General features: G+C 36.1%; 3 protein-coding genes and 2 long non-coding RNA genes across 8 annotated transcripts in view; 1 reads left to right on the forward strand and 4 right to left on the reverse strand.

Annotated features, from left to right (window-relative positions):
• LOC127876729 (protein farnesyltransferase/geranylgeranyltransferase type-1 subunit alpha-like) overlaps positions 1 to 4,096 on the reverse strand; it is a 41,690-nt gene extending 37,594 nt beyond the window's left edge. Inside the window, exon 1 of one of the 2 annotated variants that reach the window (XM_052422160.1) lies at positions 3,883 to 4,096. In XM_052422160.1, coding sequence (XP_052278120.1) covers positions 3,883 to 4,018 — 136 coding nt within the window. In that variant the 5' untranslated portion in view covers positions 4,019 to 4,096. The remainder of the gene's footprint in view (positions 1 to 3,882) is intronic. The other variant, XM_052422159.1, reaches the window with a different exon arrangement.
• A 3,158-nt stretch (positions 4,097 to 7,254) lies between these two features.
• On the forward strand, positions 7,255 to 35,182 carry LOC127876730 (serine/threonine-protein phosphatase 6 regulatory ankyrin repeat subunit B-like). Of its 2 annotated transcripts, XR_008048047.1 has the most exons (7): positions 7,255 to 7,350; positions 12,480 to 12,609; positions 17,055 to 17,161; positions 20,524 to 20,638; positions 23,841 to 23,967; positions 26,191 to 30,632; positions 31,250 to 35,182. XR_008048047.1 is itself a non-coding variant. In XM_052422161.1 (6 exons), exons 2-6 carry the CDS (start codon positions 12,486 to 12,488, stop codon positions 26,693 to 26,695), a joined length of 978 nt encoding a protein of 325 aa, XP_052278121.1. In that variant the 5' UTR covers positions 7,255 to 7,350; positions 12,480 to 12,485; the 3' UTR covers positions 26,696 to 35,182. The 2 variants fall into 2 exon arrangements, 1 of the variants encoding a protein (XP_052278121.1); XM_052422161.1 differs by having other exon boundaries at positions 26,191 to 35,182.
• A 6,053-nt stretch (positions 35,183 to 41,235) lies between these two features.
• Positions 41,236 to 109,614, reverse strand: LOC127876724 (protein fem-1 homolog C-like). Its single transcript, XM_052422153.1, has 4 exons — positions 109,564 to 109,614; positions 74,388 to 74,465; positions 46,464 to 46,641; positions 41,236 to 44,330 (listed from the first exon to the last, which is right to left on the reverse strand). Exons 2-4 carry the CDS (start codon positions 74,463 to 74,465, stop codon positions 42,592 to 42,594), a joined length of 1,995 nt encoding a protein of 664 aa, XP_052278113.1. The 5' UTR covers positions 109,564 to 109,614; the 3' UTR covers positions 41,236 to 42,591.
• LOC127876741 (uncharacterized) lies at positions 49,169 to 51,613 on the reverse strand. 2 transcript variants are annotated; one of them, XR_008048054.1, is made up of 3 exons: positions 51,148 to 51,613; positions 50,480 to 50,590; positions 49,169 to 49,860 (listed from the first exon to the last, which is right to left on the reverse strand). It is a non-coding gene; the product is annotated as an uncharacterized LOC127876741 (long non-coding RNA). The 2 variants fall into 2 exon arrangements; XR_008048053.1 differs by lacking the exon at positions 51,148 to 51,613 and having other exon boundaries at positions 50,480 to 51,124.
• Positions 56,521 to 70,464, reverse strand: LOC127876739 (uncharacterized). Its single transcript, XR_008048051.1, has 4 exons — positions 70,201 to 70,464; positions 60,831 to 60,979; positions 60,120 to 60,243; positions 56,521 to 58,221 (listed from the first exon to the last, which is right to left on the reverse strand). It is a non-coding gene; the product is annotated as an uncharacterized LOC127876739 (long non-coding RNA).
• Positions 109,615 to 130,161: the final 20,547 nt, after the last annotated feature.

Below are 130,161 nucleotides of genomic sequence, written 5' to 3' on the forward strand. Positions count from 1 at the left end.
TGGATCAGTATAACTGATATACTATATACAGTCAAGTTACCATTACTGAATCAGTAGCGTAATGATATACTATATACAGTCAAGTTACCATTACTGAATCAGTAGCGTAATGATATACTATATACAGTCAAGTTACCATTACTGAATCAGTAGCGTAATAAAGTTGTTCCGGTGAAAAGCAATAAATGTATTGAGACTTCTTTTACACCAGTTTGATAAAATATTACCTTTGCTTACTTATTCAGCACAGAGTCTTATTTTTAAACGCAGCCAAATGTATTTGTGATACCTTGTTTATGCCACAGACTTCATGCATTAACGGATCAGTTGTAGCCATAACGGATCACGTGATTGAAACCACTCGGGGGCATCTAACTTGCAATTTGAACTGTCGAAACACGAACTGTGTTGTTTACAATGACCAATTAACATTTCCAGTTATAAATTATATTCATATTTTGTTATTGTTTTGTATATGGGATCTTGTATATGACGCATGGTGTTCTTGTGTGAATTATCTATTGAAAATCCTAAAAAGATCAAAAAGATATGGGCATCTTATAAACCATGTAAATTGTTTTAATCATATCTAATCATCGATAATTTATTGTTAGAATCAACAATATTTGCATATATTTTAATAATATATATTATCAATATGCATTTTATTATCACGCTTGATCCGGTATTGCCTTAATTCTTCACGTTATTTAAGGTGTTGCAAAATCTTAAACACGAATCAAAACTGACACAGAGCTCCAGATAAGGTTTTGTGAAATTCTTAAATTACTACCAGATTTTCAAAAATAATTCTTAACTCTGAAATTTTATTCTTAACGTTACTACTAAGTTTTGAAAAATAATTCTTATTTTTTCTAAATGATTTTAAAATAAATAATAATGGTTATTTTCATGCAAAAAAATCAAAATAAACATTCTAGCAACTTTATTTATACGAGTTCAACAGTGTCTTTTCAGTATTATACAATTTTATTTTTCAAATACCGTCATATACCCAAACTGTGTTTAGATTGCAGGTTTTTTTTTGGCCGGATTTTATAGCCGAAATTCGGCTATGTTCCCAATCCCAAAAAGGATACTTTATTCCCAAAATGTGGCAAAAAATTCCCAATTTCAAAAAAAAATAAAAAATTATATATATTTTTTTTATAGAAAGAAGTCTAATGCGTATTTCATCTCAATTTCAATTCAGTTACATCTAACAAAGTATAATATGATTTTGTTCTTTTAATTTGAATGATTATAAAGAGTTATATCAAATTTAGTATTTCCCTAATCAGTGGACTTTTCATGTGGAAAAAAAGGCTAATGAATTTTTCCCAATTTCATGAAAATGCCGATAAAATTCCCAATTCCAAAGCCATGGGCTATCTTCCCAAAAAGTGGAAAAAAAACCTGGATTGCATGTCTTAGATGAATTTTTAGATATTTCACAATTAAAATGGGTCTCCCCTTCAACAGGTTTTTTTTCCACTTTTTGGAAAGATAGCCCATGGCTTTGGAATTGGGAATTTTATCGGCATTTTCATGAAATTGGGAAAATAAATTCATTAGCCTTTTTTCCACAAAAAAAGTCCACAGATTAGGGAAATACTAAATTTGATTTAATATTTATAATCATTCAAATTAAAAGAAAAAAATCATATTATACATTGTTAGATGTAATTGAATTAAAATTGAGATAAAATACACATAAGACTTCTTTCTAAAAAAAAAAAAAAAAAATTTATTTTTTTTGGCAATTGGGAATTTTTTGCCACATTTTGGGGAAAAAGTATACTTTTTGGGATTGGGAACATAGCCGAATTTCGGCTATAAAATCGGGCCAAAAAAAACCCTGTTCAATCTTTTCAACGATTAGCCACGGGACTTGTCCCTACCACTCGTTGAATGTTTTTTTGTGTTTAAGTTTGGACCCGTCGTGTCGCGTTTTTGTTTAGCTTTTCCGACTGTGTCGGCAACTGAACATACAACATCGTTTAAGATCTTTTCTATAATGTCTTTCTAAACATTTAACTTCGGCTCACTTTGCGTACAATATGTTAAAAGCGTGTTTTTGGATGCTTTGCAGTTATTTAGGACGCTCTCTGGGCAGCGCCATTGTGTTTTGACAGATAGACTGTATATGCCGCTTTTATTGGAAAAAAATGCGCTTTGTTAAACAAACCCGATAACCACTCTATATAAGCACCGCAGAGATCTTTAATACGCGAAAAGAACTCAATAAAAATCGATACAAACCTATGTAAAAATAATATTCGTAACTTGATTTTGTAATTCTTAATGGTACGACAAGATTAAAAAAAAATACGTAACGGACTTGAAAATAATTCGTAATTACGAAAATACGACCCTTATCTGGAGCTCTGTGACATGGACTTTTTCAGGCAAAAAGACTACTAAATGGCCTTTAAATTAATGTGTAAAAACCTTTGTTTCCAACAGAGTTATAGCATGTGACCGCGAAAAATGTTCAACCTTTGGAAACAAGATGGAAGTAAACACAGTGTTATATACATGTCAGCAAAACATAACGAAATGTTTGACAAAGAGTAGCTCCGATTACAACTCAATCAATTCATTTTAAAGAACATGCAATGAAGATGCTGTGTGCAAAATATCATCTAAAAATGTCAACTTTTTATTGCAATACGCAGTCTTGAACATCAAAGTGATCCGCTATGGGTAATGATCCGGTAATGGTAACTTGACTGTATATAAATCTACACATATCTAAAATAATTATTGTGTTGCAACAAAACAAAAAAAATAATACGAAGGGATAAAATGCCAATGGCCATGGTAGACAGTGTAACCTAGCTATCACAACAACATTGATCAAAACACATGAATCAAATGTAAACACTTACACACAGGCAGCAGTATCATAACAAAAATAAAAAAATTGTCCCCCCCCCCGGACCATACCCCCCCCCCCCCCCCCCCCCCCCCCCGAGCTTACCCCAGGGGTTCCAGATTGTTAAATGTACACCTATTGTGTATGGTTTAACTTTCCAACAACGAATATTGACAAAAAATAACAGTTTAAAAAAAAACCTCTTATAGGTATTATATATACACAAGGTATGAAACGCACTATATGCCTATTGCTGAAAGATTGTGGAACACTGGACGTGACCTTTTTCATCGAAAACACACATGTTCCCATGCAGTTGCCGACAAAATCCAACTGGATTCGTTAAAAGACAGTAAATAAAACGAGATTACACTACTAACCGATCTCCTGCTCGGCTAATAACTTTAATATTCAATTAAATTTGACTTTCTCGCTATATGTCACTCGATGTTTCATCTACACATGTACACCATTTTAATTTTATAACACGTCATCTGGTTGGTTGTTCTCATTGTGTTGGCCAATGATATGGCATTTTAGAACCGAGTATTCGATCGACAAAATATGACAGCAAAACACAGACATGTAGCGAGAAAGTCGAATTTAATTGAATATTAAAGTTATAAGCCGAGCAGGAGATCGGTTAGTAGTGTAATCTCGTTTCTTTTACTGTCTTTTAACGTATCCACTTGGACTTTGTCGGCAACTGCATGGGAACATGTGTGTTTTCGATGAAAAAGGTCGCGTCCAGTGTTCCACAATCTTTCAGCAATAGGCATATAGTGCGTTTCATACCTTGTGTATATATAATACCTATAAGAGGGGTATTTTTTTTTAAACTGTTATTTTTTGTCAATATTCGTTGTTGGAAAGTTAAACCATACACAATAGGTGTACATTTAACAATCTGGAACCCCTGGGGTAAGCTCGGGGGTGGGGGGGGGGTATGGTCCGGGGGGGGGGGGAATTTTTTTTTTTTATGATACTGCTGCCTGTGCACTTACACTTATCAGAATATGCAATCTGGACGACAGGGTGTGGTCCGTCATCTTGTGGGACCGGCTCTACATCACTCCACTCACCCCGTTCACAATACGGGGTCCAACTCTCACTACTTTCATCGGAACTAGAATCCGACATTGTTGTTGACCAACAAAAATACCGCGAGAGAGCGTGCTGCCTAGCGGACAATCTCCACGCAGAGTTGTCGTTCCAAGCTCACCGTCTTGCAAAGCGGTAATGGGCGGTTGTCGGCGTTTTTATCACTATCGAGTTTGGCAAGCCAAAAAAGTGAAAACGAAAGATTGTTCTATTTTCTTTATATACAATAAAAACATGAAAATGAAATAAAATTTATGTTAGCGTTATTTAAGTGGTTTTGACTACCGTAATTACTTTAAGTTTTAGGTCACTATAAGTTTTATATTATACTACCGTAATTACTCAAGTTTTCGGTCACTCAAAGTGTTATATTAATACAAAGTTAATTTGAATGATTATGAAAATTAATTAAGTATATTCACAGAATATCTCTAAATTTCCCGACACTTTTAATATTTACATGTCGGCCAAGCAAAAATGTGTCCGAAAACTTGACTAATTATGGTACATGAATTTCGATAAGGTCACATTTTTTACACCCGTCCTTGCTCTGTTAACACTGTCTGGTCTCGTGTTATTTTAGAGTAAGAAAGCCTGAACAAATCTCCCCATCATTAAGGATTATTGATAAGTCTAATGTTTCTATGCATCTTTATTAACCTTTAATAAGGGAGATATCTGAAACATAGTTTTGCCAACTGTTAAACAGAATGAAATGATAAAGAGCAATACATTGACGAATAATCATATTTTTATATATTTTTTATTAATTGTGTGTACATGTAAGTGTGCTGTTGATTTTAAATTAATAAGCGAAATATTGTTATCAAGGGACATTCATGTATACGGTCAATTGAACTGAATAGAGCTATAAATTTATCATAAATAATTAACAGCGCTTTAAAAAATCATTAACAAACATACTCATATTTGAACTTAAATGTCTCAATAAGTAATAATCTGAAACTAACGATATATCGTTGCAAATCATATGACTGGTTGTGTACCGCTTTTTAAAAAACCGAAATATGATGTATGGTAAAGCATTAAGTAGGTAAGATTTAAAATCCATTGTCCAAGGTTTAAGATAAATGCTATTTACACTATAGTACTTGTCCTCATTAGAATCCAAAAATAAAATAAGATTTCACTTCCTGGGTAAATCCCCTTCCCCCATCTAATAATCCTAAATAATCCGACAAAACATTCATGCACACGTATATTATCTCTGTTGAAATGCTAAAAAGGTTTTCATCTTTTACATCTTATGGAAATCGTATGTTAAAGACACGAAATATAACAATTATTATAATACCATGAATGACTATAAAGTAACCACCCATTAAGCTAAACATTGAGCAGTCAAACTTAATAGATTAACGTTCTTCGTAGTTTCTGTGCTTTTTGGCACATTGACCATCGAATTCATATTCAGGCCTCTCTCCTTTCGTTTGTAAATCGACGCTTTGTTCTAAAGAGGAAATGGTGTCATCGTCAACCCTCACACATCGCTGAATCTATGGCATATCATGCATTTCTGAGCAGGCTTTTATGTAATGAAGTCATCTATACAAGCATTTTGTTTGCACACGTCACTGGGTAATGCAAGTTACGCATTTTGCCCATGGAAGACCGTTCGCGTAATTGAATTGGTATCGTTGTTTATAAATTGAGAGACGCTAATGTGTAGTCCAGAAAATTAGCGTACTCAGTCTGGTAATAATTGTTTACTAAATTAAGAATATTCTTATATTTTCGTGAAGCCATAACTTTTTGTCTTAAAAAAGGTGTTCATCAGATACCGGTAAGCGTTTAATATGTATTTGCCGAAATATTAAATTTATTCAAATTGTATTTATTGTGCTATTATTCTATTATTTATGTCTGTCTTGTACACGGAGCGTATATTGAGTCATCTAGAGTCCGTGGTTTTGTACGAACAAATGTGCACACTTCCGCAAGTCAAACTTTACTTCATTTACAATTAAATATAATTAAAATGTGCTATAAGTGAACTCATCATTAAGTGTAAGATGATGATTGGAAACGTTGACATTACACCGCTTTTGCAACTTTTCCAGGAACGGCACGTGGCGTCAACGTCATAATGTTTTTGTTTGCTGTTGTTAATGTTGATACCTGTGGTCAAATAGACTGGAACCATTACATAGCGCATTCGTTTCACTCCCAATAAAATAAGATGTAATTATATGGTAGACTTTCTGACTTTGCAATATTTATTGTCATAAGATTTAAGATTAATTGATCATGCAATTCACACAAAATTATATATTTATGTCACTAGAAAACCATTTCATGTTACTGCTGTAATAAACTGACATAGTACCGGTATTTGACATTGCAAAGTCGGTGACCCATTATTAATTAGAGTTTGTCTTTTTCATGTGTTTCTTTCCGTTGTCTAATTGTATCTGTATGGCTTGTAATTTGTTACCTTCAATGTATAAAGTGATTTAAGTGATTATCTTCTTCTTCTTCTTCTTCTTCTTCTTCTTCTTCTTCTTCTTCTTCTTCTTCTTCTTCTTCTTCTTCTTCTTCTTCTTCTTCTTCTTCTTCTTCTTCTTCTTCTTCTTCTTCTTCTTCTTCTTCTTCTTCTTCGTTTATTGTACTATATCCCTCTCTTGGGCATTGTAGTACAAGAAAATGGTTAAAAATCGCTGTGTGGCGCAGTTAGAATAAAATAAGTTTTTAAAACTATTTACAAATTGATTGTGGCCTATTTCGGTGCCATCCCTTCCTTGAACGCTTCAAGACTGGGAGCCGTCACAAGGTGGTTGGACAGTTGGTTCCACAGTCTTGTTGCTGACGGGAAGAAGGAGTGTCGGAGGTAGTCGGTTCTGCAGAATGGTACGATGTATCGAATACTGCTGCCTCTAGTGGATGACATAGCAGGGCGGAGGTAGGGGTCAGACGGAATATCAATAAGGTTATTAATTATCCGGTACATCATGGTAACCTTAGATGTTTGGCGTCTCGCTTGAAGGGGCTGCCATCCGATGTCTGCTATCATTTGTGAGCTGCTGCTTGTGGTTCGGTAATCGATCATAAAATACAATTTACTGATGCAACTTTCGCTTTGTTTATCATTGAAATATTAAGCACTATAGAAGTTCATTTACTTTCAAAAATCATTAACCAAATAGTAATTAGGTTATACAAATACAATTAGTAGGTTGAAACTACGAAATAAATGCTGTACCTTATGGGACGGACACAAGTTTTATGTAGTACGGGATTTAGTAATAAAATATAATATTTGGTGCTTCTTTGCTAACACCGTACAAATCAAAATGGAGGAAACATCTGTCAAATGTCAACTTATTTTGCAGAGGAAAAAGTGATTTTTAAAGGTTTGAAGTTAGAATAGAACTGTAAGAATAGAACAGCGCGAGCAAGTTATTTGCTATAGAACATTATTTTTATAAGACAAAATCATAACACGACCTTTAAAAGTGACAATGATGTTATTGTCTAATAATGCCTTATCCGTCTAAACTTTAGACTAAAGCAGTACTGCCAGTACTGAGTAGAAGCAATTTGTTCATGACAATGACAGTTTGCTTTGTTAAATGTGTTCCAAAATTAAAGGTGTACAAATGTAGAAGCACTCATGGTCATTATTGGCATGAAAAGGCACATCACTGAGTGCCTTTTTTAAAGCCAGCAAATCTTATATCAAGAAACCCCATTAGTTAGCATAATCAGCTTACAGTAGTTTACTTAATTTAGCAACAGACTTACAAGTTACAGTTGGTATGTGCATTATGGTGCAGAGACACAAATGTTTCCAAACTGCACTCGTCCTGCAGGATGAGTGCATTACAATTTGCACTCGTCCTGCAAACACATGCACTCTTCCTTCAAATATGTGTGAAATAAAGATTGCTAAGGGCTGATATAAATAATTTTCTAAAAATCCCCACTTACAGTCTGGCCTTTTTCTGCCTTTCTCTCGGGTCCGATTCCCAGACCCATTCCCAATGCCAAATATGCATTTGTTTTCCCAATAATCATAAAAAAATCCCAATTAAAAAAAAAAAAAGTTAATTTTTTTTTATGTCCCCCACTATAGTAGTGGGGGACATATTGTTTTTGCCCTGTCTGTTGGTCTGTTGGTTGGTCTGTTGGTTGGTTTGCGCCAACTTTAACATTTGCAATAACTTTTGCAATATTGAAGATAGCAACTTGATATTTGGCATTTTGAGTGATGAAAGGTCAAGGTCAAGGTCATCCTTCAAGGTCAGAGGTCAAATATATGTGGCCAAAATCGCTCATTTTATGAGTACTTATGCAATATTGAAGCTAGCAATTTTATATTTGAAATGCATGTGTATCTCATGGAGCTGCACATTTTGAGTGGTGAAAGTTCAAGGTCAAGGTCATCCTTCAAGGTCAAACGTCATATAGGGGGACATTGTGTTTCACAAACACATCTTGTTTTTGTTTTTTTTAGAAAGAAGTGTCTTATGACTTATGATTATTAGACTCTTTATCTAAATTTTATTTTTTAAACAACCTACAAAATATATAACCATAATTCATCATATGATTTTTATCCAAAATGACTGGAAAACCCCCTGCCTAAATAATGCTTTTGTCGATGAAAATTCTTCCCATTTGGAAGATTTCGCGACTCGAAAAATCCCAATTATGCTAGGTACTTTTTCCCAAAATAGACAGAAAAAGGCCTGACAGTAAATGCAGTCGGATGGTTCCCTGTCATCATGGACCTGGAAAGTTTACACCAACAGTGACTTTTTTACCTGCGAGTCCTGCGTCCTGTACTCACAAAAACCTCTGGCGATGCAAAGTTTCCAATTATGCGAGTCCCAAAAATGTATTGAAATTTCTCAAAAAATAATATCATTTAATATTTGGACTCATTCTTTCAACTCGGTGTACTCATAGATTTGCAAGTTACCGAGTCCCAGGACTCTGATGAGAAAATTTGTAATATATCACTGACCAAAAAGCCAATTTTTACTTGGGACACAGTCTCACATAACAACACACACCTGCTGTATGAAATTTACAATTAAAATTTCCGGTTCATTCTCGTTCTACTTTCGGAATAGATATGCTTTAAGAAAATGATTTTATTTAATGAAAAAGAGTCTTACTGGTCAGAAAATACAAATTTTAACATCAGTTTGTTTTCACTCGTCATTTAGGACGAGAGCTTTAGGGAAATTCACTCGTCCTTTCAAGATTTCACTCATCAATATGAGCGGACAAGAGGAAATTTGTCCTCTGGGGTGGTGTCTCTATTTCTGTAGTATTTAGTTTTGTTCCCTTGATTTTCAACATCAATTGAGGACAATTGTATGTTTTTGTTTTCTGTGAGAAATTAATGGGCAAGTATTACACATTATTTCATTTGACAATTTGCGTAGTGGGGTAGGGGTGGAAAATCATGTACTTCAGAATGTCTCTCTAGTTACTATATTTTTAGCGAGGCTGTTTTCGGAGAAAACCCGAGCTTTTGTCCAAGCCTGCTCGTCGTCCGCCGTTCGCTGTAGGCGTCGTGCTAAACCTTAACATTGGCTCTAAAATCAAAGTGCTTCCACCTACAATTTTGAAACTTCATATGTAGATGCACCTTCATGCCACACCCATTTTTGGGTCACTAGGTCGAAGGTCAAGGTCACTGTGACCTCTAATATCAAACTTTAACATAGGCTCTTCAATCAAAGTGCTTCCACCTACAACTTTGAAACTTCATATATAGATGCACTCTGATGAGTTCTACATGCCACACCCATTTTTGGGTCACTAGGTCAAAGGTCAAGGTCACTGTGACCTCTAATATAAAACTTAAACAAAAACCTTAACATTGCCTCTAAAATCAAAGTGCTTCCACCTACAACTTTGAAACTTCATATATAGATGCACTCTGATGAGTTCTACATGCCACACCCATTTTTGGGTCACTAGGTCAAAGGTCAAAGTCACTGTGACCTCTAATATAAAACTTAAACAAAAACCTTAACATTGCCTCTAAAATCAAAGTGCTTCCACCTACAAATTTGAAACTTCATATGTAGATGCACCTTGATGAGTTCTACACGCCACACCCATTTTGGGTCACTAAGTCAAAGGTCACGGTCACTGTGACCTCTAAAAAAAACAAACAAATTCTGACAAGCTTTCGCAGCCAAGCATGGCACCCGTTATGTGGTGCTCTTGTTATTTGTTAAGCCTGAAAGTGTATCCGGTATCTTATAAATGGGCTGTGCTCTGTGAAAATGGGGTTTAATACATGTGGGTAAACTTAAAGTGTCGTCCCAGATAAGTGTGTGCAGTCTGCACAGGCTAATCAGGGACAACACTTTTCGCCTAAACTAGATGTTTGCAAAGAAGAGATTTTCTTTACATGAACAAAATCATAAAAGTGGAAAGTGTTGTCCCTGATTTGTCGATGCTGACTGCACCGGCTAATCTGGGACAACACTACACACATGCATTAAACCCCTTTTTCACAGAGCACAGCTTTTCACAGAGCACAGCCCATATATATATATTGAATAAATATACATGTATAATACAATTTTAAAGCCCACAAACAATATGACAGAATACAACACGTCACAACCTTACAAACATAAATACAAAAAAAATCATGTCATTTTCAATGCAGAAAAATAAATAAATGCAAATACAAATAATTTAAAACGCACAAGGTTGGTAAAAGAAATATGCAATAGTCAAAATAGACTACAATAAATAAATGTTTGTCTTTTTACAGCCTAAATGCAAAGGAAAGCATGATCAGCAATTTGAAATGACTTTTTTGAGTTTTTAGACTTGACCATTTAAATCTTGTATATTGTGAAAGGATAATAATTCCCATACAGGTTATATATTTAATCAGAAGACTGATTTGCAAATTGAAGTTTGTTGCATAATATATCCAATTTAAACAAACAACTTTATTAGTGTGGGCATGAAAGACATTATAATATTCAGCGTAATCAATGCATACATCCTGCATTTTCGCAATCAAGAAAAATTTGGTAATTATACATAACAATGAGAAGTACTGTGTACTTAACTGGTACTTGACATTTTCTGTAAAACGCTAATATAGAAAAGCTGCTTTAATAGCATTGACTTCATCCAGAAAGAATACCATAAGGATCAGCACTAATCTTTCTAATCCAATCTAAAAATTAATTAATTTTTCTCAAAATTATAAAAAAAACATCTGACAAATTTCATACCATCGTGCAGCTGACAAATTTCATACAATCTTGCAGCCGACAAATTTCATACCAGCTTGCAGCCATTAATATCTACTTATACATAATACTGTGCATTTGTATACTCCCCCTCTCCCCTCAGACCAAATTTTCAAAGAAGAATAGCATGTTTCTTTTTGTAACATTTATATTATTTTTGTTCAATTTTTGAATTTTCTAAGCCTTGCTAAATAGACCTCCATGAATTCAACACATGCCAAGTAATCACTATGATAACCATTAAAGACATAAATTTAGTTGTTATCATTTAATATATGAAAACTAGGGATACCTATATTGGTATTCGAATATTCGCAAATCCATTCAATTGAATATTCGAATATTCGCATAAACGGCTGGATTGATTTAACTTCTATTACTCAGTTTCGTATCCACGAGGGATATTTAATATTAATTGACTCAGAAATACATTTAAATATACAATTTTTGTGTTGAGAAATAGAAAGAATTTGGAATTGTAAAAACAAACTTTGAAAAGCCTATTTTGGCGAAATATATCAGAAAAGAGTGAAACTTGTTCTGTGTTAACTTCCTTTGTTTTGTAAGTTATATCTGTTTGCTGAATACGAGGCTGTTTTTTAACGTTGCTATCGAATAATTGTATCGCAGTCGGCGAACATTATGACCGATACTGTAATCGAGCACAAATAAAAGGAAAAACATCATGCCATAGAATTCTATTTTTATTTGAAATTTGAAAGAAGACGGCGGGCTACTATGGCGATGCGTGGAAACTAAATAATTATTCGCCAGTCAATTGAAGCCCTTAATTGGCATCTAATTGACAAACAACTGTTCGGGCCCTTTCTTAGAGTGTGTATATTGCATTGCACAATTTGAGTAATTCACACATTTTAATGGCTGTACATACTGTGATCACAGAAACTAAATTATTATTCGCCAGTCAATTAAAGCCGTTAATTGGCACTCCATTGGCAAAAACAGTTTGGGGCCTTTCTTAGAGTGTGTATATTGCATTGCGCAATCAACGCTGATACGGGCCGCGTTATCAGTTTGACACGAAGAATGCCACATCAAACATGTTAATCCCAAATGATTTCGGGTGCCAATTAGTAAGCGGCTCGTAGTTCATGAAATATAAGGGCAGTTACGTTTGAAAAATATGCGAATATCAATTCTGTTATTCGAATACTGACCATTCAATTGAATATTCGAATAATTTTGCCATCCTAATGAAAACAGTTTTGTTGACATTTCAGATAGACATGGGAAACTCGAAATCCACCAAGGTGGAGCATGTCTCCCTTCACATGCCTCAAAAGGAAAGAGAGCTCCACCTGGCTGTAATGGCAAATGACCGTGAGGGAGTGAGAGCTCTCATAAGTGCAGGTTGGAAATAAGTGTGTTTCTAGCTCGGCTGTTTTCGGAGAAAACCCGAGGTATTGTCATAGCTTGCTCGTCGTCCACTGTCTGACGTCCTACGTCCGCCGTCAGCGTCATGCTTAAACCTTTACATTTTGTTAAGTTTTGAACATTGGCTCTTAAATCAAAGTGCTTCAACCTACAACTTTGAAACTTCACATGTAGCTGCACCTTGATGAGTTCTACATGCCACACCCATTTTTGGGTAACTAGGTCAAAGGTCAAGGTCACTGTGACCCCTTAAAAAAAACAACGTGGCACACGTTATGCGGTGCTCTTGTTTATAGCAAATTTTGGGCCAGAATTCCCATTCTCATAATATATATTTTTCTCAGATTCCTGCCTAAAATTTTCAAAAAGGATGTTTAAAAAAATATAATTTTGTAAATCAAAACATTCAGTTTTTCCCATCAAGCCCTATGAGTTGAGCTTTGACAAATAGAATGTTGAAAACACTTAAATTACTCTCAATTTTATGGTATTTGTACCCCCTCCCCCCAAAAAACAACAACAACCAAAAACTTAAGCAATTTCCTAATCTAAGTCTAATTGACATGATTTTTACTTATCAAAAGGGCCTGGCACCATTCACGTTATGTGGAAAAAGCATCGGCAAGTGTTCATGTTTTAATAATGTATCAATTGCTTGAGAGGTTGTAGCACTGTTGGCTGAAATAAATGCATGCCCTTAATCTCAATGTCAGCCTCCACACAAATCTGTCAGCTCTTGGTTAAAGCTTGTATAACTGGTTGGTTGAGGAAACAAATCACAAATACTGGACTTCATGGCTGGACAAAAATGACCGGTAGTTCAAGTTCTAATCGTCAGTTGACTGGCCAGTTAAATGGAATTTAGGCCAGTAATATCACAAGATCTTGTGGCCTATAATGATTGTGGGTCTTATACAGGGTTTTGATCTTGATCTTGAATATGATCTTGTTTGGTATTCCTTAACATCTTAAGTAAAAATGTGAGTGTTAAGATTTAATTAAAATTCCTCTTTGATTCCTTATATTATCAATTGTTTACGATCAACAGCCTTGTATCTTTGCCTTAAACGGTATGCTACAAAATGTTCAAGTTGCTTGGCCTATCATTTTAGCTCATCTATTTTTTGAAAAAAAAAAAGAGCTATTGTCATCACCTTGGCATCGGCGTCCGCGTTCGGTTAAGTTTTTTAAAGTAGCAAAGCTATTGCATTCAAACTTGGTACACTTACTTACTATCATGATGGGACTGGGCAGGCATTGTTAGATAACTCTGGTGTGCATTTTGACAGAATTATGTGCCCTTTTTATACTTAGAAAATTGAAAATTTGGTTAAGTTTTGTGTTTAAGTCCACTTTATTTCTAAAGTACATGTATCAAAGCTATTGCTTTCATACTTGCGACACTTACTAACTATCATAAGGGGACTTTGACGGAATTATGGCCTCTTTATACTTAGAAAATTGAAAATTTCGTTAAGTTTTGTGTTTTGGTCCACTTTACCCCTAAAGTATCATAGCTATTGCTTTCAGACTTGAAACACTTGCAAACTATCATAAGGGGACTGTACAGGACAAGTGGCATAACTCTGGTTGTCATATTGACGGAATTATGGCCCTTTTGTGACTTGGAAACTTTGAATATATGGTTAAATTTTGTGTTTACATCAACTTTATTTCTAAAGTATCAAGGCTATTGCTTTCAAACTTCAAATACTTTCATACTATCATGAGGGTACAGTACCTGGCAAGTTAAATTTTACGTTGACCTTTGAATGACCTTGATTCTCAAGGTCAAATAATTAAATGTTGCTAAAATTGCCATGACTTCGTTATTTATGATCAGATTTGATTGATACTTCGACAAAACAACTCCTACCTGACATACTACAATAGACTCCATCCAAACCATCCCCCATGCCCCATGCCCCCCTCTCTAGAATCCCCCCCCCCCCCAAAAAAGAATTTTTATTTTTCATTGGTGAGCTTTTGTGATCGCCTTTTGTCTGTCGTGCGTCGTGTGTTTTGTGTTGTGCGCCGTCAACATTTGCCTTGTGAACACTCCAGAGGCCACATTTATTGTCCGATCTTCATTAAATTTGGTCAGAACATTTGTCTCAATGATATCTTGGATGAGTTCGAAAATGGTTACGTTTACTTTAAAAACATGGCTGCCAAGGGGGGGCATTTTTCCTTATATGGCTATATGACTATAGTAAAATCTTGTTAACTCTAGAGGCCACATTAATTGTCTGATCTTCATGAAACTTGGTCAGAAGATTCATCCCAATAATATCTTGGACGAGTTCGATAATGATGCTGGTTGGTTGAAAAATATGGCCGCCAAGGGGCGGGGCATTTTTCCTTATAATGTATGGCTATAGTAAAACCTTGTTAACACTCTAGAGGCCACATTTATTTTCTGATCATCATGAAACTTGGTCAGGAGATGTGTTCAAATGATATCTTGGATGAGTTTGAAAATCGTAGCCTTTGCTTAAAAAACATCGCTGCCAAGGGGCGGGGCATTTTTCCTTACATGGCTATATATGACTATAGTAAAATCTTGTTAACACTCTAGAGGCCACATTTATTGTTGAATCTTCATGAACCGTGGTCAGAAGATTTGTTCCAATGATGTCTTGGATGAGTTTGAAAATCGTAAACTTTGCTTGAAAAACATGGCTGCCAAAGGGCGGGGCATTTTTCCTTACATGGCTATAGTAAAACCTTGTTAACACTCGAGAGGCCACATTTATTTTCCGATCTTCATGAAACTTGGTCAGAAGATTTGTCCCAATGATGTCTTGGATGAGTTTGAAAATCGTAAACTTTGCTTGAAAAACATGGCTGCCAAGGGGCGGGTCATTTTTCCTTATATGGCTATATTTGGCTATGGTAAAATCTTGTTAACACTCTAGAGGCCACATTTATTGTCCAATCTTTATGAAACTTGGTCAGAAAATTCACCCCGATAATATCTTGGACGAGTTCAAAAGATAATATCTTGGACGAGTTCAAAAATGATGCCAGTTGGTTAAAAAACATGGCTGCCAGGGGGCAGGGCATTTTTCCTAATTTGGCTGTAGTAAAACCTTGTTAACACTCTAGAGGCCACATTTATTTTTCGATCTTTATGAAATTTGGTCAGAAGATTTGTCCCAATATTTTCTTGTTATCTCAGGTGAGCGACTTTGGGCCTTTCAGGCCCTCTTGTTTTTGAAAGATCATCTTATAAATGACCACAACCTCACACTTACCCCCCCCCCCCCCCTCCCCCCCGCCCCTACCTCCCCCCCCATTTTTATGCCCTTCTTCCAAGAAGAGGGGGTATATTGCTTTGCTCATGTCGGTCAGTCTGTCGGTCTGTCGGTCAGTCCGTCCACCAGGTGGTTGTCAGACGATAACTCAAGAACGCTTGGGCCTAGGATCATGAAACTTCATAGGTACATTGATCATGACTCGCAGATGACCCCTATTGACTTTGAGGTCACTAGGTCAAAGGTCAAGGTCACAGTGACCCGAAATAGTAAAATGGTTTTTGAATGATCACTCAAGAACGCATACGCCTAGGATCATGAAACTTCATGGGTAGATTGATCATGACTCGCAGATGACCCCTATTGATTTTGAGGTCACTAGGTCAAAGGTCAAGGTCACAGTGACCCGAAATAGTAAAATGGTTTCCGGATGATAACTCAAGAATGCATACGCCTAGGATCATGAAACTTCATGGGTAGATTGATCATGATTCGCAGATGACCCCTACTGATTTTTAGGTCACTAGGTCAAAGGTCAAGGTCACGGTGACCCGAAATAGTAAAATGAATTATTTCTTAACTATTTGTTTTTGCTTTTGTCAGAAACAAACCTACGCGCAGACATTTGTTTGGTTCAATGCATGTTTGTAAGCTATTATCGAGTTGACAACGATTTAAAACATCAGTATAGATTTACACAGACTAATAATATTGACAAAGATGAAAAACAGTCAGATAAAACAGCACACGAAACAACCAATGTCAATAAAATAGCAAATGATAAAACAAAATGAGAAAACTCGTATGTTCCATTTAAAAATAATGCCCAAGGGAATTTAACTTGTACATTTATTATACCATCTTCATGAATAGCAAAATCAATGTTATATATTTTAACATAATTTGTCATGATTTCGGATATAAATTTTCGGACACTTTTTCCCCATTTAAATCCGCACCGATTGATGTTGCGGGAAAATATGATCCCTGAACGGGGGCATATGTCATCCTATGGAGACAGCCTTTGTTTTTAAATGACATTTAAATTTACTGCTACAGTTAAATTTTCCATGTGATTAACTCTCATTTCAAAGTAACCAGTCTGTTTGGTTTTATTGTTCACAAATTTAGTGACTTCTTTGTGTTTACCTATGTCTCTGAAAGGTGCCGATGTGAACTACCCCTGGAGTAACCCGGCTGTACCCAGTGTGAAGGACAGCACCACACCATTGCTGGCAGCTGTGTCATTGAATCATGTCGAGATTTCCATGGTTTGTTTTCCTTTTGTTTGTATGTGTTTTATGACTCGATGAAACATGGTCAGGGTGTTTATTTTGACAACATTAATGCCATGTTTGAATCTGCGGGGTCAAGAGGGGTCATCAGGTGAAGTATTCAAGAATGGTTTTAACTTAAAGTCAGATAAGTGTAATCTAAGCTAACAAGCTGGAGCTAAATAAAGAAAATATTTAAATCAATGACATTTTGTAAGTGCAATTATGAGACCATTCTCGAACTGCACTTTTTCTTAGTAGTAAAACAATAACAACTTAATGAATAAATATAAAAAGACTATGCCTGAATGTACAAATCTTAAAAAGTTGACAGTGTACCAAAAGCAAATGAAACCCTTTATTTTTCTTATTTCATTTTTATGCCCCCGAAGGGTGGCATATAGTTTTTTAGCTCATCTTTTTTTTGAAAAAAAATAATTAGCTATTGTCATCACCTTGGCGTCGGCGTTGGCTTTGGCGTCGGCGTCCAGTTAAGTTTTGCGTTTAGGTCCACTTTTCTCAGAAAGTATCAATGCTATTGCATTCAAACTTGGTACACTTACTTACTATCATGAGGGGACTGGGCAGGCAAAGTTAGATAACTCTGGCGTGCATTTTGACAGAATTATGTGCCCTTTTTATACTTAGAAAATTGAAAATTTTGGTTAATTTTTGCGTTTAGGTCCACTTTTCTCAGAAAGTATCAATGCTATTGCATTCAAACTTGGTACACTTACTAACTATCATGAGGGGACTGGGCAGGCAAAGTTAGATAACTCTGGCGTGCATTTTGACAGAATTATGTGCCCTTTTTATACTTAGAAAATTGAAAATTTTGGTTACGTTTTGTGTTTAGGTCCATTTTATTCCTTAAGTATCAAAGCTTTTGCTTTCATACTTGCAACACTTACTAACTATCATAAGGGGACTGTGCAGGCAAAGTAATGTAACTCTGACTGGCATTTTTGCAGAATTATGTGCCCTTTTTATACTTAGAAAATTGAAAATTTCGTTAACTTTTGTGTTTAGGTCCACTTTATTCCTACAGTATCAAAGCTATTGCTTTCATACTTGCAACACTTATTAACTATCATAAGGGGACCGTGCAGGCAAAGTTATGTTACTCTGACTGGCATTTGGACGGAATTATGGGCCCTTTATACTTAGAAAATTGAAAATTTGGTTAAGTTTTGTGTTTTGGTCCACTTTACCCCTAAAGTATCATAGATATTGCTTTCATACTTGGAACACTCGCAAACTATCATAAGGGTACAGTAAAAGGACAAGTTGCATAACTCTGGTTGTCATTTTTACAGAATTATGGCCCTTTTTGGACTTAGTAACTTTGAATATATGGTTAAATTTTGGGATTCGATCCACTTTACTTCTTAAGTATCAAGGCTATTGCTTTCAAACTTCAAATACTTTCATGCTATCATGAGGTTACTGTACCTGGCAAGTTGAATTTTACCTTGACCTTTGAATGACCTTGACTCTCAAGGTCAAATTATTAAATTTTGCTAAAATTGCCATAACTTCTTTATTTATGATTAGATTTGATTGATACTTTGACAAAACTACTCTTACCTGACATACCACAAGAGACTCCACCCAAACCATCCCCCGTGCCCTCCTCCCCCTCCCCCCCTATTTTTTTTTTTTTTTTTAAGATCATCTCACAAATAACCACCACAACCTCACACTATACTCCCCCCACCCCACCCCCCCCAAATTTTTTCTTTAAACGGTTAAAAAACACAAATATTTATTTTAATTATTTGATGTTTGAAATACCGTCCAACCATCGCACCCAAGAATCCCCCCCCCCCCCTCCCCCACCCGAATCCCCCCCCCCCTAATTTTTTTTTTTATATAATATTTTTAAGATCATCTCACGAATAACCACCACACCCTCACACTATACCCCCCCCCCCCCAAATTTTTTCATGTCCCCCACTATAGTAGTGGGGGACATATTGTTTTTGCCCTGTCTGTCTGTTGGTCTGTTGGTCTGTCTGTTGGTCTGTTTGCGCCAACTTTAACATTTTGCAATAACTTTTGCTATATTGAAGATAGCAACTTCATATTTGGCATGCATGTGTATCTCATGAAGCTGCACATTTTGAGTGGTGAAAGGTCAATTTCAAGGTCATCCTTCAAGGTCAGAGGTCAAATATATATGGCCAAAATCGCTCTTTTTATGAATACTTTTGCAATATTGAAGATGGCAACCTGATATTTGGCATGCATGTGTATCTCATGGAGCTGCAAATTTTGAGTGGTGAAAGGTCAAGGTCATCCTTCAAGGTCAGAGGTCAAATTTATGTGGCCCAAATCGCTTATTTTATAAATACTTTTGCAATATTGAAGATAACAACTTGATATTTGGCATGCATGTGCATCTCATGGAGCTGCACATTTTGAGTGGTGAAAGGTCAAGGTCAAGGTCATCCTTCAAGGTCAGAGGTCAAATATATGTGTCCTAAATCGCTTATTTTATGAATACTTTTGCAATATTGAATATAGCAACTTGATATTTGGCATGCATGTGTATCTCATGGAGCTGCACATTTTGAGTGGTGAAAGGTCAAGGTCAAGGTCATCCTTCACAAGGTCAAGGTCATCCTTCAAAGTCAAACGTCATATAGGGGGACATTGTGTTTCACAAACGCATCTTGTTTTTTTTTTGAAACGGTTAAAAAACACAAATATTTATTTTTATTATTTTATGTTTGAAATACCGTCCAACCATAGCACCCAAGAACCAAGAATCCCCCCCCATCCCCCCCCACTCCCCCCCTTTTTTTTTGCGTTTTTTTCCGCATTTTTGGAAGATAATGTAATAAATGTCCTCACCCCCACACTATACACCCCTCTTCACTCCACCCCTCCCTCCTTTGTGATTGAAAATGAGAGTCCCTTCACCTTTAAAAAGAAAATAGATGAGCGGTCTGCACCCGCAAGGTGGTGCTCTTGTTAACTGTCTGTCTGTCCGTCTGTCAGTCAGTCTGTCCATCTGTCTGAAAACTTAAACGATGGTCATAACTTTTGCAATATTGAAGGTAGCAACTTGATATTTGGCATGCATGTGTATCTCATGGAGCTGCACATTTTGAGTGGTGAAAGGTCAAGGTCATCCTTCAAGGTCAAAGGTCAAATATATGGCTTCAAAGCGGCGCAGAAGGGGGCATTGTGTTTCTGACAAAAACATCTCTTGTTTATTTTGTTTTAAATTCATCCTCATTCAAAGCCTCTGGTAGTGGTACAAAATGTTTGAACAAAACAGTGCATATTTGTTTGATTGCTGTAAGCAAAAGTGAATAACACCTGCACCTGGTCTCTTGTCAAACTGTTTGCAGATCCTGCTCAAGGCCGGAGCCGCCATAAACCTGGCGGACAGGAACGGTTGCACTCCACTCTACAAGGCTGCGTACCATGGGAGACCTGTACTGGTGGACATTCTTACACAGGCTGGTCTGTACTGCTGTTAACCCTTTAAAACAATATGATACACCTTTTGAGGCAATTGAAGTCCCTAAAAAAAATCAAATTGAATTTAAGACCTGTCGTACTATATGTAAGTTTTGAAGGCCTCATTTCCAACCCTAAGGTACTGATGAATAGCAAACAGTATAAAACCTGAGCTACTGGCAGGCTGTTCTGGTTAAATGCTGATTTCATAGAGCCTTTTTCACTTTGCTTCTGAGCTGGAAAGGGTTAGGGGAGAACTTCATGCAGGCTGTTCTGTACTGGGGTTTAGATTCATAACGCTGCTAAGGGAAGCGTAAAGGCATGTTTGAAATTTGTGAAATAACTTAAAACAGTTTGTTTTGCATTTTTGCTGTGAAATGTTTTATATAAATATTCATTCATCTTTACATCTGATGAATATGTAACAATGCACAAAAAAGCTAAAAATATTTTTTTTATGCCCCCGGATCGATAGATCGGGGGTATATTGTTTTTGGCCTGTCTTTCTGTCTGTCATTCTGTCCCAAAACTTTAACCTTACAGTAAAGTTTTGCAATAACTTTTGAAATATTGAACATAGCAACTTGATATTTTATGCCGCCTGATCGATAGATCGGGGGTATATTGTTTTTGGCCTGTCTTTCTGTCTGTCATTCTGTCCCAAAACTTTAACCTTACAGTAAAGTTTTGCAATAACTTTTGACATATTGAACATAGCAACTTGATATTTGGCATACATATGTATCTCATGGAGCTGCACATTTTTAGTGGTGAAAGGTCAAGGTCATCCTTCAAGGTCAAAGGTAAAAAAATTCTGTCCCAAAACTTTTAACCTTAACGTAAAGTTTTGCAATACCTTTTGAAATATTGAACATAGCAACTTGATATTTGGCATGCATGTGTATCTCATGGAGCTACACATTTTGAGTGGTGAAAGGTCAAGGTCAAGTTCATCCTTCAAGGTCAAAGGTAAAAAAAAAACACGGCGCATTAGGGGGCATTGCGTTTCAGACAAACACATCTCTTGTTTATACATAGCATTGGAAATCATGTTTAAAATGAGATTTTAAATTTTACGTATTGGTGGGTACACATCAAGGTAATATTTCTTAAAGGCAGTATCTGCAAATCCATTACCAGCTTAAAGGTCTGGATAAATCAATACTATTACTGGCATGCAATTTATTGACCCCCTACCAATTCACTGGGAGGTGACCCGCTCTATGAGGCTGTCTGTAACACTTTTCTGGATCCTGCGATAACTTTAAAAGTTTGTTATATTTTTTCATGACACTTGAAACATGGATAGATGGCAATATGGACATTATGCACTTCATTTCATTTTGTTCCTACGTCAAAAATTCTGGTTGCTATGGCAACAAATATATATATATTTTTTTAATTCTTACAATGGTGGAGACAGTAGGGGACATATATTGCTTGGCAATAGTCTTGTTTAACTGACCATTCAAATACAAATACAGGGTAAATCACTTTAATTAAATATAAAATGGCCATGAGGGACTTTTGCAGCCACTACACATGTTTGCCTAAGCAGTTTTGTGTGATTAACAGCCTTGGTTATACTTGTGAGACTTTGCTCACTTTTGCGTTGTTTACTGTAATAATTATATAAATATTGACTCATATTTCATGGCGATAAACATTGACAAAGAAATTTTCATAATTTGCGCACAGATTATATCTGATGCATTTTACATCTCCTAGGTTATAAGATCGTTGAATATTTTTTGGGATTTTGAAATGAGACACAACTCTCTGTGACAGACTAAAGATTTTGAATGAAAATCTGTTAGACATAATTTAGTCTGTATTCCTAAAGCAGTCTGGGGGCCTCTTCAACAGAATTTTTGACTTTTTTAACTGCTGATGCAGCTACACTGGAGTAGTTGCAGTTTTAAATCATATGATTGTAAATAAGACGTTGACATTCTAAGTTCCATTTTCTGGCTTTACCTACTATAGGCATCCTCTTCTGGTAAAACTCATAAGTATGCCAGCTTTCCTATTTAGTATGACCCATTTTGTATATACAGTACCAATTTTTGAAGTTCTTAGCTATGCCCCAAACCAGTCCAGCCACACAAAGCCCTTATAGCACATGTAATATTTTATCTTTGAAATGAAGAAAGGCTTTGCTAACCTTTATCTGTATATTTTCTTCTAGTCCAGTATAAACATTTGTTTCTAAAACTATAGTGGTGTATTTGTGTGAAAGATCAAAAGGTTCTTTTTGGATTAAGAATTATTGGTTTTGCTCTTCCTGTATATGTATATCAATGTATGATCCCTTCTCAAGTAGCAGTAGACGAATAATTTCATAAGAAAGTACTAGTTCATGCTAGAAAACCAACTAAAAAAACTAAAAGGATTACAGGATTAATTAACAGATTAGGATTACATGGGGCTAATTGATACACTTTTGAGAAGCAGATTGATCCTTTTTCACAATTAAATGGTGAATTTGTTGATATTTTAATGAAATGTTGAACAAATGAAAAATATAAATGGGCCGTGCTCAGTGAAAAGGGGTTCACTGCATGTGCGTAAAGTGTCGTCACAGATTAGCCTGTGCAGTCATTCCGCCCACACTGGATTTCTGCAAATAAGAGAACAGAAAAATGCCATAAGAGCGATTAAAAGTTTGCAGAGCCTAATCAGAGACAACCCCTTGCACCTAAACTGGATTTTTGCTAAGAAGTGACTTCCATTAACAAAAAATGCAATAAAAGTTGAGTGTCATCCCTTATAAGCCTGTGTGGACTGCACAGGCGAATCTGAGAAATACTTAATGCACATTTATTAAATTGTGTTTTTTTTTCTTTCAAGTGAGGCTCATATATACATATATATATACATATATATATACATATATATATATGAGCTGTGTTCTTTGAAAATGGTGTTCAATGCATGTGCGTTAAGTGTTGTCCCAGATTAGCCTGGTTCAGTTTGCACAGGCTAATCAGGGACGACACTTTTATGATATTTTTCTTTTACAGAAAGTCTATTTCAAATTTGAATCTTGAAAGATTTTTCTTAGCAAAAATCCAGATTGGGTCGAAAGTGTCATCCCGGATTAGCCTGTGCGGACATCTGGGAGAACACTTTACGCACATGCATTTAACTCCCTTTTCACAGATCATGGCCTAAATATAGTTTGTGTGTGATGTCCTGTCTTCAGGTGCAGATTTAAACAAAGCTGACAAGGACGGACAGACACCCCTGTATATCTGTGTGCAAAATGCAGTCATCCATTCCAGTTATGCCACAGTGGAGATGCTCCTAGCTTCCAATGCCAATGTTGACCAGTAAATTGAGCTTCTTGTAGATTAAAATAACAAAGAATAAAAAACAAAACAATTTTTATAAACATTAATGATTTTCTCTGATTTGTATTAAGCTCTTAAATTATCTAATTAGTTTATAACTATTGATTCATTTTTAGCGTGATTGCTTTGAAAGCCTAAGGGTTTTTTAAACATTCTCCAGTCAGTTTGCTGGGCTGAACCATGACTTGGTGTTTTTTGCGCAGAGATCTAAAGAACTCTTCAACTGTGGGGGTCAAACCTGTGACCTCCTGGTCGAAATAATATACTGTGAAACCATTATTAATCGTCAGGCATTAATTTTCATAAATTTCGTCAGTCGACCGATCGGCGAATTTAAGATCCTAACGAACAATCATGCTCTATGTTTGAACACAAACAACCACTAAGTTGAACAATATTTTAAAAGTTTACCGTAGACATGAGGCATTAAATTCCAAGATAATCCATGCACACATAAACTGCTGTTTCGCAATCAAGATTAATCCGGTTTTGACACAAAGGGAAGTTGATTACACAATGTACTTAACTGACACTTTACACTTCTTTAAAACGCGTGTGCAGTACAGCTGTATCGAATGCGTTAACTTCGTTTATGTAGAATGGTAATGAATTAGCGCTAATTGTTTATAACTTTATTACCCATTAGGTGCATTGTGTTATTCAGGGGTGTTGCATATTAGCCATCACGCAGCGAATGCTGATGAAAGACAATAAACCAAATGAAAAGATGACGATGTGTGATCAACATGCGTATTTATCACAAATAAATAAAGAATATTTTAATTGCTGTTTGTTGTTTGATTGTTTGCGTTTAACCACACTTATTACTATTTTATATGTATCAATTTATTTATTTTTAAATTATTGACATTATTGATTTATATACCGGTAGTTTACTTTTTAAGAACAAACACACACATAGAGTTTATAATTTTAATGTTTATATCAGAATAAAAAAGCATTTTATTTGAAAAAAAAAACACTTAACAATCTGGAACCTCTTTCGTATAACACAAACAGTTTTAAAACGGTATTGACAGCATTTTAATAAAATTGTTATCAGTATGGCAATTATAATAATAGAATAAGACTAATTGGCAATTGGCTTCGTTGTTACAAACACTCGTTAACGGTTATTCGATCCCACTTGTCCGCTAATCATAACAATGAACGTGTGAATGACATATATTATGAGGGTCCATTACTGTCCCTTGATAACAAAAGACTAGTTAATTGGCATGTGACAAACAGGCCCCACCTCCTGCAGTGATTCTCAAGTGTGTTCCCGCATTCGTACCACGATTTTTCGCAACTGCGATTGATCGCGAATATGTATTACACACAAATCGGATATTGGCTGACGCATTTTTTAAAATTCAAAATCAGAAATCGGCGAATTTAAGTGCTGACGAAATCGTCACTTTTATAAAAATGACGAAATTTTGTGCTGTCGAAAATAAATGGTTTCACAGTAATTAGTCAATTACTCTGAATGTGAGAGAACTCTCTGGTGGTTTGTTATAGTGATGGTCATCTTATTCCTTGGTTTATCAGTATCAAACAGTGACCAATAGTTAGTTTTGGAACTGTAAAATCATTATTATTAGTGGGACATTATTATTAGTGGGACATTAATATTCGTTGATTGTTTTGGTCGACTCATCCACAAATTTGACATAACAAACATGACTGACAAAAATTATATATTTTTTGTCCAAAATCAGAACTATATGGATATATGGATGTGTCCATGAAAAAGTCATTTTTAGCTCAGCGTTTTCGGAAAAAGCCCGAGGTATTGTCATAGCCAGCTTGTCGTCCGCCGTCTGCCGTCCGCGTCGTGCTAAAACCTTAACATTGGCTCTAAAATCAAAGTTCTTCCACCTACAATTTTGAAACTTAATAAGATGCACCTTGATGGGTTCTATATGCCACACCCATTTTGGGGTCACTAGGTAAAAGGTCAAGGTTACTGTGACCTCTAAAAAAAAATCTGACAAGCTTTCATTTTTTCAAAACTGCACCCGTAGCTAAGCGTGGCACCCGTTATGCTGTGCTCTTGTGTTAAACACAAAATTGTATACAGACAACCATAAATTATTTTACCTTCAAAATCTTAAATAGTTGCTTCTGTAATCCTCAGATTTGATAAAATATATGCTCAGTAGTTATGTTCTAAAACTGTGTGTCCCTATATTTCAGGAGTGACAGAAATGGCAAAGCTCCAATACACGTGGCAGCACACTGGAAAATTAAGGACATGATACGGATACTGGCCTCAAAAACGACCGTGAACAAAATAGACTACATGGGCCGTACACCACTATATGTGTGTGTGAGCTCGTTGAGTACGGGACTCTATAAGGAGGACCTGAAGTACCAAGTCCCCTGCATTAAACTATTGTTCCATGCTGAGTGCGATATGCTGAACCTTATTGATTGGCTGAAATGGAAGGGGCCAGGGATTCCCGCAGAATTACTGGCCAACGACGAAGAGTTCTTCCAGTGGTACACAAAAAGTTTCAATTCGCCGCACTCGCTGAAGAACTTGAGTCGTAAGGTGATCCAGCAGAGGTTGACTGACAACTGGAAGGACAGTTTCCTGAAGAAGATAACTTATCTGCCGCTTCCAGCAAAACTGCACGAGTTTGTGTCGCACAAGATGTTCCTTATACCCAGCCCCACTGTGTTGCATAATGAGATCTAGTGGCTGGGTGTCAGGTCATAGTGCACCTACCTTGAGGTGACATGGTGATTTTTATGCATACTATTGTACCTGTGCTTGGTTTTCTATTGCAAGCTTTGTGTTGGCATTATATTCAAGATGGTAGTAAAGGGTGAGAACAGAGTGTCTGATGAAAAATATTGTAATATTATCAAAGATAGCAGTTGTAAGCTTAATTATTAATATTTTTTGACAGTATACATAAAATTATTGGGTGATCATTAACAAGGCCTCACTTCTTTCACTGAAAATAAATGCTTCAAAATTTTGCTGTCCGGAAGATTTGAATAGCTTAGTGCTTAGCCTGATGAGTTTTATGTTTTAATTGAATCTGAATCAAGATTTGTGTTTTCTATTTCATTGATAGATTTAAGGATAAATAATTGATTTCCAATCACAAAATAATACAGTTATGCAGTCACAAACATGCTAGGAAAGTTAAATGTTATGTGAATTAGTCTGGGGCATGTGTTGATTTAAAAGGGTTTTAGCCCCCAGTGCTATGGCAAAGACCATTCCCAGACGGTGATCCCAATTTTTTCATGTTTGCGTGCTTGTTAAAACCCTTTTTTCTTACATTTGTTGGTTCTCACTGTTTGGTAACTTGCAATAAATAAAGGACCGCATGAAAGTTTCTCACTTGCTGTAGCAGAAGAAGTTTCACAACCAGCTTTGTTTCAAATAAACAACTTACACCCGTTTTAAGAATATTATTTTAAACGGTTTCCAAAATATAATTAATTGTTTTGTTTTTTTAATCTGAAATGGTATAGTCACTCTGTGCATTGGGTACTCTACAATGGTTTAGTTTAAACTTATTTATTTTAGCTCGATTGCATTGAAAGCCTAAGCCTTAAATAAACGCTCTCGAGTCCGATTCCTAGGCCTAGAACCAGTACTTTGGGTCTTTGGGAGAGATCTAAAGAACGGATCGAACCCATGACCTCCCGGTCGTTACAATGGTTAAAAATCTACTTGATCCTTCAGCCAATCAGGTTAAAGCTTTATCGAGCCTTACAGGGCTCATAATTGATATGTCGCCTGTTGAATGATGTCCGTTCATCACAAGTTTGTTTTATTTGATTTTTGATTTTATTTTGATATTGTTTGATAGTTTATAATGCTAGAACCTCAGCTTAGTGGATGTGCTTTGTTTGCTTCAACTGAAGAATATACATGTATAGGTATAATAACTATTAATCAGTTGATTAATGAGCTATTTCTCTTTCATCCCCAGACTGGTGTGAAAGGACTGGTAATTAAATATTCCCTTTTTAAAACTAGTATATTATACAGGTAGTCTATTATTTTAAAAGAAAGAAAATTCTTTTAAGTTAATTTCTTGTTTCCTCTAAAGATAGAACATATTTTATATTTTGTGAAATAAAGTCCCTAAATGTAAGACTAATGGATACATATTTGATTAATAAAACTGATATAAATAGCATTTGCATATGTGCTTAACATGCTTCAATAGTTAAAAAAAATTGGTTGATACAATTCTGTTTGTAATTGAGATGTAGTTTTTATGTTTTGCGGTCCTTTATTGAGTAAATCAATAAATGTATGCATACAGTTTTCATGGCATTGTTTACCATTTTTATTCTAATTAATTTTAGCAATTAGTTAAGGAGGTATTTGTGTGTTAAGTCTTAAGGTAATTTTAGGTTGAAAGTCACTCTGAAACTTTACAATTATAAAAGGGTTACCACGGATTTCAATAAACGCAGAATTGCAGATTCCTGCAATTTGAAACAAGCATATTCAAATTAATGTTATTTTGACTGTAGAACATTTTCTGCTTTGCATCATTTTGATGCAACATCAATCACACTCATTAATAGTGCCATTGTTATGACTCAATTATGCTGCTAAGTAGTATCAGCCCTGTGTATTTTAAAGGTTACATTATACTATATTTGTGTCAGACCATTTAAATTGAAACTCATTGAATGTTTTAATGTTAAAACATTCATGCAATAAAGCTTGGTTATTGAAATAGAATCAAATTTTAAATCAGGGATCTTTTGACTCCTGATTGTTTTTTATCTTCTGATATCCCTGGGTAACCAATAATTTGAAGGGACTTGTTCACAGTTTGGTTTAATGATGATTTTCAAAATTATTGTCATAGATTTAAAAAGAAAAATGTATGCATTATGTTTAAACAAGCGAAATAGCATTCCTGCCTAAGAAAAGTCCTTAAAATATTTGTTAATTGAAGGATAATTATCATTCAAAATTGGTAAAATAATAAAACATTTGTAACGCATAAAACGTTTGTAACGCTTTTTCTTGATAATTTCAAAATTACGCAAAGTTTTGATATAAAATGTAGTGGTTATCTTTCGCACTTAAAATAAAAAATCTGTGTGGCACAGTGGTAATGCATCACTTTTGCTTACAGAAGTCCCGGGTTCAATTGTCAGGAAAGGCAATATTTTTTTATTCAACTGTTTTTCATGGTATTATAATTGGTTAAAACAATTAAAAACATAATTGATTTGTGAGTATACTAATGTAATCACATTTTTCCAAAATACAAACATCTGTGAACAAGTCCTTGTAAGTTTTTTTTATCAGTAAGCTGTTGATGGTTATAATTATCCACTATTTTATTTAAGTTTTTCTTGAGATATGAACATGTTTGCTGTATATTTTGCTTTAAAAGGTTTGGAAAAGAACAAAATATTTACCAGTATAATAAATTTGTTTTATTCTTTAAGAAATGTATCTCTATCTTTTTCAATGCTGGCATTGAGGGGTACTTGCTGGTTACAAGTAACTGATTTTTTCCTATTGCTTGATTGTTCCTACTAAAATTGGTATTTTTTTTAATGATCCGTTTGTTTTGAAGTATATTTTGTGAATTATCAAAGTTATTACACTTTTTGATGCTGCAGGGTATTTGGATACTTCAAATCAGCTGTTATTTTTATTTACATTAACTATATTTTTAGGATTTAATGTGCATTACATTAAATTAATGTTTTTATGATACTTTATATTCAAACTTATATCCTTGCCTAGGTTTTAGGTTTTTCAATGTTCTGATGGCATGTTAGTTAATTTATTTTTTAGACGGGAAAGGCCATTCTTTCATATAAAGCATCTGGAATGGGCTATGGAACAAAAAACTGAACTGTTCATTTGGTTATAAATAATCGAATGAAGCTGGAGCAAAATGTTTCACCTGTATAACACTCGGATACTTTAATCCTTTCTCACTCAGAAGCAAAGTGAAAATGGCTATGTGCAAACAGCATAAAACCAGAACAGCCTGCGAGTAACTCAGGTCTGTTCAGGTTTAATGATGTTTGCTGCTCTTAACGGTTGAAAATGAAGCATTCACAACTTGAATCTAGTAAAAAAAGTCTTCATAATTCTATTGCTTGTACAACTTTTTATTCAGGAATGTGTGTACCAGTTTGAATAAGAAGTCAAGCATAATAATTGTCAGCATTATTATTATTTTTATTTTTATGGATTGAATATATAAAAAAAATACAAAAAAAATAAAATGGTATTATGCAATGTATACATCATTGTAACCTTTTATTTATAATTATTCAAATCAATACAAAGCTAACACCTTAGGCCAAGTTATTTTCAAAGTTCATTTGTCAATTTTTGTTGTTACACCAACATGAAAATATTGAGTGAATTGTTTTGTTTTTCTGGTTATTTTTAGCTCCCCTGTCACGAAGTGACATGGTGAGCTTATGTGACCGTGTGATGACCGGCGTCCATATGTGCGTGTGTGCGTGCGTGTGTGCGTCTGTCGACAATTTGTTTGTGTAGACAGTAGAGGTCACAGTTTTCATCCAATCTTTATGAAATTTTGTCAGAATGTTTATCTTGATGAAATCTGGGTTGGGATTGTATTTGGGTCATCTGGGGTCAAAAACTAGGTCACTAGGTCAAATAATTGAAAATAATTGTGTAGACTATAGAGGTCGCAGTTTTCATTCAATCTTTATTAAATTTGGTCAAAATGTTTATCTTGATTATATCTGGGTTGGGATTGTATTTGGGTCACCTGAGGTCAAAAACTAGGTCACTAGGTCAAAAACTAGATTGAATTATAGAAAAACCTTGTGTAGACAATAGAGGTCGCAGTTTTCATCCAATCTTTATGAAATTTATTCAGAATGTTTATCTTGATGGAATCTGGGTTGGGATTGTATTTGAGTCATCTGGGGTCAAAAACTAGGTCACTAGGTCAAATAATAGAAAAACCATTAACAATTTGTTTGTGTAGACAGTAGAGGTCACAGTTTTCATTCAATCTTTATGAAATTTGGTCAGAATGTTTATCTTGATAAAAACTGGGTTGGGATTGTATTTTGGTCATCTAGTGTCAAAAACTAGGTCACTAGGTCAAAAACTAGGTCACTAGGTCAAATAATAGAAAAACCTTGTATAGACAATAGAGGTCGCAGTTTTCATCCAATCTTTATGAAATTTGGTCAGAATGTTTATCTTGATGAAATCTGGTTTGGGATTGTATTTGGGTCATCTTGGGTCAAAAACTAGGTCAAATAATAGAAAAACCTTGTGTAGGCAATAGAGGTCACAGTTTTCATCCAATCTTTATAAAATTTGATCAGAATGTTTATCTTGATGAAATCTGGGTTGGGATTGTATTTGGGTTACCTGAGGTCAAAAACTAGGTCAATAGGTCAAATATTAGAAAAACCTTGTGTAGACAATAGAGGTCACAGTTTTCATCTAATCTTTATGAAATTTGATCAGAATGTTTATCTTGATGAAATCTGGGTTGGGATTGTAATTGGTTAGTCAGGTGAGCGATTCAGGGCCGTCATTGCCCACTTGTTTACAGTTTTCATGGCCTTTACTTATGATGAACAAGATTTATTTTGGAATAGGCAAAATAACCAACAATCACTTTAAGTTGATGTGCATAATAGTTTACTTTGGTTACTTTTAAAGATATGTATTTGAACCCCATTTTTGCTAGTGCATTTTTATGTCCGCCACCACTATAGTGGGGGACATATTCTTTTTGCCCTGTCTGTTGGTTGGTGTGTTTTTTTTGTTTTGTTTGCTCAAACTTTAACATTTACCATAACCTTGGCAATATGGAAGATAGCAACTTTATATTTGGCATGCATGTGTATCTCATGGAGCTGCTTATTTTGAGTGGTGAAAGGTCAATGTCATCCTTCAAGGTCAAAGGTCAAATATATATGTAGCTTCAAAGCAGCGCAAAAGGGGACATAATGTTTTTGACAAACACATATCTTGTTTTGATTTTGCAAATGAATATAAAAGTGTATGTTAAAGGTATATATTAACAATTGTCCTCTGCTCATAAAGAATCATATACAAATAATAAAAACACATTTTAAGTGATTCTTTTGAAGATTTTGATGACTTTAAACACTATTGTCAACAATCAGTCAAAAGTACATGTATATGTATGAGTCAATTATCTCTTTGATTCTCTCTTAGGAAAGGTTTTACTTATTAAGCTCCAACAAATATTTATGCATGAAGCCAAATTGGAGTTCAATAAAAAACTAAAATAAGTCCGATTGTTTATGCTCGTATTGGGTCAAAGTTTTAGGAAATTATTTCTATGTTGCTTTATGAGCAGCAGGCAATTGTTTTCATGTCTGATTATAGAAATGTGTGTAGTAAACACACTTGGGTTATTAAGCATAAATGGCAGAGTTTTGTCAGAAAAAAGTTTTTTTCTAACTTGTGTGTTGATTATAGAAAAGTACAGTATATGTATTTTCACATTGATTATGTATTTGTTAATATGTGCACTGTATGCTATTTGATATATCTTTGAATTTGTGAATTTTTTAAACATGTAAGTTTTTAAGTTTTGTTTTGCATTATATGGGTACAGTTTTACAATTTAAATTACTGGTAAAACATGTATTTACATTTCTTTGCTATTTTTATTCGAAAGTATTCTTATTGTTTTATTTAAAATTGTTTGAATTATTTTTTTTATTCACATTTAGTATCTGTCTCAACAAAAGGTCTGCAAAAGAGAGTAATTTCATAATGTTGTAATGTTTGTCGTAAACATGATTTATCACTCGAAATAAGGCACAGAGGCATTTATATACATAGTTTAAGTAAGTTTTAAACCTATGATTTTTTGTTTAAGAACAGTTCGGCAAAACTGCGATTGGTCAATGCTGAAATCTATGTGAATTAAAGATTTGTATGCATGTTACTTTTAGAGTATATGTTAGGTTAAATCAGACCCATCCCAAACAGATTATATTGGATAAACACTGATCCAATTTGTGGAAATATTTGGACAGTGAGGTGAAATGAATGAGGACAGCCGATTAAATGTGTCTTGTTCTAGGAAAACTGGGCTTAATGCATGTGGGTAAAGTGTCGTCCCAGATTAGCCTGTGCAGTCCGCACAGGCTGATCAGGGACTACACTTTCCGCCTAAACTTGATTTTCGGTAAGGAGGGACTTCCTTGAAACTAAAAATACCATTAAAGCGGAAAGTGTCGTCCCTGATTAGCCTGTGCGGACTGCACAGGCTTATCTGGGATGACACTTTACGCACATGAATTAAGCCCAGTTTTCTCAGAACAAGACATAAATTATAAGAGCCTTACTCTGTGAAAAGGGGGCTTAATGCATGTGCGTCAAGTGTCATTTCAGATTAGTCTCATCTTCAGATACCCACGACTAATTCATTCCATTAGTCTTCAACATTAGATAAATGGAGAGTAGCCGAATGGGTTAAACGTGGGTTTTCTGACGATGGATTAGTCTGTGCAGTCCGCTCAGGCTAATCGGGTACGACACTTTTCGCCTTAACTTGATTTGTGCTAAGATGAGACTTTCTGTAAACCGTAAACGAAAAATAATGTAACCAAAAAAACTGCACAGGCTTATCTGAGACAACACTTTATGCACATGCATTTAACCCCATTTTCACAGAGCACAGCCCATAGAAATAAGTATATTGTAATAAAACTGTATATTACATTGTGCACATGTCCATGCAAGCGAATGAGAAAGCTGGGTTATTTGAACTCTTGAATTCACCGCTTCAGTAAATGGAAGACAAGTTCACATTGCAAAAATGATGTTAAACACTTAAGTAAAAATGAACATGTGTACATGGCTGGTGACTACCAGTAAGTAATCATTTTGTGGTTATTTTATACTGGCACATTCACCATGTATTTTATACTGGCACATTCACCATCTACTAAACTGTGTAGAGCCTTAAGAAGGACTCCGTTTTTTCTAACATAAGCATAGTTATGGCACATTTTACACACACACACAAACGCATTTTGGAACTTGTGTCACACTGTTAACTACTGGTGTTATTAAACTTAATATTCCTAAAAGTAACCATGTGAACTTATGAATTGACCATTTGTAGGCAGTTATTTTAGACATGTTTGACAAAAGTGAAATGCTGTGGCATCTGTGTTATATATACCTCCATGGAGATTTGTTTTCATATTTTCTTCTTTAATTGCCTGTATTATTTTCTAGCATGAAAAGTAGAAAATGTATGTGCATTTATAAGCATGTATCAATATGCATCATGTTTTCTTTTAAATTTATTAGTGTGCATTATGATGTACCGTTACAGTAGACTTAAGTATTGGCTGTATAACTTTGCCATTGAATTGCTAGGAGTATGTTTTTGTTAGCTTAAATACATTATTACTCATATACATTTTAATTATTTAAGATTTTAACTTTTTGTTGTCTTATCAGTTAAATGAAAACTTTGGATAATACTTGTAAATAGTGTGAGTAGTCTATAAAGATCTGTAATGACAAAATAATGTTCATTACGTTTTTCTTCTTCTGTTAGTTTTAAAATATGCTATATTGGCCACAATGTTTAACAATTTTGATAAATTATCATTTTATTATGAATTTGTTTTACAGAAACTAAAATTTATAAATTAAAGATAATTTATTAATTTAGTGTGCATATTAATCTTTCATTAAATGTAATTGAACTATTAATAATTGTTTTAGTAATTGCGAATCATGTGGCACAATGCTATTTTATGTACATGTTAAAAAATTTAATTCTTTAAATATCTCTTCACAATAAAATCTCTTGCAGTTTAACCCTCTTCCACTCAGAAGCAAAACAAAAATGGCTGTTTGCATCCAGCATACAACCAGAACAGCTTTCAAGTAACTAGCTGTCTGCGCAGATGCTATGCTGTTTGCATCAGTATCTTTTATGCTTAAATAAATTATGTAGAAAAAATATTAAATTTAATTTAATTTTTGCAAGGGCTACAAATGCTTCAAAATGCATATCTGGGTGGTAAAAGAGTTAACTGGTTTGATTGTGCAATTTTCACCTATACCTTGTTATACTGAACATTGTCTCGGTATTTGTTAATGCAGGTCATTAACAACTCTTGCTTTGTTTCAACTATTTCAGTGTTTCAATAAATATTGGACCTTCTCAATTAATTGATGTTTGTCATTACTCTGTTGCATTTTTGCCTTGAAATTTGTTCCCTCTTCAAAATTGTATTTTAGTCATATGACAGTGTTCTATTACCAGTACAAAATATTGTTTTAAACATTTGTCCAATGGGGTGAATATAAAGGATTTGTCAGGGAGGTTTCAGCCATATTGCGATGTGTTTGTAGTCAAGGTACCATCATTGTTCTATTACTAGATTTGTTCTTTCACATGATGAAGGTAATTCAGAGAAAAACACACTAATAATAAGTTTTTGACGGGAAAGTTGGGCAGCATGTGTCCAAGTATAACTGGTAGAAAGCACGCAATGGCATACACAATATTGTGTCCTTGAAGCTGTTTTTGGTCCAAATGTGTGGGAAAAACTAGATCAAATATGCTTAAATTTTTAGCTCGGCTATTTTCGGAGCAAACCCGAGGTATTGATATAGCCAGCTCGTCGTCGGCCGTCATCGTGCTAAAACCTTAACATTGGCTCTAAAATCAAAGTGCTTTCACCTACAACTTTGAAACTTCATATGTACATGTAGCTGCATCTTGACGGGTTTTACATGCCACAACCATTTTTGGGTCGCTAGGTCAAAGGTCAAGGTCACTGTGACCTCTAAAAAACTAATAAAACTGCACCCACAGCTTGTTCACTTAACTGAGCACATCATTCTTATGGCGAGCTTTTATGATCACCTTGTGTCTTTAGTTGAAATTTACCTTGTGAAAACTATAGAGGTCACATTTATTGCCCAATATTCATGAGTTATTGAAACTTGGCCAGATTATTTTGCCAATGAAACCTGGGTCAAGGTCAAAACTGGGACACGTGTTTTAAAACCAGGTCGCTTTGTGTAATAAAAGAAAAAGCTAAAGAATGCACCTGAGGCTACTGTTATTGCGCCATCTTGTTGAAACTTGTTCAGGGCATTTGTCTCAATGAAATCTCTGCTGAGTTCAAAAAAAAAGAAAGGGTCATGTGCTGTTATTAAAGCCTCTATAACGCTCAAAATCAGCAAACATTTCGTAAAGTATTTCGTAAAATAAAGTTAAACGATTAAAAATCAGTGTTCCTTATGGCAAATGCCGAAATCTCAACGGATTTGCATCCCTGCGAAGGCTTCAAGAGGTCCCAGATCTGCATCCCTGTGAGGGCTTCAAGAGGTCTCAGATCTGCATCCCTTAGAGGGCTTCAAGAAGCCCCAGATCTGCATCCCTGTGAGGGCTTCAAGAGGTCTCAGATCTGCATCACTGTAAGGGCTTCAAGAGGTCCCAGATCTGCATCCCTGCGAGGGCTTAAAAAGGTCCCAGATCTGCATCCCTGAGAGGGCTTCAAGAGATCCGAGATCTACATCCCTTCGAGGGCTTCAAGAGGTCCCAGATCTACATCTCTGCGAGGGCTTCAAGAGGTCCCAGATCTGCATCCCTGCGAGGGCTTCAAGAGTTCCCAGATCTACGTCTCTGTTAGGGCTTCAAGAGGTCCAAGATCTACATCCCTGTAAGGGCTTCAAGAGGTCCCAGATCTACATCTCTGTGAGGGCTTCAAGAGGTGCCAGATCTACATCCCTGTGAGGGCTTCAAGAGTTCCCAGATCTACATCTCTATGAGGGCTTCAAGAGTTCCCAGATCTACATCCCTGCGAGGGCTTCAAGAGGTACCAGATCTACATCCCTGAGAGGGCTTCAAGAGGTCCCAGATCTGCATCCCTGTGAGGGCTTCAAGAGTTCCCAGATCTAAATCCCTGTGAGGGCTTCAAGAGGTCCCAAATCTGCATCCCTGTGAGGGCTTCAAGAGTTCCTAGATCTGCATCCCTTAGAGGGCTTCAAGAGGTCCCGGATCTGCATCCCTGTGAGGGCTTCAAGAGGTCCCAGATCTATATCCCTGTGAGGGCTTTAAGAGGTCCCAGATCTACATCTCTGTGAGGGCTTCAAGAGATCCCAGATCTGCATCCCTGTGAAGGCTTCAAGAGGTCTCAGATCTTCATCCCTGCGAGGGCTAAGAGAGGTCCCAGATCTTCATCCCTGCGAGGGCTTCAAGAGGTCCCAGATCTGCATCCCTGTGAAGGCTTCAAGAGGTCCCAAATCTGCATCCCTGTGAAGGCTTCAAGAGGTCCCAGATCTGCATCCTTCGAGGGCCACAAGAGGTCCCACATCTGCATCCTTGTGAGGGCTTCAAGAGGTCCCAGATCTGCATCCCTGCGAGGGCTTCAAGAGGTCCCAGATCTGCATCCCTTATAGGGCTTCAAGAGATCCCGAAATTCATCCCTGCGAGGGCTTCAAGAGGTCCCAAATCTGCATCCCTGCGAGGGCTTCAAGAGGTCCCAGATCTGAATCCCTGTGAGGGCTTCAAGAGGTCCCAGATCTACATCTCTGCTAGGGCTTCAAGAGGTCCCAGATCTACATCCCTGCGAGGGCTTCAAGAGGTCCCAGATCTGCATCCCTGTGAAGGCTTCAAGAGGTCCCAGATCTTCATCCCTGCGAGGGCTTCAAGAGGTCCCAGATCTGCATCCCTGCGAGGGCTTCAAGAGTTCCCAGATCTGCATCCCTGTGAGGGCTTCAAGAGGACCCAGATCTGCATCCCTGTTAAGGCTTCAAGAGGTCCCAGATCTGCATCCCTGTGAAGGCTTCAAGAGGTCCCAGATCTTCATCACTGCGAGGGCTTCAAGAGGTCCGAGATCTGCATCCCTGTGAGGGCTTCAAGAGGTCCCAGATCTGCATCCTTCAAGGGCTTCAAGAGGTCCCACATCTGCATCCTTGTGAGGGCTTCAAGAGGTCCCAGATCTGCATCCCTGCGAGGGCTTCAAGAGGTCCCAGATCTGCATCCCTGTGAGGGCTTCAAGAGGTCCCAGATCTTCATCCCTGCCAGGGCTTCAAGAGGTCCCAGATCTGCTTCCCTGCGAGGGCTTCAAGAGGTCCCGAATCTGCATCCGTGCGAGGGCTTCAAAAGGTCCCAAATCTGCATCCCTGCGAGGGCTTCAAGAGATCCAAGATCTGCATCCCTGTGAGGGCTTCAAGAGGTCCCAGATCTGCATCCCTCGAGGGCTTCAAGAGGTCCCAGATCTGCATCTCTCGAAGGCTTCAAGAGGTCCCAGATCTGAATCCCTGCGAGGGCTTCAAGAGGTCCGGGATCTGCATCCCTGCGAGGGCTTCAAGAGGTCCCAGATCTGCATCCATGAGAGGGCTTCAAGAAGTCCCAAATCTGCATCCCTGAGAGGGCATTTAGAGGTCCATTATCTGCATCCCTCAAGGGCTTCTGGAGGTTCCAAATCTGCATCCCTGTGAGGGCTTCAAGAGGTCCCAAATCTGCATCCCTGCAAGGGTTTCAAGAGGTCCAAAATTTACATCCCCCGAGGGCTTCAAGAGGTCCCGGATCTGCATCCCTGCAAGGGCTTCAAGAGGTCCCAGATCTGCATTCCTGCAAGGGCTTCAAGAGGTCCCAGATCTACATTCCTGCGAGGAGTTCAAGAGGTCTCAGATCTGCATCCCTCGAGAGCTTCAAGAGGTCCAAGGTCTACATCCCTGCGAGGAGTTCAAGAGGTCCCAGATCTACATCCCTGCGAGGAGTTCAAGAGGTCACAGATCTACATCCCTGCGAGGGCTTCAAGAGGTCCTTGATCTACATCCCTGCGAGGAGTTCAAGAGGTCCCAGATCTACATCCCTGCAAGGGCTTCAAGAGGTCCCGGATCTGCATCCCTACGAGGAGTTCAAGAGGTCCTGGATCTGCATCCCAGCGAGGGCTTTAAGAGGTCCCAGATCTGCATCCCTGGAGGGTTTCAAGAGGTCCCAGATCTATATCTCTGCGAGGGCTTCAAGAGGTTTCAGATCTGCATACCTGCGAAGGCTTCAAGAGGTCGCAGATCTACATCCCTGGAGGGCTTCAAGCGGTCCCGGATCTACATCTCTGCGAGGGCTTCAAGAGGTCTCAGAGCTGCATACCTGCGAGGAGTTCAAGAGGTATTAGATCTGCATCCCTTAGAGGGCTTCAAGAGGTCTCAGATCTGCATACCTGCAAGGGCTTAAAAAGGTCCCAGACCTACATCTCTGCTAGGGCTTCAAGAGGTCTCAGATCTACATCCCTGCAAGGCTTTAAGATATCCCGGATCTGCATCCCTGTGAGAGCTTCAAGAGGTCCCAGATCTACATCTCTGTGAGGGCTTCAAGAGGTCCCGGATCTGCATCCCTGCGAGGGCTTCAAGAGGTCCCAGATCTGCATCCCTGCGAGGGCTTCAAGAGGTCCCGGATCTGCATCCCTGCGAGGAGTTCAAGAGATCCCAGATCTACATCCCTGTGAGGAGTTCAAGAGTTCTCAGATCTACATCCCTGCTAGGGCTTCAAGAGGTCCCAGATCTGCATCCCTGCGAGGGCTTCAAGAGGTCCCGGATCTGCATCCCTGCGAGGGCTTCAAGAGGTCCCGGATCTGCATCCCTTAGAGGGCTTCAAGAGGTCCCAGATCTGCATCCCTTAGAGGGCTTCAAGAGGTTCCAGATCTGCATCCCTTAGAGGGCTTCAAGAGGTCCCAGATCTGCATCCCTGCGAGGAGTTTAAGAGGTCCCAGATCTGCATCCCTGCGAGGGCTTAAAGAGGTCCAAGATCTGCATCCTTTAGAGGGCTTCAAGTGGTCCCGGATCTGCATCCCTGCGAGGAGTGAAAGAGGTCCCAGATTTGCATCCCTTAGAGGGCTTCAAGAGGTCCCGGATCTGCATCCCTGCAAGGAGTTAAAGAGGTCTCAGATCTGCATCCCTTAGAGGGCTTCATGTGGTCCCGGATCTGCATCCCTGCAAGGAGTTAAAGAGGTCTCAGATCTGCATCCCTTAGAGGGCTTCAAGTGGTCCCAGATCTGCATCCCTGCAAGGAGTTAAAGAGGTCTCAGATCTGCATCCCTTAGAGGGCTTCAAGTAGTCCCGGATCTGCATCCCTGCGAGGAGTGAAAGAGGTCCGAAATCTGCATCCCTTAGAGGGCTTCAAGAGGTCCAGGATCTGCATCCCTGCGAAGGCTTCAAGAGGTCCCGGATCTGCATCCCTGCGAGGGCTGTAGGAGGTCCCAGATCTGCATCCCTGTGAGGGCTTCAAGAGGTCCAGGATCTGCATCCCTGTGAGGGCTGTAGGAGGTCCTAGATCTGCATCCCTGTGAGGGCTTCAAGAGGTCCCAGATCTGCATCCCTGCAAGGGCTTTAAGAGGTCCCAGATCTGCAACCCTGCGAGGGCTTTAAGAGGTCTCGGATCTGCAACCCTGCGAGGAAATATTTTGTATTCATTTTTTTTCATGATATGACAATTAATTAAGGCTATTCAAAACATAAGTAAACATATTTAATGACATGCAAATAAAAACACATGAAGATCTGAAAATTTTTCTTTAAATTTAACCATGCATAATTTTTACATTATATTTAAAATGCAGGGGGAAGTGGTTTGAGCTGTTATAAGTTGTGAAAACACAAATTAGAAACATCCTATTTGCCTTTACACAACAGGAACAAGTGGATCATGAGGGGTTTATAAAATTCAATTCTAAATATTTAAAAAAAATATATTTAAACAAAATTAAATTATAAAGAATAACGTGCTCTTTAACAAATCTGAACCTTTTTTGGCAAATATGTCTTTGCCCAAAGGCAAAATTTAATGAGGCATCTAAATGAACATTTAATTGAGCAGTCCAGTTACAAGTGTTAAATGTGAACAGCTTAGTAGTATTAACTACTAAAACATTGAAAAATGAAAGGACCTGAACATGGAGAGCAAACACTAAAGGAATTGTTTAAAATTTACTCTTGTTTTCAAAAACAATCTTTTAAATACAGGGTGTCCAGTTTTAATAGAATTTTATTACAATACTAACTGTTTGTTACACAACTTTTTGAATGTCATTCAATATAGACCAGATATATGTTATGAAGAGCAGCTGCTTCAGTAAATCATATACTAATTTAAATACTGGATTCTTAGTATAGTCTGTAAGTTAGAAGTAGACAATAATTTCTTTTAAATCTATTTGAACCGATTTATATTAATTACTAGGTTAATTACACACAACAAAACACACAAGTAGATATGATCAACATTTATTTCATTCAGTGTAAATAAATTTACAACCAAAACAAAATGCTTAAAAAACTTAATTATCATTAAAATAAATAAGAACCAGCATTCAAAGCACATATAAGTCCCCAGGAAAGTCATGTCCTTATTTATTCATAGGCTTATTTGAGTAAGTCCAAAAGGAGATCAATTTTAAGTTCAAAATGAGTGTTGAATTGAAAGTATCCAAAGACTTCTGTAGAACGTATTTATCTCGGATTTAAAGTGTCATTTTGGTTTAATCAAGAATGTGGACGCTCTGAATTAGTCTTAGTCCGAAGGTATCTCCATGGCAAAATGAGGTTAGGGAAAGTGGGAGTGGGGATGGTGTCTAAACACATCATTAATGCAGGAATAAAAACTGTTTAAGAAGACCAACTAATGTAAGATGAAACAATTCATGTTGGGTTAACCTCATACAGAGAGACAGACACTGACAGACAGGGTATGATATGATTTTCAGGATACTCCTGTTTTCATCAAAGAAATAAAATTAAATGATACATGTCTGGCCTGATATCTGTGGATGCTGACCTTAGTTCCCCATAGAAATATTGTTGGGGGAAAAAGTCTGCAATTACGATTTCTGAGTTAACCTTTTACCACTTAGATATGTATTTTCACGTATTTGTAGTCCCTTAGGAAGTTATAAAAATTTAAGACTAAATGTAGATTCAATTTTATAAACCTTAGATACGAACGAGCAGCAAACAGCATAAAACATGAACAGATTGCAAGTTACTAGCAAGCTGTTCTGGTCATATGCTGTTTCACTTTGCTTCTGAGTGGGAAAGGGTTAAGAAAAGTTTGTGGGGGAATGCTATGGATTACTAGTATATGAATGAATTATTCTGAGGGGATGATGCCTTACAAAGGCTTTATAAAGCTATGTATTGTAATATTACATATATAGCATAGGCAGTTGACGGGTATGGTTAAAATTGCACTCTACATGGAGTAAAATATGCCATATTATTTATTTTACTTTACCAAATAGATATACTGTAATTTTAACAAAATCCCAGTCGCATGTGTAGATATTATTGGAAAAAGAAAACAGGTCATATTCCAACTAGCTGGCTTTAAATATGACAAGTTCCCAGCCAATTTCACAATATATCACTGACAGTCATCTAGTAAGGGTGAACAACAGATTAACATGATACATTTATGACAAATGTCTTAAATAAATAAAAGAAACTTAGCACTTCACAAAATATTAAATAAGTTATCACCATAACAGAAAATCTTTTAAATAAAATCCTTTTCATTTAAATGTTTTGAAATCAGTTGTAATCTATGACAGAAAAAACGCAAACTAATATCAGTTACAATGCATTCCATGGCATTGAACAAAAGGAATCAAAGACACAGGAACTTCACTTTTGAATGGGATTTTTTCTTTCAATATCACACGAGCAGCCAAACATTTTAGCGACAAATACTGCAAAGGACTGTAACTGAAAAACACAGAATGTTTTAAAAACTTCTCTGCAGTGTCTCCCACATTATTCATTATGTCCACATGGGTCCCTATAGCAAGTAAATATTCAATGACTTTTTTCTCCTCCTCCTCAGGAGGCCCGCTGTGCATGTACATTGTGTGCGCTGCTTTCAGCAATGCCGTATTTCCACACTGACATTGAGCATTCACATTCGCCCCACACCGCACAAGAAGTTGAACGACCTCAAGGGAAGGAAACTGAGAGTAATATTCGTCAGCGGTCAATGATGTCTTGGAATCCACTGCCAGGTGGAGTAGTGAGAGCCCCTTGGTACACCTCAGATCCATGCTCACCAGCCTGTGAATGCAGGACATGTAGGCGTGCGTCTGGTCGCGCGAGCACTCCAGTTTAGTCAGCAGGTGAATAATGTGCAGGTACAGCTGCATGAGGAGATGAAACTCGGACAACGTCTGCGAAGCCTTGTCTTCTGCTTGGGTATTCAACTTGGAGGCCTGTTCATAGAGTAAACATTCCCCGTCATTGCTCAAACATTCTTTGGCTGATATGATCTGACCTGTAAGGATTTGTAGAACTTCGAGGGCATCATCAAAAAAGATTTTGGCCTCAATTTCACCATTGTTTTCATGTTCCATCTGAATCTCCCAGAAGAATTTCACTAGAGCCTGCACTGTGAACAGGCAGTCCAGATTGAGAGGCTCGTTCTGTTGATAACGAATAATGTAAGCATACTTCCAGAGGTCTACGCAACGCTGGAACTTGTTTGAGTCGGCATACACGGCCCCTCGGTACATGAGTCCAAATACTGAATCCTTATGGTGTTGCCCTAGTATTCTCTCTCGTATCAGAAGACTCTGCATGTATATCTCATCAGGGTCAGTCAGTTCCAAAAGCTCCTCCTCATTTTCAGGTTCTTTAGCATTCAAGTAGACTTTTTTAGTTTCTTTTGGTAAAACTTTCAAAATCGGTTGATTTTTATTCTTGTACCTCCATTTCATAGCTTGGCGCCACAGCTTCAAGCCAGACACAATGTCATTACGTTCATCTATATGACACGTACCAAGAAGCTCATAAGCCTGTATTTTAGCCTCCAGAGAAAGTCCAGCCATTTCAACAATGACATCTACGATCTCAACATTTCCTCGGGTTGCAGCGGTTTGCAGAGCATCATCATCAAAATCGTTCCTAATCATGTAATCAGCTTTATTGCTTAACAGAACTTTCACCGACTCCAGCATTCCTTCACGTATTGCATAGTGCAAGGCAGTGTTCTTAGAACTATCCACAGCGTTCACAGCGGCACCTTTGCTTATGAGGAACGTACACAGTTGTGCGCTTTGAACGGAGTTTATCAAACACGTTCCACCATTTTTGTTCGGCTTTAGTATATCAGCGCCATTTTCAACCAAGAACTTGATCACCTGAATGTTTGTCATGAAGCAGGCTGATCGTACCGGTGTGGAGTCCGTGTCAGAGGTCTCGTTGACGTTGGCACCGTGACGCACGAGCGTCTGAACGACGTCCAGTTTGTTGGCCACCGCTGCACACCAGAGCGGGGAGACAAGGTGGCGGGAATTGTCCTCATGAACTTCATACACACCTGAAAGCAAGCATGCAACTGATATTAACAACAGTAAAGTGTCAAGCAAAAACAAACGTTTTAAGGTCAATAATTGATTTATTGCATATTGTTTTAATTTTAGCAACAACTTTTAAAAATAAATATAAATCATTTATACATATAAATAAACACATGCCCTCTACTAGTAAATATTAAAGTCAGGGTTCGACATTAACTTTTTTTACAGCAAGACCATCGGACCATCTCCTCTTAAAATGTACTAGCCCGAATCTGATGTCTACTAGACTATAAATGACATAGCAAATAAACACAATTGGATCATATTACTGTTTAATCAGGATTTATCAGTAAATAATCAGTGAACATCAGACAGTTATTTTGATGCATAGAGTAAAACAATAAAATAAAACTATTTTTTTGCTATTCTTTGTCAAATTCAAGCCATGTGAACTGACTCAATTTTCCATAGGATAAATTTGACGTTTTCCTTTTTCTTCATATTTACGTTTCCAGTCAATTTTACCGTCAAAATCTTCTTTATTAACTGATTTGTCGGACGAAAATCCGAACTTGAACAAAGCCATTATTTAAATTACATTATCTTGTCTGCTACGCAAAAATGTTTATATTGACGATACAGATTTTTTTTATAGAAGTCGTATAAACATGCTGTAAAGTTTTAAGACACTGCAGAAAATCATTAATATTCATGACAACTTGATCAATGGAAACAAGCAATTCCTGCGGGAAGCTCTCCTTGGCGTCTAAAAATAGCGATGAATCATGTGAATGCTCTGCATTTATTTATATACGGTATTTTCGTTCTGATGTAAATAACGGATATGAGAGTAATTTTACACATGAAGGAAAGAATTTTCAGTTATTTACAGTTATATGAATCAGTATAGATTTTGTTTATGTATGACCAGTTGGACAAGCTAGCCCGCTGTTTTACCAGCCCGACCACCGATCTTACTAGACAATGTCTGTCAAACGTGCCTTAGTGTCGAACCCTGAAAGTTGGGCTTTATTCTTTTCATGTCAAAAAGTACATTTTTGAATGCAAAAGGCAAGAAGTTATCCCAATTTTTCAAGGACTTAAGGCTGCCCTAAGATTTGCTCTAAATATTTATGCAAAAACAAATGATTTAAATTAAGAATTTTTTGAAACAGTTATTAGACTACAGCTGTATTATGTAATTCATAATTGCGTTAATAAAAAATAACTGCTGTTTTTAACACATCAAGCCATTGAAACGGGAAACAAAATTAACCCTTTCAGTGCGGGAACCGAATTTTGAAGGCCTTTGCAAACAGTTTGGATCCAGATGAGACGCCACAGAACGTGGCGTCTCATCAGGATCCAAACTGTTTGCTATTCTGATAGTATTCTTTTTTAAAAATCGAAGAAAATGCTAATTTTAGAAATTCAGCAGACGACATTTTAGCAGAAGACAAATTACCCAGCATGCAAAGTGTTAAAGTTGGGCTTGCTCAGAATCCTGAATTCATGTGGCCTTCACAGTGGTAACTATTCTTTATATTATTTTTTGCTATCTGACCTGGAGATCTGGTGTGTTTTTATACAAGTGACCAAGATTCATATTCCATCTATATATTGCCAAAACAAACATTCTGACCCGAGTTAAAAATGAACTCTCAAGAGAGCTAAAAAGGTTTGTGTAAAATTTGACCTGATGTTCTTTACACTTAACCCGGCTAAGTCTGGAAAAGTAAAGATCAACATTATAACTTAGTTTCGTCAAGATCGAGTCTTTTTTTTAAATAGATTTGTTACAAGGTTTTTCTAAGATTTGACCTAGATTTTGTACACACTTGACCCAGATGCAAACTTGAACTTCATATTTCCATGATTAATATTCTAACCAAATTTCATCAAGATTGACCCAGAAATGTGTCCTCGAGAGTTGTTTTCAGGTTTTTCTCAATAAGACCTGGCAAACAATTTTTTGGACACATGTGACCCAGATTCACAGTCAACCTAAATATTGTAAAGATAAATATACCTATTGTATATATTAAAATGAGACAGGCAGGTATGTATGTATGTACAAAAGTAGCACACTCAATTAGACACAAATAGTGTCAATCTCTTTGACTCCAATCCACTTTAAATGAATGCCCATTCACCTTTAATTTCGATGTCTGCACCACACTCCTCGATGAGGTAGTTCACAAAGTGCACCTTGCCTTGCTGACATGCCATGAATAGTGGAGTGTTGCCATTGATCTTATGATTCACTATCTTTTGACGCTGCTCCCGTGTTCGTTTGGAAAGAGTAGCACGCAGCTTGCTCAGCTTTTCTTCCTGAAAAAGGATCATTAACCCTTTGCATGCTGGGAAATTTGTCGTCTGCTAAAATGTCGTCTGCTGAATTTCTAAAATTAGCATTTTCTTCGATTTTTTTTCAAAGAATACTATCCGAATAGCAAACAGTTTGGATCCTGATGAGACGCCACGTTCTGTGGCGTCTCATCTGGATCCAAACTGTTTGCAAAGGCCTTTTTAAATTTGGTTCCCGCACTGAAAGGGTTAATTTTGAATACGAGATCAATTGTGGCTTGTTCTGTGAAAATTGGGCAAAAGGCATGTGCGAAAAGCGTCGTCCCAGATTAGCCTGTGCAGTCCGCACAGGCTTATCAGGGACGACACTTTCCACTTAAACTAGATTGCGATAAAAAGGGACTTCCTTTAAACAAAATTACCGTTAAAGCGGAAAGTGTCGTCCCTGATTAGCCTGTGCGGACTGCACAGGCTAATCTGGGACAGATTTTACGCACATGCATTTTGCCTAGTTTTCTCAGAACAAGATCAATTGGATATATTTAAAACAAGGAATGTGTCAGAGATATCAAAATGCCCTGCTCTGTTGCATCCAATCATCAAACAATGTATATAACAAGGCATGACTTTCTGAAGGTTGTTTCAAATGAGTTAAATGGCTGTAGTGTGTATTTAAACAAGCTGTTTAGGTTTTGTAGTTAAAGGGGCCTTTTTCACAGATTTTGGCATGTTTTGAAGTTTGTCATTAAATGCTTTATATTGATAAATGTAAACATTGGATTTAAAAAGCTCTAGTAAAAAATCTAAAATAACATTTAAAAAAGGGAAAAAAAGTAGCCCGCAACAGGGCTTGAACCAATGACCCTCGGAGTCATGGAGTAAAAACCAATTAGACCACTTGGCCATCCTGCCAAATATATATGCAAGACGTTTTTATACTTTATATAAGCAATCTTCGTAGTTTCACAAAATTTAACAACAACAACAGAACTCTAAATTTGAAATTATTCAATAGCTTCGCGTTGCAACGCTTTAAATTTTTCAGGTTTTTAAATCGTCAAAAGATGCATATTATGGCTATATTAGACCATGGTAAATGTTCAGTATTACTGTTTCCTCACAAATATCATAAATAAAACGAAAATTTGCAAATCTGAAACAATTTTTTTCAATTTTGTCAATTTACCGAAACGTGAAAAGATTCCTTTAATAGATTACCCTGATTTTTACCCAGGGCACGACACTAACGGTGGTCTGTTGACCCAGGATCAGTAAAAAATAGGGAGGACCAGTGAAACTAGAAATTTGGTTGATCCATTGAACCCGTGAAAAATCCTGGCCAACTTATTGTGAAATACTGATGGAAAGCCGTTTCCATCAATAAAAACAACTTTATATGTTCATAATAAACCGATAATTTCATCATTATGTTATGGGCAGACTCGTGACTGGGATAAAAATAGCAAAAGACTCGAGACCAGGATAAATATAGCAACATAATGAAAAACTAAATTTTTCTAGACGCCCGGATGACAAAATCCTGTTGTCGGATCAAAAAATCAATTTGCAATCAGCAAATGTCATCCGTAAATGTCTCCGTACTTCGCTGTGATCGATACACAAATTAACATAAAATTCGAAGCGTTTCGGATTGATACTTTGTTTACCGTGCGAATTTACACTGGATGGCGCCAAATAATGTTTAGATATTCCTGGAGAGTAAACATGCGTATCTTCAAGATAACAAGTTATCGCGATGTGTAATTTCAATCAAAGGGTGGTTGAACCTCTGCCTTAAAAACCTAAAACTAATGAAGAGAAGCTTGAAGTACAGCAGGAATATGAAAAGGATAAGAGATAGTTTAGTAGATAGCAGTTTTCTTTTTATAAATGCACAGCACATTGTGGATAGTCCGGAAAGTTAAGTTGAAATTTAGGTCAAATAGCATAGAAATCGTAGGACCACTTGAAATCATGGAGGACCAGTACCCGGGTGTGCTTTGTCCAGGGTTTTCCATGGAAATCCATGGAAAATATGAGGCTGGAGTATTCGGACTAAGTTTCCAGCCTTTTCCAGCGTCAATATTTAAAAAAAAAGGGTGGAAAATTGTCCATGGTATGTGGAAATAGCCTGGAATAGTTTCCATGGTTTTCCAGGCTCCCTGGAATAATTACCATGGAACAATTTCCAGGGTTTTCCAGCCAGCATGGAATAAATACCGTCCGAATACTCCATGTAATCTGGAAAACCATGGAAAACCATGGATTTTTTTCCAGGGTTTTCCAGATTACATGGAGTATTCGGACGGTATTTTTTCCATGCTGGCTGGAAAACCCTGGAAAATGTTCCAGGTTTTTTCTTTGTTCAATATTCCATGGATGCCTGGTATAACATGGAAAATTGTCCAGCGTTTACCATGGTCACTGAATAGAAAAAGAAATTTCTGGTCTAAAAACAATATTCATGTATTAAATGAATACAATACTCACAGCTTAAATAAATCATAATTTAAGGTTAGATTAAAACAAAACAAAAAATCAACATAATGCCTTAGTTTCTTCGATGTATTATTTTGTTCACAATTCATCAAAATATAACATCAGATTACAAATTGTGTTACATTTATTTAACAAATTATTCAGATCAAACAAGTGTTGTTTAATACATGCTTACAAAGCCTCTAGGTCCATTATCATAAATCAGGCCCTTACATAACAGAACAGGCGCTACTTTAAAAGTTAAAAAGTATAATGCAACCTTAACAACATGTATTCAAAGTAACAAAATACAAGCAAGTCAAGTAATATACAGTAACAATTCATGAACCCTGTACAAACGATATACAAGAAACAAAATGAAAAATTTAAGTTATTTTAGCTACTTCATGTTTGTCACAATATATGTAGCTGCCCATGAGAACAATTAAGGATACTATTTTTCTCAGCTACTTTCACTTTAATGCAATTTAGGTGCTCAATTTCATTAAAATACTTTTATATAATTTTATTGTTCAAAGAAATTCAGAACATGAATGCATGTACATGTATTACTTTCCAAGTGACAGTTTAAAATATAATTGCAAGTCTAAAACTTGTGAAGGCAGCTTAGTAAATTATAAGTACCCAGGTGGGATAAAATTACAGTTTTTAAAAACTTTTTTGTTAATTAGCTGGGCTTCAGTAGGTCGTGGATCTTTTATAGAACTTGTACTGCTGTTATACTGTACGGCTCCTGCATGATCTCTGAAAGAAAAACAAAGCAAACAATATTACAAGAAAGTCATAAGTTTTTTACATTCATCTGTAAAAGTAAATGTGCAGCAATCATATGATTGAATATCTATACTTCAATGCTCATTCATATTTTAATCTATTTTAAATATTTCATATCACTGCTCAATTCGGTACATCTGGCTTTTTTGTATTTGAGCGAACATTTACGATCCTAAGTAGTTAGCAATTATTTCTTTTCCATTTACTGAAATTTATTCTCTTAAAGTTTGCAAGCGGGCTTTAATCTACTTGCAAACAGGCAACCACACAGGAAAACTGAGACTTTCAAGTGAATAAATTGTTGATTTAACTTATATTTTTATATGACTCTCTTTTATTTTGAAATTTATATTGTTGTTTTCTTAAATGCCCCAAAACGGGGTACACTAGCATGTATCTGGAAACTCAAACATATATAGGAATTTTATATTCAGATATTGCTATATGAAAGATATGCTAATTTGCTAATTCATATAAAAATAACCTGTAATTGAAACTAGACCAAAATATTGGATACCAAAAAGACAAAATACTTTCAGGTGGTTAACACTAAATTACTTATATGAGCCCGGGGCATAACAATATTTACCATGAATTTGTGGCCATGTTAGTCCTCTTGGTAAATGCGCCAAAAGAGCCGCTTTGCTGTCTTGGGTTATTTCCCTGCCAAACTCTGCAGTATCTTCCATCAACTGGTCAGCTACAGTTAAAGCACATAATGAAAATGTATATAGAAAATAATTCAAGTATTGTTTTAAATATTTAGTAAAATTGTCTTTAAATAATAACTTACAATGAAGTTAATACATCACAAAGCATAGCATAACAAAATTTGTAGGTATGATTAGTACAAATTTATTATTGCTATAATTAGAATGATGTGTAATTCTATTGGTATGAAAATGTACAGTGAAACCTAAAAAACAATGCTATTGGTTTAATTAATTTATTTATAAACATTAACAGCATTAATGAGCATTGAGTTCTCATCATGCACAGCACATAACTCCCTTAGCCTCAGTTCCCTAGCCATGCATTATAAACTTCCGATACTACATTCAAGCTTATTAATATCTCCACATAGGACTTCCTTTATCAAGCTGCAAACTGCACTTAGTGAAAATGTGTGTGACAGCTGCTTTTAAACTTCTATATTTGCCATACTTTTACCTAAAATGTCACATAAAAAAGTTCTACAATGATGACATAAGAAGAATAAATTTAAAGGAATATTTAGAAATAATGAAAAGCACAAACCTTCAGTTGTTGTTCTATTCCTAGACAGACTGCTCAAACACTTGTATGCATCACTTTTTAACAACATTTCATGTCACTTTCCAAATGATATCCATACATTATTATTTTAAGAAATTCTTGTTAAGTTAAACTCTACTGTTTGTGAAATTACATTAACTTCATTTTAACAACAAGTTTAACCTGCATTTTTTCTTCAATACGCCTTCTCCAAAATTTCAATCTAACAGGTAAACTTTCTGTATTTGAACTCAGCCAATCAGAAAAGGCTGTGATATTTTATAACCAATAGATTAGCCGCAGACACATCTGACTCACACACAGGCTTTTCAGATAGTTTGTTAATTGCAAACCTGGACTGTAGTTAAATATTGAGTGTGTATACACCTTGAACAGGGTTAAGGAATTTAAACTTGTAGACATTGCTTTGAAAGTTACTACTATTACTTCTACTACTAGTACTACTACTACTACTACTACTTCTGCAAAACTACTAATACTATTACAACAGCCACAACAACAACAACAACTACCTACTACTACTACTACTACTACTACTACTGCTACTACTACTACTACTACTACTTCTACTTCTACTACTACTACTACTACTACATCTACTACTACTACTACTACTTCTACTACTACTACTACTACTACTACTACTACTACTACTACTACTACTGCTGCTACTACTGCTACTACTACTACTACTACTACTACTTCAACTACTACTACTGCTTCAACTACTACTGCTACTGCTGCTGCTACTGCTGCTGCTGCTACTACTCCTGTTGCTGCTGCTACTACTACTACTGCTACTGCTGCTGCTGCTACTATTACAACTCCTGCTGCAGCAACTACTACTACTACTGCTGCTGCTGCTGTTACTACTACTACTACTTCTACCACTACTACTGCTGCTACTTCTACTTCTACTACTACTACTACTACTACTACTACTACTACTACTACTACTACTACTACTACTACTACTAGTACTTCAACTACTACTGCTACTACTACTGCTACTACTACTGATGCTGCTGATGCTGCTACTGCTACTACTGCTGCTGCTGCTACTTCTACTACTACTACTGCTGCTGCTGCTAATGCTACTTCCTTAACTACTACTACTACTGCTGCTACTAGTATTGTTATTATTATTTATACTACTATTGCTACCATTACTGCTACTATTCCTGTAAATGCTAAAACAACAACACAATAGTAACTGCTACTGTCACTTAAATTTGCACCAATAGTATAATTATCAGTAGTTTAACTGCTTGCACAACTTATACAACAACCACTTTTACTTCTACTCCTACAACATATTCTACTGCCAGCACCAGCATTACTACTTCTACTACTACTACTACTACTACTACTACTATAACTACTACTATTTCTGCCCAAACTATGCACATTGTTTTATGTTTTATTCATATGTTGTGTAAATTGTTGAACTCTGCTTTACTTTGAATAAAATGTGTTGCATTTTTATAAGTTATTTTCTCCTCTTATAAAGTCTAAGTTTTTTCCAGGGTTAGCTGAAAATGTTAGAGTCTTTTCCATGCTTAAAAAATTCTATGTTCCACTTTCCATGCTATCTGGAAATATTTTCCAGGGTTATCCAGCCTAAATCCAGCGTTTTCCATTCCTTTTCCATGCTTTTCCATCCAAGGCTGGAAAATGCTTGGAAAAAAAGTCCACGTTTCATGGACATTTCTAGAACAAAACCCTGGAAAACCCTGGAAACTGTTTCAAATTCCAGGGATTACCATGGAATTCCATGTTATACCATGGATTTCCAGCCTAAGTTCCATGATTACCCTGGACAATGTACACCCGGGTAATTTCTGAAAGCTGGTGGTCCTTTAGGTCAGTAGTTAAAAAAAGTTAGTGTCAAGCCCTGTTACCAGAGTGATATTTTTAACAATATTGGAATAAACCTTGCCCCAAGACTGGTTGAGCCCTTGTCCAGAAAGTTTTGCGCTGATCCAGTGAAAACTGGTTATGAAAGAGGGGAAATCATTGTGAAGCCCTTTTGTGAATTATATAAAGGGAAAAATTATGGGGCCCAACTCTAAAGATTGGTAGCGTATGTTAAACTTTAACAATAACGTCAACCTACTGTGAGTACATATCAAACACAATGAATGCAGGGTACTTACTATATTGTATTCAACTTCAGTAAAATGCAGTTCATGTTGAAGTAAGTAAACTAACGTTCAGCATTTTATTCATTTTATGTTTATACAGCATTCTAGATAAGCTGCGTATCAACGTAATATATGCATTAGAAATATCAAGATATGCTCATTTTATAATTTCAGTGTGTACATTTAAGCAAGCAAATCTGGACTTACGCAAATGCTGTAAATTCTCTGCGTATATCTTTAACAAAAAATATAAACGGCTGATTGTCTTTCGCCAAAGATATGAGACTGGTTATCGTAAAAATTAGAGCTAATTTGTGCGCTGGATTGTATAAATGGGTGTCAGACAATAATCACCCCCAAGACAATTCACCCCCTGGACAATTCACCCCCAGAATTTGATTTCCTTGGAAAATTCACCCACAAAGACAATTCACCACCAAGACTATTCACCCCCATATTTTTATATGAGATTTTATTGTCTTTTGCTTTTGTCATAACGACATATTCGAAAATAAGTTGTGAGCAGATGTGTTGGGGTTATAATTTTGACTTTGCAGCACAATTTTGACGTAAAAATAATAACAGTAGTATGTAAAAGAAAGATGACATTGTGATTTTTGTCAAATGCAATTCAACCAATGTATTTTTCTATAAACTGTGTTACAACATATAAAAATTGAAATAATTAAGTATTTTGTATAATATTTTTGCATTTGTTTTTAATAATATTATTAGGTCTGTCTAGCGATCGGGAGTTCGTGGGTTAGCTCTCTACTCGGGGAGCGTTCTCATAATCTCCTCCATAGACACCAAGTACTGGTTTATCCCAAGAAACAGACTCGATAATATCCATCTGCATATAATGCTCGAAGGTTGCTTGGCAGTATACATAGATAGGTTATTATTTAATTATTTAATTTAGTACTTGTCAAATATTGAAGTAGATTAATTAGTTTCATTGAATTCTTAGAATTTTACATTATCACAATTACTTATTTATTCATGTTAGATAGGATAATTAATGTAATAAAAAATAATGGTTTAATTGATAAGACAAGGGACAAAATTGTCACAAAACCAGGTTTTCATTGTGAAAAAAAAATCTGATAAAGGGAGAAAACTCAAACTGAACTTTTGAAATGACCAAAAAAAATTAACCCCCTTTGTAAGTTTTTTTTTTTTTTTTTAAATCTATTTTTAGTCGTGGCGACCTTGACATTGGAGATATTGACGTGATTCTTTCATGCCACACACCGTCCCATGATGGTGAACAAATGTGCCAAATGATTTTAAAATCTCACAATGAATGACATAGTTATGGCCAGGACAAGCTCATTTATGGCCATTTTTGACCTTTGAACTCAAAGTGTGACCTTGACCTTGGAGATATCGACGTAATTATTTCGCGCGACACACCGTCCAATGATGGTGAACAAATGTGCCAAATGATTTTAAAATCTGACGATGAACGACATAGTTATGGCTCGGACAAGCTCATTTATGGCCATTTTTGACCTTTGAACTCAAAGTGTGACCTTGACCTTGGAGATATCGACGTAATTATTTCGCACGACACACCGTCCAATGATGGTGAACAAATGTGCCAAATGATTTTAAAATCTGACAATGAACGACATAGTTATGGCCCGGACAAGCTTATTCCGCCAGCCCGCCAGCCAGCCAGCCCGCCAGCCAGCCAGCCCGCCCGCATTCGCCAATCTAATAACCAGTTTTTTCCTTCGTAAAACCTGGTTAAAAACCTTAATTGAAGAAAGGAAATTTAATCTGGTTGGGAGCCTGCCATTAATGGATATAATATAGCTACAATTACAAGCATTCACACCCCTGATGAGGCTTTATCAAAGTGTCAAAACAGATAAACAAAGACTTCCGTTACACACATTGACAAATAATTATGTTAAACTGGGCAATTCTAATACCTGGTTATACCTGTATAAAAAATTCCTTTTTTTTTTCAACTGACATTTTGATTAGTATTTTTTATTAACTGCCTGTAAAAATTAGTGTTTCATTAAAAAATATTATTTTAATTCTTATTATCCATTAAGTTGTTGGATTTTCTCTCATTGAAGGATAAGTGATAGAAGTTGTGTTTTGCAATTTTGTGTATTGAAACATATTTAAGTCTGAAAATATCAGTATTCATTTCAAATCCAGTATTTCACACCATTTTCTGTAATATTTTTTAAAATGCTTCTTATACACGAGTACTTCATGATTTATTAAATCCACTATAATACCGCTAGTATGGTCCTACTAAAAATGTTTTGAAATGTAATGTATTTTTTACAAAAATTGTACTCAATTCAAGCCCACTTCAATCATACAGTATGTTAACTCATTCCGTACTACAGCCTTATCTATGGCGCACCAAAGGGGTCGAAACTTTAACTTCTGCTCGAGCAGAAAAAAATGCTGCTCGAGCAGCATTTAAATGCTGCTCGAGCAGCATATTACTGCTCGAGCAGCAATTTACTGGTCGAGCAGCATTTAAATGCTGCTCGAGCAGCAAAATTCCTGCTCGAGCAGCAATATGCTGCTCGAGCAGCATTTATTTTTAGAATAAACCATTGAACCCGTCGGCCAATCAAATTTGAGCTTACAAACGGACGAGATTAGCTATCTCTACGGAAACGAAATAGACCGGTGTAGCGTCAATATTGTCAGATCGTGAGATCTGACGATTTCACAGTACCTCCGTGATATTGCTCCGATCAGTCGCCGTGAAAAATGTCAGATTGATGAAAAATAATATTTAACGCATTGTTGTTTCAATTCAACTTAATTTCGCGTTTTTACAGCTTGCAGTTATTTTCGGACATCTTTTTTTCGGACGTTGAACCTTAACACATTATTCACAACAAAGATATCGAAACAGTAGTTCTAACACAATGCAAACATTTGAATTTTAAAACGATTTTCGTTTTAAATGTTATATATATCGATGATGTACATGCATTACGTTGTAAAGAAATATGGTAATGCCTAATTTACAGTCATGAGTGTTGCACTTTTTTAATACAAAGATATAACATTGATTGAAGAAAATATTTTCAGATTATATAATATATATATATTATTTTAGCTTAAAAAAGTTAACAACTTATTATGAACCAAATTCAGTTCCAGAAATATATAATCCCAATCGGTGTTTTTATCATTATTGTAGCTAATTCACATGTACACTCAATTCAGGAAAACTATTTTATTATATTTCATACAATCATAGTTACCACTATCATCATTTATTTAATATGTCAATAAGCTTGATTGGCAATTGTCGCTTCAGCTCGGGTAATGCTTTAAAGTACCCCGTGTACTCTTAAGTATACTTTAATGTACCCCGGGTACGCTAAATATACTTAAACGTACCGTTGGTCTGTCTGTCAGTGCAGTCACTCACAAACTTGTCAGTGCTCTATCTCAGAAACTCAATATAAGTATTCAACATGAAACTTTATGGGTGTATAAATATAGCTGAGGAGAGGTGCCATGTACAAGAACCATAACCCGTCGCTTTCTGAAATAAGAGTTATTGCGCTTTGTTGTTTTTCTATGATGTAACTAGGGCTATATCTCAGATACTATACAAGATTTTAACATGAAACTTCATGGGTGTATAATTATCAATGCACGAGAACCATAACCGTATACTTTCTTACATAACGGTTATTGCCCTTTCTTGTTATTGTTATTTTATGATGTAACTTTTCAGGGCTATATCTCATTTATAGAACCATGCATAAGAACCACAACCCTTCACTTTCTTAAATAAGAGTTATTGCCCTTTGTTGTTTTTGTATGATGTAACTTTTCAGGGCTTTATCTCAGAAACTATAAATACAAGATTTCAACATGAAATTTCATGGGTGTATAATTGTCAATGAGAATAAGTGCCATGCACAAGAAACATAACCCTAGTACATATGTACATGTCTGATGTTACTTTACAGGACTATATCACAGATACTATACACGATTTAAAGATGAAATTTAATGGACGTTAAGATATAAATGAGGAGAGGTGTCATGCACAAAATCTATAACCCTACACTTTCTTAAATAAGAGTTATTGCCAATTGTTTTTTTATGTTGTTACTATAAAATAAGTGAGATAAGGGTACAACCCTTCAAATAAACTTTTCTGTTAGTTCTGCACCCATCAATAATCAAAATTTATTTGGCGGGGATATCAATTTAACGAATTTGCTTATTATTAGTCTAAACGTTGAAATAGACTTAATATTTTAAGTAGCAATGAGAATATAAGACACAACAGACTCATCAGTCATCAGTATAATGTTAGCATATGTTTAGTCGGTTACTGAACTAGGGCAAATAAAGTTGAAGTTTATCAGGTGGTCTAAAAGTCCTCACCGCCTAGCAGATAAGTCTACAAAGTATTTTAAAGCCGGTTCATGAACATGAAATGATAAGTCATTTACGCCATCGGGATTATTTATTTTAAGTCAATATGTTTTTGGAATCATAAGGCACTCATTGAAAAATACACCACTACATAAATAAATATCTAGGTTTATAAGTTTTATCGTGCTGTACTTGTTTAGGAGATGTGTAATACCAACTGGCTACTTCTGTTTTCAGAACTAAAAGGCACAGAAGGATTTTATTAATATTTTGTTGAGTTCTCAGATTAATCGAGCCCAAAGCATTTCCTGCTACACAAACATATTTTCGAGCAACAACACATATTGATAATATCCATTTAAATGCCGTGCGGGTCTTTACAGTGGAGTGATCGAGTCGCACAGATATGTTTGCCGCACTCCAGGAATCAGAAGTCTGCTTCTCACGACTAGTCTCGATAAACTGAATCATGGGCATGTCGCAACATTGTGGGATGCTTTTTAATGACCAAACATTTGGCAGTCTGGAAATAAAGTAAAAGTCATTCATACTTGTGTTAAAATAGTGACCTGAAAATCAATAGGGGTCATCTGCGAGTCATGATCAATCTACCCATGAAGTTTCATGATCCTAGGCGTATGCGTTCTTGAGTTATCATCCGGAAACCATTTTACTATTTCGGGTCACCGTGACCTGGACCTTTGACCTAGTGACCTCAAAATCAATTAGGGTCATCTGCAAGTCATGATCAATCTACCCATGAAGTTTCATGATCCTAGGCGTATGCGTTCTTGAGTTATCATTCAAAAACCATTTTACTATTTCTGGTCGCTGTGACCTTCACCTTTGACATAGTGAACTCAAAATCAATAAGGGTCATCTGCGAGTCATGATCAATCTACCTATGAAGTTTCATGATCCTAGGCCCAAGCGTTCTTGAGTTATCGTCTGACAACCACCTGGTGGACGGACCGACAGACCGACCGACATGAGCAAAGCAATATACCCCCTCTTCTTCGAAGGGGGGCATAAAAACAACAACAGTTGTTTGCAATAAGAAAAGCATATATATTCACTAGATTAAGTGTTCACAAAAAATACTATTTCTGAAAATAAAATTGCAAGAACGATAGTTTGACAGTGAAAAGTATTCATGTTTTATGCATCATAAATATACAATCACATTAAGACACTGAAAAACAACTTTTCATACAAAACAATATATTGGAGCAAAGAGAATGCTTTTTTTCATTATATGACACATTAATAAATTAAAATATGAGTAATCTTCTTGTTTAACCTTTTTTCAGGGTTATTTGACAAAAGACTCTATAACACAGTTTGATCCTCAGGTTATGATATTACATATGAAATATCATGTCCTTTATAAATTAAAAGAAAATGCAAGGCTCTAAAAACCAATGCACCAACAGAAAGGTACGATGATTATATTCTACATTCTCCCATTATTTTGTTGAATAAAAGTTAATGCAGATCTTTACTAAGCAAACTAGAGCTTTGTCACAGACATGACAAATACCCCCATGGCCGAATTGACACAGACTATTTTGCATGCTGTCTTCACAAAACAAGAGAATCAAATTTATGGCTATTTTTAAGAATGATAATGCCATTATCATTTATGGCCATTTTGACCTTTGAACTCTTGAATTCTTTAGCATGACATGCAGTCCAAATGTATGGCCATTTTTTTTTACATTTGAACTCCAAGTGTGACCAAGACCTTGGAGTTATCAACATGGCCTTTTTTTACCTCTGAACTCAAAGTGTGACCTTGAACTTGGTGTTATCGACGTAATTCTTTCGCGCGACACACCGTCCAATGATGGTGAACAAATGTGCCAAATGATTTTAAAATCTCACTATGAATGACATAGTTATTGCCCAGACAAGCTCATTTATGGCCATTTTTAATCTTTGAACTCAAAGTGTGACCTTGACCTTCGAGATATTGAAGTAATTCTTTCGCGCGACACACCGCCCCATGATGGTGAACAAATTTGCTAAATGATTTTAAAATCTCACAATAAATGATAAAGTTATGGCCCGGACAAGCATTTGACCCTTGAACTCCAAGTGTGACCTTGATCTTGGGGATATCGACGTACTTTTTTCACGCAACACACCGTTCCATGATGGTGAACAAATGTACCAAGTAATTTTAAAATCTAACGATAAATGACATAGTTATGGTCCGGACAAACTTTCGGTTTAAAACACACTAAGTGACCCCGTGACCTAGTTTTTGACCCAGCATGACCCATATTCAAACTTGGCCTAAACATCATCAAGATACAACTTGTGACCAAGTTTGGTGAAGATCGGATGAAATTTCGAGACAGACCGACCGACAGTACGACAAAGTGACACCTATATAGAAATATAAAGCTTATTTATTACCATCAATGCAAACACTCCACAGCTGTTTCCGTGGCGCTGTTTGTTGCAAGGTGGCGCTTTTAACTCTGAACTGATTTTTTCCAAGCCATCTTTCACAATTTGCCCTCGTTGACACATGAACTGGCTGCAACAAATATTTTGTTGGTAAAAATCAACAAAAATCATGTGCCTATATACTTAAGCGGTACTTTATCTATACCAAATTGTTTTGGTAATCAGTTTTCAAACATATATATATATGTGAATCTATTAACACATTATTTGAAACACATAAGTGTGAGAGATAGGACACAATAATAAATAAGAATGAACTAAGAAAGCAAGCTTAAATTTATATATATTTATATCATTTTTAAGTGTTGGTGCTCATTACAAGTTAATATTTAAGATAAAAATCCAAATATAGAAAACAAATAAGATTTACAAAGTTTTTTGAATATCTTGTTTGCTATATTGCCTGATGAATGATAACTGGAACTGGCCAAAAAAGCTCCCTAAATGTGACCTTTGATCTCTTGTTAACGCATGCTCTGCAGCTTCTCTACATGGAGAACATATGTGGTAAGCTATATTAAAAATTGCATATTTAATTATCGAATCACAGTTTGGATAAGCTCAGAGACACACATAAAATGCACATACACCAACTGCTACTGTGACTGCTATATCAAGCAGGTAAGACAAAAAATGAATTTCAGCTTTGAACCTTACCAGAACAAATCGAACAAGGCCTTGTTGTTACCACCCAATGAGTCGTAAATGGTTACAGTCCTGGACATAACACTTGCAACCAGCAAAACCCAGTGATTGTTGCCTTTACATTGTGGCAGCATAAGTAGATCATTCATATTGAAGTCCACCTACAAAATGTGAAATTAAAATGTACCTTAAACAATGTATACATTACTAAACAGTGGGAACTTTGCTCATATTACTTCAAAGAAGTATAGTGGCATGCTAGAATCAAGTACAGTTTAAGTTAACAATAAAACAAAAGATTGTCAGGCAATATGGTACTCCTGGAACAACTTTGTAGAGGTCATCATTTACAAAGAACATGTAGAATTTATGAAGAACCACCACTTTTACATAAAAATTCATGTCATGTAAATCGAAGACTTTGGCATTCATATCTCACAGACATATCAAGTCATTACCACTGCCACCTTCATCAACATAATTATTGGACACATAGAGAACTACTATATCTCACTACATACAAAATGTGGTAGCCCTAGATCCGAGAGTTAAGGACAAGAATATTTTAAAAGTTTTCACAAAATAAGCAAGAAAGAAGTGTATATAATGTTCAATTTTGTGACCCGCGGGTCAGGGTCAAATTTGACCCAAAGGGCATAATTTGAACAAACTTGGTAGAGGACAATAAGATGTTACTGCAAACCAAATTTGGTAGCCATAGTCTGAATGGTTTTCAACTAGAAGATTTTTAAAATTTTCACAAAATAGGCGCTTTATAAGCGTTTATTCAATTTTGTGACCCCCCTCCCCCCGGGGCAGGGTCAAAGTTGACCCCAGAGGCATAATTTGAACAAACTTGGTAGAGGACTATAAGATGTCACTTCATACCAAATTTGGTAGCCCTAGGCCCAATGGTTATGGACAAGAATGATTTTTAAAGTTTACCCTAAATTAGCCATTTATAAGCATATGTTCAATTTTGTGACCCCCGGGGCAGTTTCAAATTTGACCCCAGGGGCATAGTTTGAACAAACTAAGAAGAGAATTAATACATGTCAATACATACCAAATTTGGTAGCACTATGCCATACAGCTATGGACAAGTAGATTTTTTAAGTTTTCACAAAATAGGCCTCATACAAGCATATGTTCAATTTTGTGACCCTCGGGGCAGGGTCAAACTTGACCCCAGGGACATTATTTGAGCAAACTTGGTAGAGGACTATAAGATGTCACTATCTTCCAAATTTGGTAGCCCTAGGCCCAATGGTTATGGACAAAAAGAGTTGTAAAGTTTTCACAAAATAGACCCTATATTAGCATAATGTTAAATATTGTGACCCCCGGGGCAGTTTCAAATTTGAACCCAGGGGCATAATTTAAACAAATTTGGTAGAGGACTATTAGATGTCTCTACATACCAAATTTGATAGCCCTATGCCAAATGGTTATGGATGCGAAGATTTTGAAAGATTTCACAAAATAGGCCTTATATAAGCATATGTTCAATTTTGTAACCCCAGAGCAGGGTCAAATTTGACCCCAGGCGCATAATTAGAACAAATTTAAAAGAGGTTCACCCAAGGAACATTACTGAGAAATTTCATCAGAATTGGACCAGTAGTTTAGGAGAAGAAGATGTTTAAAGGAAAAGTTAATAAACTGACGGACGCACGCAGGCACGGACGGACGCACGCATGACGGACACAGGACCATGACATAAACTCCACTGGCCTTTGGCCAGTGGAGCTAAAAATCAATTCAGGAAGGGAGGGAGCACCCCTCCCTAACCCAACCATAAAGGCCCCTGGGCATCTGAAATATGATCACAAGCACTAATAATCATATAATAATGATAAAACCCGGTCACCACTGTCGATAAATTGGAAATTGTTATGATTGTGAGATATAATGTAAACATTTGCATACAGATCAATCTTTTTTCTTCAAGCCCAACACAAAATAACAATGCAAAATTAAAGTTTTAAAGGTTTTCAATGGGTACAAATAGGGTATTTATCTGAACATTGGAAACGTCGAAATACATGAAAATATCATCATACAACTTAAATGTATTTCATTGTTAAAATATGTTTTTCTTGATTTTTCTCCAAACTTTACACAAAAATGGGTGATTTCAAAAATATTAAACTAGAAATGGCGCGTCAGACGCCGACGTGTATCCCCACGCCGCATGTTTGACCCAGGGGTGCCCCAGGGTTGGTAATGGGGCTATGCATAGTTGAAATTGAACGCATTGAAGAGAAGTTCGGTATCAATTAGATGTGAATCGTTGTAGAAATGAAGAAATTATAGTAAAAGGCAATTTTGGGTGGGCGTGGCCTATGTGGGCGGGGCGCCCCAGGGTTGGTAATGGGGCCATGCATAGTTGAGATTAACCATAATGTCATAAGAGATGTTCAGTATCAATTTGAAGTGAATCGGTGTAGAAATGAAGAAATTATAGTAAAAGGCAATTTTGGGTGGGTGTGGTCTATGTGGGCGTGGCCAATGTGGGCGGGGCACCCCAGGGTTGGTAATGGGGCCATGCATAGTTGAGATTATCCGTATTGCCATAAGAGAGGTTCAGTATCAATTTGAAGACATTCAGTGTAGTATGGTGCACTCAAAATGTGCAGCTCCATGAGATACACATGCATGCCAAATATCAAGTTGCTATCTTGAATATTGCAAAAGTTATGACCAAGGTTAAAGTTTTGGGACACACACACACACACACACACACACACACACACACACACACACACACACACACACACACACACACACACACACACACACACACACACACACACACACAATGACAGACAGGCCAAAAACAATATACCCCCTTTCTTTCGATCCGGGGGCATAAAAATGAGTAAAAATCTCTGACCCGGCCCCACCTCAACCCACATAACTTTTGACCTTGGGGTCAGATCAAAATTCCAAATAGTGCAGGGTCGCACAGATGCTCATAGCTACCATGTGTGTAAGTTTCAAGGTTCTAGTGCTTTAAGTGTAGGAGGAGAAAGTGGCCAGGACGGACGGACAACGGAGATAACCACAATATCCCCACTTTTTCTCCGAAAAGCGTGGGGATGATGAAGCCTAAATGAAAACTTTTCTCAAATTTTAGATGTTAAGTTATGGCAACAGTTTTGTTTGTATTGCATAGGGAAAGGGTTCAAGTTTTATAAATGAGTAGGGCCGCTCTGTCAGATGTGATCACTTTTTCACAAATAAAGATGTTAACCAAATGTTTTGATTTTTTTTTTATTAATGTACATGTCTTTTGCACTTAATAAAAACCCATTAAAACATGTTATCAATATTTTGTGTGTTTTGTCAACATGCAGTATGTTCTTAAGAAAAATTTAAATACAAAATCAGAAGTGTTTAAAAAAAAAATATGGAAAAAATTGAAATTTTCATGTTTTTTAACACATATTTTTCAAAACTATACTCTTAAAAGTTTTTTTCCTGGCCTCAAAGCAGTGTATCTTAAAGTAAAAACTCAGATTTATCAAAATATAGGATGGCCTTCAAATATATGTGAAGTTTCTTTTTTATGATACATGTTTATATTTTTTTATAATATTTGACCTCGTTTTCTATAATATGTGTCTTGTTCTGATAAAACTGGGCTAAATTCATGTGCGTAAAGTGTCGTCCCAGATTAGCCTGTGCAGTCCGCACCGGCTTATCAGGGACGACACTTTCCGCTTAAACTTGATTTTCGGTAAGAAGGGACTTCCTTCAAACTAAAAATACTGTAAACGCGGAAAGTCTCGTCCCTGATTAGCCTGTGCAATCTGCACAGGCTAATCAGGGACTAGACTTTCCGCACATGAATTAAGCCCAGTTTTCTCATAACAACACACATATAATTCACTGTTCTATATTTAGACCTTGCTCTCTATATATTAAACATTATATTCTCTATATATTGGACCTTGTTCTTTATAAATTAGACCTTGTTCTTTTTAAACTTTATACATTAAACACGATGTCCTCTTACTTGACCTTCCTCTGTAATACAATATATCCTCTATATATTTAGGTAATGTGTCATTAAAAATGAATGAAATAATAATAAGTGCTGTACCTTTGTTTATCGAAGGTTTTAACATGGTTTTTAGTTTAGATGTGTAGGAATTGTACCACGAGGGTGACAGTCTGCGTGGTTTAATTATAAGTGTCTGAAAGACTTTGTCATCAATCATATTTGACATTTGACCATGTTCAACTTTTATTTTGGCTTTTTTTTCAGTTGCTTTTGAATGCTTTATTAAATCGAAATTTAATCATTAATTCTGCTATAATGTAAGTTTGTTTTCACTTTCTGGAGGTTTATAAGAAAAACATTTATTTTGTGTCCCAAGTGTACATTTACAACATTTGTTAACCAACTTCAGGCTAACATTGAAGATTATTGGAGAAACATTTTGATTAAAATTGACATTAATTTGAGAAGAGGAAATGCATTTTTGTAATAATGTTATGGTAAAGTCAAATATACTTCCCAAGTTCCCACACATTATCATTTATATGCTTATATTTTTCTTCTGAAGACAAAATATGGAGACATACCCATATAATAAGAGTAGTTCACCCCCAGAGTGAAGAAACCACCTTTTTCTGTTGGAGATTACACCCTTCTGTGTACTTCTTTCCAGAAAATTGGTGCCTTTGTTTATTTTTTAAAAGCTATCACCTGTTTATCAAACGTGATAAAAATTTCGTACACTTGGGACAATGCGATATTTGTCTTGCAAAAAAAGTTCACAAGGTTTTGGCATCAAATTTTCAGTACATCTAGTGATAAACATTAATGGTTTGAAGAAAATGATGTAAAACATTGAAAATTCTATCTTATGAAAAATTTAAAATAACTTTCTTGCAAAATGTACACTTGGGACACTTTTTGCCTATAAATATTGAAGCACTTTATGATGCCACCTCTTAATATACGTGAAGAGAGTTGAAAATTGTGGCACAAAATTGACAAAAACATCATTGCTTTGAACACTTGCTACAAGAGATATCAACCTAAGTTAGAAGCATTGTTTTATTTTTCTTAAAGCATAAGCATTTTTATATTCATTTAATGATGGCAATACCTAATATTTCTGAAAGTTTTATTGAAGTATAGAATTGAAAATTGCCTTTTACATAAAATGTCACGCAAAACCAGTACACTTGGGGCAATTTTAAGGATATTTTTCAATATATTTTGTAAATGAAGCAAGTTATTGAGAAGAATTTTCACATTTAAGTTAATCACATGGAAACACTTCTGTAAGATAGAAAAAGAACTCAAACATGCTTAATGCAGGTTTTTTTCCCCTTCTTTGTGACCCGCCGATCATCGGCCCTTTCCCCTCCGATTTTTTGTTCCCCTCAGCTGGTAAATTTTCCCCTAGATTTCATTTTCCCCTCCAAAAAAAAATTTTTTTTTTTTTTAACCTTTCAATATATAAGTTAATCTGATCCAGTGTAGAAAAAAGAAAAATATTGCATAATTAAATTTTCTGTTTCCTTGAATTTGTTTTAAAAACAGTAAAATATGCTTAATTGATTATTTAAGACTTTCCTTATTTTGCCCAAAATCCGGCGTTTTGTGTGATTTTTCCCCAAAAAATCTGGTGTTTCGCGCGATTTTTTTCCCCTAAAAAAAAAGACCAGGCCCTTTCCCCAAAATCAGATAAAAACCCCTGTAATGGTAAGAAAATAAATGCATGTTTTATTTAGGCTTCATTATTTTTTAAATCACCCATAGGATATGATGCGGCACTTGTCTTTAAGGAATATAAAAAAAATCAATCATTTTTACCCGGAAGTTGGCGCTGTAATAAATTTGCTATTCTGTGTGTTCTTTTACCAAGCTTGATTAGGAATTTTTGAAAACGCGCCATGGAGATTTTCTTTCACCATAAAAAATAATAGTTCACGGATTCAAACCATAATTCTTGATTAATATGTTGCTACAGTGGATTCCTGTTCTTAGCATACCATGTCAGCAAAAATTATGCTAATAACAGGAATATGCTATTAACAGGAACACACATTTTAGCATAAATATAGCAACTGGGGGCATACAATAAGTCAAATATGTTAATAATTGATCGTCAAAGTGAAATTTAAATTCAACATTGTATATGATTGATGTTTAAGATAACTATTTATCAAATGGAATTGTATTCTAAGGTATTTGCATTTGCATTTGAGCATATTTTTGCAGATTTAAAGCATATTTTCTTGGCATTCTGAGAATGTTTTATGCTATAAAGACTTTAAGTGAATTCTGAATATTGGGGTTTAAAATTATGCTATTAATAGAAGAAAAATACATTAAAATTTAAGAATTAATCTGTGCTTTGACATTCTATATCAGAGCTCCAGATAAAAATTTTGTCAAATTCTTATTTACTCCCTATTTCAAAAATTAATTCTTATTTTACCCCCTATTTATAAAATTAATTCTTAACACTATATTACCAAATAATTTTTATGCATTGTTTTTGACACATCAACAATCCAACATTTTGGTTTATAGTCTTGGAAAAGCCTGGCTTTCTTTTCTGTTTCTTGCTTTCCCATAATCGGACAGCTTTTTCTGGCTCAAAAGACCCCACATCTATCTTGCTCATCTTGCTTTTTTTGCCTTCCACGCTTCGATACACCGCTTCGGTTGGCCATTTTGATTTTTTATTTAAAACAGTTACTGTCAATTCGGCTTAGGTCATAATGGCATTTTGGGCGCCGTTAAAGTCATATCAAAAATATATATTTAACATTTAATTTTAATGACATTTTGAATAGGTATATTGTTTATTACTTGTGAATAAAAATTACGATAAGTGTAATTAAAAAGGTACAATAAACAGTAATGACTCGCCTGTAATACCAGGAGAACAGAATCGAGACTGTTTGGCCTTTCGACCGTTCTTAAGTGTGGCCCTTCCTAACAGCAAAGAGACGTTGACTTAAAGCTGTAGTTTTAATTGAGCGCCTCGACGTGTCAGAACCGGGATGAAATTTTGCTACTGGAAGTTTTACGCACGTTCGAAAATGTCGAATTCGTGTTTTATTTTTTCAATGCGTAACTTTATGCAAAGATTTTAAATCTAAATCGTTATTTAAGAAATTTTATTCGTTTTTACGCCTTTACACATGTTATCTGGAGCACTGCTATATGCTAATTACAGAAATATGCTATTATCAGGTATGCTAATAAGTGGAATCCAGAAATTATCCTTCAGTCTGACAGAATTTCGTAGCCTGTCAGACCAAACATCTGACAGATTATTTTACATTTTGCGGTGTCTGACTTGGCTTCTCACTTTTGAGTCCATGATGCTAAATGTTTTAGATTCAACACTAGTTTCCTCAACCTCACGACACCAGAGCTCCTGTGATGCAAATATACTTAAGTGGTATAAAGAGATATTTTTTTCCCTGCAAATTGCGTTTAGTTCCTCACTTCTGGTTAAAAACAAACCTGTTACCCTCCGATTGACTGTAAATTTAAACAGCAAACTCCAATACATATTCCTGTTTGTATTCTTGTATGAAAATGTCCACAACATATGGGCGTAGTTACATGGGGACTGAATATTCAAATACATGTAGGTTAAGAAGTACAGTAAATGACATGACAAAATGCTGTTAGGACATATCATCATCCTTAATTCTAAACCAGCTATACATGACATTATTCTTAAGAGGGGCATTTCAGAATAAAGATAAAAAGATACAAACAATTCGCCATGGAAAAATTATTTCCTGCAAATATTTTTTAGCGAAATTATTTCCGTCAAGACATGTTGTACAATAGCATGCCATGGTTAAAATGAGTGTGTAATACAATGCCTAATCTCTTTCTGCAAAGTTTGGGAAGTCTGCTTTAGGGACATTATAATGGAAGGACAGATGAAAGGTAACTCATTACAGTATAGTGCCACCAATGTAATTATTATGCATTTTTTTCGCAGTTCAGAGCTGAAAATAACATCCCAGAACTTAATTATGCACTGCCAAGTTATTCAATAAATAGTAAATTGTAAACATTTCAATATGAAAAATTAAACAACTTGTAATTCAGACACAACTCACATTTTACCTGTTGTTAGCTTTGAACAAGCTAATAGGCCTCGGTGAAAAATAATTTACATTGAAATTGAGAAAAGTCCTCGAGAACTCAGTGCCCCAGATAATTATTTGGGAAAATTGGGTTTTCAACCATTGATTTTAAAAAATAGGGTGATTCCATTCTTCATATAGAGTGAAATGAGTAATAAAAATGCATACCTTTAAATAATTGCTGATTTACTTCCGTTGACGCTGCACACTTGTATTGATTCAATAGAACTGTAAACTATCATCATACATTTTAATAAACTGATGTTTCGTAACATCTTTTATCCTTGAAACTGTCCATGATATAAACTTTTAAAAATGTCGAGAATTTCTAACCAATGACATGCCTTTTTATACTTTTGACAGATTTGTTAAGTCACAGACTTTCCATCATGTTTTTTGGATGTCAACTCAAATGCTGTATGCACAGTTTCTAACAAAATCGATAACACGAATGATTCGGCACTTATTGGCTCTTGCTTTCTTGATTCGAAAAAGTTTGCGATCGGCTGATATTTTGGCGCAACAATCTCGGACGTCTTTCGACCTCTCTTAGCTATTTTTATTTCGCATCGTAATAGAAAATGAAACTACAGACGCTTTACAAATACATGCACAATGAGCGACGAATTAGGTCAGATTGAAAACGCATAGCGTTTGAATAACTATGACCGTTTGCTAAGCTTGCTGAGTGCAAGCTTCACCGCGTTATGATAATAATTCCAAAGAGAAAATACCTAAAATGAGCATAGCATTTTTAATCGAAGTTTTGTATCGTTAATTTGACGAATTTGCGTAAAAGTCAAATTGGTTGCATTTTCAATACTCATGATATTGTATTTCTTTGCATTTTTAAATATTTTAATAGGGTGAAAGACGCAGATACGCAGCTTATCTGGGGCACTGAGAACTGGTTAACAGACATGATATTTTGGATAATTGTAAAAGTTAGGACAGCAGATATACATATATGGGGAGAACGAGAAACGTAAACAATGTTAACCAGAAAGGCACAATCACAGGCAATCGGCACCTGTGTCGGAAGCAATAATTAAACATCATTAAGAAAGTAAATCGATAGAAACAGAGAACCCACCCATTGACCAATTCTTATCAGTCATCGTCATGATTTTCGCAAAAGTTTTAACAGCCGTTAGACATTTATGATCGATTTTCTCATTAAGCGAATGGCAACAATTTTTTGATCGACTAGTTTGCAGCCAAAATATAAAGCACTTACCGCGTGTCAATGTTAAACTTTAAACAGATCGTCACATAAACTTGCAGAAGATGTGAAAAAGGCACCATCACGGCGGCAGCCATTTTTTCCAAACAAACCAGTTTTGCACCAAATGGCAAATATAACAAGAGTTCTGATTGGCTAATGCCATAATCTAAAAATAAATGCTGGTCGAGCAGGATTTTTCTGCTCGAGCAGAAAAAATGCTGGTCGAGCAGTAAATTTGCTGGTCGAGCAGTATTTTGCTGGTCGAGCAGCATTTAAATGCTGCTCGAGCAGCATTTTTTTCTGCTCGAGCAGAAGTTAAAGTTTCGACCCCTTTGGTATCCCATACTTATCTACGTCTCTGCACTAAGCAACCCCTATCAGTAACAGCCTTATCTCTACCACTAGATAATCAGTACCCTCATCAGCTCTGAATGCCTGACAGATTATCTGTTTATTGTTACCTTTGGTGGTGTGAAAAAGGTTGTTTTTAGGTGTTGTTACTTTGTTGACTGATTATGTAACACATATTTTATGATTATATTTCCCATTTAAAAATAAAATTATAGTAATATTATGAAAATTTCGAAATCTTGCATAACTTATCAAATAAAAAACATTGGATTATTTCCAAATAATGTATCCAATACCATTATTATTTATTTATACAGTACACTTTTAACAAATATGAACTGTTTTAATGAATAAAAACAATCTTAATAAAACAGAAAAACATAATTAATTATTTAATGACAAAAAAACAATAATAAGATATTGTTAATAATATTAACAAACATCAATAGATAAAAAGTTATGTTTCAATTGCAAGTAATTTTATGAAAAAAAAAGAAGAAAGAAATTCTGATAACATTTTAATATGCTTTTATTAGAACTTTATACAAATTTAATAGAATACGAATAACTATCGGAACCTTAGAAAACAGATATTTGTAATAACTAAATCCTAAAGAAACAGCAAAAGAAAACAAAAAATATCTGGGGGTGAATTGTCCAGGGAGCAGGGCTGAATTGTCTAGGGGGAATTGTTTCCTGAGGGTGAATTGTCTTGGGGGTGAATGGTCTCGCTTCCGTATAAATTTATAGTTAGCCAGTCCGTATGTATACTCTGTATCATCTAGACGCATGGTAAATTTAGTTTGATTTTTGTAACAGACAGTCAAGCGCCTATGTGTTAATTAAATTACACGAAGAGGTCAGAATGGCTTCTTCGAAGCCAAAACAAATTACTTATCAAAGTAAAATTGATTTTTTTTTATAGGCAAAAGTTGTATCGAGTAATGACATTGTACTGCCAATACTGAATAATTTAATTTCCTCTGTTTTCAAATAAAAAAGGACACACTAAAGCACTTAAAAACAACGGTTGAAAGTTGGAAAAAAAGTTTTCCTTGGCTCACGGTGGTGGATGATAAGGACAAAGTTCGTCTTAAATGTAAAATCTACCAACATAACAAGTTAAAAAAAAAAAAAACACACACCTTAAGAAACCTACTACTATGAAGGAATACACAGAATTAATGGTTTATTGCGTTTATCATGATTAAAGTAACGTGTCTGTACCCCGGCTATATTCTTGTTTTACTTTTAGCAAATTACCCTTCAAGCAAAGCAAAATTTGACCATTTAACCCCATGCTGTGAAAAGTGGGGGTATTTACCCGGTGTGCGGTAAAAATGCCAGAGGTAAAAATGCCATAGGTAAAAATACCAGAGGTAAAAATGCCAGATGTTAAGTGGTAAAAATGCCATAGGTAAAAATGCCAGATGTTAAAAAAGTAAAATAGAGTTTTGAGCAATATTTTTTAAGGATATTGAGTATTGTACAGAAACATTTCTTATTGAACATGTTAGTTTTATTCTACTTGTCTCACTAATAAATTTAGACTATAATTTTGTTATTGTGCTTTATTCGTTCTGTTTATTGGTTGGGATTTTTTGTTTCTTTGATGAATCGGTCATTAAATAACACTTGTTAAATTCCTTTTAAAAGCTATTTTTATTGATGTAATGGAATCTTTTGATTTTTGAGGACAATAAATTATTAAAACAATGTGACAAACAAGCAGGGTTTTGATGGTGATTATGTTTACATTAATTATTAAATGAGGCATGTATTGATACGTATAGCTAATTAAAGCATTTTAACTTAGAGCCGATAATATATAGATTTATTACAGAGTAAATCCCCCCCCCTCCCCCCACAACTGAAATTTTGTACATATTTATCTGCACTTTTTTTCTTAATTGCGGATTTTAAACATTCACTCAACCCCTACAATACTCAATATCCTTAAGAATATTGCTCAAAACTCTATTTTACTATACAACATCTGGCATTTTTACCTATGGCATTTTTACCTATGGCATTTTTACCACTTTACATCTGGCATTTTTACCTCTGGCATTTTTACCTCTGGCATTTTTACCTACATTTGTATTTACCCACATGGGTCAAACATAATCTATAAAGCTGTTTACAGTCAGACACATAGTTAAACAGATGCTTCTAAAAATTCAGTGAGGAGTGAAAATAGAGCCCTTCAGTTTTCCAAGCATATCATAGTATCAAATTTCTTTAGTAAAATGCTTCACAATAAAAATTTTCACAGAGTTAACACAGTCACATGATAAAAGGTTCATGCTCTTCAAATACTTCCAGATGGTTTAATACTCTTAGTTCTGTTATAAGTTAACACATTTCAAGTAAAAGTGGGAATGAAAGACTTATGTTTGTGTTTGTGTGATTTCATAACTTATAGTTCAGATTTATTCACAACATGAATCAATTATTTACATTTTTTCTGACTAGCAAAGAACAGCCCCACACTACCACAGAAGTAGAATACTTCATAAATTCTTCACGTGACTAGTGGGATTCAGCTGGCAATAAATCGGCCTCGATTGTGTGCTTATTAACATTTCAAGACTGTTCGGTGACAATAAGATGAACACTGGTTTAGTAATTGTAAGAGAGCAGATATCATCAAGCCACATTTTTATAAAATTGAAGGACTATTTCTCCAAAGTTCCTGGAGGTCCTTCCATGAGGTAAGCTACATTTCTGGGGAAAACTGCATGAATTACAAGCAATTTTTGAGAAAATGTAGCCTATTTTTGATAAGAGCGATATAAAATAAAGTGATGTTAACTCATAGGGCATGGAACCCCAAACACTCAGTGTGACCTTGACCTTTGAGGCAGGGAGATGGTGATACACGCCCACAAGCCATCTGCTGTTAGTGGTCATTTGTGATCAGTTAATTAACAATTGAATGATAAATTACCATGTAACAGTCCAGACAAGCTGTCGTCTGACCTTTGACCTCATATTTAGTGACCTTGACCTTTGAGGTAGAGAGATAAGTGCCAGGGCATTTTAAAGGGACTGTCAACCACGAATTACGTAAAAATAAAAGTTCTGAAATACCATATTTTTTACAATCATTAGTTAATATTGATTAAATATCACGAATGGTATATTACATTACTTGAAAAAAGTTCATGTTTTTAGTATATTTGGTAATACAATTTCGCGATGTGAAATCGAAAGTACATCGCTAAAATAGGTGACATAACGATATACACACTATAAATAACACAAGTAGAATTATCATTTTATATATAAAATATATACAATTCACTACGCATGCACGATTTGCATTCCTGGGTTAACCACGTGACGACGATGATCAATCTACTGGCGTTATTTATAGTTAACTGGTAGTTACCTGGTAGACATACCCAGTAAAATTCATTACCGAATATACTGAAAATATGAAAACACAACAACTTTGTTCAAGTAATGTTATATACCAATCGTGATATTTTAATCAATATTAACTAATAATTGTAAAAAATATGTTATTTTACAACTTTTCTTTTCTTTGTCGTCGTGGTTGACAGTCCCTTTAAAATCAATAAATATATTGCGAAATTATTGGTGAGACTGCAATTTTCGGATGGACATCTGTTAAGGTGTACAGCTTTTACATGCTGCCTTTTCTGTAAGGGGACAAAAAACAAACACTAAACAAATACTGAAATAGGAGAGTTAACATAATTATGTGTTTTATTTGCATTACTACAGGATATTTTAGCATCAGTTGGCAACGTTTGGTATTCTGTTTAACTTTCAATATGATCGCAATGAACTAGTAGACGTTGCTATGTATATTCAATTACCTGCACACAGTTGTACACAATCGATGACAGCAGCCCATAGTCTATACCAGCAGTGTCCGTTATCCTGAATCCTGCCATCTGAAATGAGACAAGGGGATTTACCATATTGTAAAAACAAATTAATTTCATACTGGACATTAAATTAGTTATATTTATCCCCACGCTTTTTGAAAAGCGTGGGGATATTGTGGTTATCTCTGCTGTCTGTCCGGTTGTCCGTCTGTCTGTCTGTCCGTCCGTCCTGGCCACTATCTCCTACTACACTATAAGCACTAGAACCTTGAAACTTACACACATGGTAGCTTTGACCATATGTGCAACCCTGCACTATTTGGAATTTTGATCTGACCCCTGGGTCAAAAGTTATGGGGGTTGGGTGGGGCCGGGTCAAACATTTTCACTCATTTTTTTATGTTATTTTACATTAACTTCTTCATTTCTACCACCCATTTACTTCAAATTGATACTGAACATCTCTTATGACAATACGGTCAATCTCAACTATGCATGGCCCCATTACCAACCCTGGGGCGACCCCACCCACATAGACCACGCCACCCCAAAATTGCCTTTTGCTTTAACTTCATTTCTACACAGATTTTCTTCAAATTGATACTGAACAACTCTTATGACAATACGGTCAATCTCAACTATGCATGGCCCAATTACAAACCCCGGGGCATCCCCCCCACATAGGCCACGCCCACCCAAAATTGCCTTTTACTAAAACTTCTCCGTTTCTACACCGATTTACTTCAAATTGATACTGAACATCTCTTATGACAATACGGTCAATCTCAACTATGCATGGCCCCATTACCAACCCTGGGGCATGCCCGCCCACATAGGCCACGCCCACCAAAAATTGCCTTTTACCATAACTTCATTTCTACACTGATTTACTTCCAATTGATAATGAACATCTCTTATGACAATACGGTCAATCTCAACTATGCAGGGCCCAATTACCAACCCTGCGGTGCCCCCTGGGTCAACCATGTGGCGTGGTGATACGTGTCGGCCTCTGCCGCGCCATTTCTAGTTTCTTAATATTATTTGTTCAGTGTGAAAATTGACTTTAGGTCAATAATAAATTGTCATGACATATTTCTTACTATATGAGATTATTTTCTCATAATAATACATAATAAAGTCTAAGTTTTCGGACACTGAAAAATAATTATTTTTTTTGTGTCAGAAAATTTAGATAAGAAAAATATTCAAAAATTACAAGTGTCCCAAAATTAAGAGACAGAAATTAATGTGTCGGAAAATTATAATTATATTGAAATAAATGCAATTATCAATGTACAATAATAATCTTGTGATTAACACTTGTGATCCAGTCAATTGCCATTGAAAAGAGGAGCGGCGAGAGGATACATCCTTGCTTCACTCCAGTTTCCACCTTGAATGGTTCAGTGAGCTGGTTGTTGTGGATGACTCTGCACTCAAAGTTTTCGTACAGGGACCTGATGACGTTGACAAGTTTCTGAGGGATGCCATAATGTCGCAGAATCTTCCAGAGGGAGTCTCTGTGTAGGCTGTCGAAGGCCTTCTCAAAGTCCACAAAAACCACATAGAGGGATCCATTCCATTCATGGGACTGCTCAAGGATCTGCCTAAGGACGTAGATGTGGTCGATGCAGGACTTGCCTTTCCTGAAGCCAGCCTGTTCCTGGCGAAGGATACCGTGCACTGCTGTTGTGATGCTTTGGAGGATGATGCGGCTGAAGATCTTACTGGTGAGAGATAGTAAAGTGATGCCTCGCCAGTTGTTACAGTTTCCCAGGTCTCCTTTCTTGGGCAGTTTGACGATGGTGCCGGTCTTCCATTTGCTTGGCACTTCTTCCCTGTCCCAAATCTTTTGAAGAATCTGGCAAAGAAGCTGCGGCGTCACTGTGTCTTCTGCTTTCAGCATCTCAGGGCACACTCCATTGTCGCCAGGCGCCTTCCCATTCTTCAGCTTATGGATGGCTTCATTGACTTCCGTTACAGTGATGTTGCTGAGGTTGATGTCAAGGTCCTCTTCAGCTTCAGGAATGTCGGCTAGGGTTGGTGGGTCTGGGCGGTTTAGGATGGACTCAAAGTGTTGCTTCCATCTCTTCAGCTTCTCCTCTTCCACAGTGACATGAGTTCCGTCTTCAGCTCTCACAGGAAGGTCATGGTGCTGGCCGTAGTCAGCTTCCTGGTGTTCTGGTACACTGTCTTCATGTCATTGTGCTCGGCTGCTGTCTCCGCCTCCTTTGCCAGCCTCTCTATGTACCTCTTCTTGTCTCTTCTGGCTGATGTCTTCACCACCTTGTCTTTCTCGCTATATTCCTTTGAAATTCTTTGCTTAAGTCTTAGGGATTTGTTGTCTTACAGTTTTTTTTTATCTGTCTTCTTTCTTCTATACGAGACCACGTTTCTTCGGAGATCCATTCTGTCTTCTTGCTATTTCTGAAGCCCAGAACTTCCTCTCCTGTCTCTTTCATTACTCTGTTGAAGCCTTCAATGGTCAGTGCTGCCTCATCTTCCAAAATACTTAATCTATTCCTGAGGGTTAACCTAAACTCTTCTTTCACTTTTGGGTCTTTCAACTTGACGACATCATAGCGTTGGTTCTTGATGTCTCCCATCTTGGCTTTCCTGAGCTTCAAAGTCACCTTGGCCACCAGAAGACTATGGTTGCTGCTGATGTCCGCATTTCACATCACACACACGTCCTGCAGAGAGTGCCTCAACCGACCATTGATGATGATGTGGTCGATCTGGTTCTGGGTCCTGCTGTCTGGTGATGTGCATGTTAGTTTGTGGATCTCCTTGTGCACAAAAAGGGTGCCTCCTATGACCAAGTCGTTCTGTTGACAAAAGATGATTAGTCTCTCCCTGTTGTCGGTGATCACACCCATTCCATGTCGTCCCATGGACCTCTCTCTGTCTTTTTTGTTGAAGCCAACCTTAGCATTGAAGTCGCCAAGCAACATCAGCACGTCGTGTTGGGGAATGTCCTCTAAAAGTAAAACACTTTGAAGGGCGTCGTGAATGCATCCTTGTCCTCTTCTTCCGCATTGTCTATTGGTGCGTAGCCCACAACAACAGACAGCTTGCCGTACTTGGAGTTCATCCTGACGTACAGCAGGCACTGGTTCACAGGTTTCCACTGTAGCACGGTGTTGGCCTTGCTCTTGCTGATGATAAAGGCAACTCCTTCCCAGTGGTCGTTGTCAGTTCTTCCTGACCAGATGATGACTTCTCCGGAACTCACCTTCTGCTTGCCAGAGCCAGTCCATCTTGCTTCTGTTACTTCCATAAGGGTCAGGTTGTATCGGTTCAGCTCACTCACCACTTGCGCTAGCTTTCCAGTCTGGTAGAGTGTTCGCACGTTCCAACATCCAACTCTGATCCATCGCTTTAGCATCATGAGTTCCGCTATCGGGGAAGGGACGTCCTTGTGGCTTTGATCCCCATCCTTCATAAGTCCAGTTGCCTGGTCTGCTTCACTCCCGGTGCCGCGTGTCGCTTGTTCCCTTGTTGTCGTTGCTAGCCCCACGCCCAACCCTCCTCCTTTATCAACGTGGGATTGGGACCGTCCTTGGCGGAGTTACGGTTTGATTGGGAAAAATCGCTTTCTTTTGAGATAACTTGGGTAAGAAATTTCTTGTTTTTTTGGCAAACAAATGCTTTAAATTGAGAATTTAAAGTGATTTTAATATTACATTTACAAAACAGTTATTAAACCGAAAGCCTTAGTTTGGAATTGATGATTCAATCTATCTTTTGGAAGATCTGTAGAAAGTCAGTGTATTATGATTGGTTGACGAGACACGAGATCTATCACGCGAAGGATTCCGGTAGTGTACTTTCAAATTTGGAATACTTGTTTTTTTCAATTGCAAAAACTTAAGCATTTTCATTGACCGTTGACATGTTTGAAACTTTGGATTAATATCATTATTAAGGGAGCACACCACATCACGTAAGTGGTTTTAATTTGCGCATAAGTGATATATATATGTAGTGTTTTATCCAGGCTGTTTTAGCGTGGCGCGGCGCCATGCCATGCCCTTTTTTGTAACGCCACTCTGCCCCTTTTCAAAGCCATTTAGCGCCACGCTGCCCTTTCCAAAGGCCACCGGCCTGCCCGTTCATGAGCACCCACTGTTTCCCGCCGTGCACCCTTATTTATAACACCTTAATTGCCTTTTAACCAAACTTCTGAGCCGACTATTACCCGATTATGGCCCTTAGGCAGCGAAGATTCGCGCGGTTGTGAATTAGTCGTGCGTGAATAACTCCGTGTCAATATCAATCAATAATTTCATTGGCTTTGTTATGCCAAGCACACTAATCCATCTGTAATGTGTATTTCCTCCACGATAAAATCTTGGACAGTTACTTCGGAGACTTATGATGAAAACCTCGATGTTATCCTGGTGGAAATTGAGCATTTCATGCACAATTCAGTTATATCAAAACTTATATTTTACGCGTAATTAAATAAAAAAAGTTATATCTTTATCGTTTTTTAATGTCGTCTTTAAGATAATTAATTATTAAAACAATTACTGTAACATGAACTTATATATATATATAATTAAACAAAATGCAAATCTTGTATAAGGCGGACATTTAATACGATTTCACGTTGCTATGCGCACCTGTTGCTTACATCATTTTAACAAGATGGCGGACTATAAAGAATTAAATTGTGACTCTCTGCAAAAATGGCAAATTACTATCAAATTAACGTTGGAGATCATACACTTCCAAGGGATTCATGAAATGCCTGTAATAATCAACGATGCATAAAAACGTTTTAGATATTAACAACATAGTTATAGTAATCTACTCAGTGGATGTACCGGTATTTCAAATTTTCACGGAAACGAGTGTTTGCAAATTGTTAGAGTTCAGTTTACTTGCAAAGTTAAAACATCTGACAAGATTATCGTAAGAAAATTGGATAAGACAAACATGTTTTCATTTATATTTATAATATGCTAGCGGATCTGTATCGAATCAAATGCATATGCATATATTGCTTTATTATGTTTGTCGTGCTATACAGTTTACTGAAACAGCATGGAACTTAAATGGACATTGCAAGGTGAATATATTAATATAAATCTAGGTTGGCGCTAATGAAAAAAAATTAGTAGCCAAATTTCAGCACTACGATGACGACCCACATTATAACCTTATTTGCTCAATGAACGACATAATCATTATCATGAATCTATAGGTATCAACAATGACTGTATTAAATTATCAATGAAGTCACATTTAAATAAATTATTTGTTACCTGAAATCAAATACTGTAATTTCATGTTTTTTTTATTTTTCATTTATATTTATTTTCATGCACTGGCATAAACGGTATACAATGTTAGAACTTTCAGATATGCCCCGGTCTTTGATTGGGTGGGTCTTGCGTAACTCCTATTGGCCACCCCACCCTTCTCCCAATAATTTTTGCCGTAGTCTGGTGCTTCTTGATTCTTGAAAAATACATTTACTGCAATGTATTCTTGAATTGACATATTTTTCCATAGTTGCAATATATAATTCATTCAAACGTACCGGTAAATTTGTAAGTCTTAAATACTGCATGTAGTGAACGGCTAGGCTATATTTAGTTACACATCGTCTGTTTTTAAAAAGCATGCTTTGCATGCGTAGAACTTGGCATTGCAGACGACAGCAATAATTTCGCGCTCTTTCTTATAACACGGGTTTTACATGGCATACCGATATTAATGCATAGTGAATAGTTATTATCAAGTGGCTGTAGAAAAACGGTGTAAATCAGTTCTACAAATAGACATGATAAAATATACATGCACTGGATTCAATTTGTTACCGCATCAAATTATTAACGGGTTTTGTTTTTCACAACTTACTCGCCGTAAGTAATTTTACACTGCTCACCAATTGCAATTAACTTCTCATAATTATTGATTGTTTACAGTACTGTAAATAGGTGTGATGATGATGCCCGAAACCGCCTTTAATGTACTGCTTTATTTACAGGTTTTCTATCAGGTATTAATGCTACAACTGTGATTCATTGTTAATAAACCTGCGAAAAACGCTTACTCTGTGACCGACGTCAATCAAAAATAATAATCGCTATATAACTCCGCCTCCATAAACATTCTCGTAACCGATTGGACGTTAAATATCACAGTTTGGCGACTGGAAATTTACCCGAAAATTTCCAATGATGCATCTGTTAGCATACATGACTGTGTTATGTGGCTTGAATATATGATACGGGCATCCGGTTATCTCTTATCAGTGGACTATCTATTACCACCTGGAGCTTTTATGGCGATTACATGTGGAAATCAGTACCGAATTCTCTTTAAAAGTAGGGAATATTATATACTTATAGAGAAATATCAGGGTTTTTTGCAATCGCCATTTTCATTCACATTTTAAACTTTAATCACCAGCTGAAAGATTCAACCCCTTTGGCGATTTTGGTGATCAGAAACGCTAACATAGATATACATGTAAATCAAAGTAAGTTAAATACATCTATTACCATTAAATGTGCTTGTATATAGTTTTATGTTTTTTCCACAACGGCCTCTGATGTGATTACATGTTTCTCCCAAAACCAATTTTTGACAGAACGTTTTTGCCCTTTTTTGCCTAAACTACACATTAAAATGCCGTTTTTGAAAGTAATGCGCCATGCCCCTCTGCCCTCCTGGGAAAAACACTATGATCTGTTTTTGTTTATTTATGCCAAAAATAGTTTATGTTGCTAATATTACTGATTAAAGTACCGCCCAGATTTCGGGCGGGAGACTTAATGTGAATTATGCCGCAAACAGTTGCAACTTCGGAGGGTCAATAGCGGGGAGTTGGATTATTGCAACTAAGTAAAACCCTTGCATTGAATGATTTTACAATCAGGACAGGAGTTCCAGATCACTAATTAAACAAACGCCGTTTACGAATCCTAATTTACACCAATTTGCTAATGGTATACCTCTTTGGAAGCGGATTTATGTCCGCTATCCTACACAAGTTTCAAAAGTTGGAATAATTCTATTCATCAATATGTAAACATTGAATTTTCTAGTCCACTCAGAACACTAGTTTCGAATCAAGGACAGGTATTCCAGATCACATGACGTAAACTATTACCAATGATGGGGACCGATTCAAAATTATGTTTAACTTTCAAATAGCTTGCATATCAGCTAGTTAAGCAATTTTAAGAAGTAAAGGAAAAGAAAAATGTATTTATTATTGTTTTGTGATTGAATAAACTGGTTATACAGGTTTTGAAGGTGTTGCATGTTCAGTGATGTTGAAATGAAGATTGCCAGATTTGTAGGTTTGGTCATTCGACAGGCTAGTCAGGAACTAAAATATCATTATAACAAAACATTTCTCATAGATTTGATACATTCAATTTGTTTGTGATGTTCCCAGTGTTTTTTTGCTTCTATGATTCGGATAACCTGCCTTTATATATAAGAATAACAAGAGGGCCATGATGGCCCTGAATCGTTCACCTGACTCATTAAGATCAGATGAAAACTATGACCTCTATTGTCTACACAATGTTTTTCTATGATTTGACCTAGTGACCTAGTTCCTGACTCTAGATGACCCAAATACAATCCCAATCCAGATTTCATCAAGATAATCATTCTGACCACAGTTCATAAATATTGGATGAAAACTGTGACCTCTATTGTCAACACAAGGTTTTTCTATTTATTTGCCCTAGATTTTTACCCCAGATGACCCAAATACAATCCCACCCAGATTTCATCAAGAATTCTGACCAAATTTCATAAAGGTTGGATGAAAACTGTGATCTCTAATGTCTACACAAGGTTTTTCTATTATTTGACCTAGTGACCTAGTTTTTGACCCCAGATGACCCAAATAAAATCCCAACCCAGATTTCATCAAGATAAACATTCTGACCAAATTTCATAAAGATTGGATGAAAACTGTGACCTCTATTGTCTACAGAAGGTTGTTCTATTATTTGACCTAGTGACCTTGTTTTTGACCCCAGATGACCCAAATACAATCCCAAACCGGATTTCATCAAGATAAACATTTTGACCAAATTTCATCAAGATTGGATGCAAACTGTGACCTCTACTGTCTACACAAACAAATTGTTGACGGACGGACGCACGGACACACGCAGGCACGCACAACGGACGCCGGACATCACACGATCACATAAGCTCACTGTGTCACTTCATGACAGGTGACCTAAAAATATGTGTCGGAGATAAACATGAACAGTTGTGGTTAAAATCCCATAGAAACAAGGGCTGTTTGTAAAACATGCATGCCCCCCTATATGGGCTATAAGTTGTAGTAGCAGCCATTGTGTGAATACGTTTTTTGTCACTGTGAATGGTGGTGGTGGTGGTGGTGTAGTAGTATTAGTAGTAGTAGTAGTAGTAGTAGTAGTAGTAGTAGTAGTAGTAGTAGTAATAGTAGTTGTAGTAGTAGTAGTAGTAGTAATAGTAGTAGTAGAAGTAGTAGTAGTAGTAGTAGTAGAAGTAGTAGTAGAAGTAGTAGTAGTAGTAGAAGTAGTAGTAGTAGTAGTAGTAGTAGTGGTAGTAGTAGTAGTAGTAGTAGTAGTAGTAGTGGTAAAAGTAGTAGTAGTAGTGGCAGTAATAGTAGAAGTAGTAATAGTAGACGTGGTGGTGGTGGTGGTGGTGGTGGTAGTAGTAGTACTAGTAGTAGTAGTACTAGTAGTAGTAGTAGTAGTAGTAGTAGTAGTAGTAGTAGTAGTAGTGGTAGTAGTAGTAAAAGTAGTAGTAGTAGTAGTAGTAGTAGAAGTAGTAGTAGTAGTAGTAGTAGTAGTAGTAGTAGTAGTAGCAGTAGCAGTAGCAGCATTACAAGACCAATACTTAAGAATGATCAAATGGGAAAAGGTAACATAGCACCAGCAGTAAATATGGGGCTCATTTACAGGTCAGATTTGGAATCTCTGCTCTAAAATGAGATTTTGAATGAATTAAAGGGAGGAAAATCTGTAATAAAAAGAACATGCATAAACTGTTGTTGTTTCCCTTGTTTGAACCATGCTAAATCCTTACAAGTTTGAAAAGAATTGGATGAAAAATTTGGACTTTATTGCATAAACACCATTTTCTCAATTCAAGGGGAGGTAATTCTGTACTTCATGGACCAATAATGCTCATTTTTTGTAGGGTTTGTGTCCTCATTGATATAAAGACACTGTGCAAATTTGGAAAGGATCGGACAAAAAATGTGGAAGATTTTTGAAAGTTTTCACAAAATAGGCAAAAACGAATAAACATGCAAAGTTCAACGAGCTCCTGCGGCCATGTTTTTTGACGAATCAAATTTCTTTGAACAACTTTTTCAGGGGAGCCCTCAAAGGTCATCCCTGTGAAATTTTTTGAAAATCTGATGAGCGGATTCTGACAAGAAGATTTTTTAAGGTTTTTACCATATATGGTCATGGCGGCCATCTTGGTTATGTGATCAAATTTTTTTTAACAATTCTTTTGTCCCATGACCTAGGGATGCTCCACATGAAATTAAGTTGAAATTGGCTCAATGGTTTAGTAGAAGAAGATGTTTACAAATTTGTATACGGACGGACGGATGCCGGACGCTGAGTGATCACAATAGCTCACCTCGAGCTATCGCTCAGGTGAGCTAAAAAGGCAATCTGATCTTTTTCTTATAACTTCTAACAGTATTTAACATTATGATCATCTTAAGTAATATAGCGTATGAATTCTAATTTAAAGCAAAATATGTGATACCCAACGTACATTTAAGTTTTGGTGGTCCTCAAAAGTGTCTGGCCTCGATTTGGCGTAAGCGGTGCATAGGTAAATTAATTCACCCTGTTACAAAATTAATGGGTCGCAGAACATCAATTTGTGCTCGAAGACCGTGTTAAATGGCTCGATGTTACCGAGAATGGATGGACTTTATGATTATATATGCTTCACTTCAAAATTGAATGTATTTTTTCGTAAAGACAAGTAAATAACGCTACTGATTCGGAACTCCTGTTGATCTGAAACGGTTTATGGACGTTTCGTGCCAATACCATTTCGTGCCACTGATATTTGTGTTGAAAAGAGGAAGATGTTTCGTCCCACTGATAATATATAGGCTGATAGGTGTGAATAATGCCGTATAGGTGTGAATGATATTGGTATTAATGTAGAAAATTACAACAATGTTGACAATTATAATTATAGATAACAAAAAATAAAATGATTTATTGTTAGTATACAAATATTTGTAAATAGTTCATTATGTTTAATACATACAAAACAAAACATAAAGTGTTGTTATTTTTTAAGCATCATGTGTGTTTGTAAAAAATAAAATAAAATGATTTAATGTTAGTATAATAACATTTGTGCATAGTTCATTATGTTTAATAAATATAAAACATGAAGAGCTGTTACCATTTATGCTTCATTTGTATGAACTTTTTACATAAATAATTTTTTTTTTATTATTCAATATCATACATACAATGTAAACATGTATATGATCATACAACATAGTGATTGTACAAAGCAATAAAGTTCAGACATGTTATACAAGATATGCTAATATATATATTTTTTTAGAGAGAAAAGAAAAGAACAACAGAGGAATAGTTATGAAAAATGATGAGTTGTATAAAGTCGGAAGAAAGCATACTGGACGTGTGTGTTTTGTTGTATATTCACAATGATCTTGTCAGATTGAAAAAAAAATTAATAAAAAAATAAACAAAACTATTTTAGAAAGATAAACTAACATTAGAGTGAAATGTATAAAAGTGGACAAAACATTATGAGAATTTAATCCGATTCCATTTTTGTTCAAGATATGTAATGTGTCATTACTGAGGGCTATTTCTTTCTCAATCTGGATTTTTAGTTTAAGACTATGGACAAAACAATTAAAATTTGGTACTTGTTTTTTGTACTTCATGTTTAAAAAACAAAAACAAAACTATTTTAGAAAGATAAACTAACATTAGAGTGAAATGTATAAAAGTGGACAAAACATTATGAGAATTTAATCCGATTCCATTTTTGTTCAAAGATTTGTAATGTGTCATTACAGAGGGCTATTTCTTTCTCAGTCATTACAGAGGGCTATTTCTTTCTCAATCTGGATTTTTAGTTTAAGACTATGGACAAAACAATTAAAATTTGGTACTTGTTTTTTGTACTTCATGTTTAAGATAAAATATTTCATCAATATAACCATAAAATTCACAATATTATTACGGTCTATTGATTTCAATGAGTTAATTCCGAAACTTACATTTAAGAAAGATAGTTTAACGTTTAGTTGCTGTTTTTCAAGAAAAGATATTAATTGATTCAAAATAGGCTGGATGTGTTTGCACTCCCAAAAAAGATGTTCTATAGTTTCAATGTTTTCACTGCAGAAGTCGCACAGATTTGAGTTAGATAATTTGCATTTAAAGAGATATTTATTTGTAGCTATGTATAATTCTATGAGTGTATTTATATTGAAAATTTCTCAGTGTGCTTTCAATGGTTGCTTTATATGGCATGGTAAATATGTGCTTCCAATTAAGTTCATTTTCTCCAAAAAGGACTTGCCATTTATTTTGGATTTTGGAGTTTACTGTAGGGTTTTTAATTTGTAGTGTGTAAAATATTTTATTTGTTTTGTTTTTTCTTCCAAGTATGTTTTCTACAAATGTTGTTTGAGTACATGGTGTATTATTTGTATAGATTTAATATGTATGGGTATGCTTTTGATTAGTGTGTAGTACTTCAGAAAATTATTTGAAGGTATTCCGTATATGTAGCATATATTATCAAAAGAGTAGAAATCCTTAATTCTGTAGTCATATAATTGGTCGACATATTTAATGCTTCGTTCAAACCAATCTTTATAGAAAACCATCTTATTGTTTGAAGTTATGTCTTTATTGTTCCATAAAATTGTTTTACTGCTGGTTTGGGTTTCTAAGTTATGAGTGACATCACTCCACGCTGATAGAACATCAGACAGAAATATGTTTTCGTTTGCAATTTTATGTAAGATAGTATTGCTGATGTTACATTCAAAGAGTAAGGAGTCACCATATTTTTTAAGGATTTTCTGGTAGAATAATTTCCATTTACTCGTATTGGTATTATCTAGGTATCTTTTAACCCAGCTGCATTTGATTGCATTCAAGAATGAGTCAATGTTTGTTAATTGGATACCTCCATTTTCTACAGATTGAATTAACTGAGTTCTTTTTATTTTATCAGGCTTACCGTCCCATATGAAATTAAATACTCGTATTGCTGATTTTATATCGTTAATAACATCGTTTGGTGGATTTGGGAGAACTGTTAATACATATATTAATTTAGGAAGTGCAAACATTTTCAATACTGTGTTTTTTCCGATAAGTGTAAGTTTACGATGATGCCATGGTTTTAAGCAGTTTTTAAAATTCTGTAATTTAGGTAGTATGTTTTTAAGAACTGTATCCTTTTCATTATTTTTGAAAGTAATGCCTAACGTTGTGGCTTCATCGGATGTCCAATTAAATTTCATTTCTTTTTTATATTGAACATTACTTTGTTTTAATTTACCTACTCGTAGCACAGTACATTTACATTTGTTTAGTTTAAGACCCGATGTCATTCCGTAAAGGGTTAGCGACTCTATTAGGTTATGGAAAGAATCGTAATTGTCGTTTAAAAAATAAGTTGCATCGTCAGCAAATAGGGATTGTTTGATTTCTTCGTCAGGTTCTAGTGATATGCCTTTTATGTGTTTATTTGATTGGATTTGATGTGATAGATACTCGATGCAAATAATAAATTATTACAGCGATGATGAGAGTGGACATCCTTGTCGAACCCCTCGTTTGATGTTAAAACTGTTTGTAAAGAAGCCATTGTTAATGATTATACTGTTAATATCGGTATAAAATAGTTTGACCCATTGAATGAGACTTTCACCAAAGTTCATATTTTCTAAGCAAGAGAACATAAATGAATGATCAAGCGAATCGTATGCCTTTCCAAAGTCTGCAAAGAATATTAGACCAGGATTATTTGAATTGTTGACATAGTTTATGCATTCTTGGATAAGACGAACGTTTTCACCAATGTAACGTCCTTTTATGATTTAAACCAGATAGAGATTTTGAAATGATTGATGGTAATATTTTTTTTATTCTGTTTGCTATACTTTTAGTTGCAATTTTATAATCATTGTTTAGTAAACTTATCGGGCGCCAGTTTGATAAGGATTCTAAGTTTTTTCCAGGTTTTGGAATAAGTGATATAATACCTTGTTTTTGTAGCGTAGTTAAGTTTTCGTTGTTAAATGAATAGTAAAGTGAATTAATTAGATGTGTTTTTATCTCATTCCAGAATATTTTATAAAACTCGATTGATACATAAATAATAATATAACATGAATGAACAATAATACAATTTAAAATTAAGTTGGTATTTTACCTTTAGGAAAAGCTTATGCTTTACTATCGACTCACAAACTATCAATTAGCAGTATGTGCCTTTAAGTAATAAGCAAACAATTAATTACTGACTCCCTCCTACATCGCCAAGGTATGTAAAAATAAGCAACTGTAATTTTTTGTTAATAATTAATTATTAATTGAGAACAACAATATAACTCGTTTTACTATTGTAATTGAGAATAATAATAGCAATATCAAAATCAATTTTTCATATTAATAATCATTAATAATTTGTTTGTTTGTTTGTAGCGTAGTGATGGCGGGCGCACATACTGGACATGCAGTGTCTGAAACAAAACGACAAAGTGCTATGCCAACGTCAGACAGTTCGATGACTACTTTATGGCGTCGTTGGGTGGACCTAGGGTTTTACATGCTCGTCCCCCTGTTGCGCCGTGAGGCAGAAACAGTGGATTTAACAATCCGCCTAGTGTCGGAACACGCCCTGACTCGGGCACACCAGAAAATATTCAAAGAAGTGCACGTGCGACTCTTCGAGATCTGGGAGAAGTACGAAGACGATGACATGACAACTACTCAACCGCTGAGAGCGTGCAGCCATATCATTAGAGCTGCAACGATTCACCAACAGCTCGATTCGAATCGATTTCGATGTAAGACACTCCGATACCTATTTTTTCGAGTCGATTCATCTTCAAACCTAGTTTTATCATATATTCACTCTTATGCCTCAAAATTAACTGTTCAAATGTGATTTCAATAAAACACATAAAAAAGAATAGCAAATTAGGACTCAATTTTAATATAAAAACTTCTGACTAGAAGATTGTGTTGATTACACAGTAATATAAAAAATAAATAAATAATCATAAGAACGTATCTGGAATCAGTTGAATATTAGTACTATCACTATTATACATTTACCCAAAACCGCTATAAGCATGTCTACCATTGTGCCATGACAGCATCACCTGTTACCTGTAGGACAAATCACATTCTCTAATAAACTTAACAAAACTCCAACAGAAATAGAACTACTTTTCTGACTGGCGACTTGAGTAGTTGCACTTGTGCGACCTCTTAGTCTTGCTAAATCAACGTTATGTTTGCGTTTGACATATTGCATTAGATTAGTGGTTGGGCCGGACTTAGCGTACGCCACATCCGTGAAGCACAGTTTACACTTTGCTTTATTGGTAGGGCTACCATCCCGAAACCCAAAATACTGCCACACTTTTGATTTAAGCTTCTTAGGAGCATCTGATAATTTTAATTTGTCGGCAACAACTTGTTCAGCCATTTTGACGCTTTTTCCGAAAGTAGACCGTAATGGGCTTATTGATTGGATGACTAAAGTAATAAGCAACCATTGCTTATTATAATAGCGCGCGTCGTAATTACAGGTAAAGATAAAACCTACACCTTCCTGTATCAAAAGTCAGAATACAGCGCGCTTAACGTATCTTTGTATATGTATGTATATATGTTGAAGAATCGAATCGAATTTGGTAGGTTTGGTATTGTAATCGAATCGAAGCATTTCTATTCGATTTTAGATGAATAAGATCGAATCGTTGCAGCTCAACATATTATCAGGCTGGGACCGAGCACAACCACGGACAAAATACACGATGATGACTTCTGAAATGCAATACATTGTATATTGATTTGTGTATGTATATGATAGGATAGTATGCTGTTGTATTTTTGTTTATATTTTTGTGTACTTTTGTATATGTGTAATAAAACATTTAAAAATGTATGTATGCATTCACTTCTGATATTGTTAATGTCAATTTATTGCAAATGCTTCAATATATTTATGTAATCAATCTACATGTAGATATTGTTTAAATGTATGTATGCATTCACTTTTGATACGGTAATGTCAATGTATTGAAAATGTTTTATGTAATTTTTTGTTAATGTTTTATGTTAAGCATGTAAATTGACGTTTAAACAGCTATGAAATAAAACAATTTTGTTTTAACATTGAACTGATGTTACAATCAAAGGTGCGAAAGTTTCCTGTTAAGATTCACACCTTATATACGATATTATTCACACCTATCCGCCTATATATTATCAGTGGGACGATACGTCTAATGCCCTCCTACACAAATATCAGTGGCACGAAACGTCAAGCACCCTCTGAAACTAGTCCATATAAACGGACTCCCAGAACCTTTGATAATTTTTTGCTATGGCAGCTCTGGGAGTCCATATTCACTCCTTCATACACATGGGTGCAGTTCAGCGCACGGAATCCGTGCGCTTCACTAAACAGAGTTACAGACGGCGTTCGAGACAAATTGAGGAAAATAATGATTAAACTTCATAACCATGTTAAATAAACCTGAATGGAAACCTACGGATGTTATCCTTTGCATGCATCCCATAAAAACACGACGATGTTTCAACACACTTTTCTCGCTGACGTTGTTATGTTTAAATTTGAAACAGTGTATTCTGTATCGAATACCACCTCGTTATCGACTATTTGGCTCCAACACATAACAAGTCGTACAAAATATTGGTGTAATGTGACCTGACCTATATTGGGTCAATTTTCCAATATGGCGGATACAGCTACAAAACAAAACCTTAGTCAATACAAATCAATTATTTCTTGCTTTAAGGGTACCATATGGATGAGTTTGTGGTTTAGACAGGGTTCATACAGATTTTCTTGAATGAAATTCAAGCACTTTTTAAGCACTTTTCAAGGGAAAAAAATCCAAATTCAAGCACTTTTTTCGTCCGACATACTGAAACATGTGTATGGCAAGCGAAATGCACATTAATTCCTTAAACCACGGTTTAACAGTTAACTGTATAGTTAAGAGACTTTGAACCCGGGTTCAAAGTGCCGTTTGCACATTAAATCCTTAAACCCGAGTTCAAGAGTTTGAACCGCAGTTCAAAGTGTGTCTAAAAATAGATACAAATCGGTTATCTGCGACGACCAATTAGCGAAGCTTAAACCACAATTAGCTATATATAGAAGGTAAATGCCGCGATTTCATTGGCCCTCTCTTAACTATAGGGTTAAGAGACTTTAAACTGCGGTTCAAAGTCTTAAACTACGGTTAAGAGGTGCGGAATGCACAATACTATTTAACAGTTAATTATATAGTTAAGAAATTTTGAACCCGAGTTCAAAGTGCCGTTTGCACATTAATTCCTTAAACCCGAGTTCAAGAGTGTAAACTGCGGTTCAAAGTCTTAAACTGGGGTTAACAAGCGCGGAATGTACATTTATTATCTAACTGTTGAATATATACAGTAAAAATACTAAAATGACAGTTTTGACACACCATGCGAATGTCCTATCAAGTAAAGGTGACGATTAACCCAAATGAAGTGTAATATAACTTATTTCAATGGGTTTTATGCGGAGCGAGTGTTCACAAAACACCGGTTGACCTTGAAAATGACATGGGACGATGATTGGTAAAAAACAATCTCGTCGAATAACATTTCTCAATTATCAACGAGTTAAAACACCGGAGAAGCAGTATAAAAGGTCCCCAAACTCACAAAATGTCTACTATTCAGCTGTACACTGGTGTGTTAACAGCAGAAAACAAAAATGATTTCTTCATAATATTGCAGTTTTTATTTAATATTTTCCAATGAAATTTGGCATACATATACTTTGGTATACAAAAAATATGTATGTGTAATTTGGTGATTGTAAGTTATATAGTTATTGACTTTAATATAGAAAAAAGTTTTTGTTGTCTGCTTGAAATTCAAATTTCCCTGTAAATGCTAAGCACCGCCCACTTGAAAGGTTATGAACTTCTCTCAGCCAATAGCTAGCGAATGACTCAAATCAAGTTTACATGTAAATACAGATTCTATACTATACCAAGTATGCTGTCTGCTCAAACACGTGTTTCTATTTATAAACACTCTAAATGTTAGCAGCAAATCACTGGTAGATAAACCCAGCCCACTAGTTAATGCAGGTTAACATTTTACCACCGCAAATTCAAGCAGTTGAGATCCTGCTTTTAAGCCGTTGACACTGCATTGCATGGGAAGAAAAGGTGATATTAGGTATGTTGTTAATTCATGTTGTCGTTTTATTACCAAATTTATGGATGTAATCGCTAAAGTATCTCAATTTCTTAACCCGGAAGTGGATAGTTCCGATTTATTTACGGAACCACATACATTGATAAATATGCACTGTAGCAAATCTTCATATAATCAATCTTTGTACAGAGAATAAGAAAAAAACACTAGTTTAATAATATAAATCCTTTATTAATCAAAATCATATGTTCAACCTCTCCTATACCACTATACCATTGTAACGATTTGAAAACAGACCGGACTAAAACATCCGTATTACAGTACACTCCGCGCGTTTTCCCCAAAAAACGCGCTCCCTCCGCGGGGTTTTTTCTGCTAGCGAGTGTTCACGCGGCGTTGGAAGAGCGAGGTGAACTCGATAAAACGCTCGGCGTTACGCCGCGTTCACTAATTCCCGCGGCGTGTATACTTTAGGCTAGTCGGTAAATGCAGATACCTTCCGTTCTTATCAGTGATCGCCGCGCAACGCCGCGTTAGCAGTGTGCTACTGGGCATGCCAAAAAATAAAAACATTGTTATAATAAATTGTTTAAATACTGTAGTACATGTATAAAAAAGATAATTGTATAGAAAATTATTACGTACAAAAATTATGTTTTTTAATTCACAGGTACGTCAACAATATGAATTAGTCTAATATAATACATTTGACAAATTAATATTTAAATCATAACACATATGACACAAGAATAAATGTTCCATAAAATTTCCAAATGAGAATAATAATTCGTAATCCGAAACACACTACGATTTTTAATTGTTAACACGACGTTTACAAATGCCTCCAATATACAGTCATGTATATTTCCCGACAAAAGCGCGCGAAAGTTATGCTGCAATGTACAAGGTCAAGGTACAATGTATACTCCTGCAAAGCGTGCGTGTATTGATTTTTTTTATACAAACTTTGTAGTGCAGAGAACATTGAATTTTGTTGATTTCGGTTAAAAGTTTCTTTGGTATTTATTAACGAAATTATATCGCGAATAAGTTGATATTTCCTCTAAAATAATTTCAAATCGAACACGCCGAATCTTTATCGTTACGGTATTTTAGTAGAGTAATTATTTAAACACTGATTGTATAGTAAACTGATTAAAGAAGACATCTGGGCGTTACTGGATTTTAAGTGTTTGACGTTATGAAAACACGCAAAGCTTGTCTACTGACCTATTGTGTAGACTGCTGTCTGCGGTGTTTTGACAAAAGGGATTAACATGTGTGAATGTCACTCTGCCGATTTGGTCCATAATTACTGGTAAACATTGTTTAGAATGTCGACGCAACAAGAATACAACTATGAATATTAAATGCAATTATCAACTCAATAGTTACCACCTTTTAGCAATCAATGGAATAACCTACAAACAAAGAGAAAATCAATCTATTAGCGAGCAGAGAATTGACTTTGTTCCGACAATTAAAACCATTCCTTATGCATTCGTTGAACGGAATATCCCAAAAGATTTCTAGTCTATCGCCTTAACCACTAGGCTACGGCACCTAATAGTAGGCTCTTCAACCTTCGAAGAAATCGCGGGAAATCATTAGAGGTGCGCTACCTTAAATTGATCGTTATCTCGTAAAACGCGGAGTTTCCCCCGCGTTGCCAACGCCGAGGGCCGCCGCGTCGGCTTATCAGTTTTGCCGATCGTTAACCGCCGCGTCCAAAATCATGCAAACGCCGCGTATAGCGGGATTTTCTTAATCTCCCTCCAGGTCGAAACCCGCGGAGTATGGAGGGAAATTGGGGAAAACGCGTGGAGTGTACTGAAATAATAATAATAATAACAACAAATAAAAGCTTGATTTACAAAACGTTACACAAAAAAGAAAAATGGAAAAATGACATGACAACATTTTATTATGACAATTTAACTTAACTAATACAAGAATAATGGTTATGCATTAATTATAAATAATTTAACAAAGCGGGATGCCAAGAGTTCTTTATCGACGCACTCCCACTCAATGAGGTCTATTAATGTATAAAGTTTCAAACTAATGCTATTAATACATTTTAACGAGACAGACGACGGACAAGTGATCCCTATAAGAAAACATTTGGTAGAAAACAATATTAATGCACAGTATTCGATACAAAAGTATTTGTTCGTTAACAGAAAATACTATATTTGTAACATAATTATACTATGTACAACAACCTCAAGGTAGACATAATGTAATACAAATTTGTAGTTAATTAAATAAACAAACTATAAAATGAATCATAAACATTATTGTCTCGCGTTCTGAGAAAACTGGACATAATGCTGGTGCGTAAATTGTCATCCCAGATTAGCCTGTTCAGTCCGCACAGGCTGATCAGGGACGACAACTTCCGCTTTTATGGAATGTTTCGTTTAAATGATGGCTCTTCTTAGCGAAAATCCAGATAAGGTGGAAAGTGTTACTTTACGCATAAGCATTATGCCCAGTTTTCTCAGAACACGACACAATTATGCATGTTCAAAACCATTTCTAGCTACATTTTCCCACATTCTCTTTCACTATTGCTTTAATTTATATTTTTATGGACCGTTTCATCAAAGATCGTACGACAATCTTAATTTATAACTTAAATTTAAAAACAAAAAAATATACAAGCTGTTGATAAATAGCTCCGCAAGATATAAGCCATCGGTAAGAAAATGATGAAATAATGATTTTACTAGAAATAAGCAAAAATATGCTTCGGTCTGTTAAAATAATGTTTCTTTGAAATTTGTATCGTATTCTAAATTTGTCGTACGATGTTTGATGAAACGGGCCTATAAGAATATAAGTTAAAGCAAGAATTTGACAGTATTTGAGTGATCTCAGCTATATAATACTCTTGGACACACTCAAATACTGTTTACAGAAAATACTATATTTGTAACATAATTATACTATGTACAACAACCTCAAGGTAGACCTAAGTGTAATACAAAGTTGTAGTCAATGAAATTAACAAACTATAAAATGAATCATTACATAAATACCTAGATAAGGAGCGATTGTTTAATAGTAGGTAAACCACATTTGTAAACTAGGAATAAATCGGCCTTTTTTGTGGAGATAAATAACGAAATACACTTTTGTACAAAGTCTACATCTTAACGTGTCTTTTTCGATCGTAATCACCTACCATTTATTGACCTTTTTGCCATTCAATAAAGCATACACTTAAATAAAGAGTACGCTTTATGGAATGGCAAAAAGGTCAATAAATAATAATGCCGGTTTCACGGTCCTGAACAAGGGGTTTCCGCGCGTATATATGAAAAAACCCTGCATATTTTACAAATTGAACTGTCTTTGGATGTACTTGTATATTGAAATCTGTTTACAAGTGATAATTAGTGACAACAATCTAGCATTTAATGATACCATAAATCTATACTTTTTATTTATTTTACGCAAGTATTTTATATCCCAATTGTGATCAAACGTGATTGCTTGTTTTCATGATATTTCGAACACTGCAGTAACGTACGATCTTTAAACGTAATAGCAGAGGTTACATTTGCCGGTACCCGTTAAATACCTTATTATTATGTTAAAACTGGCTAGTATATATACTATAATACTATGTAGTTCATGTTCATCCATTTCGGACAAATGTCTTTTTGTATGCCCCCGAAAGTGGGCATTTAGTGATTGCACTGCCCGTCTGTCTTTCCGTTACACTTTGCGTTTAGGTCTTATTAAACGCAGAAATAAGCGATCCTGTAATGGCTGAATCAGTGTACCATGACATTCGCGCTGTAAACAAATAATATTTGTTAGAAATGTAAAACCGCTGGCATGTTTCAATAAGAAAGACATTTGTCTTTCGAGGTTTAATGATTTAATTACTGAATGCATTATGCATACGTTGCAATGAGACTCGAAGCAATTAGGCTTAGCTATCCGTTATACAGTCAAGTTACCATTACCGCATCAGTAGCGTAATAAAGTTGTTCTGATGAAAAGCAATAAATGTTTTGAGACTTCTTTTTCACCAGTTTGATTAAATATTACTTTCCTTACTGATTCAGCACATAGTTTTATTTTTAATCACAGGCAAAATGTATTTGTGATACCCTTTTTTGCCGCATAATTCATACATTAACGGATCAGTTGTAGCCATAACGGATCACGTGATCGAAACCACTCCGGGGGCATCTAACATGCTATTTTAATTGTCGAAACATGAACTGTGTTGTTTACAATGACCAAGTTACATTGCCAGTTATAAATAATATTCATTATTTTTTGTATTGTTTTCTATACGTGATCTTGTATATACATGTTTCGCATGGTGTTTTTGTGTGAATTATCTGTTGAAAAACCTAAATAGATCGAAAAGATGGGCATCTTATAAACCATGTTAATTGTTTTAATCATATCTAATCATTGGTATTGAACATGGAACATAAATAAAACATTACGAGTGAGATCATTTATTTAAAGAATCAACAAGATGTGCATATATTTTAATATGTTATATTATCAATACGCATATTATCACGCTTGATCCGTTATTGCCCTAATTCTTCCTTTCATTTAAGGTGTTGCAAAATCTTAAACACAAATCAAAACTGGAACGGACTTTTGCAGGGAGAAAGACTACTAAATGGCCTTTAAATTAATGCGTAAACTCTTTACTTTCCAACAGAGTTTTAGAATGTGGCCGTGAATAATGTTAAACCTCTATTTGGAAACGAGACGGAAGTCAACAATGTCGTATATACATGTCGCCAAAACATACCAAAATGTTTGACAATGAATAGGTCCGATTACGACTCAATCAATGTGTTTACAAAACGGGTTTGAAGATGCTGTGTGCAAAATATCATCTAACAAGGGACAAAATTGTCACAAAACCAGGTTTTCATTGTGAAAAAAAATCTGATAAAGGGAGACAACTCAAACTGAACTTTTTAAATGAACAAACAAAATTAACACCCTTTGTAAGTTTGTTTTAAAATAAATCTATTTTTAGTCGTGGCGACCTTGACATTGGAGATATTGACGTGATTCTTTTGTGCAACACACCGTCCCATGATGGTGAACAAATGTGCCAAATGATTTTAAAATATCATAATGAATGACATAGTTATAGCCCAGACAAGCTCATTTATGGCTATTTTTTACCTTTGAACTCAAAGTGTGACCTTGACCTTGGAGATATCGACGTAATTATTTCGCGCGACACACCGTCCAATGATGGTGAACAAATGTGCCAAATGATTTTAAAATCTGACAATGAACGACATAGTTATGGCTCGGACAAGCTCATTTATGGCCATTTTTGACCTTTGAACTCAAAGTGTGACCTTGACCTTGGAGATATAGACGTAATTATTTCGCGCGACACACCGTCCAATGATGGTGAACAAATGTGCCAAATGATTTTAAAATCTGACAATGAACGACATAGTTATGGCCCGGACAAGCTTGTTCCGCCAGCCCGCCAGCCAGCCCGCCAGCCCGCCCGCATTCGCCAATCTAATAACCAGTTTTTTCCTTCGGAAAACCTGGTTAAAAATGTCAACTATTTATCGCGATACGCATGGTCTTGAACCGCTATGGGTAATGATCCGGTAATGGTAACTTGACTGTACAGTCAGTCAACCAGTTTAGAATAACCTGGCAAAAAACGTTAAATCACAAGTCCAGTCCACAATAATTTCTTTCGGGATTTAGTGTCAAAGTGAGATGATGTAAATATAAAGGGTAAAATTTATTTTGTATGATAACAGGTTAGGCCAGACGGCATATGCAGTTTTTTGTCAAAAATAGCCAATTGAAGTTCACCTTTTCGGAAAATTATTTAAAATCATTCAACTTATAGAATTAGTATTTCAAAACATTATCATGGCATGGCATTTGTTTTCAATCAGCAATTTTTGTATTTGAAAATAATAAAGCCTTCTATTTTCATATGCGCATTTCAAAACATAACTCATTCAGTCAGTTCTGGTTAACTTTTTGCTCCATTTATCCCACCTGTAAGCATAATACAAAAGCTTTCTTACTAAAACGTTGTTACTTTATTCCTTTAACTTATGTATACTTTAGACACTCATCATTTTGTTTTTATTGGGGCATTATGGAAAATTAAATACAAATTAATCGGAACTGCTGATTTTCCAGAGCTGATTGACAAACTGTACACCAATCCGAATCGACTGTATTTCGGTTAGGGATATTTCTATCAGATTTATACCATAAAAGGATCACAAAATATATAAATATAACCTTATTTGCTGCAATAACCTCACACTTTTGACGAAGTCTGCGTTGTCTGCAAAACCACTTTGAAGTTTTCTTTCTATATCTTGGAATGCTGTTTCAAACGTACGTAATAATTCACTAACTTCATCCGCCGCCATCTTGATAGAAATGCGCCAGGAACAAAACAATATCACATGACGAAACGACGGGCGTTATTTGGTTAATTGGTTAATAATTAATGTGCAGAGACAACCAAACACCTAAAAGTCTTAACCTATTTTTCAAAGTCTTAAACTGCGGTTCAAAGTCTTAAACTGGGGTAAAGACGCGCGGAACGCACATTAATTATTTAACAGTTAACTATAGAGTTAAGAGACTTTGAACCCGAGTTCAAAGTGCCGTTTGCACATTAAATCCTTAAACCCGAGCTCAAGAGTTTGAACCGCAGTTCAAAGAGTGTCTAAAAATAGATATAAATCTCTTATCTACATAATTCAGAGACAACCAATCAGCGGAGCTTAAACCACAATTAGCTATATATAGAAGGTAAATGCCGCGATTTCATTGGTCTTCTCTTAACTATAGAGTTAAGAGACTTTGAACTGCAGTTCAAACTCTTGAACTCGGGTTTAAGGATTTAATGTGCAAACGGCACTTTGAACCCGGGTTCAAAGTCTCTTAACTATATAGTTAACTGTTAAACCGTGGTTTAAGGAATTAATGTGCATTTCGCTTGCCATACATGTATATTATTTTAATGTCCAATACTGACAACATTTTTCGCTAAATTGGTCCCTTCTTGCTTAACATTCTTTGTGACTTACAACAGTCTGCACTACCCTGATACTGTAACAACTGTTTTAATCAAACGTAAGATATTTCATTATGATATAGTACCGTAATTGACCAAAGGCATTACACATACCAAAACAAAATCCGTTATTTGTATTGAATATGTATTCTAAATGTTCACTCTTCTGGTGGCTTTACAACGCGGATTTCCCCATACTAGACATCTCTATATCTGTTCTGCATACTTAGAATTGGCGTTGTCAATAACCCAAGGGTACTTCAAAAGCAACCCTTTCTGAAAAATGCACTCGTTCACTGGCATATTTCAGAACCGTAATGGCATAATGCATACAAAAAAAGTAGACCTTACCTCCCTTACATTATAAAACCGGTACCGATCCAGTACCTGCTAGTATAAACAGATCCGAACTGTCAAAAATCTTGAAAAAAAAACTACAACTTCGGACTCATGGAAAAGACATGAAAATATGTATTTTTACCCTTAGTACAGGCACCGTGTACTTAAACAAACGCCACTCGCCGCTGCGGTGTTCATCTCACTGTGTTCGCTTACCAATATGAACATCGCGATGAGTGTTCAGATCAAATGTCGCGGGGCCGTTTGCCATAAGGCGAACACCGCGAATCACCGCAGACCCATAATATATACCGCCATGTTCGTGTTCGCTTTAAATAAAATAATTCAACATAAACGTATTGTATTGATCCCTTTCATTTAAAAGTGATAATGAATAATGTATTTCACACCCATGCCCATGTTTTTTGTCTTATAAAACGCCGCGTATAAAAGAAAACAGTGTTCGCGCCTAGCTGTAGGATAGCGCACCTGGAGGAGTTTTAATTAAGAGTTTGATTATTCAATTAACAGTTTGAAGCCAAGGAGAACTCATAACTGATTGTAGTAATAGTATTATCCCGAGTCTCCAGATTCCCCGATACATACGTTTCAACTGTCTTAATCGCATACATGCAACTTCTCCCATCTTTATCCATTACTCAATAATCCCATATATGCCCGATTTCCATTTTTAAAATCAAATTATGGGTGGGTAATATTGACGATTAGAGTCATAAACACAAACGTTTGCAATTTTCGAAAGTACCTCATATGATTCTATTTAAAGATTTGATGAAATAAGCGCCCAATCAGGACAGTTGTATTGCAACATGTGTAAATCATCTGACACGGTTTGCACGCATGGTGTACAGCTCTTTTAGGTTACAACTTTTACACGAAATAAATGAATTTCTTTGTTCTGATAAAAAGCGCGCGAAAATTGGCGTGGGTCAGATAGGAGGAGTGATCAATATCACAGGATCGATATGACGTGAAATTATCTGAAAGCTTGGAAGCAATGAATCTGTTTTTAACATTTTTAATTGTTGTTATTTCATTTTCAAGCATTTTTCCAGCCAAATTCAAGCACTTTCTAAGCACTTTTCAAGGCTATGGTTGAAAATAAGCACTCTTAAGCACTCCAGATTGTTTTTAAGCACTTTTCAAGATAAACCTTGATTTTCAAGCACTTTTCAAGGTCTGTGCGAACCCTATTAGATAGGTACATTTTAATAAGCTCTTGCAGTTTCAGTGTTCATTAACCTTTGAATTGTTGATAACACTTTGCACCCATGGACAAGAGAGAGCGTATTGCAACTCTCACCCTAAGCTGAGAGTTGAATTATTGCAACTACCTCCGAAACTACTGACCCAACTGTACACAATGAACAGAAAACTGGGTACAGGGCTTAACACTAACTTTTTTTTCAACTAGCCCATTCAGGCTAGTAAATGCCAGTGTTTTTTTTATGGCAATTTCGGGGCCTATATTCGGCCCCATTCCCCTCAAAAGGAGTATATATTTTTCCCCCCTTTCGTAAAAAAAATCCCCTCCAGAATTAAATAAAAAATAAAAAAATAAAAATTTATAGAAAGAACTGTTTCATAATCATGACAAATTTAGCTCAAATTTATTTCATAAATAACTAACAAAGTATATAAATATAATTTATATGATTTTTAATTATTATTAAGTGTTATATTAAATTAGATTAGTTTTTTCCAAATCAGTAGACTTTTCACATGAATTGCATTCGGCTAAAACACGGTATTGGTGCTCATAAGGGAATTTTCATGTTATATGCATGAAAAAGAAAAAGTAAACACGATAAGAACCAATATTAAAGATTGGTAAGCCTGGCATATACCTCTCTTACTTTCCTGAAAATTTCAAGAGATTTGTGTAACCCATTCTTGAGATATGCATGGAAACAAGCTCTAAAAATGGCCATTTTTGAGCGTTATGCAGTCTCAATCGAAAAATGCTTGAATATAAAATAGAGAATTCTCGAAATATTATAAGGAAATTGTGCATTTATTGGTCTGGTTACATTTAGAATTCTATCCTGCAAATGTTGCTTCTTGAATTAAAGAAATCGGTAAAATATTATGGATTTTATAAGCAAAATACCGTCAGTAGAAGTTTTGTTTCAACACTGAAATTCAAACACTAATCTGTTGTTATATGCCAACATTGTGTACAAAATGACATTAATTATAACTTTTATTGACATCTAGAACTCGACTGTATATTATTATAAGTAGTTAAACCATTTAAATCACATTTCTAGCAAAGATATTCAAATGAGAGCTTGCTCTTTGTCAAACTTTCCAGTTCTAAATTTTGTAGTGTCTGTAACCTTTACAAGTTCATATGGCAATAATTTTGTTGTTTCATTATGGAAAAGTATAAATCCTACATTGGCTCATGTGTATCCATGTGATGTCTAAGTTGGCAAAAATTGGTGGTGCTGTATTGTACCATTAAAAAACAGCAACTCAATAAAAAAAAGTTACAGACACTACAAAAATGTGTAAAAAATGAAGGAAAAAAATCCCTGTTTTATTTCTCATAAATATATTGTTTTATTCATGAGAAACTTCCATCTTTTGTGTTGGAATGTTACATCATACATTGTGCAATAGATTAATGTGCAAAAAAAAGGTAAAGCAAGACCTCTTGGGATAAAATATTGTAAGCATTCTTGTGGAATTATTTTATGAACAATTTATTTAGGAACAATATAACCTGATTTTCTTTTTCTAAAATGATTTATCTAAATATGTCTGTGTTCTTTACGATGATACAACCCTTTAATATGGAGAGAAGACAAGAGCAAACCTCTTGTAATGACTCAGGTATGTATCTACCATTTTGATTATGCTACGCTAAAATTCGTAGTGTCTGTAACCACTAACTTCCTTCTGTAAGCGTTAAACCTTTTTTGTTATATGTGAGTAAAATGAAACAAAATTGTATTTTGTATTACATTGCTGATGTCTATAAGGTGCATTATTCAGACATTTTCTGTCTGAAATTTGAAATATTTATCATAATAATGTAAATAAATTGTCTTTATAGTGTAGCTTTCTATAAACTGGCATTTTTTCAATTATCTCCTAGAATATGCAATTGGAAACATAGTTTTTTGCATTTAATATCACGAGAACAGTAAATCCAAACAAAACCATTTGAGAATTTACTGAGATCAGACACAATATCAAACAGTTTGTTTTGATGGCCATATGGTTACAGACTCTACAATGCCTACACATTTAACTTATTATTGTTCATGCTATCAAAGAGCATATGAAATCATTTTTAAAGCTAAAGTGATGAGTTTTAACCATGTCTGAAGTAACTTCTGTTTTTTACTTTGATCCAAATGGCTGCATTTAATCATTTCCTTTGCTTATGAGTGGATCAATGAAGACATGCGCACTGTATGCTTTACACTACATGTATACACTGTAACTCCAATATAACGCGGATGACGGGGTCCAAGCCACGCAACAGCGTTATAAACGGACAGCGTTATAAGTTTTGAGCTTATTTATTTAAGGGGCTATAAAAACAGGTAAAGTATAGCCTATAATATAGGTCCTGTGTATCGTCATGCTGTGTTGTCATCCGCAAATACATGCATATAAACCGAATCGAACGATAACAGTATACATACAGCTTTTCTAATGTGCACATTTATCCGATAATCCAATATAATTAAATCACTTACGAAAAAATAATGTTTAACATTTATGACAAGAAATATGTTTACGAACCTCGTAAACAAATTCATATGCCTACGCCATTTTTCAGAAGAATTAGTACAGTGAATTATGGGACACAGCTTTCATTGGACGAGCGAATTTAAATTTAGATTGAATGCAATACGATACATGTACAAAGAAATGTTTTATTGCGTCATATGCAGCATGTAAAAAACGTGCTTTCTGTGGACTTTCTGATAACGGGCAAAAATTTAAGTGCATCTCTGTTAACTATTGCACTGCGTTAGCATGTAAATAAATCGTCAGGATTTTTAAAATTATTTTTCATATACGTACTGAAACATTAAACACACACAAAGATATTTGTATTTATCAAGCATGTGTAGCATATAATAAACGATAACACACTTACACAGCCATAGTTTATACGATGAAATACAATACAAGATAAATACAAAACATAAACAGGTAATCCTTTTAAATAACTTTAATTTGATAATTATTCCGCTTGCACTTGCCTTATTGAAATTAGCGCACCAAACCGCTCTAATAGGGAATACATGTAATAAACACCGACTCGCGAGTTTTCACACCTTTATTGACATTACACAACAGATTGACACCAATTAGCTGTCGAGTGTCATTTAACCTCGAATCGATTAAAATCAGTTAAACGGACGGATAAAGCAATCAAGCTGTGATCGCTGGCTTCTTTGAATTTATGAAAATACATGTAGTTGCATAACATGGATTTGAATCAGAAATGGAAGGTTGGAGAAAAAACGGGTCCAAGGACCCCCGTCTTATATTGGACACAGCGTTATAACGGACCGCACTATATTGGAGTTACAGTGTATACATTTACATTCTTATACTTTAATTAGTAGCAGAAACTTTGAAGAAAGGAAAATGAATTTTGTTTCCGTTCTTGTTTCAAGAAGCAAAGATAAATCAAGCAAAAAAGAAAAGATATAGAGGATATTTGTTGGATTCGGAGGATTATCAATTTTAATTCACAAGTGATCATATAAAATAATATTTTCACAAGTGGCGCAGCCACGAGTGAAAATATATTTTTTCTATGATCACGAGCGAATTAAAATCGATATTCCACCGAATCCAACAAATTTTCTTTTTATGCTTTTTTACAGTTTATATACATTTTTAAAGAGTTTAACTAAAGAATTTCGCTGCGATAATGACGTCATTTCGTAAAACATTGACGTCATTTCACAGGAATCGATAATTTTCACTGATAATTTTCACTGTTTGAAACAGTGAAATGATCAGTTTTAATTCACTGATATTTCTCTATAAACCACCGGAAAGCATAAAATAAAAAATAAGACTAGGTTTGGCTGCATGAAGGTTAAGCATTGGGAGAACAAACGAAAATATGAGAAGCTAAAATACAACTATGATGCCTTCGTAGCTGCTAGGCTAGAGCAAAAGAATGGAATCAAAGGACATTTTAGTGTTTGCTTTGGAACAGAAATCAGATTGAAATACATTTATTTTGAACGTTAAGCAAATTTGGCCTGGAAGAGATGACTGTTTACAGGAATCAATAGATGTCATCTTGTTTATAGCGCACAAGATTCAGAGATATTATTGAAAGTGGACTTCGCAAATTCAAATTGAGTGCAAACATTACTTAAAACTTAAACTTCTCTATGATTATCTTGATAGCTAGAGTAACAAAGGGTTATAAATACATCACTGATTTGCTGCTTGCAAAATTACATTTTTTTTACACTGAAATGTTTGGAAAGTTTTCCGCACATTATTTGGTAGTGCTTATTGCTGCATAATGAAATTCTAGATTATATTAATATGAAACTCTATACAGGTGTGCCAATTCATATGAGATGCCAAACTCATAATGTCAGATTAGTCTTCTTTGACTTGTATGTGCCCAGCACTGAGAATTCTCCTGGACAGCTATTGTTACCTCATGTGTAGTGTCTGTAACCAACTCAGATCATGTACACAAAAAATGTGTTTTAACAAAAATTCTAACAGATCAAAAATCATTTGATATAATGTTCAAGTCACTGTTTTTATGTAAACTTGCTTTTATAGTGCATTTTTAATGCTTTATGCCATTCTGCAACTGTTTTTGGAATCATATATTTTGGTAGTGTCTGTAACCAAACTTATGAGCATGCAATTCTACCTTTTATGAAAACTTATGCTTTTCAAACCAATTGTTTCGATTTATTTTGTTTGAATATACTTCCTGGTTTCAGACAAATGCCTAATTAGCTATCTTGTGGGTCTTATAATAAAAGTTATAGAAAAGTTTCTTGCTTGGTTCTCTTTTGGTCTGATACCTGATTAATTAATGCTTTGATTTGATATTTTTTTGTTAAGATAGTTCCGGTAATCACTTTTGTTATTTTTTTTTGCTTTATTTCAACAGTTTATAACCTGTAGTTGATGTTAAAATGAAAATATCTGTAGTTTTGAAGTTCTGCTATGTTTTTCTTGCATGTTATATGACTAGTGTAGTGCAGTGCCTTCCCCAGGAATTTGTTGAGGCGCCCCGGGGGTGGGTTCGGGAGGGGTGTCCCCTCCCTACGTTGATTTTTTTTTTAAATTTAACGTGTCAATTCACGTTCTGTGGTGCGTTATAACTCAAAGAAAAACAGCGTCAAAAGACGTCATTTGGTGCGCTATGACTCTTCAAAAATATCCCCCAGTCATTTAAAAATATATTATTTTTTTTTGTTTAATTGTTTTAAAACTTTTCCGCACAGATAGTAAAATCCCGACTCGAACGATTCCCCAATACATCCGTTTCAACCCGACTCTATTACTGTATACCAAAGACCTATAGAATACACAGATTGGAAACTTCGCGTCTTATCGGGCTATCTCGCGGCGGGGTCACGTGGTCGAGAAACTGATAAGAACACTTAGGATCAGCAGACGATTTATTCCATAAATCAATCGGAGGAGTCCGAAGATAGCCGATGTATCACGATTGCGATAAGATAGCGACGTGTCCAGTAGCAACGGCTACGATTATCGAGCAAAGTTATGCGAAAATGTTACGGCGCTATAGAAAGCGGCTGTAACTTGGTCAATAATGATCCGATTTTTATAAAATAAAGTTTAATCAAAGACCTATAATACACTATATATCTTATCTATAGGTCTTTGTGTATACTTACTATATTTCAGGTTTCTATTTATTACCCGATAATCCCGTTTATTCCGTTTTTATCAATCTCTTTCTGGTAAATATTTACGATAAAAGCTTTCAGTTATTTCTTTAACACAAAACGTGCCATTTTTTAAGTGACTATTTATAGATTTGATGAAATATTGCCTCTGAATATGCGTCAATCCACTGACATGTTGTGTGCTTGTTAAAACACTCAATACACGCCATTTGTATGCAATAGACGTTGTACATGCTGCATAATTTTCGCGCTCTTTTTAATTGAGAAAAAGATTCGACACAAAATAAATTTGCACTGCTAATTTGAAGCAAAAATATTTAACGTTGCGGTAACATTTACATTCGGAAGTGTGTTTCGGATTTAAAACGAGTTTACATCGACTTACGGTAATGGGTTTCGGATTACAAATTTAATGATTCCCATTTGAGATTTCAACAAATATTAACCGTTGCGTTATAAATTCAACGATAATTTGTTTACACACTTTATGAGTCGAATAAATGTTTTGACGGAATTATGCATGAAATTCACGTTGTCCACGAGGATCACGGCCGGTTGCCATCATCAGTCTTCTAACTATCGATTATCGGACGAAACATTTACAAGTGTGCGTAATTAATTTAACGAAAATTTGTTAAAGCGCATTACGTGTCGAATAAATGTCAGAAAAACGAGGTGAATCAGTTCTATAAATGGACATGTTGAAATATACATGTACTGGAATTAAATAAATTGTTTTCACATAATTGTAACCGCTATAATAATTAATTGTTTACCACTTGCAATTAATTTCTCGTATTAATTATGAGTCATAGGTAACACTTGTTTACAGTAAAAAGGTGTGATGATGATGCCCGAAACCGTCTTTAATGTTCTGTACTGTACTAATTACCGGTTTTATATTGCTCAAATGGTACAACTACTTGCTAATCAACCTGCGATAAACTCTTACTTCATGCCCGACGTCAATCAAAAATAATGGTCGATAGTTAACCCCGCCCTCATAAGCATTCGCGTAACCGATTGGACGATGACCTTCACAGTTTGACGACTGGAAAGTTACTAGATACATCCTTGTCAGCATTTAAATGACCGTGTAATGTGGCTAGAATAATCGATACGTGCGTCATGCTATTCTCTTATCAGTGGATTATCCATTACCCCATGTGGTGTTTATGGCGATTACTTGTGAAAGTAGGTACCGAGTGCTCTTTTAAAACAGGGAATATTGATACACTGATAGGGAAACCTTGATTTTTTTGGACAATCTCCACTTTCTTTTACTGAAGAATACACTGATCGGAAAATTTCAAGCGCCCCGGGGACTCTGATTTCGAAATTCAAGCGCCCCGGCAAGGGGCGCTTAAATGGCCTGGGAAGACCCTGGTGTAGTGTCTGTAACTTGTATAATACCATAGGATTAAAATGTTAGATAAAAAAATAATGCATGCATGATCAAATAAAATTCAACGTGATTTGAGTAGGGGATACCTTGAGCTTTAAAAATAACACTAAGGAAATGCTGTATCTACAATTTCAATTTTTTAGGTGAGTGAGACTACTATGAGCACCAATACCGTGTTTTAGCCGATTTGTCTCCCAAAATGGCCAGGAAAAGGCCTGATGTATCTATATTATGTCAATATTTGTTGATAACAACATTCCGATTTGGTCCATTTAATTGATAAAAAATGCTCAAATTTGCCTTTTAATCGATTTTAAAAAACTCAATTCGACTCAAAATGGCTAAGAAAACTGAGACAATGCATGAAGGCTGAACTGTCTGTAACTAATGTTGAAAAAATCATTATATATATTTCAGAAGATGGACAGAGACATTCTGCTGGGAATATTATATTCATACAAACATACAAACACATACATTCATATAATAAATATCATTACATATAAAAGAGTGAATTTTTTTAATTTTCCCCTTTTCCTAAAAAAATACACATTTTTTCCCCTTTGGACAGGCCCCGCCACCATTCCCCTTTAAGTGAAAAAAAACACTGAATGCAGAACCTACTAGCCCTGACCAATCTTTAATGTGCCCAGACCAAAGTATTATCAAAACCTTTATATTTATCATTTAACTTGAATTTTCTTGTGCGTGAAGATGCGCAATTATGATTCAATCATTCTTATTAGCTTGCCTTACTAATTCTAATGAATTCAATATTCATCTACTTCAGACATCTATTTGTAATCTTCACGCCATTTCGGGAGAAATTTCCTTGTTTTTTTTCCCTCATACTTTCTCTAACTTTCCTCCTTCCCTTTTCTTTTCTTATCCGAGGACCCCCCATCCCCACCCGTAAAGCCAAACTTAAACAACGACATAAATGTTAAAACCTTTTTACATAGATTGCCGCGGTTGCCGTCTTATAACAAACCGTAAGTGAATCTTAGGTGTCGCAAAATAACAAATAACGTGTTACGGTATTCGTAACAATTGTACAAGGTTAACTCTCTACTAAAAGCTGGGATGGACCATTAATATTAGTTTTGCTAATTGAATTGCATAAAAAAGATGGTCAAAACACTTCCAATCTATCAAACAAATTAAAATTATTTAAAATTGATAAATAAATAATAATTTTATATTAACTTTGTGTTAATGTCGAGTTTTATACCTTCATCGATCCCAGACAATCCTGGGCGATCCAGGCTTTTAGTTTAAACGTATTTTTATCGAGAAAACACATCACTTCCAGGAAACCAATCAAAACCGTATCGTAATTCCGTTTAAAAATAGGTACTGACATGTTTTACCAGGAAAACCGCCGGGGATTTTCCGAATTGTCGGCCTCTTTTTGATTGCAATCAGGGGGTTCCAAATCTATTTCAAGTAACGATCTGTTTGTAGTGTCCGACTTCAATCTGGGATTTAATTGTCATTTGATCATACGATGCTGTCCGGTAATCTTGCCCAGTTAAGGGTCAATTAGTTTGAAAACCTGTTCTTGTATAAATTGACAATATAATATCTTACTTTATTATGAAATTTAGAATTTCATGTGCTTATTAACACAAAAATATGTCATTAATTCAGTGAGGAACTGTCCGATTTGATTTCAAAACAAACATGACTCACCTCATTTTCAAACTGTTAGTCTGTCCGGTAATCTTTCGCACTTCAATGGTGTAATGACCTCATTTAGGCAAAATTGTAGACATATGGTGTTCAAGTAGTGCCAAAAAATAGTAGTGTTAAGCCCTGGGGTACGATCGTTTTCTTTCATCAACGTCATAGACAAATAAATAAATGTCGTGTTGTTATTTACACAAAGAACTATATTTTAAATGAAAAGCATACGTAATTATAAACATCACAAACATCTACTTACTGTTTAGCTTATATTCTTAACTCATCGAAAATAATCCCGGAAGTCCGGAGAAACACCGATGGATTGCGGTTATGCACCACTAATTTTCTATCAGCGTGTGTGCCAGTTAGCGCATCTCTACTAGAACAACATACTTCATACAGCTTCACACATAACTGTTCTGATACAAAATTACATTATATGTTCTGCTATTTGCGTTTTAAAGTGGGTCAGAGTAAGTGAGTTGGTGAGTGCGCGAGTGAGTGAGTGAATCAATACCCTTCGGCCTTGAATGAGTGAGACAGTGAGTCATGGATGCTTTCATTATTTCATTCACAGTTCTTGTTTAAACGTGTTGAAGAATTTATTGCTACCATGACGGCTCAGCAAGGAATTACTATGGAGGAAAATGTTGCAAAACTGGCGGATACACGGACTATCCTTTAGGATCACGGACGATGCCGGCTTGACAATGACCTTCATTGTATAAACACGTCGAAAGCACGGAAAATCAAGGAAGAACACGGGCGATGGCGTGTGTTATATAAACACGATCATCTAAAAAGTCTATTCACTTTTTTTTGTGCTACCGACGATGCAACATGAGCGATGAGATGCCAGAGTCCATTGACCTAGGGTTACAGAGTACCATTATTGTGCTGAAAATGTCCATGGCCATAGGGATTGAGAGAGTCCTATCATTGTTCTGACAGTGTCCATGGTCCTAGGGATAGAGAGTCTCATCTTTGTGCTGGCAGTCTCCATAGACCTAGGGGTAGAGAGTCCCATCATTGTGCTGGCAGTGTCCATGGTCCTAGGGGTGGAGAGTCCTATCAATGTGCTGACAGTTTCATGGCTCTTGGGATAGAGAGTCCTATCATTGTGCTGGCAGTGTCCATGGTCATAGGGCTATAGAGTCCCATCATTGTGTTGGCATTGTCTATGTACCTAGAGGTAGAGAGTCCCATCATTGTGCTGACAGTGTCCGTGGACCTTGGGGTAGAGAGTCCCATTAGTGTGCTGACAGTGTCCGTGGACTAAGGGGTAGAGAGTTCTATCATTGTGCTGACATTGTCCATGAACCTAGGGGTAGAGAGTCCTTTAATTGTGCTGGTAGTGTCTATGGACCTAGGGGTAAAGAGTCCTATCGTGGTGCTGGCAGTATCCATGGACCTAGGGGTAGAGAGTCCCATCAGTGCGCTTACATTGCCCATGGACCTAGGGGTAGAGAGTCCCATCAGTGTGCTGACATTGTCCATGGACCTAGGGGTAGAGAGTTCCATCAGTGTGCTGACATTGTCCATGGACCTAGGGGAAGAGAGTCCCATCAGTGCGCTGACAGTGTCCATGGACCTAGGGATAGAGGGTCCCATCATTGTGCTGGCAGTGTTCATGGACCTAGGGCTAGAGAGTCCCATCAGTGTGCTGACAATGTCAATGGACCAAGGGGTAGAGAGTCCCATCATTTTGCAGGCAGTGTCCATGGCCCTAGGGGTAGAGAGTCCTAAAATTGTGCTGGCAGTGTCCATGGACCTAGGGGTAGAGAGTCCTAGAATTGTGCTGGCAGTGTCAATGGACCTAGGGGTAGAAAGTCCTATCATTGTGCTTGCAGTGTCAAAGGACATAGAGGTAGAGAGTCCCATTATTGTGCTGACAGTGTCAATGGCCCTAGAGGTAGAGGGTCCCATCATTGTGCTGGTAGTGTCCATTAACCTAGGGCCTAGGGGAAGAGGGTCCCATCATTTTGCTGCCAGTGTCCATGGACCTAGGGGTAGAGAGTACCATCATTGTGCTGGCCGTCGCCATGGACCTAGGGGTATAGTCCCATCATTGTGCTGACTGTGTCCTTGAACCTAGAGAGTCCTATCATTGTACTGGCAGTCTCCATGGACCTAGGGGTAGAGAGTCCCATCATTGTGCTGACAGTGTCCAGGACCTAGGGGTATAGGGTCCCATCATTGTGCTGGCAGTGTCCATGGACCTAGGGTTAAAGAGTCCCATCATTGTGCTGACAGTGTCCATCGACCTAGGGGTAGAGGGTCCCATCATTTTGCTGGCAGTGTCCATGATCCTAGGGGTAGAGAGTCCCATCATTGTGTTGGCAGTGGCCATGGTCATAGTGGTAGAGGGTCCCATCATTGTGTTGGCAGTGTTCATGGTCCTAGGGGTAGAGGGTCCCATGATTGTGCTGGCAGTGTCCATGCACCTAGGGGTAGATAATCCTATTATTGTGCTGACAGTGTCCATGGACCTAGGGGTAGAGATACCCATAATTGTGCTGGCAGCGTCCATGGACCTAAGCGTAGATAGTTCTATCATTGTGCTGGCAGTGTCCATGGACTGGATAGAGAGTCTGTTCATTTCGCTGGCAGTGTCCAAGGACCTAGGAGTAGAGCGTTCCATCAATGTGCTGACAGTGTCCATATACATATGGATAGAGAGCCCATCATTTTGCAGGCAGTGTCCATGGACCTATGGATAGAGAGTCCCATCATTTTGCTGGCAGTGTCCATGGCCCTAGGGGTAGAGAGTCCTAAAATTGTGCTGGCAGTGTCCATGGACCTAGGGGTAGAGAGTCCTAGAATTGTGCTGGCAGTGTCAATGGACCTAGGGGTAGAAAGTCCTATCATTGTGCTTGCAGTGTCAAAGGACATAGAGGTAGAGAGTCCCATTATTGTGCTGACAGTGTCAATGGCCCTAGAGGTAGAGGGTCCCATCATTGTGCTGGTAGTGTCCATTAACCTAGGGCCTAGGGGAAGAGGGTCCCATCATTTTGCTGCCAGTGTCCATGGACCTAGGGGTAGAGAGTACCATCATTGTGCTGGCCGTCGCCATGGACCTAGGGGTATAGTCCCATCATTGTGCTGACTGTGTCCTTGAACCTAGAGAGTCATTTCATTGTACTGGCAGTCTCCATGGACCTAGGGGTAGAGAGTCCCATCATTGTGCTGACAGTGTCCAGGACCTAGGGGTATAGGGTCCCATCATTGTGCTGGCAGTGTCCATGGACCTAGGGTTAAAGAGTCCCATCATTGTGCTGACAGTGTCCATCGACCTAGGGGTAGAGGGTCCCATCATTTTGCTGGCAGTGTCCATGATCCTAGGGGTAGAGAGTCCCATCATTGTGTTGGCAGTGGCCATGGTCATAGGGGTAGAGGGTCCCATCATTGTGTTGGCAGTGTTCATGGTCCTAGGGGTAGAGGGTCCCATGATTGTGCTGGCAGTGTCCATGCACCTAGGGGTAGATAATCCTATTATTGTGCTGACAGTGTCCATGGACCTAGGGGTAGAGATACCCATAATTGTGCTGGCAGCGTCCATGGACCTAAGCGTAGATAGTTCTATCATTGTGCTGGCAGTGTCCATGGACTGGATAGAGAGTCTGTTCATTTCGCTGGCAGTGTCCAAGGACCTAGGAGTAGAGCGTTCCATCAATGTGCTGACAGTGTCCATATACATATGGATAGAGAGCCCATCATTTTGCAGGCAGTGTCCATGGACCTATGGATAGAGAGTCCCATCATTTTGCTGGCGGTGTCTATGGACCTCGGGATTGAGAGTCATATTATTGTTGTCACAGTGTCCATGGGCATATGGGTAGAAGGTCCTATAATTGTGCTGGTAGTGTCAATGAACCTTTTGGTAGAGAGTCCCATCATTGTGCTGGCAGTGTCTATGGACCTAGGGGTAGAGAGTCCCATAATTGTGCTGGCAGTGTCCATGGACTTAGGGGTATAGAGTACTATCAATGTGCTGACAGTGTCCATCGACCTAGGGGTAGAGAGTCCTATCATTGTGCTGGCAGTGTCCATGGACCTAGGGGTAGAGAGTACTATCAATGTGCTGACAGTGTCCATGGACCTAGGGGTAGAGAGTCCCATCATTGTGCTGGCAGTGTCCATGGGCCTAGGGGTAGAGAGTACCATCATTGTGCTGACAGTGTCCATGGACCTAGGGGTAGAGAGTCCCATCATTGTGCTGGCAGTGTCCATGGGCCTAGGGGTAGAGAGTACCATCATTGTGCTGACAGTGTCCATGGACATTGGGTTAGAGAGTTCCATCATTGTGCTGACAGTGTCCATCAACCTAGGGGTAGAGAGTCCCATCATTGTGCTGACAGTGTCCATGGACCTAGGGATAGAGAGTCCCATCATTGTGCTGACAGTGTCCATGGACCTAGGGGTAGAGAGTCCCATCATTGAGCCGACAGTGTCCATGGACCTAGGGGTAGAGAGTCTCATCATTGTGCTGACAGTGTCCATGGACCTAGGGGTAGAGAGTCCCATCATTGTGCTGACAGTGTTCGTGGACCTAGGGGTAGAGAGTCCCATCATTGTGCTGACAGTGTCCATGGACCTAGGATTAGAGAGTCCCATCATTGTGCTTACAGTGTCCATGGACCTGAAGGTAGAGAGTCCCATCGTTGTGCTGACAGTGTCATGGACCTAGGGTTAGAGAGTCCCATCATTGTGCTGACTGTGTCCATGGACCTAGGGGTAGAGAGTCCCATCGATGTGCTGACAGTGTCCATGGACCTAGGGTTAGAGAGTCCCATCATTGTGCTTACAGTGTCCATGGACCTTGGGTTAGAGAGCCCCATCATTGTGCTGACAGTGCCCATCGACCTAGGGGTATAGAGAACTATCAATGTGCTGACAGTGTCCATCGACCTAGGGGTAGAGAGTCCTATCTATGTGCTGACAGTGTCCATGGACCTAGGGGTAGAGAGTCCCATCATTGTGCTGGCAGTGTCCATGGGCCTAGGTGTAGAGAGTACCATCATTGTGCTGACAGTGTCCATGGACCTAGGGGTAGAGAGTCCCATCATTGTGCTGACAGTGTCCATCGACCTAGGGGTAGAGAGTCCTATCAATGTGCTGACAGTGTCCATGGACCTAGGGTTAGAGAGTCCCATCATTGTGCTGACAGTGTCCATCGACCTAGGGGTAGAGAGTCCCATCATTGTGCTGACAGCGTCCATGTACCTAGGGGTATAGAGTCCCATCATTGTGCTGACAGTGTCCATGGACCTAGGGGTATAGAGTCCCATCATTGTGCTGACAGTGTCCATCGACCTAGGGTTAGAGAGTCCCATCATTGTGCTGACAGTGTCCATGGACCTAGGGTTAGAGAGTCCCATCATTGTGCTGACAGTGTCCATCGACCTAGGGGTAGAGAGTCCCATCATTGTGCTGACAGTGTCCATGGACCTAGGGGTAGAGAGTCCCATCATTGTGCTGACAGTGTCCATCGACCTAGGGGTAGAGAGTCCCATCATTGTGCTGACAGTGTCCATGGACCTAGGGTTAGAGAGTCCCATCATTGTGCTGACAGTGTCCATGGACCTAGGGGTAGAGAGTCCCATCATTGTGCTGACAGTGTTCGTGGACCTAGGTGTAGAGAGTCCCATCATTGTGCTGACAGTGTACATGGACCTAGGGTTAGAGAGTCCCATCATTGTGCTTACAGTGTCCATGGACCTAGGGGTAAGGAGTCCCATCGTTGTGCTGACAGTGTCATGGACCTAGGGTTAGAGAGTCCCATCATTGTGCTGACAGTGTCCATGGACCTAGGGGTAGAGAGTCCCATCGTTGTGCTGACAGTGTCCATGGACCTAGGGTAAGAGAGTCCCATCATTGTGCTTACAGTGTCCATGGACCTAGGGTTAGAGTCCCATCATTGTGCTGACAGTGTCCATCGACCTAGGGGTAGAGGGTCCCATAATTGTGCTGACAGTGTCCATCGACCTAGGGGTAGTGAGTCCCATCATTGTACTGACAGTGTCCATGGACCTAGGGTTAGAGAGTCCCATCATTGTGCTGACAGTGTCCATGGACCTAGGGGTAGAGAGTCCCATCATTGTGCTGACAGTGTTCGTGGACCTAGGGTTAGAGAGTCCCATCATTGTGCTGACAGTGTTCATCGACCTAGGGTTAGAGAGTCCCATCATTGTGCTGGCAGTGTCCATGGACCTAGGGGGTTAGAGATAGAGAGTCCCATCATTGTGCTGACAGTGTTCGTGGACATAGGGTTAGAGAGTCCCATCATTGTGCTGGCAGTGTCCATTGATCTAGGGCACAGGTGGTTAGCGTGTGGCTGTGATATTAATTAGTGAAAACATCATTTTGAATGATAAATAATAATATTATAATGAACAATCAACTTTTCTGGAAAAAATCACTATCAAAGATTTTGGTCAAGCACAGCGGCAAGACATGGCAGAATGGGGTTGATTCAAAAGGGTGCCCATTAAGCTTTCTTTTTTTTCTCTACATTTTCTTAATCACAAAACACAATACTTAGGAGCTATTTAACCACTTTTTTCTACATGTTCCTATATAAAATACACACTTATTTGGAGCCATGAAAGCATTAAAATTTATTTTATTGTTTATTTATTTTTCCTCAATTTATTATATTAAAGTCATATTTTATATTATAAAATAACTAAGTCTACTGGCTCATTGTCTGGTCCTTCAATGCTGACCATCACCAGAGCATTGAGGACAGCAGACTTCAGGCGAGCAGAATTTTCTGTGTTTACCCCCTTTCATTGTGCTTAAGCCTACTCGCAGTCTGAAATACAAACAAAATGTAAAATTATTCTGAAATTAGAATGTTTAATCTCATTGACTTAACACTAATAGATGCTTAAGCAAAAAATCAATTTTCGTTTGTTATTACGTATATTATTGACAGTCTAGTCAAGTACCCAAGGAGCAGTACCGACTTCTGAACGGACTGATCTGCACATGTGAAGAATACACAAAGAGCACAATAAACCTACAAAAGGGTTGATTATTTTTTCAAACAACTGTTTTATTTTAAAGTCTAGTATATGTTTATAAAGTTACATTAAGATATGCTTTTGTATTTAAATGTTATCATCTGTAGTGTCTAATATTTTATTCAACACACTATCTGTCTGTTTTTAATAATTATTCACGTGCGATTTCATTTTGCGTTGATTTCACTACATACTTATAATTTAGTTAAGTAAAGATGTTCTACCTCCTTTAACTTCTGTTACCCATGGACAACATTGGACAATATTGCTGCCACTGACTAGCTGTTTGAGACTTTTGGTTCGTGGGTTGGAGGTCTCAGGATCACTAAAACGTCCTTGACACTTTCACTTTTACTTATTTTACTCTCTGACAGCGACGATAATTAGTAGAACTGACAAAGAAATGTGCAATTGCAGATTTCCCAGACACAGGGACTGGTCGTATATTCGATCGTATCATTATTTCGTGCATCAAAACTAAAGAAAACTTTGTTGCAGATATTTAGCGTTTTCCGAAAATATTGAATAAGCTATTTGATGTGAATGCGTGTTATGTTGGTGCTGTGAATTTAGTCGCGTTTGAGAAAATAGTGTGAACATTGTAAGTTTGCGGGAGAAATCAAGTGAGACGTCTGACTTCAATTAATTGTAAATATAACTTTAATTACGCTGAAACGTATACCGTGTTTTACTAAAATAATATGATTAACGTGACATGAATCTTCTTAATTACGCTTTGTTTTGTTATACTGCAAGTAATAATAAAACACATGTTATGTTCTGTTATTCAAGAACGCACTACCTCAACAAACAACGTTGACTGTTTATTTTGTGAATAGTCGTGTGTAATTAAAATGAAACAGCAACAAAATCGAGCATACCTTTAATTGCTCTTACGTCACGTGTACCGGTAATAATCGATCATTATAGACCATTATTAGGGGATACACACCATAATTGACCCCTATAAACAACCCATAAATCGTGCTCGCGTCTTATCAAATCTATTATTATGAACATAAAACTTATAAGAATTGGTCGATGCCAGAATGCAGACAACATTCGGATCAGAGCTTGAAATGGCTTGTAAACTTTTCAAGCATCGCGACGTCATTATCTGAAAATCAATCGCCGCGGCGTAATGGATTTTGAAGTCCAGGCACCGCGGGCCCGCTGTGCTTAAACCGTCTGGGGAAATGCCCATATATAACATAGTATTCAACTCGATATCACCCGAAAACAGGGTGCATCGCTTTAAACCTTTAAACAGCTATCACTTCAACGATTTTGCAGCGATATTCACGAACCCGGTCTTATTCAACGCAGAAATGAATTTCCTTTCTGGAATGTATAAATCTTGTTATATTTTTACACATGCTGGGTCAAATTTCAAGATATAGAACGATACATAATTCGCTTGACCCAAATGACACCGATCAGGCACAATTCATGAATGAAATCTCCAGTTGTAAAGACACACCTTCGCATTGGATCAATGAAATCACTCGTGTGTTTAAAATGTCAGTTAGTTGAAATGTATGTAAACAAAGGTTTCAAACGGCGCTGGACAGTTAGTTTTGATGCATCATGCAACGGCAAGCACGGTAAGAATGTTTTTTCCTACGTTTTATTGAATTATGGTATCGAGGTCCGTAAACATTGTAGGGAAATGCCTTTTACTCCGTGAAGATTTCAGTCTGAGATACTGTCTGATCGATGTTAACTGGGTCACACGAGTTGTGTATCGTGTTATTTCTTAAAAATTGACCCAGTATTTGTAAAAATATTGCAAGACATGTACATTTCTAGAAAGGAAATTCATTTGTGCGTTAAATAAGACCGATATCGTGAAAATCGCTTTAAAATTGATGAAGTAATGGCTGTTCAAAGCGAAGCATCTGTTTTCGGGTGATTTCGAATATATATGCTTCATTACTTTTATTTATTATAAAGTTTAAAGGAACAGACCTTTGCTATTGTTGTGACGCTTAATTCTTTAAGCCATGTATGCTGTTTGTATTCAATTCTGAACATGAAATTGCCGATTCGAAAAAATTGTTAAATTTAAATAAACATGACTGGTGATGTTATCACATTATATGGCACACTGCTTTAAATTCACTTTTTTGAAAATATAATAAAGAGGAATAATAACAAAAGTTTTGTTACTTGTTTCGTCTTGTTTTATTTGCTTTTACACCGTTTAATTGATATTTAAACCACCTGACATCCTTAGAAGTGATTATTAAGTGATTGTGTGATTTCGTTCTTTTACCGGTACGTATTGCACTTTCACCATGCAATACATCACGAAGAAACTTAAATGTTATTGCGTATGGCAATTCTTAATCAGTTCATATTTACCAATTACACTTTGAGATTTACCTGACGATTATGTGGGATTTGTTGATTTATTTTTAGCGTCAGAATTCCATTACATGCCAAACACTTTACTAAAGTCAAAATATACGACAAACATACATCCTATATTTTAGAGCGTCGACGGCGTTGAACGTCCATTTGCAAAATACCGGAAAGTTTCTGCTGAAGTAAATGTTAAAGTAACAGTTGACTGAATGAAAATTTAAAATACTATCAAAAAGAAAATCCTTTTTTGGAATGATCACACTTTAAAGTTGGCCTAACAATTCCTGAAATCTGACATCTGATGGCATTTCTTAGGCATGGCTTCCTTTTATGTTATAATGATTGCAAATACATTTTTTTTAATTCTGGAGGGGATGTCACCCTCTGGGATGCTTGACGACCCAGTAATTAGGTCAAAATGTCAATGAGTGCATTTTGCTTTAAAAATTGAGGTAACATTGCCATAATTGTGAAATATCAGATACTGATTTTACTCTTGAACGGACGGCTTATCTCAGTTTTTAACTGATTTTTTTCCATAAGTAGGTGAAAGGTCATCGAGTGCACTTTTATAACCCGTATCGAACGTAAATTGCAGTGTATGTTGAAACCAACCAATGATCCATGTATTATATATTTGTAAGTAACTTTTCAATGAGAGATGGATACTTTGATGATGACAAGAGTATATCTCTATTGTATCTTAAGTGAATGTTCCTAACTTTGTAAATTATGTTACCTAAATTAAAAGAAAACAATGTAAAATTTTAGACTGTAATACTAATTGCGTTTAATAATATAAAAACTTTTTATAAGAAGAACCACAATTATTTCTGCAATACAATTACGAGACCTTAAACAATGAAAGTATAGTTACAAGTAAACATTTGTGATCTACGTTACAGTCTATATATATATATATATATATATATATATATATATATATATATATATATATATATATATATATATATATATATATATATATATATATGTTTTATATGCATATTATGCTGAACACTATTTTAAATAAAAGATTTCATCACAAATAGTATACTATAAATACGTTCTTAATACTGTCCGCTCTATAATGTCTTTTTCATGCAAGATAAGTTATTTTTACTACACCAAATAAGTTTTAATTGTAATAGATGTGAATAATGTAAAAAAGAAATAATTTTACCAAAAACAGTGATTTATTTTGTTATATATTTCATAATCTTGAAGTACCATTTATAATATAAAACAAATGTTCATCTGACTTCAATGCATGATTATGAACTACTGTATCATCATGCTGAAGATAATGCCGGTCTTGTATGGTGATTTATTAACATACGTTACATAAATTCACAGTTTTGTTTCAAACCACGAATTACTATGGCAGTATATGTATCTCCTTATCTTTTATCGTTTACACTTATTATCTAGGGTTAAGACAGCCATTCGCTTCCAATGCGCATTCAAACAAGCATCCTTGGTCAGATCGAAAGCACTTACATCGTGCGGTACTACACTTGGTTTGACAGCCACATGATACTAACTGGACACATGCTGCAGGGACCTTTGGTTTCCACATCCATACCGGTTTCAATGAATTTTCTTCAATTTTTCATGCGCCAGTATCAAGAGGATCATCAGGCTTAAATTCCTTATCAGTGGCATTTAGCCATATCTTTGCCTGATAATTTGCCTTTTGATGTGAATTTTAAGCGCATCATTTGTAGGGGTAACAAATCCAAACTCTTCCTGACTTTCAAAAATAACCGATACCTACATGTGTCAATGTTTGGGGGCTGGTCCTGACAGCAGCCATACAGCACACACAGAAATTTAGAACTGCTAGAGCAAAATCATCTCTACCAACCCAACACCCTCAGATTGTGCGATGTGTCAATGTTTGGGGGCTGGTCCTGACAGCAGCCATACAGCACACACAGAAATTTAGAACTGCTAGAGCAAAATCATCTCTACCAACCCAACACCCTCAGATTGTGCGATATACTTCACCCAGGCGGCTTACTTATTCCATTTAGAGTACACGTAGTGTCGCACCCTGTCAACGCGTGATACACCAAAATGTTCCTTCTGACATTGACACCTAGTTTTTCAGATATTGTGTGCACAGGATAACATTTTTATGCCTCCCTCCCCTTCGAAGAAGAGGGGGTATATTGTTTTGCACATGTCGGTCGGTCCGTCCTTCGGTCGGTCTGTCGGTCCGTCTACCGAATGGTTTCCGGATGATAACTCAAGAACGCTTACGCCTAGGATCATGAAACTTCATAAGTACATTGATCATGACTCGCAGATGATTGATTTTCAGGTCACTAGGTCAAAGGTCAAGGTCACGGTGACTCAAACCAGTAAAATGGTTTCCGGATAATAACTCAAGCACGCTTACGCCGAGGATCATGAAACTTCATAGGTACATTGATCATGATTCGCAGATGACCCCTATTGATTTTCAGGTCACTAGGTCAAAGGTCAAGGTCAAGGTGACTCGAACCAGTAAAATGGTTTCCGGATGATAACTCAAGAACGCTTACGCCTAGGATCATGAAACTTCATAGGTTCATTGATCATGACTCGCAGATGACCCCTATTGATTTTCAGTTCACTATGTCAAAGGTCAAGGTCACAGTGACATAAAACGTATTCACACAATGGCTGCCACTACAACTGACAGCCCATATGGGGGGCATGCATGTTTTACAAACAGCCCTTGTCTTTGTTTGCCTGTAACAGATATCATATATACATCGGCGTCAGCTCCAAAGTGGTATATTTACAAGAGCAGAACGTCAGTGTCTCTACAATATACTTCTAAACGCCTGTAGCCTTTATCAACAGCGTCCCTTGAGTGCAATATAATCCGCGTATCTGGCTCCTCATGATTTACACATAGGTTTGTCGCAACAAAAGTACTCGACTTTGAATCAACATCACCTGTAAATCCACCTCCTACAACTAAAGTTGATCCTGCTGGAAGATTTTCTGATTGTATTAGCAATTGGTTTGAGAGAAACTCAGCCTAGTCTGCTTTATTTTCATCGTGTGTGATATACTGTTCCCATATTTGCGGAAGAGGAACGTTTGGACTTGTTATGAGCTTCCTAATAGGTGGACGCTTCCTCTTAACTTATCGATCAAAAGTCACATCAACTCGGGTAGTGTTTGCGCTGAAATGCCTTAAAACAGATGTTACACAAACAGTTGCATATTGTCCAAATGTTTGACAGTCCTTAGGCTTACCTATACTATGTATTAGCGCGTGTCCATCAATTATTGCACATGTTGCATCAGTCGTTGTCGGAACAAATTGAGGAGTCACTATATCATTTTCCTTTGTAAGCACGTTGAGTATGTTTGATTTCTGGGTTTCAAGCATTTTCCCACTAGCCTTTGCAAATGATAATGGCACATCAGAAAGTGCATGTTCAAGTACAAATGCTGTTTCTACGGCTCTCCCTGAATTATCTGCGTTGAAAACTCTCTGCATTAGCTTTCTGTCAGCCTTTAAAATCTTTGTCACTTTCTGCTTTCCACTGACTGTCTCCTTATAGAAATATGCAAATGTTTTGTACTGAACCTTGTGAATAGAAGCATAAAATTCAACACTCTGCTCTGTAAGCCTTTTTTCTGCAAATTCCTTGAGTAATGTTTAACCTCGACTTTCACAGGTTAATAAATCATATGTGATATCATTAGTTGCTTCGTCATCATCATTTTGATTGAACAATTTCATGGTACTATTGAAAACCTCTGCTCTTACTGGCCACGTAATACAAAACCTCTCTTGCCTGGTCCTGTCTTGTTATCCCAATTATACCCCCTGTCGTTTTACACATTCTGTTTATCCACTCAGTAGCTTGGTCGACAGGTACTCCCTTGATTCTTTTTTCTTTCAGCCTTACTACAAAGTGACCTTCAATAAATTCTTTTAACACTTCAGGTGCTGCACATTCTAATGCTTTTATGTCTGCTTGATATACAGGACCCCAAGGGGCATAGTTTGTGCGGTCGTACACCATTAGCCACGGTAGCATCTCGTAAAAGGTTTCAATATGCAACAGCCAATCGCCTATCCTTTGAGCTTTAATGAACTTCATAATGTCAAACAAATGTTGGTAGCAATTCTAGATAGAACAGTTCTTCGCTTCACTTTTCTCTTTGTCGAATTTATCTAGTAATTCACCAGGGATTAGATCAGCAGTATAAGATATATGCACTTTAAATAGGATCAAGAATGTGCACTTAAAAACAATGTAATAAGATACTGAAATACACAAATGAGTTTCAGTCTTTTCTTAAGCGTACGTTGTACTTCACTATATTTATAATGGGTAATTTTTCTTTTTACGTTACAAATATGTTTATAGAGTTAACAAAATAAGGAAAAAATATTTGATTGTTTAAAAGATACCTTTTCAACATACTATTTTATTCTGTTGATTTTCAATGCCAGTTGTTATGTTTATTTTGGCATAAAAGTGCAGTAAATAACCATTTGACCTATCCAAGTGAACACTAGAAAAGATACAATTTTAATTAGATCCAAGCAGGTTCATTTTCAGACAATATTACTGCCTTAAACTTTTCAATTTTGGTTATACATCACAATGAGATGTATTTCATCCTCTTAACATCTGAAAACTGTACCAATTGACCTTTGACCTAATTTAGAGGATGTCAAGCACCTGAGAAGGTGACATCCCATATAGATTTTCAGCAGAGTGTATGTAGATACCAAAAAAACATAAAAAAGAAGCCATGCCTAAAAAATGCCAACCGACTTTTTTCCAGGCACATTTCTAAGATTTTTAGGTTGACTATAAATGAAACAAAGTAGTGTAGAAATATTGAAAACCATCATATATCAATCGGAAAATCAGAAATATTATCAATGAAGATCGGTATTTTGCGAGCAAGTAAATGTCCGGATGTTAATGTTATGTCTGATTGGTTAGACGTTTATTTATGCTAGTGTTTTAATTAATCTTAGCATTACATCAATACTATTTACGGGATTGAACGACCTTTTCATTCGGAGAGTAAATATCTTTGTTTTTCTTGTTTTGTTACTATTTATTATACTGTTACGATCGCTTCATTTTCATTTAATCAGAAAGGTAAACTTCGTTGTTGTTGTTGTGTTGTTGTTATATTTACACAAAATATTACATGCTCGCTATATCTTTTAGCACACGTTCTGCAGTTTTAAATCCTTCATGAAATTATAAATTATAAAAATAATTTCAAATCGTATGCACAATAATTAGCAGATTATTATCAAAATACTGTAATTCGAACCCCCCCCCCTCATGCCGCCCAAAATCGCAAGGTAAAAATGTTATTCGTTACTTAGTTAAACGATTTTACAGCTCTCGAAATTCCTCTGCAAGAAACAAGACAATTATTGATTAGTTGTCTGTTGAGACTATGGAATGTAACGTACCCACTAAAAACTTGTTCCCATCCACGTTTTTAGGGAATTGTTATTATAAACTGGCTTTTATTTCAAATGTCATTAGGCATGATTGTCTGATTTTATTGTTAAGAAAAAATGTATAAAGCACGCCTTGGAAATTCGAACTCGTACTGTACCGATCGTAGAGTGGATGCGCTACCACAGCGCCACACTGCCGGCGTATTACAGTGGCGAAACATAACATGATCTATATTCTGCCTATCTTACGGAGGAGTCCGGATATAGCCGATGGGTCACGATTGATTTTCTTAGTAAAACTTTACACTCTGGATCAGCAGACGATTTATTTCATAAATCAATCTCTGGGTTAATGGTCGCCATCTTTCGAACTACTTTCAAAAGTACAACAACAACAATAACAGTAGAAGACAATTTTAATTGCGAAAAGTTGAAAAATTGAGTACATGTGTCACGGTTGTTGAGTGAAATAGTGTTATTTTCAACTGTGTATGAAGCATGTGAACTGGTAGTTGAATAACCGAATTGTTGGTGGAAATGGAATTTAGAAATATATCTAATAATTCATCATCGTGTAGAATAATCATCAGCATCATTTCTGTGGAACATTGCACTATTAAAAAAACAAGTGTTTCATAGATATGGTGCTTTTGACATAGTTCACTAACCATCAAGACTGAAATGATTCATGCACACAGGTAAAGTAAATAATTGAATTTGTGCAGAATGTTTATTTTTTACAAATTATTATTTAATTTGACTAGTTCTGGCTACCATAACTTTAAATGTCGCTTTTTATGATTTTTGACTGGCGCGACTTTACAGGTCAGTCAATACTTTAGTCTATATAAACTGTACGCTGGAGTTTCTTTAGCTATAATTTGACCAATTTATTTTAGATTGATTGCACTGAAACTCAAAGTCTAAAGCTTAGTAAGACACTTAAGCCAGTTTTCTGAGAAGAAACAATACTTGTTCAGAGTATAGCAGGCTCGTGCGGCCTCTGCCCTGGTTTATTTATTTGGCCTCGGCCTTTAACCTGGGTCGCTTTGATTTCAGGTGTTTAGCCCCCATATCAACAAGGCTCTCGACCCTATATGTAGTTATTTATATTGTTTAAAGATTTTGAGAACCCTCACTCGGTGCCAGTGGGGATAAAACAGGGACCTTGTTTTAGCTAGATGAATGCATCAAATATGCTAGCAACACTTTATAATCAATAACTTTATAATTGATGATTCTGTTCTTTTAACTACATTACTAATTTACCAAAACAATGTGAAACACATTTTTATGCCCCCAAAGGAGGGCATATAGTGATCGCACTGTCCGTCTGTCTATCCGTCACACTTTGCATTTAGGTTTCGAAAAAATGCTCATAACTTCTATGTAGCTTCAGATGTAACATTCATATTTGGTATGCATGTGTATATGGACAAGGCCTTCCCATACACACACAAATTTTGACCCCTTTGACATTGAACTTAGGGTCGGCTTTGAGGTTTTGAAAAATGCTCATAACTTCTATTAAAGCGTTTATCGGGGGCGTATGTCATCCTACGGAGACAGCTCTTGTTTTTGCTACTGTCCTCTGCACAAACCATGATATATCTGCATATATGCATCCAACCAAATCAGTAAAACTATTTGTCACTTAATTACAGTAAACTTATTGCATGTTAACTTTTCAACAATATATATATATACATGTATATATAATTATATATAACAGATCTTGAAAAACACTCACATCAAACTTCAAATTGTTTTAGTAAATTATAGGCTTTAATTGGTATTGTGACATTGACACCACTCATGCATGCGACTATACAATTATACAACTATGGAGCACATTATTTATGAGAAATTCCAATACATCAACATATCGTCTCAGATTTAAGGCAGATAATCTAGTGCTTTTTTGCTGCCATTTTTACTATTTAATACACATTTTTTCATTTTATGTTATGATGCATTGATCTTGTTTCTAAATTAACCAAGCAATCATGTTAAACTTTTGAAGAAAGATGTTGTCTGATAAATATAGGAAATATAATCACTACAAAGTGAACAAAATTCAGTTGAATACTGTGACCAACAAAGATTTGCCAAAGAGCAATTCAGATCATGATTTAAATTTAATACAAGTAATATGAAAGTCTGCCTATTGGATCCCAGTTAAGACTTATTTGTCAAATCTGCACATTAATTTTCCCTTAGCCATGTAGAATTGGGGACTAAATACCATCAAGTCATGTAAAAAGGAGCAGGGTATAGCACACTGCTATTGATCTCTTGAGCTTTCACATGAATTTTACGGGTAATTTTCATACAACAAATGATATTATGTAGTGTAATGATAAAGCATTTATATGAGCACAAATTATATCTCTTACTAGTGGTGCAAAAATCATTTAAGTGTCACATTTCAAAAGAAAATTTATATAAGAAGGTATTATTCATTGTTAAAACGTTATAAAAGGTTATTTCAATTCACTAAAGCATTTAATTACAAGAACAAGTGCATTTTATGTCCATTACAATACATGTAACAGTATTGGCATTGTATTTATCTGCATTTGATGTGCATTTAATACACTTAAAAATGCAGACAAGACACACTTCTAACAGAAACAAATGTATTTTTTTCTGCATTTTTCCAGCATTAATACTCTTCAAGTGTATTTTTTATCATCCCAAATACAATTTACCAGGAAAAAGGTATGTTAACATGCATTTTTAGTTTGTTTTAAGTATATTTTCAAATGCATTAAGACACTCTTTTCTTTTGCAAAAAATGTTGAACAAAAACTTGAAAATATTTAATATACTAAAGTGTAGTAATAATTAAAGTTTTGTATGAGCATCAAAAACAGTGTCAAATTCATACCAGTGCCTATTTAGTAGCAGTAAGCCTTATATGGTCTACTTGTGGTAGAAATAATGCATTTTGTATAATACAACATACACATGTACATAAATTAAAAAATATAGCTGCCCATACAGTTCAATACAATGTTCAATTAACTACACTATGCAAAGTTGAAATATGACATCAAGCTTGTAATAATCTTTTCAATAATGAATAATATGCTGTTTTAATTTATAAGTGAAATAGACACTTGCATATAAAAACTGATTTTAAATCAAAACTAAATGTTTAATTTGATTTTTAGCTCCACTGGCCAAAGGTCCTGTGTCCATCGTGCATCCATGCATAAACTTTTCCTTTAAACATCTTCTCCTAAACTACTGGTCCAATTCTGATGAAATTTCTTAGGAATGTTCCTGGGGTGTACCTCTTTCAAATTTGTTCAAATTATGCCCCTGGGGTCAAATTTGACTGCCCTGGGGGTCACAAAATTGAAAATTTGCTTAAATACAATGTAAGGCCTATTTTGTGAAAACTTTCAAAATCTCCCGTCCATAACCATTGGGCCTAGGGCTATCAAATTTGGTATGTAGAGACATCTAATAGTCCTCTACCAAATTTGTTCAAATTATACCCCTGGGGTCAAATTTGACCCTGCCCCGGGGGTCACAAAATTGAACATATGCATATATAGGGTATATTTTGTGAAAACTTTACAAATCTTCTCGTCCATAACCATTGGGCCTAGGGCTACCAAATTTGGTATGTAGTGGCATCTTATAGTCCTCTACCAAGTTTGTTCAAATTATGCCCCTGGGGTCAAGTTTGACCCTGCCCAGAGGGTCACAAAATTGAACATATGCTTATATAAGGCCTATTTTGTGAAAACTTCAAAAAATTTCTTGTCAATAACAATCCGGCCTAGGGCTATCAAATTTGGTATATAGTGACATCTAATAGTCCTCTACCAAATTTGTTCAAATTTAATCCCTAGGGTAAAATTTGACCCATTCCCCAGGGGTCACAAAATTGAACATATGCTTATATAATGCCTATTTTGTGATAACTTAAAAAAAATCTTGTCCATAACCATAAGGCCTAGGGCTACACAATTTGGTATGAAGTGACATTGTATAGTCCTCTACTTAGTTTGTTCAAATTTTGCCCCAGGGGTCAAATTTGACCCTGCCCCGGTGGCCACAAAATCAATTATATGCTTATATAGTGCCTATTTTGTGAAAATTTTAAAACTCTTCTTGTCCTTAACCATAAGGCATAGGGCTACCAAATTTGGTATGTAGTGACATGTTATAGTTCTCTACCAAGTTTGTTCAAATTATGCCCCTTGGGTCAAATTTGACCCTGCCCGGGGTCACAAAACTGAACATACGCTTATATGGGGCCTATTTTGTGAAAACTTTAAAAATCTTGTTGTCCATAACCATTGGGCCTAGGGCTACCAAATTTGGTATGTAGTGACATCTAATAAACCTCTACCAAATTTGTTCAAATAATGCCTCTGGGGTCAACTTTGACCCTGCCCCGGGGGGTCACAAAATTGAATAAACGCTTTTAAAGCGCCTATTTTGTGAAATCTTTAAAAATCTTCTTGTCGAAAACCATTTGGACTATGGCTACCAAATTTGGTATGCAGTAACATCTTATAGTCCTCTACCAAGTTTGTTCAAATTATGCCCTTTGGGTCAAATTTGATCCTGACCCGCATGGTACAAAATTGAACATTATATACGCTTATATCTTGCTTATTTTGTGAAAACTTTAAATATTTTCTTGTCCTTAACTCTAGGACCTAGGGCTACCACATTTTGTATGTAGTGAGATATAGTAGTCCTCTACAAAGTTTTCTCAAATTATGCCCCTGGGGTTAAATTTGACCCAGCCCAGAAGGACACAAAAGTGTACATGTGCTTAAATAAGGCCTATATTTAAGTATTTGCACATGCAGAGAAATTTGTTTCAGCCTTTTTTTCAGCAGTGGAGTGATACAGGGCCATCATGGCCCTCTTGTTTAAATACTCAAAAAATGAAACCGTGTTCATGCTTGCATGAACACAGTTTATAAATGCTGTCAGAATTATAAAATATGCAATTACTATAAATACAAATGCCAGGGAAAAGTGCTTTTTGTACTAAAAAATTCGAATGAATATTACAATAATACATTCTGAATACTTTAGTATGTAATTAACAGTTTTTGTCTGAGAAAATCACTAAATTTTATATATTTATTCAAATTCACATAAATCATATTTCAAAAACACATCATTACTTCAAATCCTTTCACACAATACTGTAAAAAATGCACAGTTTCTGATTGTTATTGATTCTTTATTAATTTATACATGTACCATTTTTTAATCTTGATGCATCCTCAATTGTATAATACACATCTTAATCTGTTTTAACAATTATAATATAAAGATTAAGGCTGACTCAGTAAAATAATAATCCATGATTTCTGCAGTACTTGCAGACAAAATAGGAATACTGCTGTGATATTATCTATCTATCTAATGGGATATTAATTTGGCTTCAATAGAAAAAAATCAAAGCATACACATGTATAAAATGTGTATGTATATATTAGTTAAACTTAAATTGATTGACCATCGATAAAAAGATATTATAATATATGTATGTATATATATATCGTTGTAAAACTAAAAATTAAATATGTATGTTTCTATTACATCATTTAGGACTTTTATTTTCAGACAAAGTAGAGTGAAGCTTAAAACAGTATCAAATTGTAACAGTCAATTTTGGGAAAATCAACCTTATAATTATTTTCTGTGTTGGCCAATGTCATAATTGGTATAAAATGTATATTGAACTGGAAGTTTTCTTTATTTTAAATGATAACATTTGCTTGGTCAGCCATAATTGTCACAATCAAGTGGTCTTTTTACACTCTAGTTTTCTCACTGACTATGGGTTTGTTCTGAGAATGAGCCACACAAAATATCGTTGGGGAGATGAGTTGTCAATTTTATGTTTATCAGTCTTTCATAATCCAGTATACCTGTAAAAAGGGAATTTGTAACTAATAATCACAAAATATACACAATTAAAATTGTATGCATTTAGATTTATTTAGTACAGCACATTAATCATTTTCCAAAA

This window comes from Dreissena polymorpha, chromosome 4 (genome assembly GCF_020536995.1).
Source record: "Dreissena polymorpha isolate Duluth1 chromosome 4, UMN_Dpol_1.0, whole genome shotgun sequence".
NCBI classification, from domain to species: domain Eukaryota; kingdom Metazoa; phylum Mollusca; class Bivalvia; order Myida; family Dreissenidae; genus Dreissena; species Dreissena polymorpha.

Bases quoted from the DNA above. Each gene is read 5' to 3' on its own strand.
- LOC127876730 (XM_052422161.1), top strand. From the start codon at position 12,486: ATGGGAAACTCGAAATCCACCAAGGTGGAGCATGTCTCCCTTCACATG. The intron at 12,610-17,054 runs GTTGGAAATAAG...TGTCTCTGAAAG, and splicing joins GAGAGCTCTCATAAGTGCAG to GTGCCGATGTGAACTACCCC. The intron at 17,162-20,523 runs GTTTGTTTTCCT...AACTGTTTGCAG, and splicing joins ATCATGTCGAGATTTCCATG to ATCCTGCTCAAGGCCGGAGC.
- LOC127876724 (XM_052422153.1), bottom strand. From the start codon at position 74,465: ATGGCAGGATTCAGGATAACGGACACTGCTGGTATAGACTATGGGCTG. The intron at 46,642-74,387 runs GTAATTGAATAT...ATCCTTTTTCAG, and splicing joins TTGTGTACAACTGTGTGCAG to GAAGAAAAGCTGAGCAAGCT. The intron at 44,331-46,463 runs GTGAATGGGCAT...GCTTGCTTTCAG, and splicing joins TGCAGACATCGAAATTAAAG to GTGTGTATGAAGTTCATGAG.